A 142,390-nucleotide genomic window follows, 5' to 3' on the forward strand; every position below is an offset into this window, starting at 1 on the left:
CTTTCTTAGGACGAAGTCCAAATTCCTTACCATAAATGTAGCTGACACTTGTTGAACACTCGCTCTGTGCCAGGCATCCTGCAAAGTGCTTCACGTGGGGTGTCTCATGCAATCCCCCCCAACAGCCCCGTGGGACAGCACTATGACCGTCACCCCATTTTACAGAAGAGGACATTGCAGCACGAGGAGTAAGGCAACGTACCCAGAGTCACACAGTGGGACAGTCTTTCTCTGTCTCTCCCTGTCTGTGTCTCCCTCTCTCCCCGTTTTCTCTCACCTCTCTCTTACTTCCTCTCTCCTTAGCTCTCTTTCCCTCTAATCCCCCATCCCTGTGTCCCCCTCTCTCTCCTCTCTCTCCTTTCTTCTCTCCCTCTCTCTTCCCTCTCTCACTTTCCCACTCCCTGTCTCTCTCTCTCTCTCTCTCTCTCTCTCTCTCTCTCTCTCTCTCTCTCCATCCCTCTAAAGCCCTCCCCCCTCTCTCCTTCCCTCCCTTCCCCTTCCCCAGCTCATCCACTTTCACTATCAAATTCCACTAAACCTTTCCGTTTTCCGACCTGCCCGGTCTCCCTGTCCCCAGGCCTTTGCTCACACCACCGACCAACCGACCAACCGTTCCTCTTCAGAGTATGTCCCCCACCTGGCTAACCGCTACGCATTCTTTAGGTCTTGGTCTGATGTCACCTCCTCAAGAACCCTTCCTCACCTCCTAAGGCGTGGCATCCTTTCTGGGGCCTCCATAGCACCTTGAACCCATCTCTTCACAGCACTGTCACACGTTGCAAGGGTCTGTTCCGTGTCCTGACTACTTCACCAGCACATGAGCTACTTGGGAGCAGGGACTGTTTCCTTGGGTGATGCTGTATCCTCGGTGCTGCATGGGGCCTGACCTGAGTGAATGAGTGAATGAGTGAGTGAGAGAATGATGCCCGAGTTCCTGCTAGCTCCCAACACCCGGTCCTTGCTTGCGAACCTGAACCACTCACCCTGACCATTACTTCCCACACTTCCCAACCTGCTCCTGCTTCTCCTGGCTTCTGACCACATGATCTGTTAGAGTTGTTTCATTCATTCACTCATTCGTTCAATCTACTCTGTACCAGACACTTGTCCAAGAGCTTGGGATGTGTCAGTGAGCAAAAGAGACAAAAGTCCCTACCCTCGTGGAGCTTGCAGTGTATTTTGGGGGGAGAAAAACAATAAACAAGACAAAGAAGGAAAACACATGGCGTGTTAGACGGTGGTGATTGTTAAAGGAAAAAGTTAAGCACGAAGCCAAACTAAGTGAGGACACAAGCCGTGTGATTATGTGGGGAAGAGTATTTCAAGAAGAGGAAACAGCCAGTGCAAAGGCCCTGAGGCAGAAACATGGCAGGTTCAGGGGATGTTGAGGAGGCCAGTGCGGCTGCAGAGGAGGGTAGCAGGGCAGGAAGACACCACAATGAGGTGGGAGAGGCGGCGGGAGCCCCGTGGGACTGACGCACACGTAAGGACCTTGGCTTTTCCTCTGCGGGGTGGGGAGTCCTGGGGTACTGAGCAAAGGAAGGATATGAACTGACTTCCGTTTTTAAAGGACACTCTGAACACTGTGGGGACAAGGGCAGAAGGAGGGAGAGCAATTAGGAGGCTGATCCTGGAACCTAGGCTGAAACCAGGTTTGGGATATATTTTTAAGATAAAACCAACGGATTTGCTGGCAGATAGGCTATAGGAGAGAGAGAAGGAGGAGTCAGTTTCCAGTCTGAGCAATGGACACGCTGTCAATGAGAAGACTTGTCCTGGCCTGTGAGGCCCAGCTCCAGCGTCCTGGCTTCCCTCTGCCTCCTTCTCCATTCCCCTTGCAGCCCCAGGCATCAGGGAAAACAGCACATTTAGCCCAGCCTGGCCCCAGGGCTCCCGAGGGCAACCAGCTCCCCACCCGCCCTGCAAAGGCTCCAGGCCTTTCACTGCCCAGCCAACAAGTACTCAATGCCTCAAGCAGCGAATGCATTAGAAGTGACACAGAAGGTGAGAAAAAAGCTGCACAGAGAAGACTCGTGATGATGCAGGAGAACACACTTGCTGTACCCCCCTCACACACACCCCATTCCCCATTGAGTCCAAACCCTAGCTCCGCACGGAAGAGCTGGACGACCCTGGGCAGGACAACCAGCATCTCTCAGCTTCAGTTTCCTCTTCAGCAGGATAAGAACGTGTTGAGTTGCGAATGGCAGAAAACCCAACTCAAACTATCTTAAACAATAGTGGACATCAGTGGATTCATGAAAGGAAAGATTTCAAAGGTATGGCTGCCTTCAGGCAAGATCGATCAGCTCAAACGTTCCCAAGGACCCAGTGTTCCCATGTTTCCATTTTGCCTTCTGCAAGGTCCAGCTTCCCTCCAAGGCTGGCTTGCCTTGTGGTCCCACAAGAGCTGCCCCAGCTCCTGGGTCTATAGCCTTGCTGGTTCCTAGAGGAAGAATCTTTGTCCCAGCAGAAGTCCTGAGAGTCCCTCTCATTGGGCAAACCTAGGTCACGTGCCCATCCCTGAGCCAATCACTGCAGCCAGGGGAAGAGTGTATACAGATTGGCTTGGCCTAGGTCTCCTGCTCCACCCCCTAGAGCCAGGGCACAGAGTCAGCTTCCCTAGAACCACACAGACACCCCTCCCCCCTTCTCCTTGGGAGGACAGGGGCTGTGGGTACGGGGAGAGGGAAGGGGATGCTGGGATGTGTCTGCATAAGGCCACTGACAGGGTCATTGTGGGGATTAGAGATAACATGGGCAGCACCTGGCATACAGTCAGTGCTCCTTGAAAGGCAGTTATTCTTTTTGTTATTATATATAAAAGGTCATCATGAGAAAGAGGAATGAGATTTAATGTGCGGTCCCAAAGGATAAAACTAGTGTCCATAATGGAAACCCCAGGGATTTGATTCAATCTAAGGAGAATTTTCTAATAACTGGCATTGTCCTCAATGAGGCTCCCATCACTGGGGGGGGGGACAAGAAAGGATTCAGATCTCAGCTCAGGGCAGCTCTGGAAGGAGGTGTGGAGCAGCTGCCTCTGAGGGATTCCAGGATTCTCTCTCTAGTGGCGGTCCGTGAGGCACAACCAGGAAAATGAGGTTATTATTGCTTAAAAAAAAATTTAAACCAAGGCGTCAGAAGCATGCAAGAAAAGAGAATTAAGAGCTTAAAACTCACTGATCCTCTGACAATCTGGTCCCGAGGGCGTGGGGGTGGAGGGGACGGGACACTGGCATATCCAGGAACAGACCAAGCAGAGCTGTTCCCCGGAGGCTCAAGGCCAGGCGGGGTCTCAGCCGAGGCTCTGGGCTCCCCTGGGAAGCAAGAGGAGGGGACAGAGAAGACAGGGTCACACCAACAGTCTGTCCTTGGGGTCTTCTTCTGGCAGAGTCCTGCCCACTGGGCCAGGCCAACACCCAGGACTGTGGGAAGAGGACCCAGCCAAAGGGGAAGCTGGTCACAGAGAAGGATGGCCAGGATCTCAGGTGACCCAGGAGTGGGGCAAGGCTAGCCTGTGCACGGACTGTAGCAGTTGCCACCAGGGAAGACAGGGTCCAGATGCCCGGGTCAGGGTCGCCCACGTCTACCCAGCTATCCTTCCAAGCTGGGTTCTCACAACCTGGCCACCCTCAGCCATGGGCTCCCTCCAGAGCTACCCTGGCCTCCTTGCACCCCACCTTTGCTCCTGCTGGCCCCCCTCCCCACCCCACACTCCAGCTTCCTGCCTTCCAAACACTTCTTTGTCCTTCAAGGCTCTTCCCAAATGCCAGCATCCCCTGCAGTCTTCCCTGGTCACTACCTCCACCAGCCATCTCCCTGAAGTCTGAAGCCCCCAGCACACTACAGTGTCTTGGCTGGCCCATAACTGTGGGTCGCCCACTTGCACCAGCTTTCCAGGTAGGGCCATCTGGTCCTACTCCACTGAGGGTTGTGGTTCCAGGAGTGGGCTGTCTGGGGCTGGGGAAGTTTTATAACGATTTTGACTCCCATTCCCCCACCCCCATCCCCATCTGTAAAATGAAGATCTTAACAGTATGTGACTAATAGAGTGTGGAGAGGAATAAACGGATACAGTAGCAAAGTTCTTAGGGAGGGCGAGAAATGTCCCCTATCGTTCCCATCCATTGTACGCACAAACATTTGTTTTGTGTTTCTGAATACTTATTGTCCCGCACGCAAAGCTGTGGGAGATGAACTGAATGAATGAGGTTGTCGTCTGAGGGGATGGGGGGTGAGGAGACGGTGAAGAAATCTGACAGTGACTGAGCTGCCACATCCATATTCATGGAGCACCTATGTGCCAGCTCCGGAAAGAGGCTTGCAGAAGAGAAACAGGGACTGTCCTTGCCATTAGGGAGAAGTGGCCCCAAAATGGGAAGGTCATTCCCCCAAATCCCAGATGATTCAAGCCAAGATTTCATCCCCCACCATCTCGAAGCATGAAAGAGGTAAATTCAGTACAAGGAGGGGACAGCCCTGCCCTCCCAGCTGCAAATAGGCTTATGGCGGTGGCTCCTGCCAGAGTTGGTGCTGGCCAAACTATAAATCATCCCCAGGGGAGTTCTGAGAAGGCCACAAGGTCACCGCAGTGACAGATTCTTCAGGGCGCCTGTGTTTCTCTGCCGGAGTCAGGGGAGGTTCAGACACTTGTTCTCCCACCTGCAAGCTGAGAGTACCTGAACACTTAACCTCTATGGGGAGCAGTTTGGAGGCCTTGGAACAGAAGTTCTGGCTCCCTGGTGAGCTGTGAGAAGCCAGGTCTGACCGCTGGACAGGAAAGTCAGGAGCCCACCGTTGGGGGCAGGGGGAGGTCAGCATGGGCACTGCCACACCCAGAAGCACAGCCTCTCCAAGTTTTGGTAATGCCAAGGCGACAGTGCCATGGCATGGGCTGGCTCTGGAGCATGCATGAGGCCCAAGTACCTCCAAGACAACACCCAGAATTTGCTGGGGTGGGGCTGATTCCCAGCAAAGACTAGCACCATGGATTAGAGCATATATTGTGGTCGTTTGGGTGTAATAAAAAGGAAACACAAGCTTGTTTTGTTCCTGATGGTTCCAGGGTCATGTGGATTTGCAATGGTTGGCACTTACTGAGTACCTACTATGTGCACTTTACACGCATTATCTCTGACCCTTAAATGTCCTTGTGAAGCAGCTGTTCCCATTTTAGAGATGGGGAAGTGTGGGCTCAGGGGCAGTAAATTATTGGCCCAAGATACACAGCTCGGAAGTGGCAATGCTGGGATCCAAACTAAGGTCTCTGATTCCACATGTTCTTTCTCAGAGGACCTCTGGAGACAACAAGGAAACTCATTTATTTCACCCGAGGAAGGTTTATTCTGAGCATTTAAGAAGTGCCCACTGTGCCACCCATTACTCAGAGATAATACAGAAGCGTAGGTCCGAGCTCTGGGGGAATCTTGGAGATGAGATGCAAACAGGTGGATAGCTTGTGAATGATGCCAGATGGCAGTAGGTGAGCTCACATCTTCCCATGCCAACCCCAGCCCAGCCATGAGCACTAGTGAAGGGAATGAGCCAGAACCTGCAGATACTTCTGTGACCACCAGATGGCGATGTAGCCTGCTAAATCATACTCCCGCTTTTGGAGCCCAATAGATCACCTTGGGTGGTGTTTTTTGGTTTTTTTCTTTGGTTTTTTTCTAGAATGGGGTGGCAGTGCCTGGCAAGCTGAACAGCTCCAGGGAGAGGAACAAAGTGTGAATATTTTTAGGCATCCACCACTAGGTGGATAAAAAGGGCCAGGATGCAGAGAACCCCAGAGGGATGCCACAGCAGAGACAGAGACGAGGTGGTAGTCGTCAGGGATGGCTTCCCTCACCCTTCTGGCGCTGAACAAGCAAGCGCCTTGCCTGTCTCCCAACGCCGAGCGTCCCAGTGGGCAGCGCTAGTCCCTCCCCATCGTGTAGCCCTGGATCACGCTGTTAAAGTAGGCTGGCGTGTTCCGCTCCGGGTAGAAGAGAATCATGTAGCACTTGGGCCCAAAGTAGCCCAGGCTGATGCCCAGGAGATTGAGCACAATCACCAAGAGGTCCACGATGGTGACCAGCACCCCCTCATAGACGGTCATGAAGGTGCAGAGGGCGATGGAGGAGGTGAAGTAGAAGGTCATGCAGAAGGTGATGAACTTGGCCTCGTTGTAGTTGGTGGGCAGCCCCTTGCCCGTGTAGGCGAAGCTGAAACCCACCACAGACAGGAGCAGGTCCAGGCAGGTGTTCAACAGGATGCCCTTGTGATAGTTGGGGTTGCAGGAGAGGATCATGGTCTTGGGGTCATTGGGGTCAGCGTGGGCAGTGGGGCTGGCGCTTGTGACCAGCAGGCTGCCTGCCACAATGCCCACCTTGAGTGCCGTCATGAATGCCACAAACACGTAGGGCCCGTGGTAGCGGACCCAGTAGGCGTAGGCGCGTGGGAAGCGGCGGGCCAGCTTAAAGACGCAAACGATCTGGAAAGAGCGCACGGTGATACAGGCGATGCAGATGGTGAAGCAGAAGGTGAAGAAGGTCTGGCGGCAGAGGCATGTGGAGACCGTGGGTGGCCCTATGTACACGGGGAGCAACATGTACGCCACCAGTAGTGGCGTCAGCATCAGGAAGCACATGGGACCCCCTGCCGAACGAACCATGGGTGTCTGGAAGTGTCTCCAGAAGATGACGAGGATGGCCAGCGTGCTGAGGAAGCCCAGGGCGCCCAGGATGGCCACAATGATGGTGGGAACCTTGTGCCATTCAAGGAAGGCCAGTCGCCGCTTAAAGCAGGAGGTATCTTTTCTGTGAGACCACTCGTTATTTGGGCAGGGCTGGCAGTCAAATTCATCTGCAAGAGCCCATAGCACCTCTCATCAGTCAAAACCACCCTCCCAGCAACTACCTCCTCTGGGCCTGCACTGAGCCAGGCCCCAGGGGTGGAGAGAGAGAGCTATGGGCAGCCCTGCAGTCATAGCCCATACTCACTGAGTCCCTTACACCCACGGGCTCATCGAATCCTCCCAGCAACCCATTTCCCAGAAAAGGAAACTGAGGCTCAGCCAGGTAAGGTCACAAAGCCAGTAAGTTACAGAGGCAGGATCTGAACCGAGGTCTCCTGGACTCAGAGCCCAACATCTATAATTCCTTCCTTCCAAGACCTCACTCTCTGGTGGGAGAGACATTCAACCACGTATTCAAAGAATTCATTCCACAAATATTTGTTTTGAGCACCATCCCCTGCCATAGGCACCTGAGTTGGGAGGCCACAGAGAAGGATGAAACCCAGCTCTTTGTCTTCAGGCTACGGACCAGTTGGGAGAGGAAGGCCAGCGAAATCATTTGACAAACTTTTATTGAGCATCTACTCTGCGCCCTGTGCTCTGCTGGGCATGTAGTACGGATTTGGATTGGTAGATGTATGCATCTACTTAACTTACTAATCAGTGAAGTAATGAAAAAATAATTTGAGCCCCGACTCTGAACTGTGTAAACGCTAATGGGGACAGAGAGATGCAATTGTTCCCCCTTTCCTGGAGTTTATGTTCTATAGGAATGGATGTTTATTCTTCTAATCAGAAAAGCCCTTCAAGATATATTCACTGAGCAATAATTATATGCTCTGAACTACCCTAGGCACTTGGGAGACCAGAGAGATACTGTCAGATACTGTCCTTGTTTGACAGAAATGTTCCTCCTATTGTCAGAGCCACTCATTCATTCATTCATTCATTCATTCATTCATTCATTCATTCATCATCCAGTGGCCTTTCCCTGGCCTGACACCCCTGGGCCATGGGCTATGTGTGTGTGGATGGGGATTAGTTACAGCCCCGCCTGGTTGAGTGCTGTTCCTTCTCCCGCCCTCCCTAAACCAACCCGCGTTGAAGATTTTTCTCTACATCAGATATTGGGGAGACACAAGTGGAATCAAACATGGTCCCTGGCCTTTGGACACTCAGGGAAATCGTGCCAAAGGGAAAGGGTCCTGGAGATCCCTGGGGCAGGGCAAGGGTAGGGCAGGGGTGCGTGCCTGCGAGTCGTACCTGCAGTTGCATTGAGGAAGGTGCCAGGCAGGCAGTCAAGACACTCAAAGCAGCAGGGGTGAATGCCCATGGCCTTCTTCTTTTGCCCAGGCTGACAGTCTTTGGAACACGTGGACACAGGGATCTGGAGGAAAGAGGACATGAGTCCCTGAGCCCTCTTTCCCCACACTTTGGGGACCCCCTTCCTCTCCCCAACTAGCAATATGCTTGGGGAAGGAAAGCCTGCCCCTGACGGAGAGGGGGAGAGGTGCTAGGTTTGCCATTAGAACTGGACCTTTATAGGGACCCTTTTACTTTCGCCTGCTCAAGACCTAACCCACTTTCTTCAGGTAACAGCACCCATCTATTGAGACAGACACTTTCTGCGGTTGCTGTCACTGAGCAGCTGCTGGAGACTGAGCTTGAACCTGCACGAGAGATAGGCTCCTGGGGGCACAGCCTTAACCTTCAGGAGCCCCACCCCCCAGGGTTTTAGGGTAAAGGCTGGAAAAAAAATCCCCTCATGCTTCCAGCAGGGGGAGCATAAAAAGCAACCATTGTTAAATACACCCAGAGTCTTCTATTGCCCTAAACAAAGACCTGCCCTGAAGGGAAGGCTCTAATTGAAAAGAAGGGCAATGTGTAAGAACAGATGGGTAATATAAGCAGGGAAATGTAAACTCTTAGAAATGATCGAAAGGAAATGCTAGGGATTTAAAAAACAAACAACTTTGGTAACAGAAGTGAAGAATGCCTCTGATGAGCTCATCAGTATACTGGACATAGACAAGTAAAGAATCAGTGAGCTTGAAGATATCTCATTAGAAACACCCAAAACTGAAAATCAAAGAGAAAAAAAAAGAGTGCAAAAAAGAACAGAATATCCAAGAACTATAAACAATTACAAAAGGTACAACACACGCATAATGGGAATACCCAGAAGAGAAGAAAAATAGTAAGGAACAGAAGAAATAGCTGAAGGAATTTTGGCTGAGAGTTTTCTACAATTAATGGCAGACACCAACCCACAGATCCAGGAAGCTGGGAGGACACCAAGCAGGTTAAGTTCCCCCAAAATCTACACCTAGGCACATCATATTCAAAATGGGGGGGAAAAGCCAAAGATAAAATCTCAAAGGAAGCCAGAGGGGTAAATTACCAGCCAAAATGGTTACTAGAGAAAAAGAAGAACATTTTATGATAAAAGGGTCAATCCAGCAAGAAGATATACTCGTTACAAACATATATACACCTAACAACAGAGCCCCAAAATATAATACTTGATGCAAAACCCATTAGAAACTGAAAGGAGAAATAGACGATTCAAATATAATATTCCACAATTATACTGAGGGATTTTAATACCCCCTCTCAATAATGGATAGAACAACCAGACAGAAAATAAATAAGGAAACAGAGGACTTGAACAACACAATCAGATCTAATAGACATATACAGAACACTATCCAACAACAGAATACACATCCTTCTCAAGTTCACATGGGACGTTGAATAACTTCGATGAAATGGAAAAATTCCTAGAAACACAAAACCTACCAAGACTAAATCACAAAGAAATGGAAAATCTGAATGGACCTCTAACTAGTAAGGAGATTGAATCAGTAAATCTCCCATCAAAGAAAAGCCCTGGACCTGATGCCTTCACCAATGGATTCTACCAGACATTTAAAGAAGAACAGCTTGGGCTTCCTCCCGCAGGGTAGACCTGGCTGCTGTCACTGCTGAACCTTCCAGCAACAGAGACCACGCTGAGCCTTTGATTTGGTTCCATCCGCCAGAACACAGCCAGCCCACGGCCAGCAGATCTATCACATCACGTCCTTTCTTCCCTGGAGGGAGCACTGATACGTCTTCATAAGAATTTGCCTTCCCTGACTGCAGTGCAGTGAGTGTCACTATCCAAGGACTCACAGACTGGATGACATAGTGACGTGGGGTCCCTTCTTATATCAATTCAGACAAGGGGCCCAATTTATGTTGAAGAGAGTCTGTTACAAAGAGACTCTGGTCTCCAAAGGGGGAATACTGCCACCAGCAGATACAACTGGACTCTGTGTGTCGACCACCTGGTCACTTAGGGGGCCACATGCCAGTGAAAGGAGATACCTCCGCTGATCCCAATATATACCACACCACCCAGAAGTATCCAGCCTAATAAAATGATGGGATGACACATAAAGGTTCAGCTAAGGTACCGATGTGGGTACAACTCCCTGAGCTTGGGGGCACTGCCCTTGAGGATGAGGTATAAGCATTGAATGAAAGGCTGGTATGTAGTGCTGTGGCCCCAGCAACTAGAGTCCCTGGGTCCAGCTCCCACGGGGTGGAAGGATTGGACAGAACTTGCTGTCCATTATTCTCAGGAGCCCATCCGTTGTAGAACTGCTGCTTCTCACCCCACAGCCTTAGACTGTTACAAAGAGACTCTGGTCTCCAAAGGGGGAATACTGCCACCAGCAGACACAACTGGGCTGTGTGTCGACCACCTGGTCACTTAGGGGGCCACATGCCAGTGAAAGGAGGGGACTGACTTGGATGAGCATGAGGAGCTGGGATCAGTGCCAACAAGGGGGGAGGAAGGAGTAGATCTGGAATCCAGCAGACTCACCAAGGTGGCTGTTGGTGCTTCTGGCCCAGTGATTACGGAGCAAACGCACAACCACAGGCCAGCAAGGACAAGGTGACTACAGGCTCAGACGCTTGGAGATGAATGTCTGCATCACCCCACCAGCCGAGTGACCTCGAGCAGCCACATGGCTGAGGATAAAGGAATCCAGAATGGATGGTGGGAGGGAGGGATGGTGAATCTCAGCTCCTGGGCCCAGCTGCAGCAACAGAGCCTGGGGCTGGGTCCACTCAGCTCTCTTTGTGCTGAGACTGTGTTGGCTGCTGCCCCCAAAACTCCAGCTCACCAGGCTCAGGGAGGGGCACAGACACAGTGTGTGGAGCGAGGAGTGGACATCTCGGTGGCCTCCTTCCTATTTTCTCGGCCCACCTTTCATGTCTGCCATCGCAGCAGCAACCCATTTCACTCAGGTGTCACCTGTCGGCACCTGCCCTTGGGGGCTTTGCAGCTCTCTTTGGCTCCCTGCCTTGGGGCTGCAATGTAAGGTGCCTACGGGAAGCTGCTGGGCACTCACAAAAGTGTGACCTGGAAGTTCAAGGGAGTTACCCCACAGAGCGACCCATGACCACTGGGGGTGGGGAGGGGACAGAGCCAACGGATCAATGTCAACCTCTCCCCTCCCTTGGAGGACGATTCTAACGTGGCTCCTTAGGAGGTCCTGGCAGGACTGAGCTTCAGCTGCTCACAGCGGTGTCCAGCTCGAGACCATTCCCTTGGGCTGACTGTCCCTCTTTCCCTGCTAAAGTGTCCCCCGTCTCCCTCTCCTGTTCCCCTGGATCGTATCCTGGGATAAACCAATGGCCCAGGAACCCTTGTCTCAGGCTCTGCTTCCTGAGGGAAACCTAAGGCTGCAACACTGTTACTTGTTGAATTGTGTCCCCTCAAAATTCCTGTGGTGAAGTCCTAACCCCCAGTACCTAGAAAAGTGACCTTATTTGGAAATAGGACCCTTGCAGATGTAACAGTTTAGAAGTCGTACTGGAGCAGGGTGGGCCCCACTCCAAGACGACTGCTGTCTTTACAAAAGGCGGAGATACGGAGACAGACACACGGACAGGGAGGGCACCATGTGGCAAAGGCAGAGACCAGGGACAGTTAGCAGACGCCACATAAAGCCAACAGTGGCCAGCAAACCACAGGCGCTGGGAGAGGCCTGGAGTAGAGTCTCCCTCCCAGCCCTCCCAGGGGACCAACCCTGCCACCATCCTGGTCTTGGACTTGTAGCCTCCAGAACGGTGAGGCAATACGTTTCTGTTGTCTAAGCCCCCAGTTTGTGGTACTTTGTTACAGCAGCTGTAGCAAACGAATAGACATCAACCTAACTGACTCCATAAAAATCCCCAAGAAGCTCAGGAACCAGGAGCGCCAGGTGCCTCTGGAACTGGGGATAAAGTGTCGGGCAGGACGGGGGGTGATGAGGGGTCTCTGAGAGGCTTTTAGGTCCCCTTCCCATCCCACTAGGCGGGGTCTCTACCCCTTCCCACACCAGCAGAATTCTGACAGTTTAATTTTCTAAAGAGGAGCTTTAGATGCACAGGTATCAGAGACAGTGGAAGGCCTACCGACCGTACCAAAAACAGGAGTATTCGTTGACAGGATGGAGCCTCACGGGGGGCATGTTGTGTGGCCTTAGGCAAGTCACGCAACCTCTCTGTGCCTTCAGTTTCCTAATCCACAAAACAGGGAGAATAGTAGCATCGACTTCCTAGGGCTGACATGGGAACTGAAACCCTTAGTGCACACGTGCCCAGTAAATGTTGACTTTGCAGAGGCCAGTGAAAAGCCCCTGGTCCCCAGGGTCCTGAGCAGCCAGAAAGCCCTGAACTTCCAGTTCTCAGTTGGTGGTGGAAGGACGCGCCCCCAGACGAGACATCGACAACAGACACCCCACCAGCCATCGGGAATGAATTTCAGGTGTTCTCCTTGATGTAAACGTCCCTGGCTACCCCAGCAGGAGCCCCTCCCCCCCAGCCCCTCCGAGAGCTGACCGTGTCGTTGGGGGTGTGCCAGGAAACTCTGCGGATGTTCTTCAGCTGCCGCTGTGTGGGGCAGTAGAAGGCGACGCTCGGGAACGGGTTCTGGTTCAGGATCCACTGCCACTGGACGACCTCCAGGGGCATGGGCAGGTCCCCTTGCTGGTTGAAGTAGATGTGGTGGCCCAGGAGGGTGAAGTTGACCTTCTTGATCTCCTGAAGTAGCTAGAGGGGCCGGAGAACAGGGACGTGGAGCTGGCATTAGAGGTTGGGCCAGACGGGGGAGAAATCTACCATCCCACTTGCCTTGATTTCCACATCTGTGAAATGGGGGCAATAGGTCTTTGTAAATGTGGTGGTTTGGCAGTGGCTGAGAGCTCAGGCTCTGCAGTCAGACACCTCTGGGTTTAGGCATCAGCTGTGCCACCTACAATGACCTGTCGCTTGACCTCTCTGAACCTGTTTCTTCTTCTGCAAAACACGAGCAAAAAAAAAAAAAAAAAAAAAAAAATCCCCTATCTTCTGGACTCTAAAGCAATAAATGAGTTAATCTGGATTAGGGGCTTAAAACAGTACCTGAAAAACAAACAGTAAGTGCTCACCTTCTACTGAGGAGTTGATATTATTCCTTTTCCCTGGAAGTCCCCAGGGCCATCCCTCTGGGACCCAGGACCTGGGTCCAAAGTCCATTCCGTCTCTCACCTGCAAGGGTCAGCTGGCATCTCCCCTGCCTCCCAGGTCCTCCTACTTCCCCAACTTTAGAATCAACTCTCTCTCCAGTCTCCCCCACTCCATCCCCATCACTCTCAGGATGCAGACAGTGCAACAGACTAGAACATGCTTGGGACCTGGAATCCTTTGGCTTGAATTCCATCCTAGCTCCATCCTCAATTTGCTGTGTAACTTTGAGCAAGTCACTGAATCTCTCTGGGCTGATCCCCAAAGGGCTTCCAGCTTAGCTATCCCATTAGTCTGACTCCTACATTTTCCCTCCATAAATGGGAGAGTCTACCTGACTACATCTTGGAGGCCCAGAGCTCCCCGCCCCCCAGGGACTGACATACAGACAGATAGCCTATGGAGTTGGTCCCTGGCTCTCTCCCTGGCCTGCCTGGGAGGGAGGTCCTGGCTCTGGAAGCCGCTGGAACTTGCACAGCTTGCTGGGCCTGAGGACAATGGTCCTGGGAGCTGAGAGGAGGGCAGCTCCAACCTGGTGCCGACCTGAGGATGGGGATCAGGATGGCAGAGGCTCCTAGCGAGCCTGGTGCTGGTGTCCATGTCACACCCCTGCAGTGACCTGGCCAAGCTAGGCTGAGTCACCTGGGATTCCAGAGGTCCAAGGTATGGGGTCAGAAAGCATTTTGTCCCACAAATCTCCTCAGTGGGCGGGGCCTGGGCTCTTATTGGCAGGAGCCTGGGCATGTGGGGCTCCTCCCCTAGCCCCATCCCCTCCCCCAGCGGTGGCTCTGCCCCAATCCCACCCTCTCTCCTAAGATGTCAGACATTGGTGTCAGAAGTGAATGAGGAGGAGGACACTAGATTCCACTCTGCACCAGGTAATGTGCATACAGTATTGTTAATCCTCGCAATAACCCGGCAGTGTACCTGTTATTCCTTCTATTCAACAGATGAGGAAACAGAGGCTCAGAGATATTGAATGCGCCCAAGGTTGCACAGCTAGTGGTGGCAGAGCTGGGGTTCAAACCCACATGTGTCTAGCTCCAAAGCTCTGCTCAGTTCATCACCACCTGCCTCCTTACAGATGAACAGATAGGCCATACCTGAGATGCCTGAAGGGCGGACAGGCAGAGAGAAGCCTATGAGGACGATGGGCAGGTGGCAATTGACCAGGCTGTGGTCCTGGCCAACTGAATGGTCCCTGCTAGGACCCCAAGGGCGTATCTCCCCCCATCTGTAAAATGAAGGGATTAGATGAGAAGATTCTGAAAAGACTTCACACTCTGACACTCTATGACTCAATAACCTGCTGACCATTTTCCCGTGGACAGCCAAGGAAAAAACCCCTCACGTTGGCCTGCCTGGATTTACCCAGCCTCCCCCTGATCGCACCCCCAGCCATTGCCATCAATATGGCAGCACACCCTCCAGCCTCCATCTCTAAGTCTCCTCATCATCCTCCAGGCCTCTTCCTCCTCTTTGCCTCTTCTAGGAGTGCCCTCCTCTCCATCCCACTGCCCTGCCCTATGTCATCATCACCCCCTGGCCAATCCCTAGCTGGTGACTGTCACTTCTGTGAACCTCCCTTTCATCTGATATGGGAGCGCCACTATAGAGTAACAGTGACTACTCATGGGGTGTTGGGGGAGAAATTGTAATTCACATAAAGGGGGTTAGCACAGTACTGGGCACATAGGAATAGCTCATTCATTCATTCGATAAATATCCAAGGAGAGCAACTCTGAGCTAGACCCTTGAGGCACAACCCTGACTGGGACTAAAAGGTACTGTCTCATGCTTGTATTTGGGGGGTTGGATAGATACTAGCCAATCAACAAGAAAGTAAATAAAGACAATAATAACAACTTGGGATAAATGTTATGACAAAAATAAACAAGGGTGGTGTGGCATGACCTAGCATTGGTGGGGTGGGGGCATGTAAGGATACCACATTTGCTTTTGCACGACGTGCCCTGCACAAGTGGGTCATTAGGACAATGGGGAGGGACGGCTAGAGCCCAGCTCACCCAGCTCATCGGTCATGTGTCTGCTACAGGGTTGTGTCCACCCAAAGCAAAGAACATGCTAGTGTAATTTGTCTGCACAAAACGGCATCGTTGCCTCATTCATACAACGACACTGTTTATGCCAGTGGACCCTGGGTGAGCCCATACAGGATGTGCTGGGGCCCCTGCCTCCTGTCTCTATCACCCTTCCAGCTCAACCCCAAATTGGCTGGTTGGATTGTCTCGAAAACATCATCTTGGCGCTCAGCTTGGAACTCTCGGTGGGCTCCGACTGCGTCCAGGACAAGCCTCAGTGCCTTCATCTGGCACTGGATGCCCTCCAACAATCACCTGCAGCTCCCCTTGCCCCCACTTTTCAGCCACACTGGCCTGTCCACATGACCAAGCCACCACTCTTCCACTCTCCTCCTGGAATATCCAGTGGCTGCCCTACCCCTCTATTTAAATCCTACCTTCCCTGCCCCCCCCCCAGCTGAAACTCTGACTTCCTGCTGCACTTTACAGAGACAAATGCTCACCTCCTTCTAGGGTGCGGGTCTGGTTCCCCCACGGTGCCCAGCCAGGGCCTGGCACGTAGTAGGTGCTCAGTAAATGGGATTGGATAGCCTGGTTGCTATGGTCAGCCTCTTTAGTCTCCACTATTAGGAGAGGAAAGCAAGTCAACTGGTCCTTCATCACAGCCGCTGCAAATCATGGCTGGGAGAACAACCGGAGGGAGAAGTGGGACGACCCCCGTGGAATGGGGCAGATCTGGGTTCAGAGTCTCAGTCTGCTGCTTACCCCTAAGCAGTCATGGGTGAATCACTTTCACCCCCCATCCTCAGTTTTCCTGTCTGTAGAGTATCAACCTCGTAGGATGGCCATGAACTAGGCACTCGATGCCTATGTAGTAGGTGCTCAAAAAACAATAAAGCACCCGTAATAATTATGTATGTAAATAATGTAACAGGACATACAGTAAAACAGAGACTTTTACCAGCTGGCACCAGAATTCCTTGTAAAGAATAACTGCATTAAAAAAATAAATAAACACTTAGTGTTGCAAGTGTAGGCTCTGAGATTATGGGGTAGAGAGGTACAAATAAACAGAATAAGAGAGAAGGGGGTATTTTTTAAAGAGCTAACTAAATTGCTCTGCTAAGGAAGTGACCAGATATTTGGGGGTGGGGGCCTAGAGAAAAGGAGGATGAGGACAATAAAGAGGAGACAGAGACTGAGCGTTGAGGGATTAGCTGAGCCCCAAATTATGAAAAGCCAAGGAACAGTCTCAGCACAGAGATACCTGATAGCAAAGAATCAAGTGCACAACTCTGCTGTGAGTCCCTTCTACTCCTCTGGTCCTTGGTGGACATTCTCTACCCTGAGGGCTTCCTGGTAGAGGTGTGTGTGTATATCAGAAGACACAGACTTAAATTCCAGGTCTGAATCGAAGTGACACAGAAGTGGGACAATGATATCAAAACCTGAAACAGGGCCTGGAGAGCTGATGGGAGTCCACAAGCCCATTCCCCAGGCCCAGGATCCTGGAGAGACTGCAGGGGGCACTGGGGCTTCCTTTGAGGGAATTTCTTCTGAACCTCCAAGGATAGACTATCTTGGGTGGTAGAGATTAAATTAATGAAAAAGGGCATTTGTTTTGGCGCCATGAAAGACTTCTGGCTCTATGTGTCTGGAGGCAAGGCATATCCCATGGCCTCTCCCACGGATTGGCCCAGAATCCACCAAGGGATGGGGAGGCTACAGCAAAGCAGATGGGGTGGGTGGGCCTGTGGACTCCATGGCAACCACAGACGCTGCACCTGCACCATGGAGCACTGGCTTTCCTCACCCGCCAGGGATAGACCACTTTCTTGGGGCAGTTGGTCTGGCTGCAGCCCAGGAGGCTGTGCAGCGCATGTGCGACGGCGTAGACAGCCGAGTACACGTTGTAGACCCCGCGCTCGCCGGAGAGCGTGAGGATGGTATTGAAGGACATGATGGTGTCCAAGCAGGTGTCACACTCCTGGTTGCAGGTGGCCCCCAGGCTGGTTCTGTTGGACGCAGGTGGCCTGGCCTGGGCGCGGCGCACACGGAACTCGCTGAAGCCCGGGATGCGCACGCTATGGGGGGTGATACCCAGGAAGGTGCCCGTGTGGCGCAGCTCAGTGAGGTTGTGCAGGTCCGGGTTGACGGCCCAGGACTCAGAGGCGAGCCACACGACACCGCTGAAGTTCTGGCGCAGCACCTCGCGGAAGAAGTTGTGCAGGGCCAGGTCCGGCGAGAACACGACCACGACCCTTGCCGAGCTCTGCTGCAGCTTGTCCACGATGACCTTCAGGCGCCTGCGCTCCTGAGGCGTCACCACTTGGCCGGGCTGCGGCGTGGGCAGCGCCTCCTGGAAAGCGATGCAGATGTCGCTGCCGGCCAGACGCTTGCTGAGCAGCTGGCTGTTGTCACGGCCATAGTCGTCACTGCTCACCAGCACGATGATCCAGTTCCAGTGGAAGTGCCGCAGTAACTGCACCATGGCCTCTATGTGGTGATCGGCGCCCGGCACTGTGCGCAGCACGGCTGGGAAGCGCAGCTTGTCGCGCAGCTCGTCGCTGATGGCGCTGTAGGTGATCTACCGGAAGGGAGGGGCCACCGGCATGAGACCCACCTGACCACCCTTTAAAACCATAATCCCCGTCTACCCATTCTGCCTGTTTGCTACATGCCCCCTGCTCGACTTTTTCTTTTATCCATTGCTCTTCTGACTTTCTAACACCCTAAGTCACCTATTATTTACGTTTATTGTCTGTCTCTCCCCACTAGAAGATAAGCTCTCTGAGGGGGGTGATTTCTGTTTTCTTTTGTTCCCAGCAGAACCCTCAGCGTCTACAACAGTACCTGGTATAGTGGGTGCTCAATAAATATTTGTTAAATGAATGAGAGAATGAGATCAGACTGGATGTTTCCCATAAGAATAGTAACATTTACTGAGCACCTACTATGTCAGAGCCTGTGCTAGATGCTTTACCTGATAAAAACAACAGCAAAAATGACAGAATTTGTAAATACCCACTGTGTGCCAAGTCCAGTGCTAGCTATTCTTTAGTGAATAGATATTTTATGCCAGTTCTGGACTAGGCACTTTAAATCATGATGAGGATAATAGTGATGATGACAGTAGTAGTACTAATAGCACTTTTTTGAGGACCTACTATGTGGCAGGCCCTGTGCTAGGCAACTATACAGGATAATACTGAGCACTTTCTGAGTTATATTATGCAAGATGCTTTACATAACAACAGTAACATTATTGACTACCTACTTTGTGCTAGAAACTTGCATAGGTTAAACACTTTTATCTTCAGACAGTCCTGGGATAGAACTCTTATCATCTTACTTTACAGTTGGGGAAACTGAGGCTCAGAAGAGTTAAGAGATTTGCTCAAGGCCTCACAATGGCCAAGACTCACAGCCAAGATGCACACCCAAGTCTGTCTGCCCCCAAAGCCTGAGTTCTCAACCAATAGGCCCAGTTGCCTTCCCAGGATTGGGGTGACGTCCTGCTCCTGCTTCGGCTCCCACCTCTATCCCCCCACCATGACTGGTGGGGGGAAGCAAGCCCTCTGGACAATCACACCTCGGCCCCCCTCCCCAGCCACTTCTCCAGGGTCCCAGGGGCCTCACCTGTGGAAGGAGAAAGAGGGAGAGGAAGTGGGCCACAGTGATGGTGGACTCGGAGTTATCAGGGCCAATGATGGCCACCACGCGTGGCACATAGTGGCTATAGTCTTCCTGGATGGGCAGGAAATAGTCCTCCTGTGACAGGAAGTAGAGCACAGGCTGGACGTTGTTGGAGACGTAGCAGCTGTCTACCATCTCATAGCCCAGCAGCACGCCAGGCAGCAGGCTGCTGTGGTTGTTGATCTCCTCCACCGCAAAGCGCATGGCCTGCATGAGGTTGTAGCCCAGCACCTTCATTTCATACCTGGAAGGGCCACAATGGGGGGGTGGGAAGCAGGTCCAGAATGAGGAGGGGTGGGGAGGTGAGAGTCAGCCTGCCCCCCCTACCTGGCATAGGAAAGCCAAGGCATTGCCCAAGAAGGAGCCACTCTAGAAGATTCTGGCATTTTTACCACATCATTGTCACTGTAACACATCTCTAAGATCACCATGGTCCCTATGACCACCTCTGACACTATGATCTCTGTGACCACCATTAATCACTACCATTGCCATCACTACCACCATCCCTGTGGATTCTGTCACCACTCTGCAATGTACGCCAACGTGACTACCATTACCCACAATAACCTCCATCATTACTATCATCACTGCCACCATCATAATCTACTATTCCTATTACCATTATCATTGCCACTGCCATCACCATCACCATGTCTGTGACCACCACCACCAATACCATGACCACCACCACTATCATTATCACCATCATCATAACCAACACTGTGAGCATCACCACCGTCACCACCGTCACCACTATCACCATCACCATCACCACCATTACTACCGCCATCAGCACTACCACCACCATCACCATACTCCACCATTTTTATTGTCACCAGCATTACTGCCATCGCCTTTATTAACATCATCACCATCATCACCATCACTTCACTGGACGCCCTGCCATTGTCACAGGTGTCAAAACATCTAATACCGTGCTTAGTACATCACCTGCACCATTCTCAAGCCAGCATATCATCTTCCCCAGCATCATACAAATGGCACACTTATAGGCAGCCCTTATGCATCTTTTGCACTCTTCTTCTCTCCCTCTCTCTCCCAGAAAGCCTTTACCTTCTCTGCAGGAGGTCACTATTTTATAATCCCAGGCTGATTCCAGTATCTGGCCTTCATCCTTTCATGAAGATGGCCCACCCAATCTCTGAGTGATGATGCCACCCAAGGGGCGCACAGGGTGAGGGAGGCAGAGAAAATCACCTCCAGTCTTGGAAGCACCCCTGCCCTCCCCACCACAGCACCGGGAAAGCGCAAACCTTCCCGTCCAGTCTGAGAACCTGCTACAGAAGAACCACATTCTGCCTTCTAAATGCCTGCCATCTGGTTTCTAGACGGGGCGTGGACATGGACTCACTGGGAGTCTCCCAGTTGCCAGAGGGAGTGGGGGTAGTTTTGATGGTCTCTAAGACATGGTCTTAGGTTGCAAACTCTTTATAGTAAGAGACAGGACACTGGGACAACCCAGTTCTCAGTGTTTCACAACACAACCATCAAAGATGTCAGGAATACAGACTATGTGGGGTTTCCCTGGGGGCCAGTGCGCGGGATCCAGGCTGGGCATTTGCAATGAACGAGGAGGAGCGTTCTGAGCTCCCGGTCATGGCCTGGCCTCCCAAGAACCACAGGAAGAACCTGGGTCCCACCCCCCTCCCGCCACTTCCAGACCCCACGGGAGACTCACTCCTTGCACTTGGGCACCTGCAGGAAGTTGAGGTGAACAATGCCCTTCATGTTGGCATGGAGGGTGAAGAGGCCACCCAGGAGGTAATCCCCCGCCAGGTGGAAATCGGGGTTCTCAGCCGGCTCAGCCAGGACCTGCAGCAGGAAGAGCAGGGAGCAGACCGCCCTGGCCTGGGGTCCCATGGCTGGGAAGCGGAGGGTCCCAGGAGGTGGCTCTGCCTCACCGGAGTGCTGGCTACTTGACATCAGGGGATTTGCACAGACATTTACATAGTGATGGTCCTGCCACTCTCCGTGGGGCGTGGGGCGGGCAAAGGACCTGGGACAGGTGGAGAGATTAGAGGACTCTGGGTGGGGGGTGGGGGGGGAAGGCGGGAATGAGGACAATCCCTTCTTAGGACACGGTGGGGCCTAGATGGTCCAGAAGAGCCCATTGGGCTGTAGAGAGAGCACGTCCTGCTAACTTGGCCCTAGCTTTCTGCCTTATTGTTGAGGACAGGTTGCACCCTCCCCGACTTTGTAAACATCTGGGAGTAAAGGACATAGGTACTCATATCAGTAGACAGCGTAGGGTGGCACATGGAGCCCAATCTTTAGAGCCTGGCATGCAGTAATTATGATGGCATCTGGCCCACAGCGGTAGTGCCATTGTCAACAAGAAACAGCCACCATGCTGGGTGCTTGTCACTCTCCACCTTGCTTATTGCTCATGATAACTGGGACTATTACTAACCCCGCTAGTAACAGATGAGGAAACAGAAGCACAGAGAAGAAACTCACCCTGGGCTGCACGACCCACAGAGCTGGGATTCAATCACACAGCCAGACTCTAGGGCACGGTTCGTCATCTCCGTGCCATATTAACCGCAGGCTATTGTGTTCGATAAAAGCAGTGAAGCAGCAGCAAAGAGAATGGGAGGTGGGAGTGGGGGAGGGGGCCTCATGGCCTCTGACAGCTGCCACCGTCAGCCCAAAAACCCATCGGGCAATTCTGCAGTGAGCCCCCTTTGCGAGGCCCTCCTTGGACCAGCACTGCGGGGCAGGGGTCTTGGCAAAAAGGAAAGTTCAAGAAGTCAACTGTAATTGAAAAATAAAAGTTTAAAAAAAGGAAAGTTGAAGATCTCTAAAGTCAAAGCTGACTACCCCTAAGGAGTTGGATGGAGGGTGGCCATGTAATGCTGTTTAGGTCCCTTCCAGCCTTAGGCCTAGCAGGAGCCTAAGGGCACCCACTATATTAACGTACAGCCCAGCCAGGTCTGTCACAGGCCTGTCAGCTGCTCTTGCTTCGTGGGTGGAGGATGCCCCCAGGTACAGAAAGGTCATTGGAAACCCAATGCTCTCTTTCAAGGGCCAGTTGGAGCCTGCCTCCTCCAAGAAACCCTCCCTGCCCCCAGTTCACAGGGCCTGCACCTGCTCTGAGCTGCAATGATACTCCCATCTGTATCGTCCCTGGGCACCCGTTAACAGCCTTAGACTGTCGACAGGTTCCTGCTGAGGTGTGTGGCTACACTCGAGGGATCTTGAGGGAGCATGACTCCAGCGGACCTGGACTAGACATGAACTCTGTTTGCTGTGTGAGCACGAGCAGGTTACTTAACCTCTCTGAGCCCATTTCCTTCCCTACTGATATAGGAGTAATTCCAGCCTCATGGGATCCATGGGGGGATTAAATAAAATGAGAGAACTTCAGGGAACAGAGCAGACCCTGGAGAAAGGTGAATTTGCCAGTTTGAAATTGTCCCTTCTTGTAATGTGAATTGTCACAGGGGTGGGGGGGAAGGGGGATGGCGGGAGGGACACCACAGGCTCTGTCCCCGGCTGAAAGAGCCAAAGCATTGTGGGTGTCATAAGCAGCTCCAGAGGGAACATTCCTTCCCTCACCCAAGACCTATCCTGGGGCAGAGTCATTCCACATTTAGAATGACAGGGAGAGGCTGCCTGGAAAAACACAGAATTTGCTGTGTGATCTTGAGCCTGTCTCGGCCCCTCTCTGGGCCAAGGTAAACCAGCGGGGTAAGGGGAAGACCCAATCCATGAAACAAAAGGAAGAGCCCTGCATGGCGTGTTTGGAGGTGTGGGTTCTAAGCCTGGCTCTCCCCTCTCCTGGCCTCGGTTTCCTCATCTGTACAACGGGAGGCCCTCTTTGGACTGCCCTTATCCACCCTCTGTGTCAGCCAGTCAAAAGCCCCAACTAATCCACCCTCTATCCTACGAGTTCTCTCCAGATCCTGCCTTTTGCCACACCCCAAGCTCAGACCCTCCTCACCTCTTATCTGGACCGCTCTGTCCACCTCACGCTGACAGTTTAAATTCCTGACGCTCAGCTCTGAGCCTCTCACTCCTCCGCTCTAACACCTCCTGGGACTCCCCGTTGCCTGCAGGATCATGGCTGAGCTCCTGGCCTTGGAATGTGAGTCCTCGCCAGCCTGGCCCCAGCTCACCCATCACCCCTGCCCCTGACTTTCGAGCAGGGAAGGCTCTCTCCTGTGTCATGTGCCCCAAACTACAAGCACACGGGCTTCCTTGGAACTGAGTCTCTGGATGGCATTCTAGGAGCCTCTGAGACCATAGTCACCTTCCCTGCTAGAAACTTAGGGAGTCGAGAGGATAATTACAAAATAGTACGTTTTCCAGGGCGTGTTATATGCCAGGCACCAGACCCAGCACTTTATATGCATCATATCACTTAATTCTCACAACGACTCTGCAAAGTAGCCATTTTGACTCCCACTTTCTAGAAGAGGAAACTGAAGTTGAGAGATTAAGCAATTTGCAAAAAGTCACACATCTAATAGGTGGTGATGGTGGAATTTAGACCCAGGCTGCCCAAGCTCTTTCCCGCCACGCTGCCTGACTTTGGTGTGTTCTGCTTACAGGAATTGTCATTGCTATGCCATCTCGGGGGGGGAGGGTGCTGCCGTCCCCAGTGCCGGTTCCATCTCAAGGCCAAGGTGCCAGGGAAAGATCAGTTTCGCAAAACAACTGCACATGTCAGTTCTGAAGAGGGAGAATAAAGATGCTGGTTATCGAGAGGAACTAGGGTGTTTAGGGGACTCCCAGCTGTCAGGGTTTAAACAAAGCTTAGGGGTAAGGGGGTGGCAGAGACAGAGAGCGTCTAAATTAACCTGAGCCCCATGGGTGTGGCAACAACCCCAGGGGGAAGGGGGCTGGAAAACAGAATGGCTGAGAAGGCCACTAATCCAGTGGGCACTGGCTGAGCCGATTATGGGCAAGACTGGGTGTGGTACAAGGGACATAGCCAGGGCCGCAGTCTATGCGATATGGCTTACAGTCAAGACAGAAATCAGGGCCCTCGTGTGGGCAGCATTTGCTAGAAGATACCAGGGGTCCCAGAGCCTCCCACAATGTGGATATCATGGCAGAGCGGAGGGGGCCTGTAGAGACCCACAAAACTACCCGTTATACAGATAGGCAAACTGAGGCCTGGAGAAGGGCACTCACTCAACAGCATGAAAAGCAGGTTGATTTACCCTTGATTCCACTCAAGCCTAAAGTATGTCAGGATAGCTCTGTGATGTCCCACGCCGTGCTGGCCCCGAGACAGGGTAAGGAGGAGGGAGGGCAGTGGCCAGCCAAGAACTCTGTGGGGGAGGCAGGGTCTGTGCCACAAGACACAGGAGGAGGATGGTGACAACAAGCAAAGGTTATTTTTACTATTGATGTGTGTTGAGGGTTCAATGCATGATAATCACTCCGCTCAACACTTGCCCTGCTTCGTCTCCCCATTTTATTCTCACCACATTTGAGGTACTATTCCCCTGTTTTGCAGATGAGGAGACTGAGACTCAGAGAGGGACAGTAACTTATTCAAAGCCACAGAGCAAGTATATGGATTGAAGGGATCAAGATTCTAATGGGGGCTGATGGCAGTGGTGGTGGTCGAAGGGCTCTGATGAGGAATAACGGGGTCCCCTTTGACAGAGAAAACTTGTTAGGGTGGGCTGTCAGTGTAGACAGACAATCTCTCTGAAGAAGGAGCACTGGACGGAGAGTCGTAAGTCTTGGCTTCTGGTCCAGCTTTGCCCCAACCTGAAGGCTGCCCTTGCGCAGATTGCTTCCATTCTCTGGGCCTCAATCTCCCCACCTGTAAAATGGACCAGTGCTTCTGAACATTTCAGGGGCAAGGATCCTTTTGAGATTTTGATGAAAGCCCTGGACACTAACGCAACACCCACAAATGCCGCTGAGCATCCAAATCCAGGGTGTCACCAGGCTTGTTCTACAAGGCTAATTCGCAGACCCTGGGCTGAGATGCCCCAGGCTGGGCAATCTCCATGGTCCCCTCTGGCCTTGACATCATCTAAGAGGCACAACTGGATGCCCCTGGGTTGCCGACTGCCCTGAGGACAAATTTCCAAGAATACTGTGTCACTGTGATTCTCCTTCAGGGCTGCACAGATAGCACGTGTCCTGGGGTGGTCCAGGCCGGACACAGCTCGTGGTCCAGTCCAAGGCCTGAGGTCCTCACGCACGTACCTGTATGAGCTGGTTGCCAAGGTGACAGAGAGCTATGACAAGCTTATGCAAAGTGCAAGGGGTGGGGGCAGCCGTGAAAATGGGGGCCCAGGAAAAGCTGCCCATTTGCCTTTCATCTGCTCAGGCGGATGCTCACGGAAAGGGACTGGCTGGAGGGGGCTGCCCTGAACTTCCTTCCTCCCCATCCCCTGGAACACAGGGGGAGCCCCCAAAGGGGCATGACCCCAAGGACTGGCGGCTGCATCAGCTCCCCACTCCCACCTCCCCTCTTTTTCCTACAGTACTTCCTCCTCCAGGACAAAATTGGGCAGCTGGAAACCTAGTTCCAATCTGGCTTAGGATGGGGCTAGAGTGGGCAAACAGGGCCTCCCAAAGGAAGGCCTGGGAGACGGGCCTGAGACAGCCGGCTCGGTTCCGAGACACTGTAGAGGAGGGTCACTGGGGAGGTCTGAGAGCCAGCTCTCAGGGGGTCCAGGCTCAACAGTCACAACTGTGAGAGGTTAGAAGTCAAAAGTGGAGGGGCCCCTGGACGCTGGGGATCTAGGGGTCAACTCAGGCCTAAGGGAGAAACTCTGCTGTGGCTCGGACACCCCCCTGAGCCGAGATCCACTTAAGCGTCCTCACCAGATTGGCTCGGTGGCCTCAAACAGGCTGTATCTCAACCAGAAAAAGATCTGGAGGTTCCAAATGACCACAAGCTCAATAAAAGCCCAAAGGATGATAGTCACTAAAGCCTGAGGGAAGGGAAGCAACCTTTATGGAGCCTCTGCAATGCTTTCAAACATCATTGCATCGGCTCAGCACCATGAAGGATTCACAGCCTCATTGTACAGACGAAGAAACCAAGGCTCAGGAGCCGACGTGATTTCTATGGGAGGACGAATGGAGGTCAGAGGTGGAATGACCAGCCAAGGGCACCCAGCTGGTTACTAGGAGGGTCGGGTTTGAACTCAGGTCTACGGGTTTCACAGCTCCCGCTCCTCACTACCTGCTCCACCAGCTCCCTGACTTCCAACTGCTCCTCTACCAGAGTCACTTTCCCATCCTCCCCTAACCTGGCACTTTTGCCTCCATTCAACTAGGGCAGGTGGCTCAAAACCATTGCTCACTCTCTTGCGGGCCCAGTGCCTGCCCAGGTGCCCAATGCCTCTTTGCATGGTCACCGCAGTAGGTCACCGTGTCCGTGGTGGGCCAAGGAGCCTCTTCATTTCCCTGCTGTGGCCAGGGGCCCAGCCACAGGTCTGGGCTGGGAGCATGAACCATTTGACTGAGGCCGGATGTCCCTGCCACCACCAACCCACAGGCTGCCAGTTGGGTGTGCACTCTAAGGAAATGAGGGGCCACCTGTGCTAGCTCCTGGCCACAAGGTTAACTCAGAGCTCCTGGGGGTCCAGAGGAAACATTAGCGTGCAGACTCACCCTCTTCATGAAGTCACGTCATTTTCATTAAGGCACCCACCATGCATTCATCCTCACAATTCCTCTCTGCTCTCTGTCTGGAGGCCAGTGTAGTAAATAGTAAGAGCCGCCAGGACTAGAATGCAGGCTGTGTGCCAGGCATTGTGCTCAATGCTTTAGACGTCACACCCTTGGATACTCACTGTAGTCCGAAGGTAACTTCTGTCATTCCCATTTTACAGATGAGAAGACTAAGGCACAGAGGGTTGAAATAACTAGTCTACCTGGTTAAGGTCAATGACAAGGCAATGGCAAGGTAGGTGAAGCACTTAGCCAGTAATCGGCCAACTCTGTTACTGTCTCAGTGACCCTGAGCAAGTTGCTCCATTTGCTCAAAAACATTAACAGGGTTTATGTATCCCCAGACTATAAAATGCAGTTGCCACTCTCCCCTTCAGTAAACTCCAGCCTCAGCATTGCGTGCTACACTTTATCCCTAAGTCAAGCCCCCTCTTACACAAATCAGTGGTAGCCCCTGGGTGAGCGGGGGGGGGGGGGGGGGGGGCGCTTTGCAGGTCCGAGATCGTCTACACCAAAAGCCCCGATCAATGGACCCTGGGGGGGTGTCCTTGGGGCTCAGGAGCAGTTCCTTTATGTTACCTGTGGGTGGACACATGTCTTTCCCCTCCAAGTCAGCTGGCCCAGGTGAGTTGGACCCACAGACTCTGGGCTCAAGCTAACTGGCCACTGGCCACAGTTGCTTTCCTCCATGTCACTGGCAGGCTGAGTGGGTCTTTCCAAGACAGTCAGTGCCACGTGTGAACATCTGGGTGGAGGAGAGATCTGGGTTTTGGACTTAGACAAACCCGGGTTTATGTCCCAGCGATAACATCCCCTTGGCAAGTCCCTTCACCTGTCTGTATCCCAGCTTCATCTGCAAAATGGGGGCATGGCAGCACTTACTTAGTAAGGCTATTGTGGGTGGGGAAACATGCAAAGTCCTTGGCACGTGTATTCTCAGGGTTCTCCAATAGGATGCACACTGAGACAGACAGAGAGATTTACTGTAAGGAACTGGCTCACATGATTGGGGGGCTTGGTGAGTCTAATTCTGCCAGTAGGCTGGTAGGCCAGAGATCCAAGAAGAGCTGTGGTTGAGTCCGAAGGCAGTCTGCTGGCAGACCTCCTTCTTGTTCGGGGAAGGTCAGTCTTTGAAGGCCTTCAACTGATTTGATGAGGCCCACCCACATTATGGAGGGCAATCTGATTTACTCAAAGTCCACCGATTTAAGTGTTAATCTCATCCCAAAACACCTTCATGGAAACATCCAGAATAATGTTTATCTAAACACCTGGGCACTATGGCTCAGCTAAGTTGACAAATAAACTTAACTATCACAGCCCATAATAGTGGTTGTTACAATAGCTAAATAGGTAACAGTCTTTGAATCATTAATTCTTTGTCTGGCACTGTTCTAAGCACTTACATGAATTAACTCATTTAATTCTCATGACAACCTGCGTGTGCGTGCTTGCGTGCGTGTGCGTGCGTGTGCATGCGTGCGTATTATTATTGCCACCTGACAGATGAAGAGACAGAAGGTCAGAGAGGTTGCACACCTTTTTGGAGCTGGGATTGGAACCTAGCCCATCTGGCTCCAGAGCTCCCACCACCTGCCGCAGGTATTCCCATACATCAGTGCCGGCCCTTCCTTCCATCACACTGAGGGTACTGTGCTCCTGACACCTAATGACACATTGGCAATGCCATGACTTAGAAGCTGACCAGTCCCCCTCCCCCACCACCAGAAAGACCACCAATTTGATTAAGTAACAGGCATTTTATTGGGTGACGTCAGGGCAAATCCCCTTGCCACCTCACAGTGTAGAACAGTAGAACCAGGAACATGCCCCCACCCCTGGGCACCTGACCCGGCCCCGTGGGAAACAATGCAGAACCTCAAAGGAAGCAGAATCTATGCTCTGCCCAGGTGGCATTGGCACCCATCCCTGGCCACGGTGTGAGAACATGGCACTTGGTAAACGGCCACACCAACCACGTGGGGGCCCTATGCCAGCCATCCTTAGGAGGACCCAGCACTTTTAGGGCCCCCTAAAAACTGCCCTCCAAAGTCACCCCTTATAGATCCCTGGCCGCCCAGAATCCAACCTATTTGCTGGTGCCCACTGATGGGCTGTGTCAGACAAAGAACAGGCCACTAAAGGCCAGTCCTCACAGAGCTACTAACATGCATAGGAGGGAAGATTCTACGGTTAAGCCTTGGCCTTGTCTGGATGGGGACCCAAGGGTAGGTCTGGGGGAGGACAAGGTGGGAACGTCTACCTGGGTTTGTTTTACCACGGCCAGTGGGAAACTGATCTCCTTTAGGAAAACCCCAGGCCAACCCAGGCTCTGAGAGTATCCGTCTCTGAGGGCAGGACAGGCTTGCTAAGGGAAAGTTGAAACAGCATGAAGGTCCATCCAGGGATTTCCAAAATCTCAGCCTAAACAGGAAGGACCAGCACCTTGGCAGGTGGCCTCCAGTGGCCAGGAATCACAGGGGCACACAGGAGCCCTGGAGAAAGGCACATGGGCAGGTAAGGCTTAAGGTCGGGCATAGGTACTCACTGGCTCAGGTGGGTCTGAGCAAAGGGCTAGTGTGGAAGGCGAGCAGCCCAGACCAAAGAGGCCGAGAGCAGCTGGTGCTCTTGCACCCTGCAGCCATGACTCGCCAGCCCTGCAGGCCACCCTGCTCACTCCTCATCTTGGAGACCTGCAGAAGCCAGAGACAAGGCCAGGAGCCTCTGTGGGTGCTGAGGTTTGCCAAGGGGCCCAGAGCTCCCTCCTTTTTCCCAAAGGATGGGGAACTGCCCCACTGCCGTTCCCTGGGTCCCTGAACCATTGGGCCACAGTGTAGAAGAAAGAGGAGAAAAGGACAGAAAATCAGCTGGCACCAGGTCACACCTATAAGATGGAAATTCTAGGACAGCCGATGGGATGGGGCAGTGGCCCTGTTCCTCCCCAGCCTGATCTCAACCATAGCTGGGACAGACCAGGATACGGGCCACTGGGGGACGGGGGACCAGGCCTTCGCTGTAGAAAGGGGGCCGTCCCACGAGGGGTGGGGTGGAGGGCCTGGGGTGGGCCCAGTACAGTGAGGTCAGTCGCCTGGATGAACGGACAGGTGGACAGCGGAGCTGCCGAGCAGGGCTCACTGCATGTACGAATAGCGCCAATCCCCCAGAGGTTTGTGGGTCTCCTTGATGACCTGGGGCGACGTCCACCGCAGGATGTAGTGGGGCCCCCCTGGCTTGTCATTGGTTCCTATGGAAAAAAACAGCTCTGTTTTTCTCTGAAAAGTTTCAACCGTTCCGGGCAGAAAGGGAAAAGGGGTGGGAGGAGTTGATAAAATAAACGGAGCACCAGCCTGGGCAGCAAACAGCTAAACTAAAACCGAATGTGTTCACAGCAGCCACGGTTTCATAAGCACATCTGTGCAGAGCGCATTCAGCTAGAGGTTGGGTGAGGCAGGAACTGTAAGCAGGCAGGACGCCAACACTCCCGGGGTCTGTGTGCCCCACCTGAAAGGGGTGTCTCGGAGGCAGGGGAGCCCTGTGGAGAGCGCGCTGGGCTGGGAGTTGGGAGCCCTGGGTTCCAGCCCTGGCTCTGCCACTAGGCAGATCTGAGCCTCAGTTTCTCATTTGTAAACAGGAGGGAGTTGGATGAAGTGCCCTGGAGCATGGCGGTCTAAGGTGTGGGAGCTGTACCCACAAGCCAGCTCCACCACTTGTTAGCCCTGTGCCCTTGAGCGAGTCACTTCACCTCCCTGTGCCTCAGGTTCCTCTTCTGTAAGATGGGGGCAGGGTGTAGCACCTGGGCTCACAAGGTCGTTGAGAGGACGCGTGGTGAGCCCAGTGCCTGGCCCACAGTACTCAGGAGATGGAGCAATTCCTATTCCTCTTAACACTCTTGAGATAAAGGACTCGGGTCTCCCGCCAGGAACTCGGCTCCCCTCTGGAAAAGGGGCCCCACTCACCAGAGGCTCGGGCCCCCCCGAAGGGCTGCTGTCCCACCACCGAGCCGGTGGACTTGTCGTTGATGTAGAAGTTGCCGGCAGAGTTCCTCAGCATCTCTGTGGCCTCCCGGACAATGTCCCTACAAGGCAGGGCGACGGTGAGAGGACAGCGGCCCACAACCCCCAGCGCCAGGCCCAGCCTCCAATACACACCCCAGCCCTGGTTGGCTGGCTGCCCAGGTGAGCAGGGGGCCCAGCCGGGGAGAGTGACGTGGGCCAGCTGCTAGCTGTGGGCCCTTGAGCAGGGGACTTAGGGACTCTGAGCCTCGGCTTCCTCCTCTGGAAAGGGAGTTAGTACGGCTCCGTCACCGGGCTGCTGTAAGGACGGAGGACGTGGGTCAGGCTGCACACACTCGAGGGAGTTGCCCATGCTGGTCCAATTTTCCCGCTCCTCGGGAGCTAGGGAACCCCCAGACCTCCATCCTGACCCTCCGTTTCCAATCCCTCATCCACTCCCTCTTTGAGGCAGACGCGGGATGACAACTGGTGCCATGGAGGAAGGAAAAAGCAAAGCTTCAGGCTTAGCATCATGGCTAAAACCTGGGTTCAAATCCTGCCTCTGCACGATGAGCAGTGAGCCCCTGCCCCTGAGCTTGTTTCCCACTCTGCAGCATGAGGCAATGACCTTGCTCAGTGGGGCCCCATCAGATCTGGGGGAGCTGGTCAAAAGCACTCATTCCCAGGCCCAGGCCCCCTCCCTAGAGATCCAGATTCAATAGAGGGGCCCCAGAATCTGCATTTTAACAGAGCTTGGCTGCCTCCGTGTACCTGTACTTAGGAGGACTGCCTGCCAGTCGGGGCTGAGGTGAGGGGAATGAAGAGAAGGCAAAGAGAGGCATTATTTCTAGGACCTATGTCCAGGACACCAGGACTAGAGCAGAGGAGCTTCGGCCACTCACTTATCCTGGGCGAACACTGCCCCCGTGAGGCCATAGCTGGTGGTGCTGTCGACCAGCTGCAGGGTCTCCTTGTACTTGTCATCCGGGTAGACATACACAGTCAGCACAGGCCCGAAGATCTCCTGGGAGAGAAGCCCAAGGTCAGCGCCCTGCCTGGACCAGTGCCCTGAGGCCTCCCAGGCTGCCTGCCCTAGCCTCTGTCTCTATTCTCAGTCCCCAGGCCTCAGTCCACACCTCAGCCCCTGTAAGAAGGGCCAGGCTCGGCCTCCTGCTGGGTTCCCTGCTCCAGGGAGGGACAGCACTGCGCCCAGCTCCTGTCCTGCCCACCCCACCCCAACCTGGCGAAAGATCCAAGGGAGCTTTCTGGCCCCCAGGCAGCTAAAGCCACACCTGAAAAGCCAAGGGCCCAGGCCCTGGAAAATGGGAAAGTTCTGGCAAGAGCTGGCCTAGGAATTTCCCGACAGTTATCACGGTCCCCTCTGCCACCAAGGGGCTGGGGGAAGACCTCCACTCCTGCAGCCCCCACCTCTGCACTGTCATCCTGGGCAAGTGCCTTAACCTCTCAGAGCCTCAGTTGCTCATCTGTAAAATGGGACTGATAATACCCATCTCACCTCAGTCAAGTGCCAGCTGTGGCCACCCCCCCGCCCCCATTGAGAGTCTAAAGGTCAATGAAAGTGCTAGGACACCAGTCAGGGTCAGCAGTACCAGGGAAGGGCACTGGATTTGGGGTCAGGAGGCCTGAGCTCAAGAGTGAGGGACATCCCCTTTCTAGGGCCTCACTTTCCTCATCTGAGAAATGGGATAATGCCTCAAAAAACAAACCACGTGCAAGGGCCCATATGCGTGCCGAGCTGGGTGACAGGCGATCCCCCCACCGTGCCGCCCGCCCAGTCACCTCTTTCATGATGGGCTCCTGAGGGTCCTTGCTCTCGACGATACAGGGCTCCACGAAGTAGCCCACAGAGTCATCACACTTGCCCCCCGCCAGGACGCTGAGGCTGGGTGAGGAGTGCGCATGCTCCAGCCACTTCTTGATGCGGGCAAAGGACTGGGTTGGGTGAGGAGGGGGGTGTCAAGGACTAGCTGGGGGGCCATTCCCAGCAGCAGCTCTCTAATACACTCACCCCAAAACACCTGTCCCCGAAGGGCCCAAATTCTGAAATGGGGGGCCCTGAGGGCAAAAGCCAAGGTCTAGATAAGCCACAGCAGAGATCAGGGCAGATATACATGCTTGTGTGTGTGTGTGTGTGTGTGTGTGTGTGTGCGTGTGTTAGAATTATAGGTATACTCACATGTAAACATAACACACCTGGGCATATGCATGGCCATGTGTCTTTATGTTTAAGCATGTAAACACATTTATACCTGTTACATGCATGCGATTATGCACATAGACCTACACATATGCCTATTTACACATACAAACATGTACACGAATATGCGTGCATGCACATGTGGGTGGATTTGTTCATGTATGGAGATGTGTGTGTATGGATGTGTATGCATGTGTGTGGAAAGACTGACATGCATACCCACAGACAGAGGTCTATATAGACGTGTTCATGATGCACATACATGTATGCACGTGTGTTAGGTTTATGCATGCAGAGGTGTGTGCATACGGAAATACACGCTTAAACAGGGCTTGTTGAGCCGGTTGCAGGGTCAGGTGAGTTTTTCTGGTTGCATGATTCTGCCCTGTTCAAAGCTAGCAGCAAGGGGGTTATCTGGCTGCCTTCCTAGACGCTGTGGGGCTGTGTGGACCCGAGGTCAGGGCCCCCCATATCTCTTTCTCCCTCTCCCACCTAGTCCAGGTCTCGGCCCCCCCAGGAATAACCAGCTTCCAGCCTGTACCTTGGCATCAATCACTGCAGAGAAGAAGGTCCCAAAATCCTCTGCAGGCTGGAAGCAGGGAAGACACCAGAAGAGAGAGTTGCCACAGGCTCCAAAAGGAGCCCCCTCCTCACCCACCCCAGCACCACCCGCACAGGCACCTCCAATCCCATCAGCCACCCGCTGGGCCTTGGCAGGGATGAAGGCAGCACTCACGTCGCCCACTTTGATCCTGCTGTGCTCCTCCAGCAGCTGCGCTTTGATCTGCGGCCACAGCGAATGAGGCACATAGAGGCGGGAACAGGCTGAGCACTTCTGGCCACCGTACTCGAAGGCTGAGCGCAGGGTCCCACTCACCACGCTGTCCACGTCAGCCGAGCGGTGCACAAAGTGGAAGTTCTTCCCACCACATTCTATAGGGGTGGGGGTGGGGGAATGAATTGGGGAGTGGGTTCCCCCAGCCAGCCCAGGGGCTCAGCGCACTGCCTGCATCTGTCCACAGGGCCCTGTGATCCGCCCCCAGTACTGGGTGGACGAGAATGGGAGAGGCAGTTATTGCTGGACAACATCCCAGAAACCGATGAACCAGGTCTATTCTCCCACTCTACGGATGAAAAAACTGAGGCTCAAGCAAGGGTGAAGGGCATGAGAGGTCATCAGGACCAATTCCCCATTATACAGATGAGAAAACTGAGACTGGGGGTAGGGATGCTACCCAACATAATGGCAGACAAAGGACCAAAATCCTAGGCTCCCACTCCATTCCCAGACGTGGACACAGCTTTCTCTGAGCCTTTTCCTGACACCCGACAAAACAAGAGGACAGGGTGTCCACTCATGTCAATTGCCAGGGCTGGTCCCTGTTCTCTACCCTCCAGTTTTCTGAGTGTGAAGGAGCCTCAGTAGATCACCTCCCCACACCCTGGGGCCTGGTTTCCCCATTCAGTTAAACATCAGCTAATAGCAGCTCCTGGTTACAAAGCACTAACTACCCACCAGACTCTGTTCAAAATACTTTGTATTTTGTCTCATTGACGCCTCATAACAACCTCCCATTATTATTCCCATTTTAAAGACAAGAAAACTGAGGCACAGAGCAATAAAGCCATGTGCTCAAAGTTGGGAAGGGATAGAGTAAGCAGTGGTCTGACTGCCTCAGGGAGGTGGTGGGACGGAGACTGAGTAGAAAACCCTGGACAGCTCACCAAAGGGGCTCACTGCCCCCCATCTTGTAAAGGTTGGACTGGGGTGTGCTGGGGGCCTGGAAGCTGGTGATGCTACAGCTGGCCCTAAGGGCTCACTCTCCCTGACACCCCCATCAAAGTTCTCACCAGCTCAGAAGTGGGGTCTAGTCTCCCCTTGGGGCCACACTTTACACCCAGGAGCAAGAATGCTGAACACCAGCTCCAGCTCTGCCATTACTGTGCTGTGTGGCCCTGGACAGGCCTGTCTGTCAGGAGGTCTTGGCACTTTCTCAAAGTGTGTTCCACAAAATACTTGGTTGGTAGGGGCCTCTGCAAAAATGGGGTTCTGTGGTCCAAAGAGTTTGGCCAACACATATCAGCCATTACACTTGAAGATATACCATGCATAGTAAAAACATTAAAGGCTCTGAGAAGTCCCGCGGGCAAGGAATCCGTTTTGCTTTAACAGGACATGTGCCAAATTTCCTTGACCATGAAACTGTTTCTTTGTGGAAAAATTATTTCAACAAGATCGAGCGCAGTTGACCTCTCAGCCCCATCTCCTGCCACCCCTTCCCTGCCCCAGCTACACTGCCCTTGTTTCCTCAAATACAAGTTCATTCCCATCTCCTGGCTTTCCCGTATTTGCAGTTTCCTTGTCTAGGTCTGCACGACACAGCAGAGTGGCCACCAGCCACATATGGCTGTTTAAAGTCAAATTAATTCAAAGTAAACAAAACACAAAAATTCACTCCCTCAGTCCCACCAGTCACATTTTAAGTGCTTGATAGCCACTGGTGGCCAGCGTATCGGCCAGCGTGGACATGGAACGCTTCCATCACCACAGAAAGATCTATTGCATGGTGCTGGCGCAACAGATCTCTGCACCAGATCTCTGCGAGGCTGGTTTCTTTTCATTGTTTAAGTCTCAGCTGAAATGCTTCCTCCTTGAAGAGGGTCCCCACCCCCCAACCACCCTAGGCCATCCCCCCCACCGTCCTTGGGGGTCTTTGCTTGCTTCCTCTTTTCCCTCCTTTAATTCTTTGCAGCCCTTGTCACTACCTGACATCATCTATCTACTGTGTTTCCCCGAAAATAAGACCGGGTCTTATATTAAGATTTGCTCTAAAAGATTGCATGAGGGTGCAATGTTCAGGGGATGTCCTCCTGAAAAGTCACGCTAGGGCTTATTTTCTGGTTAGGTCTTATTTTCAGGGAAACATGGTCTCTGTTTACCATTTGCCTCCTACTACTGGGACAGAAGTTCGTGAGGGCTGGGTCTGTATGTCTCGTCATTACTGCAACCTCCGTGTCCAGAAAGCACCTATGCAGATGATTAATAATTTATTTGCTGAATGACGCATGAATGAATGAATGAATGAATGAATGAATGAATGAATGAACGAATGAATGAATGACAAAATACACATTCTGAGGCATAGGTGCTCTGCACAACCTGGGACCTGCCAGAACAAAGGCTCTGCCTCTAAGGCCCCCCAGGTCTCAGCTCCTGCAGGGCTGCCCAACTATGGCTGCATCGCCTCCTCCTCTTTCGTGATGGCAGGGGAGGGAGAGGTCCCTGGGGCCCCAAGGAGAGGGACCCTTACCTCCGGCCAGGCGTGGGAAGGTACGGAAGCGATCCAGGTTCTGGGCCACCTGTTTCCACAGGTGTTTGAAGGTACTGAAACCAGAGAACAGGGCGGGGATTAGGGAGCCGGGCTCAGGTACCTGAGAGGGTGAGGGTCCTGGGGGGCAGGGCACAGGCCCTATCAAAGGAAGGGGTTGAAAAGCCAAGGGAGGAGTGCCAAGGTCAGCAGGCCAGCGGGAGACAGGCAGAGGTCACAGCGGGGATGGGGAACCCAGAAGGTAGTGTCAGCTGGAAATGGGCTGCATCACAGACCTATGGGGAAGGTGAAAGGGGAGTCTTGGCGGCAAAATGGTGCAGGCAAGGCCAGGGGTTGCTGCGTTAGAGTCCTAACTCAGATACCCATGGCTGTGTGAACTTTTGCTTATCACTTAACCACTCTGAGCCTCAAATTCTGTGCCTCACCTGGGAACTGGAAAAAATAATCCTACCGGGCAGGGCTGTTCCGTGATTCACTCTAATGAATGCCAGTGCTTGGGACAGTGCCAGGCACACTGTGGGTACCTGATGGGGGACAGGCGCTGCCGTAGTCTGCAAGGGGCACCCTGAAGCCCAGTGCCCAGGCTCCAGAGGGCACACCAAGGAGGGGTCTGCGAGAGGGAGCTCAGGCCTCTGCCTCCTCCCTGGGTTCTGAGTGTGACCAACCTCAGCACCACAAAACAATAAAAATGCTAATCACCAGGGAGCTGGCGACACAGTAGCTAATACTAATTTATGACTTTCCCACCTTTAAGCTGCTGCTCATCAGAGCATGGCAAATGGGGGCCAGGCCCGCTCCGTCTGCTGCTAGGCAGGGACCTGTGGGACCCACGGCTGGCAGAGCGGGCCTTTGGGAAAACAGCCCGACTCAGCAATTCTAATGCTGCCATGCCACCCCATAAACCTTGGTGGGTAGGGGGGTGGAGGAGCCTGAGGCTGGCAGAGAGGTGAGAAGCCACCGCAGGGACACCTGGAAGGACCTCCAATTTGATCCCAATATCTGCACCCAGATAACCGTGGGGTACCCCAAATTCAAAGTGACCAGCTTGTGATTCATCTTTGCCCAAACCTTCCGGATGCTCAGCTTTCTGGGTGCCCACTTTGATAAACGATGCCCCCCTCCTGCCCTCGAGCCTGGATGTTTCCACTGACTCCCCCCCCCCCCAACCCCGACTCCATAGACAGGTGATTGAATCTCCCTGCTACTCTCTCACTTGAATACTCTCTCACTTGAATTGGCCCACTTCTGTCCCTTTCCACCGTCTCTTTCCTGGTTCAGGGCCCGCCATCCCTCCCTGGATACGGAGACTCCTAAGGGTCTCCTGCTTCTGGCCACTAGCGACTTGTGCGTTGAGCAGCCAGAGCCATCAGCTAGAACAGAGGCTGCAAACACCGGCTGGAGGGGCAGACATAGAGTGAATGCGGTGACCTGGCCGGTGGGGAACCCACCCGCCTCCAGCCAGTGGTGCCACGTGGAAACGCAGGCCCAAGGGGGACCACAGCATCCAGGTTTTCGAGAAGCCAACATTTGGATTTTTACATGAAACTGCCCCAATTGTGCAAGGTTGGTTCGTTTCTATTACGAGTCAAAGAAAACAGATTCAGTTGCCGGGTCCTACTAGCGCTACCAGGTGTAATCTCTGCTTGCACTCTGATGAAGCCACTCCCCCGCATTAAACCTCCCGTGGGTCCCCTCATCTTCAGGATAAAGTCCAGACAGCTTTCAGCTCAGAGGGCTTTACAGTTACTGGACTAAATCCCCCGAGAGGTAGGACCTTGTCCACTCCCGGCATTCACTGCTGAGCCTTAGCACGAACAGAGTCCAGCATGCACTCAGCTAAATACCAGCTGAACGAGTGAATGAATGAGTGGTGGTGACTGACCCATGTCTCGCCGGCCCCCACCCTCTTCCTCTTGGCCGCAGAACTCCGCACTCCAGCCACACGGAACTACTGCCACCTCCCAGAGCACAGAAGCGTCAGCATTAAGTCTCCACATGTGCTGTTCCCTCTCCTACAAAGCTCTCTCCCAGCCCCTTGCCTGGCCAATTCCTCAGCTTAGCTGCCAAGAAGGCTTCCTGACTCTCCTCCAATTTATTCCAAGCTCCCTGTGCCCTTTCCAGGGACAGAGGCCACATCAAAATCACTATCACCAAACATCTGTAGGCTGCGTCCAGCCTGTAAAGCTCTTTGTTGTTCGTTCGTTCATTAGTTTGACTCTCGCGATTACTCTACAAGGTAGAGACCATCACTTGCGTGGTGCAGGTGACGAGACGGAGGCTCAGAGAGGTGCAGTACGGTACGCACGGCTTGCCCACAGCCGTACAGTCAGTAAGTGGGTACGGTCAGTGCCAGACCTCTGGGTTCACAGCCCCAGCTCCTGGACAGAGGTGAGAAGGCAGTGGCCTTGTGAATGTCCCTACACCACCCTGGCCTACCCCACCCCAGGGACTTACGGCACGCTGCCTGTAAAGTTGATGCCGCAGAGGTGCTCTGAGCTGGTGACAGTGTCCCCAAATGTGGGCCCGTCAGCTGGCACAAACTGGATGATGTTGGGGGGCAGGCCGGCCTTCCGGAGGATACGGTACACAGCATAGCTGGCCAGCATGGCAGTGTCACTGGGTTTCCACAGGACCACGTTGCCCTACCCGCGGTGGGGTGGGGGGGACACAATGATAATCACAGGACTGGGGGCCACCAGCCCCAACTCCACCTCACCCCAAGGCATGGTCACCCTCCCCTGAAACCACCAGGCCCCTGTGCAGGCCACATGTCCCCGACCAGCCCCACTCCTCCAGGTGCTGGCACTGTGCTCTAAAAGCCCTTGCCAACGAGACCAGGCCTGCCCTGTCTGCTCCCACATTCTGGCCAAAGCTCCCTTCCTCCAGGAGCCTGCACAGACTGGTCCTGCCAGCATCCCTCGGGCAGATCCATTCTGGGTGTTGGTGAGTTGCTGGGTGCTCACTGGGAGCGGCTGAGCAAGTGCTCACAGGGCTGTCTCTGCACATGTCCTGGGCGAGGGCATGTGGGCTCCTGGGCATGTGTATGTCTGCCTGTGCTCAGAAGCGCGAGGGGAGGCACGAGCCCTGTGCACGAGCCCCCAGACCACCAGCCACCCCATGTGGGGCCCAGGCCCCCACGCCTCTTAGCCCTCCTCCTGCTACTCTGCGAGCCACCCAGGACCTCGGACAGCAGGCTGCATGGGAGCGCATGAGGGCAATGGCCACCGTCACCCTGATAATGGCAGTGGAGCCCAGTGACGTTAAAACTGGGCCTGAGTCCTTATCTGTCTCATCATTTCCTAGCCGTGCACCCCTCACCATTAAGTCATCAGGCACATAGCACGCAGAGGAGCTGTAGTTATCAGCATCAGTAACAGTCACCATGCGCTAAGCCCGCACAGGGCCAGACCTGCCTCGCGTGAGACGTGCCCCACACCTGGCCTCCTTTGCTCCTCACAACCCTGTGTTGCAGGCTTTCCTGTTATTCCCACTTTGCAGATGAGGGAACTGCCTCAGGGCCGCGCGGGGGCCTGCCTGGGGTCACCCAGAGCAGGGCAAAGCCGAGATCCAAACCAGCCTCTGACCCCAAAGCCTTTCCACAGCCCCACACTGCTCCACGCTGTGCTTCTCCCCAGGCCTAGTGCTGGGACCTGAGGGGCTCAAGTGCGGCCTTTTGTCTGCTGAGACGGGAGTGCTGCCGAGCTGCCACCATCTCTGCCCACTGCCCACATCTCACCATCAAGGCCGGCGCCCCTGCCAGATTGCCACCAATCGCAGTGAAGTTAAAGGGGGAGATGGCTGCCACGAAGCCCTGGAGACAGAGGAGGCAGTGAGGCCAAGCTCCAGGCCCCCAGCAGTCCCCTCCCGCCCTGCACCGCGGGGTACCTCCAGCCCCCGGTACACCACGCGGTTGGTGCTGGGGGGCACGCTGATGGGCTGCTCCCCCTCCAGCTCCACGGCAAACTTGGCGTTGAACCGGAAGAAGTCGATGAGCTCGGCCGCGGCGTCGATCTCCGCTTGGATCACCGTCTTACCCTGAGAGGCGGGAGGGCCAGGGGGTCAGCGGTGGCAGACTGCCTCCCTTAGCCCTCCCACTGGACCTTGTGGCCACAGTGGCATCATACACAGGGTGCCGGTGGCTCCCGCCCTGGGATGAGTACGTACCCTCACTGGGTGCATTGAGCCAAGAACCAAGAGGCCTCATGACTGTAAATGTTTCCTTAGAATGTCTGTTTCTCCTGATAGCGAATGTGAGTGCAGGGAAAGACTCTGGGCAGCAAGAATGGACCTTTATGGGACCCGCCTTGGCACACAGGGTCCCTGACAGCTGCTCGCCCAGCTTAGGACAAGGAGCCAAGGGAGCTAAGATGCTCTGCCCCCTGCTCTGCACGGCCAGAGAGCTTCCTACAGGCTCCTGAGTCTTCAATGAAAGACACACCTTAACCTGGTCTTGGAGTGAGTGTGTCTCTTCCTGCCCAGGTGCGGTTCCCCTGGAACACTGGAGCCTGACACCCACCCCAGGGACTGCTGACAAAATCGGGAGGCACTTGGCAGTGTGGAGCTGTCGTACAGCTGTCTGTGCAGCAGAGGGAGCTCTCACTGCAGGAACAGCGCTGGGCTCCTCCAAATTCCCTAAGGCTCCTTCCTGGGGATGGTGAAATGAATCCTTTCTCTGCTCCTTCCCCCGCACTCTGGGCTGCTACTGCTGCTCTCGGGATCACCATGCACTCCCCCAAAAAACATTTATCTGGAGCTTCTAGACTCCAGGAAGACCTGATGCGAGGCCAAGAAAGATGGAGACGTTAACACATGATTACTATCCCTCAAATGCTTGTAAAGGGGTGACAAATACACACGAACTCATTACACCCCAACGTGAACTGAGCTGTAACTGACAAAATGAACAGCACGTTTTGATCCTTTTGGACAGAGAAGGTTCTGGAAGCCTCACAGAGGAGATGAGATCTGGGCTAGACCTTGACGGATAAGAGTTCACAGGGCAGAGAAGAGAGTGAGCACCTCAGGCAGGGGACGTGGGGCAGAGCCAGGGAGATGGGACACCTGTGGTGTCCTAGACCTTGGACACCACCTAGACCCGGACCTTGCTAGGTCCTGACTGGCAACGTCATGGGCAGGAGGGCCTGATGGAAAGCGCAGACCAGATGTGAGCTGGACAGAGGTGGGAACTGAAGGGCTCTGGGGGTGGGCTCAGGACTTGGAAGTAAGGACTCTCAGTGATAAGAGATCTGGAGGTTTGTAAGCCTGGAGTGACCAGTGTGAGGTGTCAGAAAAACCTCTCAGGGTGACAGGGTCTGACAGAGCCGAGAGGACTACACAGGGCAACTCACAGTCCAGGCAAAGCCCGACAAAGGCCTGGCCTAGACAAGGGGACAGAGAAGGCGGGGAAGGGATATTTCCATAGGACACAAGGCTTAGCACAGTGCACTTTATCTCACAATTTATAGGTGTCTGTCCCCTCTCCTCGGCCCTGTCCCTCGAGGACCTCTCGGTCTCCAGCCAGCAGAGCAGGTCTTGGCACCCAGAGGCTGCCCAGTTGATGTCTGCTGAATTACACGGGGTACAACTGCCTGCTACCCCCTCCCCCAACTGTGCCCACAGGCACCTCACCTGTCCCACCATGGTCTTGGCAAGGATCTCTGCCCTGTGTGGCCCGCTCAGCATATCGGCCGCCTTCAGGAAGATCTGGGCCCGGTCTGCGACAGGCTTCAGGTCCCACTCTTTCCTGGCAGCCAAGGCAGCCTCGATGGCTTTGTTGAGCAGGGCCTAATGAAGAGGAAAAGGCTGGGGGCTTCGTCCCACAGCAGTAAGGGTCGCAGAGGAATGAGCGAGGGAAGAGCGAGCTGGAGGCCACTCTCCACCCGGGAAGACTCCTGGCTCCCTCGGCCCTCAGCCCCCACACCCCACGGCTGCAGACATTGTGTCCCATCGCCGGCTGGGCCACCCCAGACTCAGAACCGGTCCTGCCGCCAGTCTGGAGAAGTCTGAGGGCCCTGCCAGCTAGGTCAGCATGCCAAGCATTTGGCACTGAGTCCTTCAGCTGTTAAAGCTACTTCACTCTTTCTCACAGTCTCATCAGGGCCTCACCTTATTCCTGGGGCCCCTGAACCCACCATCCAGAGACCCCAGCCTTTGAGGTCAGGAGCCTGGCCTTCCCCCTGACAGATCCAGAACCACAGCCTAAGGTATACACATACTGCTGGCATCCCAGATGCCAACTGCCCTCATAGCCACATGATGCCACCTCCCAGACCCCCTGCCACAGGTCACCCCATTCCCTCTTGATGGTCCTCCATGATGTAATTCCCTGTCTGGCTTTCCATCCATGATGTCTCCAATTTCCCTGCCTCAGCCTCCAGAATCTGCTCCCTCTGCCTGGATCAGGGACTGCCTCACAGCAATGGACATGTCCAGAGATGTCCCAGCCTTGACCACAGCAGCTCCCTGTTAGCTAAAGTTACCCCTTTCATGTCTGGCCCTGTTCAAGACACCAGCCCTGGGACTCCCTCAGTCCCAGCTGCCCCCACTGTGGCCCCACGCCCCATGGCCAGAAGGAAGTAGAGTCTGACGTCCACCTCCATGTCAGCAGCCAGCAGGACGACACAGGAGCGGCAGCCCTACCGCAAAGCCACCAGGGACTCACCTTGTCTGCATAGCAGAACTTGGCCACCTTGTGTCCGTGGTTAAAGGGCTGAAAGAAGATGAGAGTGAGGTCACGGCTCAGGAGAGCTGCCAGGGTGGGCGTGCGGCTCCGAGCTGGCTTTCCAGGGACAGCCCTCGGCACACTCGCTCTCTCCCCTCCGCTCCCCACGAAGCCTTCTCCAGGCGCCCCAGCCACATGGACCTCTGCCCTTCGAGGGCTATGGAGCCTCTGCTATTAGGTGAGTTAAGACATAGTTCCTGCTCTGGAAGGTCCCCAGTCTACAAGAAAGGCACGGTCTGCAGTCTTTCAGGGACAGCATAGACTTTGTAGTCAGACAGACTGGGTTTGAATCCCCGTCTGTCACCTACTAGCTGTGTGGGGCCTCTGAAAACTGACTTCCCCTCGCCACGTCTCTCCATCCGGGAGATGGGGAATTCTGTGCCTCATAGCACGGAGAGGTCACAGGTGGAGATTCTTCAAACCAGGTCTGGCACAAGGCGGCTGCTCAGTGACGGGAGCTGCTACCGTGGGAGGCCCCAAACGATGCACTGGTGTGGTGAAACACTCAGGAGTCCTGCCATGCCCCCAAAGTCCCTAGGGAACCGAGCCATTGCTTCTTGAGCCGCTTGCGTGGAACCTAGATGTACTCATCGAAAAGGGACAATGCCAACAAACCCTGACAGACCTCTATAGTGCTGAGTGCCAGCAGAAGCAATAAAGTAGGGAGAGATTTCACTTCTTTCCCTCCTCAGGGCTGGTGATATAACTATTTTACACCATAATTATCCACACTTTTGCCGCCTGTTAGTCCACCAATGGCCTGTTTGGGACTTTTCTAATAGGGCAGCCACTGGCCACACGTGCCTGTTGGCATTTAAACTCCGTCCACTGCACGAGCCACATTCCACGCACTTGATAACCACGTGTGACTGATGGCAGCTGTGATGGACATGCAGATATAGAAGGTTTCCACCATCATCGCAGAAAGTTCTATTGGGGAATGCTGGTCTAGGTTTCAGTAGAAGCAGCCCGTCCCTTCATTTTAACCCCTGGCACGATCACTTGTATCCTGTCCACACCTGAGATGGACCTGTGATGCTTAGGCGCCTGAGAAGGCAGCTAGAACCCAGGCACTTCAATCCAGTACATCCGAAAGGAGCACGGATACCCCCAGTCAGCAGTATGTCCCAGCAACACAGCTCCCACCCTCACGCCTCCAACTGCCCCATGTGCCTGGGCTCCGACGATTAGCACATGGCCAGCTCAGAGAGGCAACATGGGGAATGAAACGCAGACGCGCCCACCCAGGAGGTTATCGAAATCCCAGCTGCCTGGAAGAAAACCAGGTGCTACGGCAGCCATGGAGGCCTGGGGAGCTGCAGGCAAGGGCGGGCTCTAGGCAGTTACAGAGATTGACTTGGCGAGTGAGGCCGGAGGAGCCACTCTGGGCTGGCGCCTGGCACACACCGGGTGCAGGCCGGAGGCGCTTGCAGATCCCAGGCTGCGCTCCGACGACTCCAGATGTCAGGTCCTCTGGTCGCTGCTTAGTAGCAGGGGCTCCAGGTCACCTCTATGGGCCACTCCTGCCCCAGGCCGTCCTCAGAACGCTTAGAGTGGGGGCCCTGGGTCCTCACCCTTACCCCTGCCTACACCTGCTCAGGGATCCACTGGACAGACATAGAACATGCTTACCCTAACTACAAAAGGGCCAACCCTTTACTCCCCCAAATTATAGACCTATGAGTTTCCTGATCCATACAAAGTGTACACTAGTTCCTGGCTCCATAAACTCCAAGCCGGTGGGTTTCTTAGGCCAATGGCATCACAGGGCTTGGAGCCCAGCTTTCTCACCCTAGCTCCCCGTTACCCCCTAAGCCCCCTTGTGGAGAAATCCATCAAGAAAAACAGAAAATGCTCGGTGGACTCGTCAGGTTTTCTTGCCTGTGGACAGGACTCAGTTATGAGCTGGGCACCGTGTGGCTGTCTAGTTAGCTAGTGACATCACACAACCCACACTATACCCCTGTGCAAACCAGGCAGGCTAGAAAAGTCTCTTGACATCACATTGAATAACTTCCAGTGGTTTAAAACAAATATTAATGCTAATTAATAAGCTGGTTCTAAATCCTCTTTAAGAACAGTCAGAGTGCAAATGAATTCATCTGAAATCAAAATCAAGGAGTAGACTACAAACCCCTTCAGAGGCAGAGATGCCACGTCACATGCTTATGTGCTACCCGAGAGATAGAGCCCAGATTCAGGGAGAGACCGAGCCCGGCCCACTCACTGCACTTACCGACACCTGGTACTGCACGTCCGAGGTCCACACCTCTTCGTCCCCCACCACGCATGGGATGGCTTCCGTCTGGCCCTTCAGGTCCTTCAAGGCCTTGGGAAAGGACAAGGTGTCAGATGGGCACTTCCTTCCCCGCTTCGCCCCACCTAAAACCTCAAGCAGTCTGCAAACACAGCTGCCCAGGCAGGAACAGAAAAGAGACGGGTGCCAGGTGGGGCTGTGGTCAGAGATCATGGCCCCCTCAGGGGACTAGTCCCCCTCCATTGTCACTTCCTGTCATGCAGAAAGGTAAGGCCAGCATTGCCAGGATTTCCTGTTACAAAAAGGGATTTTTAAAACTGCACCGGAAATGTACTCATTCACGAAAGCTCACGATGTTTTAAATACTGGCAATTAATGGAAGAATGTTTGGAAGCATAAAACATCTAGGGCTTATGAGCCCTGACCTGGACTGAGGCTCCAAAGAGGCCCCGGCTGCCACCTTGCTGCTCCTAGCCTCTGCCATCCTCCAGACACACAGCTCTCCCCAGACTCCAGGTTTCCTTCCAGGGCTGGGATCGGGGGCCGGAGGGGTAACAGCTGTAGGCTCTGCTCCAAGCCCTGCACCCGCTGGGTGCCGCACCCTGCCTTACCTTTTGCAGTGCTTCTCGCTCAGGGCTGCCCTGCGTGAACGCCAAGATGGGCTCGTTGGCCACCTTCAGGGAGGAGGTGTGCTTCCACACAAGCCTGGATGCAAGGGTGGGGAAGAGCGGCAGACAGGTCAGCTGTGACCTGTGACCACCACCAGCCCCAGCCCCTCTCTCTCCAACAGGGAGGCCTGTGTTGGCCCCGAATCCTGAAATCCAGAGCAACTACAGAACCCCCAGGGGGTGAGAACAGGCTCCGGGGGCCAAAAAACGAAGTTCAAGCTCAAGTCCGAGTCCTTGGCAGGTGACCTGCCTCCTCTGGGCCTGTTCTACACCCAGGAAGTGAGAATAATCACACAAACTCACATGGTTGTTGGAAGTTCCAATCCACAGACGCAAAACCATTTGTAAGTGTTTTGGACGTGGAGAGGGTTTATTCTCCCTTCATTTCTCCGTAATGCAGACTTGATCCCAAAACAGACCCAGGTCACTTCTTGCTCTAAGCTGAAAAGGCAAGACATCCCAGAGCTGGGTCTCATCAGAATGTGAACCAGCTGAGAGTCTCGGGCCCAAAGAGCTGAGCAAGAAAGGGTAGACCGTGAACTCGGAGGAGTGACCTAAGCTGTTCACAGGGACAGAAAGGGCTGGTTTGGGGGGTTCAGGGCCTGATTCCTGGGTACTGAGTTCCAAGCACTCCTTGTTCTGGAGCCACCATTCAACCTGGAACCTACGACGTCACTGATTAGTGACCTCTCTGAACACCACCCCTAATGTGTCTGAGGGTCAGTCATTCCAGAGCTGGAGCCCCCGCTGTGGGACCTCTCCTCCAGGCCTCAGTTTCCTAATCTGTAAATGAGGATGTTAGTGACAAAGGCCAGCTAACACACACAGGGCTTGTTAGATTGGCTAACACCTCCCATCCATCATAGATGGGGCTGTCAGATGGGTGTCACCAAAGACCCTGCTACAGAAATAAGTAACTGAGGTCCCGAAAGGAAAACAACTGGTTCACCACCACGATCAGGAGGAACCTGCATTTGAAAAACCCAGACAGCACCTCCCTCTGGTGTTAACGCCCCCAGCCCGAGACCAGCAGAGACACACCTGGGGCTGTACACGTGGGGTTATCGCCACGGCCATGGCAAGAGGGAGAATGCACACCTGGGGGGCGCAGTCCCTCATTTAGCAAGAGACGGGGATGTGTGGTACTTTGGCGGTGGCACGGTGACCTTGGTTTTGTCTGTGCTTAGACAAAATTAGGGAGTGGGCTTGTTGTGCCTCATCTCATCACGGTCTCAGAGCGACCTCGTCTGAGGCTGCTGTTCTGGGAGGTGGCTCATGCCCAACAGCACCAAATGGCCCAGCTACGAGGATCGGGGCCACTTGTTTTTCTTTCTCACTAGGAAGAGGTCTGGGGGCTCAAAGACACAGCCTGGGAAGCCTAGAGGAAGGACACAAAACCGAGGGAGGGCAGGTCCTGCATCCAGCCTACAAAGTGACTGAGTACCTGCTACGTGTCTGACGCTATTCTAGATACTGGAGATACAGTGGTGATCAAGACGGCAAGACCTCTGGCTGCATGCAGCTGACCTCTAGGGGCACATGGGCAAGAAATAAACACGACGATGACAGAGGGGACTCGAAAATGAGTAAGTAAGGGGATGGGTGGGGCTACTTCAGCCAGGGTGGTCAGAGAGGGCCTTTCTGAGGAGGTGACCTCGGGAGGAGGTATACGTATGAGGTCTGACAACTCACTTTGTGAACTTGTTGCAACAATGTCGTTAACCTTTTTTGATCTCAGAGGGATTGTTCATTATGAATTTGTACCAACTGGACAAACAGTTAACCAAGTTTACTATTTGGAAGTAGCCACCAGCTCTCCGTTCCCTGTTCCCTCCCAGGCAGTGTCAGAAACAAATCCTGCAGGCTTCCCTCCACTTTCCCTGGGGCAGAGGCCCACTGTGACCTCAGGATCACACACCAACTTGGCTTTCGCTGTGCCTGGAAATTCTCCAGGCCCTGCCTGGCACAGCTGTCCATCCGTCTGTGTGTGGCCTGGGGGACAGAAACTAGTTCAAAGATCAGCCTGAGTAAAACAGAGCCAAAAAAACCCAGGGCTTCCTGTCAATTTGGGGGTGGGGAGTGGAGGGGGCTCACGGGCCATTTGGAATTAACAGGAGCACTTCCTTGGCTCGGGGGATGGCGGAGATGAATCACTTTAGGACTTGCAGCCTCTGTGAGGATGCACAGGGCCCTGCGAGGCAGGACACTGATTCCACACCTCAAGTCAGATGAGGTCGAAAGGGCTCACACACTTTTTCATCACATTTCCTGAGCACCTACCAGGTGCCCGGCTCTGGGATGCAGACATGAACCAAATCTGACCTTGCTGAGGGCAGCTCTCAGCACGTCCACCTCAGGAGGAGGCATAGGGCAGAGTCTGAATTTGACTCGGATTTTCCTAACAACCTGGGGTGCCCCTTCTGCTCACCCAGGGGATCGCCCTGCCTGGGGGTGAGACCTTAGCTCCCCTTTCCACCCTCTGCGGATACCAGGATCTGAGCTTAAAAAACCTCTCCTGCCACGGGCAACATCAGGGCTGGAGGGCACTCTGGGCCAGCCAATGTAACCTCAGACGTTCACAGAGGGGAACACTGAGGGGAAGCGGGGTGGGCCGAGCCCCCAGGTCACCAGTGGCCTGGCTTCCACGCGGGTCCATTGCACCATCAGCTTTTGCCCGGACAACAGCAAATGGCCACTCCTGCTCCACTGTCTCCAAGCTACTCTCCAAACCGCAGCCAAAGTTATAGTTTTAACATGAAAATGTGATCATCAGACAGAGAAACAAACACAGAGAGTACGTGGTCGACTCAGTGGCCTCTCATTTCTTCTATAATAAAAAGATCAGAATCCTTACTGAGGCCTCCAGACCCAATGCCCATCGCCCCCACCGCCTCCCACCTCGTTTGCAGCGATCCAGTCGCCCTGGTCATTTCTGCGGTCCCCTCTGCGTGGGATGCTCTTTGCGTGACTGGCCTCACGCCATCTGGATGCGCCCCTATCGGATCCTCCTTAGCCTTGCACTTTTCTCAAAGCACCAGTGACAACCCTCATTACAGAACTCTGACTGGCCGTCTGTGTTCCTGCCAGGCCGTAAGCTCCACTTGGCTGGCCTGTGTCCATTCCATTCACCACTGGACACAATACCTGGCCGCCCACAGTAAGCCCTTGAGAAATACCTTTTAAAACAATTAATGCACAAATGATGTCAGAGCCAACGCCAGGCCCCCAGGGGTGGACTCCCAGGCCAGTGCTTTCCCTCCAACACCGGGGGGGCTGGATGCAGGCCCCCTGGGCCCCCCAGTGGCTGAGCCCGGAGGTGGTCAAGTCCAAGAAGAGGTGTAGAAAGGAAATGACCCTTGCTTCATTCAGTGCCCGGGCTTTCCCAGCTGCTATCTGGGACTTGGTAAGACAAATCCTCCTTATCACTGGGACAAGGGGCCAGCAGTGGAGGTGAGCAGAGAAAGGCCCAGGGCAGGTCCAGAAGGGAGGGGCATCAAACCTAGGATGAGCTGTTTATACTTTAAAGCCCCAGAAAACATCATGGAACCTTTACTGAACACTTACAACATGGCTGGCACGATGCTACGCGATTATCTCAGTGAATCCACCCTACAAATGTATTATTACCTCCATTTGATGGAGGAGGAAACTGAGGTGCAGAGATGACGTTACTCCTCATGGTTGGAGGTCAAATGAGAGAGCAGCATTTGAATCCAGGTCTTCCTCACTCAGGAGATACACACCTAGATCATCTCAGAGGTCCATGGTCAGCTGGGGCTGATGGGACAGGTGCATCCTCCTCACCACCCAGCTAGCACCTCCTCTTTCCTACCAGTTCCCACCTGAGAAAGGGGACGCCCCGAGAGGGGCAGTGGCTTGCACAAGGTCACAGCTGTCCACTGGCACTGCCCGCTCAGCCCAGGGCTATCCGCTCCATGATGCTGTCTCTGCCAGGAAAGGAAAGGTCCGGCGTGGGGGGTAAGGAGCCGCCCAGAAGCGCAGGAGTCTTGCCCATCCCCTGAGAAAGTGTTTTGCACCGGAGGAATCAAGTAGAATAAAAGGGAAGGACTGAGGACATCTGAGTTCCGCACCCGCCACCATCCCGGTGCTGCTGGGACCTTCTTGTCTTGAGAGTCCTGACAAAGGATGGTCATTCGGGGCAGCCCATGAGCGGCACAGGGGATCCAAACAATGATGGAAGCAGCATGTATTCAGTTTGCTAGGTACCGGACACTCCTCAAAGTGGTTTTCGTGTATGAACTCATTTAACCTCCAAGGCAATTCTATAAGGTGGCTCTTAATATCTTTATTCTGCATAAGAGAACATGAGGCAGCCCAGAGAGGTGAAGTAACCTGCCCAGGGCCACAGACCTCACAGGTGGAGCCAGGATTCACTGCATGCTGTCCTCTGCCCAGTCCTGCAAATGGCCACCCCTGCTCCCCTGTCTCCAACAGCAACTGCTCAGCACCTACAGTGCGCGGAGCCAGGAGCCCGGCAACCGAAGCAAGTGCTCCAAGGGGTGCCGTGCCGACTGCTGCTCCAGCGGGGACTTTCTAACAACTTCAGAAGCAAGTCTCAGGATCCCCGTAGGTTCTACTTACTCCTTCACTCGATATTTACAGAGCAACACACTGGGCACCAGGCCCCAAGCAAGCCATGTGTCACATGGTCTCTCTAACCCTTGTGCTACATGGCTGTTATAGGATTATCCCCATTTTACAGACCGGACACTGAAGGGCCAAAGGAGAGCTGCCTTGCCAAGGCCACAATGCACTGGGTGAGTGCAGATTCACTAGGGGAAGACATTCCAGGCAAGAGGCACTGCCCAGCTACTGCTTGGAGGAGTGAGGGAGCAGAGTATGTCCAGGGAATAGTGGGAAGCGCCAGGCCCCTGCCCAGCACAACCTATGCCCAGCCAAGGGGCAGGCAGGCTGGGATAAGCATTGGGTGGTCTTGAAATTTTGAAAATTAAACAGGCAGGTGGGCTGAAAGGACTCCAAAGTTACCTAAGATTCCGGAAGGGGAAAGGACAGTGGCCAATTCCAGCCCACAAGCCCCCTGACATTGGGGGACTCAGGTGGGGTCATCTCTGGACTCCTGGCACCTAGCAGGGTGGTACTAGAGCAAGTAAGGGACAAAAATTAACATCCACTGTAAGCTTACTATGTGCCTGGGCCTAGGCTAGTTTTTTTGTGTTTGTTTATTATGAAACTTATATATAAACATAAATATGTATCTTGGCCCTTTCCAAAAAGAATTGGCATCCATGATAAAGTTAATGAAATAAAGAAAAGGGCAGGAGGTCAGTCAGGGCAAAAGGAGATGGGGGGCAGTCAACTGGCAGGCCTGGTGTTTACTAGCTTAAGTCCTTGGACAAGTTTTCCTTAATTTCCATGGGCCTCACTTGTTTAATCTGTGAAATAGGGATAATGAAACCTACATCACAGGTTGCTGATGAGCTAAGAAAAATTACCCATATAAAAGGCAAATGGTAGCCACTGCCATTACTGAGTATCCATGGGCCATCCATAAGATGTCTGTGGTGATTGTCTCAAGACTGGTTGTGATAAATATATGTGGACAAGGAAGGACTGTAGTCATTCATTCATTCACCAAATGTTTGCTGAGGGCTTGCCAGATGCTAGACACAGTTCTAGGCTCTGGGCACATATAGTGAGGTAGACAGGTCTGTGAAGTGAAAAAGCAAGCAACAAAAAAGTATTTACAGCCAAAGCCATTGAAGAAAGAAGACCAAAGTGGGAGGTATCATTCTCCTGGATTTCAAACTATACTACAAAGCTACAGTAGTCAAAACAGTATGGCACTGGCACAAAAACAGACATACACATCAATGGAACAGAATAGAGAACCCAGAAATAAACCCATACTTATGTGGTCAATTAATCTATGACAAAGGAGGCAAGATACCGTGGGGGAAAAGAGTCTCTTCAGTAAATAGTGCTGGGAAAACTGGACAGATACATGCAAAAAAATGAAATTAGAACACTTTCTTACACCATATATAAAAATAAACTCAAAATGGACTAAAGGCGAAATGTAAAAACTGAAATCATAAAACTCCTAGAAGAAAACATAGGCAGTAAACTCTGACATTGCTCTTAGCAATATTTTTTGGGGTATGTTTCCTAGGGCAAAAGCGACAAAAGCAAAAATAAACAAATGGAACTACATCACACAAAAAAGCTTTTGCACCGTGAATGAAACCATCAACAAAACGAAAAGGCAATCTACTGAATGAAAGAATATATTTGCAAGTGATATATTCGAAAAAGGGTTAATATCCAAAATATATGAAGAACTCATACAACTCAACCTCAAAAAAACAAACAATCCAATTTAAAAAATGGGCAGAGGATCTTGATAGATATTACTCTAAAGAGGACACACAATGCTAATAGACATATGAGAAGATACTCAGCATGAAATGCAAATCAAAACAACAAACTAATGAGAAAAGATATATGCACCCTTAATGTTCCTTGCAGCATTACTTCACAATAACGAAGATAGGGAAGCAACCTAAGTGTCCATCAATAGATGATTGGATAAAGAAGATGTGATACATCTATAGTATGGAATATTACTCAGCCATAAAAAAGAATGAAAGTTGCCATTTGTGACAAGTTGGATGGACCTAGAGGGTATATGTTAAGTGACATAAGTCTGACAGAGAAAAACAAATACTATATGATCTCATTTATATGTGGAATCTAAAACACAAAGCAAATGAACAAATAAAACAGAAATAAACTCATAGATACAGAGAACAAATTGATGGTTGCCAGATGGAAGGGGGATGGGGGAATGGGTGAAAAAGGTGAAGGGAACTGAGAAGTACAAAACACCAGTTACAGAATAAGTAACAGTGATGTAAAGTACAGCACAGGGAATATAGTCAATAATATCGTTCAATAACTAGGTGTGGTGCCAGATGGTTACTAGACATCACGGTGATCACTTTGTAAGGTATATAAATATCTAATCACTGTGTTGTACACCTGAAACTAATATAACACTGTATGTCAACTACAATTTTTTTAGAAGTATTTGCAGATGAGCTCATTTTATGTGTGTGTGTTTTTTTTTTTTTTTCCAGTTTGCTTTTTAAAGCAGTTACATTCTTGGAAAGTTAAAAAGGTATCAAAATGATGAGTGGTTATCTCTGTGTGGTGAGATTACCGATGCTTTTGTATTCTTTTTTGCATTATCTGCACTTTTTACAATGGACACATACGAATTAAATAAAAAGAAAACACAATCAAGAGTATTTTTTTACTTAGTTGAGATTCCTGGCACTCCAGGCAAAAAGGGAAATACTACAGAACATCATCCATACCAGTTCCTCAAGAGGTGGTTTTTCTCAGCACTAGAGTTTTTTGTATAGGACGCTGAGAGAGATCACTAAAACTGTCCTAAAAGTGTTTCTCCCTAAATGCAAACCTGGCACACCACAGGTGTGTCCTACATATTTGTTGAAGTAAAGAACAAGTGACCAACACCAAAGCTGCCCCCCAGGTGACATTTGGCAATGTCTGATATTTTTATATTGTCATGACTGTGGGTGCTAATGGCATCTGGTGGGTAGAGGGCAGAGATGCTGCTAAACATCCTACAATGCACAGAACAGCCCCCACAACAAGAATTATCCAGCTCAAAATGTTAACAGTGCCATGAGGTTGAGAAAGCCTGTCTAGGGCATAGGGCCAGCTGCTGTATCACAAGAGGTGACCTGAGCCTGCAGGTCTGGATGCAAAACGCTTTCTCTCTGTTTACAGAATGCTTTTTCTCCACCCAGGAGGCTTTGTAATGAAGAACATGAATCTGGCGTCAGACTGACCGCAATTTTAGTCCTGCATTTGCCTTAACTGGCAGATAAGTTTCCCACCTGTAAAATGGGGATAATACTTACCAGCATAGTGCCAGTCCTACAGTACTCGATTGCTTGATAAATATTATTATTATAATGGTGTTTTTTTTAAATGTCTTTCTCCCCTGTTAAACTGAAAACTTTTGAAGGCCCCATCCACATGTAAATCCCTTGGGTACCCCTCCCTCCAGTGTTTCGCACAGCACCTGCACTTGGTAGGTACCCAGTAAACAAGTAAATCTACGGGACTTCCATCTGAGGTCTGAGAGGCGTGGTCTCAAAAGTGCAGAGAGACCAGCAAATGGAACCAGGCTGAGGGTGTGGCAAGTGTGGCCCCAACCTTGTCTTGGGGGAGGAGGAACCCTTCTCTCCCATGTCCTCTTCCTGTGCCCTTCCCCATCCCATCCTCACCCACAGAGGACACACAATAGTATTGATACTCGCCTCTGCCCAGGGCACCCCTGTGCCATCCCTTGGGTCACTGATTAACTCAGAAAGGGCCTAACTCAGCAGGAGACATAGCTGGTCACAGTCCCAGGGGTCAGGCAAACAAAATGTGAATTGGGGGTGGGGGCTGCCCAGCTCTGAAAGCTAGACAGACAGAAACACTGGTCCATAAGGGGGCAGCCTCACCAGACTGTGAGCCCCTCTAAAGCAGGGTCTGTGTCCTACCTCTCCCACCTCATTCAGAGCAGAAAGGGGCTCTGAGAACCTTTGTCATTGAGTGGGCAAGCGTCTAGGAACCCAACTCTACACGGTGAGCGTTTGCAAAACTGGGTTTGCAGGGCACCTCCACTGTGAAACCACACCTTGGCTCCTTCATCTGTAATTTGACATAACAGTATCTACCACACAGAAGTTTAAACACAAGTGATAACGATGATCATGATAGTAACTGGGCATTGCCTACGTGCCTGCCACTGTTCAATGCACTTGAATGTACTGACTCATTAGTCACCACAAGCAGGCATATACCAAAATGTCTAATACAATATTTAGCACATTATAAGCACTCCATAATTATTATTCCACCTACCAGAAGAAAGGACACTTAACTTGAAAAAGGGGAAGAGGAAGAGAGAGGTAGAAATCCCGGTAGAGAGAAGAGGGAAGACTCAGGGGATCCCATTGGTGGGTCTTGAATGTGAAACGGAGTGGGGAGGTGAGACGTATGGTGTGCTAAAAACAGAGGTGCCCCTGGGAGGAAGCCAGCATACTGCAGAGGTGAGCACATTTAGAAGATCAAGTGTTAGGAGCAAGACGAGTGCGCGAGAGGCTACTTTCCGAGCCTAGGAGCGGGGAGAGCACCGAGGCACCCAACTCGGCCGCAGGACTCGGGCAGGGCTTCCCCCTTGCTGAAGGAAGGAGACAGGGGGGTCGCAATGCGTGGAAGGTCTGAGTCGGGGGAGGCACTAGAAAAAGCGACTCGGGGCGGAAGGGAGACCCCGGGAACCCAGCGGGAATCCGGCAGGAAGGGAGTCCGGTGCGGGGAGCGCTCAGCGACTCCCGGGACCCCGGGCCCGCAGAGTCGTTCGGGTCCTCCCCAAGCCCGGTGCTCACTCACCCGGCTCCCCTCCAGGGGTGGGCCAGCATGACACGACGAAGAGCAGGCGGCAGCAGCATCTCTAGCTCAGAGCGCGGCGTTCGCTGCACGGTGCACGCGGGGCGGCGCACCCAGGACGTAGTCATTAGACGCTGCCCCTCCTGGAGCGCACCATCTCGGAAGGTAGGGGGTGCTGAATCACCCGACCGCCCTCCGAGTCAGGACTAACTGAAATACCTCTAGATTTACCTTATGTTAATGAAATAATTATCTCTTTGAGGGTATGGTAGAGGCTATTACGTGATATAGGACGAGGTAATCCAAAGTGAAGTCTTGAATCATACACTTTCCCCCCTTTTCTCTTTATAGTATGGCCCAGCATTCTTCTTGGGAGCCGAGAGAGGGCGTGAGCCCCATTGGCCAATCAGAGTGACACATGGGAGCTTCTGGCCCAATCAGAGAGGAGGTCATGTAGCAGTCTTAGGAGAGGGCCTGAAAGAACCAATAAGAGAGCGGGAATGGGACCCATGTGTAGAGGGGCGTAGGGACAGCTGGTCTGTGCGTCTAGGTGGGGAAGTTGTGTTGCCAGCACCTGTAAGGCAGTCACCACGCTTGTCTATTCCTGAAAGTCAAGGCGACATTAATCCCCGCGCAGGGCCCTACGTCCCTGCGTGGTACTCCACACGCGAGTGGGGAACGAAGTCCCGGCGCACAGGTTCAGATAGAGGGAGTGACGCAGCTTTATTTGGGAACCAATGTCCCTCCAGAGGCCAATGCTCTGGTAAGCACAGAAGGTTATACAGAATAGAATAGAATTTAATAACGAACTAAGTCCCAGAGTCTATTGAGGTGGTGAAGGTCCCAGGTCCCCGAGAGATGACTGGGCCCACGACAGGTCTGAGGGAAGCTGGTATTGCAAGGAAGAACTTCACAGCTCGCACCTCTTAGAGCAGGAGTGTCCAAACTTTTTTCAACATTTTTTACTAAGGGCCATATGCGGTAAAATACACAAACAGCCGGGCCACTCACTCGAGGTGAAGTACGTATTGCCTCACCTGGTTTATTTAAGTAAACTAAATGTATTTTTGGAATTTGCTGCGGGCCAATTAAAAATGGATTGTGGGCCGCAATTGGCCGCAGTTTGGACACCCCTGTCTTAGAGGATCTTAGTCGGAGTGCCCAGTGGACCACTGATGACATTGCTCTGGAGTTCTGCTTTTATCCGCTTTTCCTTGGACTTGTTTACTTTTTAGGTGAGAACCAGGAGTTGTTTACCTCTTAGGTGAACGTGTTTATCACTCAATTTTGTTATGCTCAGTTTCACACAAAAACATAAACATGTTTACTTTCACTTTACTCTTACCAGTCTCACATGTGTGCGGCCATAGTCCTGTCCCTACTGTAAACAACTTGTTTTGCACACCTCAATCCAACATATACATTTTATATGCTCTATACAAGCTGTCACAGCCAGACCATGTGGACATCCCTTGGCCTTTGGCTGTCAGACTCTGGTTCACTTCAGGGCCACACGGCGTCCAGCCCCCTGCCTCATCCCCGAAGGCTGCAGCCCCAGGGATGAGCCTGTAGTCCCTGCCGCCAGCCCACGGGCCAGGACCCAGCCACCTTCCACCTCCGGGCCTGGCACCGAGATAAATCAGCCTGATTCCTTGCAGATTGCAGAACATGCTCAGGTTTTCCTTAAAAGCCTTTGGCCACGGAACCAATTGGCTTCAGTGCTTTTTTCCCCCCGGATCAAAATTTCAGTTTTCTCTTGGAGAAGTTTGGTGAAAGCTTGAATGTTATTTAAAACTCGGATTCTGAAGAATTCCTGGTGACTAGGTCTTTGGGATCCAATCTATTCCTAAAGTTATAGCTTTTCTTACACTGTCTTCTAATTTATCTGTTTATATTTCCTCCAGCAGCGTGAATCAAGCACGTGGTTAGGCGAGTTCCAGTGCTGATTGTGGTTCCTCTCTATGATGCTGGCAAAATACGTAACTTCCCTGGGTCTCAGTTTCCCTGTCTATAAAGTGGGGGTAATAATACCTACCTTAGAATGCCCTGATTATCTCATGCTACTACTTTTCCTCCAGAAGGTCACACCCTTTAAGACATTTCTGGGAATAGTAACAAAAAGTGGGGAGTGGGAAGTGGGAAGAAGAAACTACACTAAACATGAGTCTTGGAGATGGCAAAAAGCAAATTGGAATTGGTGGTCGCTGTTTGTTTCTCTTCATCCTTGAAGAAAACCCTGGGGGGGGGGGGCAGGGGAGGTAGTTCATATGGGGCAATGGCTCCCTGAATTTGGCCATTAAAAAAAAAACTGGAACATTGGACAATGTCAAATCCAGAGCCTAGGAGTTGGCCTCTCCTGGGCACTGAGAAGCCCTTTAAGAAATGGGGGTTTTGTGATTAATAGCACCTCAATTCCAAACCAGGTTATGCCAATTACTCAGCTTGTGATGCCTCTAGTTCTCTCTTCCCCTTTGGTAAAATGTGTATTATAAATCCTGCTTTATCCACTTTTAAAGATTTTGTTGTGGGACACAAATGTAACAGGTGATGTGAAATTGCCCTATTTTATCACTGGCTAATTTGTTTTCCTGTTTATATGGTGCTCAGTCCTCTTGCCCCCCCACCCCCATCAACACTTTATCTGAGATTAAAAAACAAAACAAAAACGCCATCAATTCTAAGACATTTCACTTTATTTAAAAGAAGCCAATATACAGGATATAAAGGGCATGATATTTACAACAGTACAGTAAACAGGTTGGTTTCTGGTAGGATCAGTAGTCTTTCAATGAGTATAAAGCCCCCCTTTCCTTTGACGCTAGACCCAGCTGGCAGACAAACAGCAACAGTGGGGTGGGATGGGGCTATAGGATAGAAAGTCTCCCTGGACGGGACTAAAAATCAGGTAGATGCTAAAATGTCCACAAAGGGGTCTTGGAGTGTTGGGGGGAGGTGACTCTGTCTTATTTCCTTGAGGGCTTAACAGCAGGAATAGTGCGAGTTTTGCCCAAGACTAACACACAGCCCACCCTGAGCCTGAAAAACTTCCACCCATGGAAAATTCCCTTTCAGAGAGAATTTGCCTTTATCTATACCCACTGGCTGCCTCCAGACTCCCCACTCTAGGGGACTGCCCTTCTAGAACCAGAGCTTGGAGTCTCAAGGTCGATGCCGCAGGTCTGAGGAAGCCTCCGGCACCCTAGTCCCTCATCCAGCACCCTGGAGGAGCATATCAAGGTTGGCAGCCCAAGCAGTAGGCACAGCCAGAACTGGGCTATGCGTATTTCATGACATTTCCACTCCTGCTCCAGCTGCCTAACAACCCAAGTAAGCTGTGTGGTCCCTGGACCGACAGTCCCATTGCCAAACACAGCTAACTTGGAAATGGAGCTTGGCAGACCAGAATTCCAGTAACTAATCAGAGCCCACCCTCTGAAGCAGAGCTTGTCCCCTTTTCCCTCCCCCCACCCACCTCCATTCTGAATTCACCACTGCCCACCCACTCCCACAAGTGCCCCCCCCCCAAGACTTCCAAGGACCCAGGAGCTAGGGGATCAGGGAACAGGGACATGGGGTGAAGTGGAGCCTACACTCTTGTGAAGCCACTCCAGGGTGTGCATGAGTAGGCGGTGAGAACAGGGAGACAGGGTGAGGGGTACCGATTGTATTAACTCCAGCAGCAACATGCATCGCGTCCACAGAAAAATGCTGGGCTACTACAACTGTCTACCCTAGATTAAAAAACTTTTCCTTTCATAAAAATAGATGAGAGTCTCTTGCTTTATAAATAGATTACATTTAGCTTAAGTTACACCTTATATTATCCCCTACCCCACACCCTCTCCGCCATCCCAAGCTCACGGGGTCTGATTCTCCCTAAGTCATCGGAGCTGCACCCACAGAATTAAGTCTGAGATGGACGGGCCCTTCAGAGACCGCAAGACACATCGCCATAAGAAAACAAAATGAGTTTACTTGCCGATAATTTTTTTTCCTGTTCAGAGCCTCAGAGGAGTGTGTGTGTGTGTGTGTGTGTGTGTGTGTGTGTGTGTGTGTGTATTCCACAACCAGGGAACCAAAGGGAAGCACCTCTCCCTGTCCCTCCCCAATCCTCTCTTTTTATAAAACCCCCCAAAACAGGAGAGTGAGAGAAGGCAGCACAGGAAGCCCATCTGAGAGTAATGTAAAATACCAATGTCAATATGACACTGGGCTTAGAAATAGAAAATCCAAATTAAGTATTTACAGTTTTACAAAGGATGGGCCAGTGTCCCATCTGGACCTGGGGCTGCTGCAGCGAGCATTGGGGTCTTTCTTGGCAAGCTGTGGGCTCGTGGCAAGGGGACAGGCAAAGCCCACCAGCAACTAACTCAGTAAAGAACTTGGTGGGGAGGGAGGCGGCCAGGCCAAGATCCAGGACCCTGCCCAGGAAGCAGGTTGACCACACCCTTGCTGCTCCCCCACCCCTCACCATCCATCTGCCCCAAATCCTTGCTCCCCAGGGGAGAGCAGCCATTGAAAACCAGCAGGAAGGAAACTTTCAGCCAGTGTCTGTCTCTGGCTCCTGCCATTTCCATACCCCTTGGGACAAATTCAGAGTATTCTAGTCTGCAGAGACAAAGGTCCTATGTATACAAGGGGGAAAGCAAAAATAATAACACTGGACCCAATCGCCACAATCACCTTAGTTACCCTCACTGTCTCATCTCTAAAGGTAGGTCTGTCACCCTCCTACGACCTTGAGGGACAACTGGGGTCTGGCTTCTACTCTACCTGCCTGACCACACCATTCGATGCCTTCCTCAGTCCTGGACAGTCGAGGCCTTTGAGGGCGGCCATCTTCCCACCCTCCTGGAAACGGAAAATCCTTTTAGCAGCTGAGGTCCAAGCCCAACTGGCTCTGATAACCTTTGGTTAAAATAAAACTAAACTAAGACAATAATAACAATAACAATCAGGTATGTTTGAACCCTGTAACCTTTAGAACAATGGTCAGTAAGGAGGAGGGGAAGGGGCTGTCTCTTCTCCGAAGCCATCGTTCCTCCTGGTACCTGCCAAGGGATTGTGTAGCTAATAAGAGATGCTGGGAATGGAAGCCTCTCTGCCAGAATGCCACCGGGAACAGTAGGAGGTCCGCCCCCCCCCCAACAACAACAACAACAAAAAGAAAAACACGATGAAGACCACCACGTTCTGATAAATAAAAATAACATACTAACATACACTCTTTTTTTCTCTCTCTACATATATATGAATATTATATACAATGGTTATAAGACGGCAGAAGACGTGGGGGAAACAGAAGAGAACGAAGGCTCTTAAAGGTGGTTGGTACCCTGGGGGCCACATCCTACTCAAAGCCAGAGCCCCTCCTCTGCCTCCAGACACAAGCAGTGAGTGGAGAGGAATTCTGGTCCTTGGGTGCAAGTTTGCTCCTTTGACCACCAGGGGGAGCTGCGGGACCAACAAAAGCAAAAATCAGCACTCATACCCAGAGGAGTGGGTGAATGAAAATGAAAAAAAAAACACAAAAAAAATAACCCGCATGGTCAGCTGACTCCAAGCTGAGATTCGGCAGGTGGCCTAAAGAGTGCCCTTCAACCCAGGCCCACTCAAGTCTTGGAGAGATACTGGCTTGATTAATTACGCAACTAGTCCAACGAGTCAAGTATGGAAAGAAGCTTACATATGTCCACGAGCAAAACAAGGATGGTTCTCACTTGAGTGCCTATTCCCACCACCTCCAATCTGCCAGCAGCCCTCATCGCCTCCCTCCTCTTCCCTTTCTAATGCCTGCCAGTGGCCAAACACTGGGCGACTGGGGCACAGTGGAGAACGAAGACGGCGGCAGGTGGGTCTAACCCAGCTCCATTGTGGAAGGGGTGATACCAGGCCTGGTTCCCTTCCGACTTTCTCACAGAGAAATTACAGATCTATAACCCCTTAGAGTTGGCTGGAAATAGAGGGAAAATCATCAAGTCATCAGGGCAATAAAAGATTCCCCCAAAACCCACAGACGTCCCAAGCAAGCGGTCAGGTGGTCAACGGCCTTGCAGGTCCCCACCTCCTTACTGACCTTTACCGGACGCCCTCCCGAGTCAGTGCTCACCCTGAGAGGCTGCAAGAGCTTTGGGCTCCCAGCTCCAAGGGAAAACCATGAGTCTGGGAGAGGGCCTACCTTCCACAGCAGATAAGGCAAGCTGCTTTTTGTTTGTTTTGTTTTTTGCATAGTAGTTTAAACACAGTGAGGCTCTGCCTTCCCCCACAGTGCCTTGTCCCTCTGCTTTGCCACTGGATCCAAAAAGAAAATAAAAATTTGTCTTCCCTCCCCCCTTCCACCTTTTCTTTTTAGGTAAGCAGAAAAAAAACACCTGGGAGGTCCTCACCCAGGTCTGGGAAGGTTGCAGAAGCAAACAGGCCATCCTGGGCAGAGGGGTATGACCCTAAGCCAGACTCAGTCATCATTGGCTGGCAGAGGAGGTGAGGGCATAGCTCATGGCCAATCAGAGGAGCAGGTGGGAGGGTGGAAAAAAACACATTAAACCATGCCCAGGGCCCCACTCTCACCTTAAGAGTTTTGTATAAAAACACCTGCTAGGAATAATTCTTTGGAGCTCAAAGTGGCTCAGCTTAAGGGAAAAGGCACAGTTAACACTGCATCATCCGGACAGAAGTCTGCATTTGTAATGTGGAGAACAATAGAAATTGAGAGCACCATTCCTTGGGTGGGTGGATGGAGAAGGGGCACTGGTTGGTGGTGGGTGGAAGGAAGCAGCGGTCCCTTGGAGCCTCCAGAGAAGGGAGGGCAGAGGAAGTTGGTGTGGTGAGGACGGAGCCCCACTCCGAGGAGCTTTCCTGGCCCCATGGGGAGAAGGGTGCAGAGGCCTGACCACCAGGCATGGGGGCCTCAGTCATCAGCTGACCATGGGTTCCACATCTGCCTCCCGTTCAAACTCATCCTGGGTCTCATCTGTACTTCCTGAGTCACTGCTGGCCACAGAGCTGGGGGACGGTGAATTCCTGGAAGGCGCAAGAGAGGAGGGGATGGTCAGAGGGCAACCTGAGGACCCCAGAGGGATTCAAGGAGCGGAAAGGGCTCAGCAGCCACTCCACTCCTGTAAGATCTAACTTCAGAGGGAGATCCTGCCCTGAGACCCTGCCCTTACTCTGCTTTCCTTAGAAACCCTTTAGCTCACAAGTCAAATGTGGCTCTCGAGACTTCTTGGGAACCCCTGCACCAGCCTCTAATTGCTCTGGGTGCTGAAAGCCCCTTGGGAGCAGAGACCATGGATCGAGTTTGGTTCTTACCCTCCAATTACCTAATACAGATCTGGTGCTCAGTAAACCACAATTAACTCAGAGCTCAAAAGGAGGCCATACTGGAGAGTAGATAATAGCACTAGGTTCAAATGCTGGTTCTATCACTGATGAGGTGGGCGGCCTTGGACAAACTATTCAACCTGCCTAAGTACTGGCTCCTCCATCAGAACAACGGAGATAATGACAGTGGGTTCTGGAGGATTCCGTGACCTAAAGGTAGGACACGCTGAGCCTAGGGTCCTATACGCAGCTTCCCACAGAACTGCCTCTCTCTCCCTTACAGCCTGAATCACCGCCTGCAGGTATATACTCATAATGAGAGAAATAATTATAATTAACATTTATTTATGTTTTGTGCCAAGTATTTTACATGTATTATCCCATTTTATTATTAGTATGTTTGTCTCCCTAATGAGGCTGCATGTTCCTTAAAGGCAGGGGCTCTGTCTTTGTTTTGGTGTCCCCCAGCAAATAAAAGGGGGACGTCAGTCTCCTGAAGCACATCAGTCTCCTGGGGACAGACCCTGGGTTGGAAGATGGGAAAGGAAGTGGAATTGCTTCCTATGCACAAATGTGAGCCCATCAGGCATGGGGGAGAGGAGTGCCCTGCCCATCTCCTCTACTCCCCAGTGCAGCAGCAAGTGGGGCATACGTTCATGAGGGCAGGAGCTGTCACTGTATCCCCATGACCTCGCACACAGGCCTCTGATAAGCAGCTGTTAAGTCAGTGGGGGTAGGGAGTTACGTGAGATTAGATAGGTAAGTTAGCTAGCACATACCGTGTTCCCCGAAAATAAGACCTAGTCGGACCATCAGCTCTAATGTGTCATATGGAGCAAACATTAATATATATAAGACCGGGTATTATATTATATTATACCCAGTCTTACATTAAAATAAGACCAGGTCTTATATTAATTTTTGCTCCAAAACACGCATTAGAGCTGATGGTCTGGCTAGGTCTTATTTTTGGGGAAACACGGTAGTAGGTAGGTGACTAATATTCATTGGATGGATGGACAGACGGACACATGGGCGGGCCAGATGAAACAGGCCAGACTTGTAAGTTGCAGCCCCACAAATTCCCCACAAGAACCCAACTGTTAATCCCCAGGGAGGACAGGGCCGAGTACCTGTCTGCAGAGCCTTTGATGAGCCGGCGGCAGGTCTCCATCTGCACGTCCAGGCCACGCTTCATGCTGCACATCTCCATGTACTCGTGCAAGTGTCGGTTCATGTCACTCTTGGCTGTGGCCAGCTCCAGCTGCGGAGAACCAACATGCATTAAGGGTGAGGCCAAGTCATCCTCAGAGTAAAACCCTCAGCAGGTCCCTCCTCACGTCCTCAGTGGTGGCAGCATTGAGGCCATCCCTGGACACCACGTCCTTAGGACCCTGCCTCGGCCTCTGCTCTCTGCATACTGGTCCATGGCCCCTAGAAATGCTTTGGTGAAAGGAGAACCGTTGCTTAGCAACCACTAGGGCAGCCTTCCCTGATGAACCCCACCAGTTCTGCCAACTCCACCCTGCCCAGCATCTCTGCCCTCCTTTCTATGAACCTGATTACAAAAGCCCTCATGTCTCTCATGTTTCTGACCCTTCTCCTCTACCAAATGATACGTCTCCCTAGGGAGGGTGTACTTGTAAAGGGTTTCCTCAGTGCTAGCATCCCTTGATGGCACTTAAATGTCAGCTCTTGTTACTCTGGGATCACCATCTCAGTTGAATAACGCAAAAACAAAACAAAACAAAAACAGGATGGGTGAGAAAGGTGAAGGGATTAGGAAACACAAATTGGTAGTCACAAAACAATGATGGGGAATAGAGTCAATAATGTTGTAAAACTGTGTATGGTGTCGGATGGGTACTAGACTTATGGGGGATCGCTTCTTAAATCATATAAATGCCTAGCCACTGTGCTCTACACCTGAAACTAATGTAAAATAATATTGAATGTCAATTATAATTAAAAAAAAATACACACACACACAGTCACGGGATGTAAAGTACAGCATAGGGAATATAGTCAATGGTACTGTAAAAGCTATGTACGGTGTCAGAGGGGTAGTAGACTTGTTGGGGTTATCATTTTGTGAGAGGTGTAAATGTCTAATCATTATGTTGTTTTGTACACCTGAAACTGATAATAAAAAGGAAAAAATAACAAAACAAAACAAAAAACCCTCTGGGGCAGACAGGGATCACCACCCCCATTTTACAGATCAGGAAACTGAGGCCCTATGAGGGGTTATGACTTGCCCAGCACCAGGCAGGGAATCAGTAGGCCGCCTGACTCCCAAGTCTGTGCCTGCCCCAGTCTAGCAGCCCCTTCCCACGTGGCCACTTAGCCACTGGTGATCTCAACCACGTGACCTCAGTGAGTTTCACTGGAGGGCTGCACAGCCCGAGCCCTCACCTCGATCTGGCCTATCGTTTCCTGGTACTCTTTGTCTCTTGTCTTGAAGAAGGATTCTGTCTCATGGATCAGGTTGCCCAAGTTTTCCTCTTGCTGGGGAAAAAGAACAAAGGGGACAATGTAACTGGGTGGTGGGGGCGGCAGGAAAAGAACAGGGACGAGAGACAGTTGAAAGGAGGTATCCCCAAACCCCTACCTCCTGCCGCCTGGGGAAGCCAACCCTGGGGCTCACCTCGCCCTGAAGGTCAATGGATGGATTGCAATTGGTGAAGTCCTCCCAGAGCAGTAGTGTGTCTTCATTCTCTTCCCACGTCAGGCTGTCACAATCATCATCAAAGTCAAAAGTCTCCCGCCTATGGGGGTGACACAGGAGAGCATGACTGAACAGGAGCCAGGCTCCAGGGGTCGGGATGGGGAGAGAAAGTGGCATTGACCCAACAGGTATGCTCCTACAATGCAGCCCTCCAAAAAGACAGGGGTGGTGACAAAGGGGACATGCGCCTTATACTTGGAGTTTAACTCTTTTAAAATGTAGAATGTGTTTACATACTCTTTATACAATTGGAAAATGTATGTTTTTTACGATGCCAGGCTTTATCTTTAATGGAGACTAAAGGTATTTTCCTCCCAAGTCCAATCGTGTAACGTTTTCATTCATTTAACAGCTATCTCTTGAGACCCGAATTTGCACGAGGTGATTTATATAATCTCCACAACTCAGAAAGGTTCGTTTTATTATTCCCATTTTATAGATGAGGAAATTGCAGCTCAGAAAGAAGAATTCCCTTGTCCAAAATCAAACTGCTAAGCTGTAACAGACCCTGGAGCTGAAAGCCAGCTCTTTCCGTTTCCTATAGCTTTTCCCTCGCCATCAAAACATCACCAAGTGCCCATAATGGGCTGGGCACAGACTGGCCACTAAGCACATACTAAAATGCAATTCATTCCATCCTCACAACAATCCTATGAGGCAAGCATGATTATCATTCCCATTGTACAGGTGAGGAAACTGAGGCTCAGAGGGATTAGATGGGCTAGAACAATACATTCTGGGAATTGGGTTTGAATTAAAAGCCTGGGTGACTTTAGAGCTTCCCTATTTACTAGAACTTTAAATAGGGTGACGGACCATATGGGTTTGCCTGGGACTGAGGGGTTTCTGGAGATGCACGGTTATCCCAACTGGAAGGGACCTTAAAAATCATTCAGCGCAACATGCTCATTATTCAGATGGGAAGGCTGGTTGGTGTCTGCAGTAAGTTTAATCACTTGACCCGGTGAGTCAGCCAGAAAGGAAGATTTGTGTCCCAAGCTCCAGATTCCCACCCCAGGGCTCTCCACACTGCCTACAATCCCTCCCTCAACTCCTTCCGGGATCTTCCCAACCTTCCCACAATGGTCCAGGCTGGGGGGGGGGGGTGTCACTGGGCAGGGCCCAAGAAGAAAGAATTTCTGGTAAAAAGCTGACTAGCACGCCCCCTGGAGCCAGGTTGCTGCCAAAATGTAGTCCCTGCCGGAGCCTGTAGGTGGCTCTGTGAGTCCAGGGAGCAGAGCCGGGGGCAAGAGCTGCAGGAGGAGGCGCCACCAGCCTGAGCTAGCTCCAGATGAGTCCCTGGGGTCGACCGGCAGGGCATCACAAACTCGACTGCTGATTTCACTTCCTTTCAGAGTCTGGGATCTGAACCCCAGCTGAGGAATGGGAAGCCAGAAAAGACAGGAAGATGAACCAGAAAAACGGCTCGGAAAAGGCACCTCCCCCCTCCTTCCCCACAGATCTTGAGGGCGGGGCTGAGGAGGAGGGCGGGGCTGAGGAGGGGGCGGGGCTGAGGAGGAGGGCTGGCCGCAGTACAGAGAAAGTAACAAATTCTTCCCCCTCTCCTTGGTCTGAAGCCCAAGCAACCGATTTTGATCAAAACAAAACAGCCTGACACGGGTGCATTATTCAAACACTTCAGTAGAACTGGCTTGGGTCTCAGCCCATAGCTATCGGAGATGTCTACGGCAGGGGCCTAGGCCCCACCTAGGGTGGGGTCAGCATGGCCTAGGCTAGAACTAACTGCAAGTGTGGAGGGGTGATCAGATTACTTTTTTAACTTAGGCAACTTTCCACCCACCTGATCAATCTAATTGGACACTGAATCCAGTTCAGACCTGTCAACACTTCAGGTGCCTGTTTCTGCAGCATTGGAACCGTTTGGTACACACAGGAACACTGCTGGTGGAGCCCCAGGACTCTGCTTTGGGGTCTGTCCCTTTCAGCTCACCCATTCCTGGGCAGCGTAATGATTCCCTGGTGTCTTTATGAAAACGGTGACCATGAGTTCTTTAATTCAATGAAATGAGCCTGGGTCTGTGGGGCATACAATCCAGCCTTAGGCTCAGGAATGCCCAGAGCACATTTGGAAAATATAGACCCAACCAAGGGTTCTCTTCCAACGCCCCTCTTGTCAGCAAAAGATGGAGAGTGTGAGATTTGGGGGCAGGATGTTGAAAGAGGAATCAAGAGTCTAGGAGTCTCTGGGTCACCCTCAAATAGCACCCCCCCAAAACACAGCCCCATCTCAGTTCTGTTTCAGGGGAGCGGCAAGTACAGGGAAGTGTGGAGCAAACCCAGTTCCAACGTTCCTTACTGGGCTCAGCTGCAGTGAGACCAGGGAAGGGATGGTGAAGAGAAGGCAGAGGGTCATGTCTTTTAAGCATGACGACAACTGGCCGGGGACAAAGCACTGGACTGAGAGTCGGGAGTCAGGCTGTGTCCCAGCTCCTTGCACACCCCTCTCTGAGCCTCAGTTTCCCCATCTGTACCGGAAGGGGTTGGGAGAGTGATCTTTGGACTCTGTAATGGTAAGCTAGCCCCAGAGCTTTGCAGGGAGTGGAAGGAGAGTCCCATGCCCCTTACTTTTGAAACGAGTACAATGGCAGAGGAATCTGCTAAGAGGAGCATGCCCTCTCAGGAGGGGTTCTGGGAGGTTTTATGCCGGCCATCCGAGCCAATAGTTCAAACCTAGCCCTGTTGTTGGAAACCCAGGACCCAGGGGGAGACATGACAGGTCAGAAAGCTTTGCTCAGCCCTGAGACTCTGATGCAGGGGAAGGGTAAATTGGGGGTGGGGGTGGAGTCCTGGGGAAAAACTGAGTTCTCAGAGCTCAGGTGCCCAACTTCAAGGGACTCCAGAGAGAGCAGACAGGGACAGGCCACTGGGGAAGGAGGAAAGGTGACGCCAGAGACCCAGTCCCAGCCCTGTCCTTTGACTCCAGGCCCCTAGGCAGTCCTCAGGGGCACCTCTCCCCTTCCTTACCTCACTTGAGAGTACTGTATGGATGAGAGTGAGAGCTGGATCAGGGCTGAGAACATGGACCTGGACAGACCAAAGCCACAAAGCATCCCTGCCCCAGACGACGATACACAGTGAGCTTCGGGGAAAGCAGCTCTCGGGGGGGAAGGGGGCGAAGGGAGCAGGTTCTGATTGGTAGCACTTGCCAATTTCCCACTGGCAAATTTTAAACTACTAATGTGCCATCACTGAACTTGGAGTGGACAGAGGTGCACACTCAGCTTTCACAAGCTGGTGCCAGCCTACCACTGACCACATCCAGCCCAGACTCTGCCACTAACTCAGGCAGCATCTCAAAGTGAGAGCACACAGGCAGACAGGCTACCTCTAAATTCCAGCTCTGCCACCTATTAGCGGAGGGGTCTTGGTCAAGTCGCTTCCTTTCTCTGAGTCTCAGTTTCCTCATCTACAAAAGGGGAGTGATAACCCCACCTCCTGGGTTGATGGTCTGGAGTCAATGAAATCGTGTTTGTAAAGCATCCTACAGAGGGTGCTTGGCCAGTGGTGGCCCTAGTGTGTGGCTCAGCTCAACATCCCACCACAAGGAAAATTAGGGGCAGTGGGTCTAAGGCTCGGTCAGGACTCCCACATAAATACGACCACCACTACCATTTGGCCTTTTCTGAAAATGTGAAACTCCCCAAATTATAAATGTTAAAAATGCATCCAGATTTGTTCAGAATACCATGCTGGCCAGACAAAACACATGTGGGGGCTACATTCAGCGCAGGCCATCAGTTTGTCACCCCTGCCCTAGTGATCTGAGGAAATGAGGTGGAATCCCCAGCTGGGGCAGCGGGAATACTCACAGCTGGTTAAACATGCGTTTCATCTCGTCGGTGATGTTCATGGAACCGACCTCGTCATCTGAGAACCGGTTCACCTCCCCGTCCTGCTCCGAGATGTCATCGTCCGAAGTCACCTTACGCTCTTTCTTTTTGGGAACCACCTGACCCGGAAAGGAAGAGGTCAAGATAAGTAGGATGCTCTGCTGGGATGGAGGGTAGCAGTGGGCTGGGAAGGGAGCCGGCATCCCACGGGATAGATGGAGCGTGGCTGGGGCCAGGCCCGGCTGGGAAAGATGCACAGGTCCTCTAAGAAGCAGGCAATGTTAGCAGGAAGCGTGAGGTGGGAAGACATGCAGGGTGGAGGACACAGACACCCTGGACCCTTCCCTGCCCAGTGGATGGGCTGGCTCAGCTCACCCCTTCACCAGAGAAGCAGCCCCAACATTTGGGGAGAGGAGCAGGCCAGACTGGAACGCAGTCACCTGGGATGTCTCAGAGCCAGCCAGAGAGACGGAGAAGCCCTCAGGGAGGCCCGCATGGCCCCATGCCTCCCGGAGCCCTCCTGCTTACATGCAAAGGCAACAGGCAGGCGGCCCCAGGTTCACCAAGTTTCCTCCACTCCAAGCAGACAAGACATGAGCAAACCAAACCAAACCAAAGTGGAAATGGTCTCCCCTGCTTTCCAGCAGAGGGGCAGTGAGAAGGCCCGGATGTGGACAGAGAGCCCAGGGAAGCCCAGATCTCACCCCACTACACATCCAAAGTCACACACTTACAGCAACAATACACCGTACTGCCCTGGGCTCAAGCAAAAGCCAAACCACAAACCAGACTCAAGAAGCAGGCTTCGGAGAACGACGTGTGCCCTTCAGGCAGCTGGACTAGCCCCCAAACCCTCCCTGGAGGACAGCTGCCAGTGAACCCATTGCCTTCTCTCAGAACACACAGTTGTTTGTTGAGGGGGGCGGGGAGGGGGGGAGCCTGAGAGCCTCTCCAGTGGGAATGAAAAATAGAGGCCAACTGCTCCTCCTCGGAATGCGGAGACTCATCTGCTAGGGCTCAGGCCAGTTCACCCAGTGGTCCCACAGCCTGGCCAGGCCTCCTCAACCGTGGCAACAGCGCCCAGTCTGACAGCCAGAGGAAGAGGCAGGAAGCGGGGCTGGCGTGGGCTGGTAGACAACGCCCTGAAGGGTCAGGAGACCTGAGTTCTAGTCCCAGCTCTGCCATTTCCTTCCTTGAGCCTGTTACATCACTTCCCCCACCCGCCCCCGGAGGGAGTGGTCTCCTCAGCCATTGGATGAAGCAATCAGCCTTGATGATGGAGTGGGAGGAGCCTATGAGTCCACGCGTCCCTGATTCTATGTTCTCCTGATGGGGCTGGAGGGTCGGGTACATGCTAGCTCTGGAGGGAGGGGAAGCGAGTGGGTGGGATGTGAGGGAAATAGGGGCTAGCCAGGCGGGGTTGAGGCCAGGGCTCTCTGGGAGGGTGGCAGTGGCAGGTGGGAGTGGTGGCTGGTGAGCAGGGTGGCCCTAGTCACCTGGAAGATCTTGGACACGTCTTCCGAGTTCCGCTGCTGTGCGACATCGCACAGCTTGGCCGTGATATCGATTCGGCGGCAGATGTCCATGTCCACCTTCATGGCCTTTTCTTGGATCTTTGTGTCCAGGTCTGTCATGGGCTGCAGGGAGGACAGCAGGGGTTACGTGAGCGAGGGATGGAGCAAGCATGGGAATGGGGAGCGCTCAAGGCTCCTGCTGGGCAGAGGTGGGAGACCCGTAGGTGGCAGGTGGGAGGCCCCAGCGTCCAAGGGGGGCCTTGAGCTTTTCCTGGGCATGAAGGGTTGGACCAGGGCTGCTCAGGTTGGGGCAGGGGTAGAGGGGCTGTGGGAACTACAGGCTCTGGCGCCGAGTGGACAATGTGAGACCGTGTTTGCCAGTCTCCCTAAGGGCTGGAAGACATCTTCTCAGCACACACAGTGTCAGTGTCTGTTTTGTTAGAGCAAGGAAAAAGAAAGACAGCTCCCACTGTTGAAAGACTTCCATTCTTTCTCACCCGGCGTTCCCCACCTGTCCCCCACACACAAGTGCATGCCAAGGTGTCTCTCTCTCTCTCTCTCTCTCTCTCTCTCTCTCTTCAGGATTCTTCCCACAGCTGACAGTGGGGGCTGCCCAGGACAAGGGGTGTCCCCCTGGACCTCAGTGAGGGGAAGCCAGGAAGCCTCCACCTGGAGCCCCCGGAGGCTTCTTCCTGCTACACCCAGCTTCACGCCCCTCAGGAGAGAAGCCACACCAGGCTGAGTCACCCATGATCAGTCTTTTTCCCTCTGGCGGCTTGAAGGTGGCAGGAAACCTGGGTCTCCAGCAGAAAGGAGTCCTTGGCTGCTAACAGCTCTCCCCTCCCACGGTTACTTAGAAGGGCTCTGATCGTCAAAAGGATGCACATACCGGCCTTCCCCAACTTTACAAAGCACCCCTGCTGAAGGCCGCTGGCCTGGGGAGCCTCTTAGGCTGGCACAGGGCCTCCCTGAACCTGTACCCAGACACCAAGGCCCATGGCCACCACCCGGCCTCATCATGGCGAGCTGGGGAGTCGGAGCCAACACACGCAAACCATCAGACGAGCCCAGGGGAGGGCAGGATGGGTTAAGCAGCAGATTAATGCATCTCTACTCAGACCAAGGGAAGCGGAAGTGGGGAGGGGGCAGGAGGAGGGCGCCTGGTCTCCGATGCATCTGTCATCCTCACGGGTCAAACGCAGCCAGCCAGGACTCTAACTAGAAGCCGAGCTCTGGAGCCTCGGAGTGAAGGAAGCATTTTGCATGATGGGTGTGGGGGGAGGTCACGACTCCTGGGGGCGGAGGCCGGTGGCACTTACATCACTCATGAGCCCCTTAAACACCACCAGCTCGGCCTTGAGCCGTTCGATCTTCTCATTCATCTCCTCCTGGATGGCTTCAGCCTCCTGTGCCGCCTATGGGGACGGAGATGGGGAAGGGTTTAGGGGGTGCCAAGTACCTTGAGGGGTAGGAGGGACTTGACGCCTGGGTCCAATCAGGCTGGGTGACTGAGTGCTAGGGAAGGGGTGCCAACGACCTCGGCCCAGCCTGGCTACCCACCGCCCAGCTTAAAACACTTCTCAAAGGAATATTTACTGCATGGAAAAACTCCACGGCAGATATTAGAAGGAAATGAACAGGTTGATGTCATAGGTGATCCCAATAGGATAAAATATTAGGTCGGTTCATGTGAAATTGCCAGTATTTGACTATCTCTAACCTCCAAAATGGCATCACGTGTGTCAACCTAATTGCACGTACACATACAGAGTATGTGTGTGCTTGCACAGAAACGACCGGAAGACCACACGCCAATTTGTCAACGGTGGAGGGGCAGAACTGAAAGAAAGTATTGTTTTCTTCTCTGCACTTCTCTAAACTTTCCAAATATTTGACCATAAACATGTTATGTTGGTAAAATAAAAAGCACTTTTGTTATAAAAATGGGGGATGTTCATCCTTTTCCTTCTATATATTGACATTATTTTAATCTGTCTCTGTCATAGAAAAGCAATGCTTTAAATATCAGAAAGTGGTTTTTAAAAAAAATGTTTGAAAGAGCTTTCTATGCCTTCTCATGGGGTTGCAATTCTTGTGCCCATTTGACTGAAAGGAAAAGAGAGGCCAAGAAGGTGAAGTTTATTGCCCAGGGTACCCAGCAGGCGGGTGAGGAGCAGGGCCCAGAACACAGAGCTACCGAGGCAGAACAGCAAAGAAAGGTCCTCACGCCCACCGTGGAGAGCCCACTGGGGCTGAGAGCCTGCCAGGTGACTTGCCCACTGCCTTCTCCAAGGCATTCAGCCCCAAGTCAGTTCCTGCAAGCTGGGGGTGAGATGCTTAGAGACTATACAGTCTGAGACTCAGGTGGGGAGGCCAGAGAAGGGATTCAGTAGCCCAAGGTTACCCCGAAAGCCAGGGCAATGGCAGGACTTGAACCCAGGCTTCCCGACTCTTAGACCCGAGATTTTCTGCAACACTGTGCTGGTCCCTGCAGGGGACGCAGCAAAGGCCTCTTGGCTCCCTTGAGGAGAGACTGAGGCAGCAGGAGGTAACACAAAGCTCCCAGATTGGCCCCCTGAAGACTGTGCCCCTTGGCCACATGGTCTTCCCATGAGCCTCTGGTCAAGAAGTTGGAGGGCTCTTACCTCCTGTAGCGTGTCCACCACGGTCTGCAGGTTCATGCGCTTGGCAAGCTCCTCCTCCCATCTGCAAGAGGCAAGAAGGACAGGTGGTCAGAGGGGGCCTCGGACAATACAGGCGTCTGTCCCCAGGCTGGGCAAGGACGGCACAGCAGTGAATCCCTCCCTGTCTGCCATCCAGGAGCTCCCCGTCTAGGGGTGGTGGCGGTAGTGCGTAAGACAGCCAGGTTGACGCACGGCCATCATACCAGTTGGTGGTGACAGGTGTCATGCTCAACGCAAGAGCATGGCCCCACGGGGAGACGAAGGTGGGAGAGACCACAGCCCACCTTCGTGCAAACTGTAAAGTGCTGCTGCTCCTGCTGTTGCTGTAAGAGGCGGTATGGAGGCTGGCACTCAGGGGCCAGGCTGCAGCCAGCACTACACTCACGTTCTTCTTTGCACCCACAAGAAACAAACTTTTACTGTGTTAACTATTACAATCTTCGAGTCTGTGTCCTGTAGCCTACCCTAACCAACAAAGACGTCTCCTGCATAGCTCTTACCATCCCTATCGTACAGATGAGGAAACTATGGCTCAGAGAGCTTAAATGTCCTGCCCAAAGACACACAGCTAATTAGTGGGTGGGGCTGGACTTCAAACCGAGGTCTGTTTTATTACATCAAAACAAACAAACAGAAAATAAATACATCGCTCACTTCTTTCTCAGTTCTGTTGTGCCAGGCCCCGTGTTCCAGGGGCTTTACATGGATTACCTCGTTCGTATACACACTGGTTGAAGCTGGACAGGAAAGGCTAGAAGAGAGGAGGCACACCAGGGCTCACAGTGTACCCCCAGCAATCATTGCGAGTAGGATGGCATGACGACCAATACAATCACCACAACAGTACAAGCTCACCTTTACTGAGTGCTTACTTTGTACCAGGCACCGTTCTACACAGTATAATTCAATCCTCGTAACAACCCTCTAGCATAGGTGCCTCCATTACCCCCATGTTACAGGCGAACAAAGCGAGGCACAGAGTCAGATGCCCAAGGTCAGGGTGAGGGCAAGTGGAGCCAGGACTCAAACCTGGGCTGGAGGCTCCAGAATGAGTGCTGGTAACCCTGTCGGGCTCCCCATGGACCCAGGGCCCATCAGAGCCCTAACTTGGCTCCCCACTCTGATCCTTCTCCCTCCCCAGAGGAAGCCAGGGGCAGGTGCCTTTTCCCTCGCCATCCTGGGACAGACAGATGAACTTCTCTCTTTCCTCACCCACTGCTGCCTCCCTACATGGCCGCAGAGCAGGCAAGTCTGGAAGCCTTTTAGGATGCTGTCGGGGCCAGCTAAAAATAGGCCAGAGGGGAGGATGGATGAAGAGCGGGTTACGTCACCAGCTTTTGGAAACAAGAGAAAACGGATATTGTTTGCACACACAGAGGAAAATTCCTCCTCTCTCCCACATGAAACAAGACGGCCTGGGGCCAGGGCTCCCAGGGGACACACACACACACACACACACGCACGCACGCACACACGCACACACGTGACGCTTCCCCTCTGCCCCATTCCCTTTGGTCTTTACCAGCCCCTGACACTGGCAGCCAGGCCTAGATCTGCCCTGGGCCACCGACCTAGAGAGCAGTGGGGCTGGGCGGGGGCTTCTGCCAGAGAGGAGGGTCACAAAGGAAGCTAATGAGGGGCAGAGAGGGAATCTAAGTTTCTAACCCAAGTGGGACCATCTCACTGAACACTCTCGTTGTACAAATAGGGAAACTGAGGCCCAGAATGTGCCAAGAATTTGCAAGGTCACCCAAAAAATATGTTGAGGGCCAGGTCAGGAGTCCAGCCCTGGGCGTAACATGGGGGACAGGAATCCCGGGTGGGGGAGAAGTTCACAGGCCACCTCCGTCCCCGCCCAGCAGTATGGGGCATCTGGGGCTGCCCTCAGGAGATCACAGGTCCTGAGTGAGCCACGCTGCTCTGAGCAGGGACAGAAGACTTGATTCCAAAGCTACTGAGAGGAGCAGGTGGAAGGGAGAGCCCGGCTTCGCCACTGCATCTTACAGCAACAGCAGAACCAGCAGAGAAGGGGCACCCAAGGGCATCTCCCCTCCCCCCACACACATACCCACTTCCTACTTGGGCTCCTGGGGATGAGGCCCAGCCCCCTCTCACTTTTCCTTTCAGCAACCTTCACAAGGCGAAGGTGGGGCAGGGGTCAACAGACCCATTGTACGGATGGGGAAAATGAGGCCCAGAGAAGAAAAGGGACTTCCCCCAAGTCAACCCAGCGCGAGAACACAAGCCATGTCTTTGGATCTCCAGACACATTAGCAGCAGCCATTGATCGGTGCCACGTACTGGGTTCAGTGCCTTGTACACATATCTCATGGGCTTTCACGCGAACTATTAACCCTCTTGGGTAAAGAATTTTTCTCCAAACCCATTTTGCAGATGACAGAGCCAGGGTTCAGAGAGGTGAGGTAACTTTCTAAGGTCACACAGCTAGTAAGCAGGGCTGGGACTGAAGCTTAGCTAATCCACGCTGGAAAGCAGCAAGTCTCAAACTGTGACATGCACAGGAAACTCCTGGGGATCTTACTGACATGCAGACCCGGATTCAGCAGGTCTGAATTCACATGCAGGTCTGGGGAGGGGGAGACACGCTGCATTTCTAATGAGCTCCCTGCAGATGGCACTTTGAGTGACCTTGTGCCTCACCAGTGTTTCTAATTTGCACCCCAGCAGATGAGTTTGCACAAATGATTTTATGGGCCTCTTATTTTCACAGCCAGGCTGGGTGGGTAGCTGGCACTCCTGGTCCCAGAAGACGGAGCACAGACCCCTGCGTGCAGATAGCAGCTGGCTTGGCAGACTGAATCCACTGCCCACACCGACGTGCCTCCCAGCCACGGCGGGAAAACCTGGCTCTGCCGGCTCCAGTGTTGACAGTGCAAAAAAGCTTTGCCCTTCAGCTACTCTGGCTTACTGGCTGAGAGGATGATGACAGGTGATGTGCTTCTTAAGACGCCCCAGACACCCTACATTCACTGTAACTCAGCCCAGGGAGAGAAAGCGAGAACTGGTCCATCAAGTTGTGGGCTACGACATTTCTACACCTGCTTCTCAGGCACAGTCCCCTAACCGGACCTGGATCTGCCCACGGGAGTGAGGTTTCAGCAGGATGGTGTTTCAGGCAGAGGGATCGCATAAGCAAACAGGACAGCAGGAAGTCCAGGGAGTAGCCTGCAGGGAGTCCCCTACAGAGAAGGGCACATGCCTACTACGGGTCAGAGGCTGGTGGATGTCCCATCCTTTAACCTTCACTGTCCCGATTCTCTCGCCTAACCCATCACTCAGCAAAGGAGCTCACGCAGTGGGCTTTAAAGCTACCGAGAAACCCCCTCCCCATTTTACAGGTAGGAAAATAAAGGCCCAGAGCACAGAGACAACTTGAGCCTGGGCCAAGACAGCCTGAACTCTCTTAGAGCCACCCTTGCCCACCCTGACCCAATAGCTCATAAAACTTCCAAATTCTTCCCCCCTTAAAGTGTTGGATAAGAGAAAGGAGAAGAGGGACACTTATTGGTCACCTTCTGGGTGATGTTCACCATGTCAGGCATTCATATACACATAAAATACAACAGATCATTTAACCCTCCCCTAAGGATCATCCCCATTTTGCAGATGAGGAAACAGAGGCTCAGAGGCAACTCAATTCCCCTGTCCCTCCCTCCCTCCTCCTCAGCCTCCAGAAATCCTATTCATTCTCCCAGGTAGGCTCAAATGTCACCTCTGCCCCAAGCCCCCCAAAGCCACTTCAATTGTTTTCCCTCCTGAAGGATCCCGTCTTCCTGGGCAGCTTGGCTACAGTATCTCACCAAAGAGCCAGGTCTGATGCCAGGGACAAGGAGGGACTGCCCGCCAGCTTCTCTACCTCCGGAAAGTACCCAGGCCCAAGCCCCAGACCTGCTCGTGCCTCTGCCATCCTCTTACGCTCACTCCCGCCGGGCGAGACCGACAACCTGGGAGCAGGGATGGGGTGCTGGACAAGGGCAAGGGCAGTTCTGGAGGGTCTCTGTGCCAGTGCAAGGACAAGCAGGGGCTCAGAGCGCGGAGTCCACGAGTCGGAAACTTGGATGTGTATGTGGGCAGGCGCAGCCAAGCCTTTATCACCCATCCCAGGAGGTCTCAGGCACCCTGTGCCCTGGCCTGTCGGGGCGTAGGGAAAACATGAGTGAGATACCTCTTCTGGGGGGGAAAGAGGCAGAGGCGAGGCGCCATCAAACAAGGCATTTGAGGAGTTGGGTCTAAAGCTGGGCTCCAGGCCTTCCACCAGTCCGGAGAACGGGTTATAATTACTATTGCTACGCTCACTGCTGTACTCCCTATACCTCCTTCAACCCACCTCCACTTGGTAAGGAGTCAGATAGTTGCTGTATGGATTTGTGAATGAATGAATGAATGAATGAATGAATGAATGAATGAATTCAAACGCCAACCACTCCTCAGCCCTCCTGCTTGCCCCTTCCCCAGTCAGGGCCCCTTCTGCCTAGAACATCCTCTGTCTGCACAGCCCCAGCCTGGGGGCTCCCAGGAGCGAGCTGAGTTCCCAGCACTGGCTCTCTGCTCAACTTGGTCCACTCCTCCAGAGCCTCTCCAGGGACACAGCTAGGGCAGGAAGCCGCAGGGGGAAGGCGTCAGGGGGGAGGAGGCAGGGGGAAGGTGGCAAGGGGAAGGCGAAAGCTTTCCTCTCCTACTTCCCACAGCCCTCCAACCAGGGAGGGAAGGCAGGGATATTGGACAATGAGCACAGGGAGAGGAAATGACTCCACGACTGACACTGCCGCTGAGATCTGGGGCCTGGGCCACCTTCTTAGCAGAAGGAGCACATGTGTGAGGCCAGTGGCCAGGAGGGGGAGGTGGCAGCACCCACCCCAGCCAGATGTGGTCTCCCTGCATTCCTGAGGAGCAAGCCACAGCTATGACCACGTGATGGACGAAAAGTCTCAACAGGCCACTGGGGGGAGGAGATGGGCAGCTTCAAAGCCAGCCCCCACTCCCAGCCAACACTCAGGGCCAGTGTCCCCCTCCCCCATCAACTCATGATGACACACAGAGCCATAGGAAGGGGCTGACAAAGCCTGGCTTACTGAGGGAGGACGGAAAGCCAAGCTGAAGTCATTGACAGAGGGACTGACTCACAGATTTTTCACTTCCTGTGCGATCAGAGAAAGAGGCTCCGGAGCTCCAGCTTCAAACGAAAGTGGGTGCAGTCGAGCAAAATGATCAAGGTTCCAGGGGCAGCCCGAGGGCTTCTGGGGAGAAAGTCCTGGACACTTCTGGGCAGCAAGACACTGGGTTCATACTCTGCTCCCCCAACCACTTCTCAGCTGTGTGACCGTGGGCAAGTCAATGACCTACTCTCTCTAGGCCTCAGTTTCCTCATCTGTGAGATGGCAAGCACACTACCTCTTTTGAAGGTGGTTGTGAGAACTCCATGAGGTGGGCAGTTTGTTGTGTGCCCCACCCCTGGCACAGAACAATTAGTGCTCAGCAGCTCAGTTTGAACTGTAGAGTGCTGCGGCTGGCTCCAGCAGCCAGACCTCAGAGAGCTTGGGAGGGCACCACAGGAATGGTCCACACCTTTCCAGGAAAGACAAGCGGAGACACACCCGGGCCGACTCAGGCGATGGGAAGCTGGCTCAGGTGAGGCTGGGCCGGAGCTGTCACCGGAAAACTTCATTCTGGGCCAAGCGTGGGCCTGGCCTCTGGCAGAGGGCAGGTGGGCGGAGAGCAAACCCCGCCAGGTGCGGGCTGCCAGGGGATGGCCGGTGGGTGTGCTGGAGCCATTCTGCTGTCCCCCGGGCTCCGTGCTGAGCTGGGTTTTCTGTGAGCCCACCAACAGAGGCACAGCAGCACCTCTCCCCTACCCCCAGGCCTCGCTGCCAAACGGGGGCCAAGCTGGTGCCCTGGCTGGCAGGTTCTTCTCTAGACGAATCTGAGCGGGAGGAGGGAGTTGCAGGCACAGAGGCAGGCCGGGGGGCCTTTCTCAGATGCACTTTCGCAGAAGCTGACAGGTCACAGATGAGAGTGGGATCTCAGGTGGGCCCAAGCTGCTGCTGAAGATCAGGGCCCCACCCCCGCAGCTTCTGCTGAGCCCCCCTGGAGAGCTTAAAAGTCATAACCTGTCAACTTCCTCATTCCACACCACCACCACCCCACCACCCCCACTTGTCTAATACCACAAACAATTCACATTTGTGGCAAAAAAATAATACAGATAAGCAAAAAGGGCCGTGGGAGGGGGTGTGGTTGGGAATAAATGAGAACCCACCCCACCAAGGGGCGACCTCCTCCCAGGTACCTAAGTACCTAAGCGCAGAAACACAGGAATCTCATCTCCTAACTTTCTCCCCTCATTTGGTGTACTGACTGTATCTTTGTATCTTTTCTCTCCAGTAAAAGGAGGGCTGGGTCCCCCAACCTGCGAGTGGGGAGGCCCCCCCATTCCCGTGACGCCACTCCAATGGGTACCTGCCAGCACAGCCTCTCCCAGACACACCGTCCTGTCCTCCCTGTGGACTCGGCGCCATCTGCACCGAGCCCCTGACCCCAGGGAAGGGACGCCTCAAAGGCGTGCCCATCAGAGGCCTCGCTGCCCAGCTGCACTCTGCTGCTCAGAAGGAAACACAAATTAAATGCCAACTGATTGTCTCCACGGAGGAGGTATTAATTTAATGTGAACACTTAACCAGGGCAGCCGACTCCATTATAGGCGGCAGTAATGGCCCGGGCGGGCCGGAGCACAGGCTGCGAGCTGTTGTTGGGACAGGTTTGAGAAGCCACCACATCAAGTGTGCCCCTCTGCACCCCCTCAAGCATGCTGCCAACACACACACACACACACACACACACACACACACACACACACACACACACACACCTGTTCTCAATCTGAAACAGCAGCCCCCTCCAGAGGACAAAGCCTGTGCAAAGCTACTCAGGGGCTGCATGGGGGGCCTAATGTCCATAAGGAGCGGGTTCTGAGCCAGGAGGCAGGAGAACCTGGTTGAGTCCTAGCTCTGTTGCTAATTGCCTGCATGACCTCGGCAAGTCCTTTCTCTGCCTGGGCCTTAGTCTCCCCATCTATAATATGATCTCTAAGAGTCCCTCTGGATATGACATTTGCAGCGCAGTCTGCAGACCCTGGATGTGGCCGTTCCTTGGAGCCTGAAAGAGGAGACAGCCTCAGGGACGTCAACTCCATTCCAGAGTTGTCCTGGGTAACGGAGTCAGGCCTCCGACTCCTGACTTCAGCACCATTACCAAGAGCAGGAGGTGGGGTGGCAGCATGTATTGGTTTATTCGTCTATCCTCTCATTCATTCCATAGTCGTCCCTGAGAGCTTCCCATGGGCACTCGGGCCTCATAGATCAACAGTTATAGGAGTCTCTACCGACCCCACTAAGAAGGGCAGGCAAACTGAGAAAGCTGTTTGCCACTGTGCAATCCCGGAGAGCCCATTTACCATGAGCTAGTACCTCAGTTTCCTCCTCTGTAAAATGGGACAGCAATCCTACTTGCAGGGTTCATGGACAGATTAAATGAGCTCATGTGAAGGTATACAGGCAGTCCTGATGGACAACGGCCATCTTTATCACTGGTATTATTACCCTACCTGTGTTTGCCTGGAGGAGAGAGGGGCAGGTGGGTGGGTAAGGCCTGAACTACCTAAGCAGGGACACCTCTCCATCTGGCTCTGACCCTCTGGGGAACTGGAAGCAACTAAGAGATGGCACCAAAATTCAGTTTAAGTGAATTTTCCCAGCAAGGAGGTGAAAGCAAGCCCTACCAGTGGTCTGTGGAAATGAGCTACAGAGTCATCCACACTTTGTTTCTCCATGACCAAGAGTGCCCTTTGCAGGGCAGCCGGCTGGCCTCTGGGGCTCTCTGTGAGGAGCTGCAAGAGGGAGGGAGAAACTGGCGAGCCCCTCCCTGGACCCCACCCCCCAGGGCCACACACCCTCAGGCAGCAGCGAGGCAGCCTGCCTTATACAGGAAGGCCTGATCTGGTCCTGTCTCTGCCCTAACTTGCTGTGTGACCTTGGGCAAGTCCCTTCTCCTCCTCTAGTACCACTTTCCAGTTCTTAATGCAATGGTGTCAGACTGGATAAACTCTAAGGACCCACCCAGCCGTGCCAGAAAACAATGTTCATGATCCCTGGGCAAATACCCCACGCTGACCACAAAGCTATCCAATAAACCACAAAGTCGCAAAGCCAGCTGGGATAACAGCCTCCGAGTTCTTTGAGTGAGGTGGAGAGAAGGGCAGGGGCTGTGGAGCCAGAGAGTCTTGGGATCAAACCCAGCTATACATCTTACAGCTCTGTGGCCTGGAGCAAGCTACTGACCCTCTCTGGGCCTTGGTAAGACCACCACCTCGTAGGTTTCTTTGCAAATATTCTAGGCACATGTATGGCAGGGGCCTAGAACAGTGCCTGGCACACCATGAGCACGCACTCATGACCTCCAAATGACAGATGGTCAGAGAGGTCTGGACAGACTGAGTGAGTGGTCCCAGGCACACTGCAAGTGACAGGGCCAGACTTGAACCAAGGGCTGGTTGATGCCAGAGCCACTAAGCTGCCAAATAATCACGTTGATGATGATGATAATGGTCATGAGCTAGGTGCCACCATCACTTGGATGGGTGACCAGGGACACACAGGGGTGGGGGTGCCAGAGGGAAAGAAACCAGATGCTGACACCGCCAATTCCCCTGCCAGCAAAACCCAGCACATGTCCTGCTTCTGCCCTCTACACCCCCAGATGTGCCCCAAGAATGAATGGGCATGTGTCCAGCAGCCCTTTGAGGTCTGTCCTGACAAGGGCCACCATGACAGCTGGCAAGACCAAGGCAGGAGAGGTCCCACCAGCCAGAGTCCATCCCGTCTCATGGTGCCACCCTGAGAGGCAAAAGTCATTGAAGGTACTCTCCCAGACCCAAAGAAACCCCTGGTCACCTGCCCCAATGACAGTCTGAGGTTTCAGCTGTTCATAGGAGTCATTGTTCCAATTACCCAGTGCCCGTATTTGCCCAGGTTCCCGGTGTCACTCCGACTTTGGTGTCATTTATTGAAAAAACACCTTTGGAGACCTGGCAGCTCTGTGGACACCTGTAATCCAGAGCTGTATGCTGGGCAGCGCCCTCCTTCAGTCCTCTGTCTAGAAACCACATCCCAAGTGAGCACTGCCCCCCACAAACCGGGCTACTACAACAAGGTAAGTGACTCAATGAACATCTCATGGCAAGGAGGAATCTGCGTCCCAAATTGCAGACCACCGCGAGGTTTCTGGGGCACCATTTCCAACCTCTTCAAGGCTTGCTATACCTTCATCACCTCCTCTAATGAACCCTTCCTGACTTCCCCAGGATGGGTCACTACGCCCATCCTGCTGTTTCCAGTCCCCACACATGCCTTCCTCACGGCATCCAAGGTGCTCTAATTTGTTATTTCCCTGCCTCTCTCATCAGACTCTGCTCTCCCAGGAGGACAGGACTTGCATTTACTGTGAAACGTTGATTACAGCATTTTACTCCCACCATAGCTCTGAGAGACAGGTCTTATCATTCCCACTTTACAGATGAGAAAACTGAGGCCCAGGTGAAATGATTTTCTCCATGTCAAGCCCAGGTCCATCTGATCCTCAAGCATGAGCAGCCTCTCATAAGGGCATCTCATCAGCTCCATAAGCCCCACTCCCTACCATGCCCCCAGCACACTGCTCAGGAAACACCCCCAAATGACCAGGCCAGGGTCAGATGCACAGGTGTGTGCCCACGGGGCCACAGGCACTGACTTGGAAAAGAGTCACTTAGCCAGAGTATTGTTTTGGCCACTTACTCACTTCTCAGGGCCCTAGAACCCGGGTAGAGAAAGCTTCGCATTCTATTCCCACTGGCCACGACAGATCTGCCTCCGGCCCTGACACTGTCCCACCCCCACAACTGACTGGGGCTAGCACACAATGAGCTAAAAAGGCACTGGGTTTGGAATCGGACAGAACTGGGCTCAAATCCCAATCACATGCTTCCGAGCAAATGATTTCCTGCCCATGAGCCTCCCCATTTGGTCATCATGAAGTAGGGATGACCATAAAGGCCCCCTCCTTGCGGCTGCTCCAGTCTGTGAAAGAGGTGACACACACCGGCTCTGAATAAATGGAGGCTCTCCTGCCCGGCCCTGCCCTCCCTGTCTGTCGCTAACTAGCTTGAAGGGCTGAGATAGCACCCCTATCTCTCTGGGTCTCAGTTTATCCAGCTGTAAAATGGTCTCAATTTCTTTCTGTTCTGCTGCTCTATGGAATTCATGGTGGGGGAAGGCTGCAGTTTGTCAGCAGGCTCCCAGGCACTGGCTGCAGAGGTCCCACGCGGTCTACCACCAGACTGGGATGCTAGGAGGGGCAGATGTGTGCCTCTAGCAAAGCACTTGACCTCCTGGGCTCCAGGTTCCCATTTTTACAGTGGGGGCCAATAGAAGCACGTCTGGTGTGGGCCTGGTGTGTTCAATGAGTCAGTATGCGTTCGCACTTAGCACAGAGGCCAGCTCCTAGGTAGTGAATGTCCAATAGTCGGATGCTGTATTAGCCACGAACATGGTCTCGGTGTTGTCCTTCCTGCCATGGAGAACGGGCGGCTCCGCTTGGGGTGATAGCCATGCTGAGTGGACTGGCCAGGGTGCCGAGCACCTGGGCCACACCCCCTGCTACCAATGCCTGCTGACACATGGGGCCGTCCAACGAAGACACACGGGAAGACTTCTCATGTCTCTCATGTCCAATCCAGTGCCACGTCCCAGTGCTGGCACAAAACCTGGCACCGAGGACGCCCCAGGGAGTGTCTGCTGTAGCCCAGCTCCGTCTTTCCCCTACAACACATTCAACAATTCAACTCATATAAACAAGTGCCCACTGGGGAGACAAATGCTGGGGGCACAGGAGTGGACGAAGAGTATTCTGCTCTCACTGAGGGGAGGTGAGTTCCAGAGCCCTCTCCAGACAAGACCTCTGGCCCCCTAGCCTCAGGTCCTCATTCCCTGCAACCCAGCAGGGCAGAAAGATCTGGGCACCGGTAGCCTGGTGCCCTGGAAGTGAGGACGGAAGGGGATGCTCATCCCGGGCTCTTAGGGCCAGGAGGCACCTTTGCTCTGCCCATGAGTGAAGGGGCCCCATCCAAATTGCCCCTGCCCATCGGTACCCAGGGAAGGAGGGAGGAGAACAAGACCCCACCCCCACACTGAAAATAGTGCTTGCATCCAGAGAGGACCACGTGACTGGGGGGCAGGGAGGACTTGTCACTCTGTCCCCTTCTGTCTCTTTCTTTTAATTGTAGTAAAATATTCATAATATAACACTTATCATCCTAACCACGTTTTTAAGTGCACAATTCAGTAGCATTAAGTACTTTCACAGTGTTGTGCAAGCATCACCACCGTCTAGCTCTAGAACTCGTCATCTTGAAAAACTGAAACCGGCACCCATTAACCATTAACCCCACATTTCCTCTCCCTCAGCCCCCAGCAACCACCACTCTCATTTCCTCTCTATGAATCTGACTACCCTTAGGTGCCACATGTCAGTGGAATCACACAGTATTTGGCCTTTTGTGTCCGGCTATTGCACTTAGCATAATGTCCTCAAGGGTCATCCATGTTGTAGCAGGTGTCTGAATAGCCTCTCTTTCTGTATCTTTTGAATTTTGAATGAGACAATGTATCACCTCATCAAAAAACCGAAGCCATTTACAACTTAAAAAGACAAAAAGTACCCGGTCATTTTCAAACAGTACCTGATCATTTCCTCCATTTTAAATTACATGAGAATTTTACAACGATTACACAAGAAATGGAAAAAAAATCAGGTAAGCGAAAACAAATAAAAGAATGAAAAACCCACCCAATCCCCCGCCCCTGAGAGAATCACTTAACATTGGCCACACCTCCTCCCCAGTGCTTGCTTATGAGGTGTGTTTTTTCTTATGAGATCTTTTAAAGGTGAAAACAGGATCAGACCATATGCGGTTTCAACCATTCTTTTTCCCCTGAACAATGGATGGCAAGCAACCTTTTGAGCAAGTGACACAGCAGGTAGCTGTGGAATCACTGATCTAATGAAGCCTGCGCTGTCATTCCCAAATCCTAGCAATCTAAACCCTGCAAAGAACTCCTTGGTACACACACATGCGTATGTGTCCAGTTATCTCTGGAATGGGTGGCTGGGTCAAGGATGGGTGCAGACTTAGAAAAGGCTCTGGGCCCCTCCAAGCATTGTGTGTGACGAGGCTACACTCTCGTGGCACTCAGCTGCCCAGGGAGCCAAGGAAAAGCAGGGTCCCTGCGTCCTCACCCCAGCTCCTGCAAAAAACACTGATTTGTGCCTTGTTTGTTTGTCAAAAGGCTCGGGTGGAGAAAGACCCCACCATAAACACTGCCCTTCTGCACCCTCAATGGGGTGGTTCTCTGCCTTTCCCCAAGGAGCAAGGGCTGGAAGATCAGGCTCATCTTGAGAAAGGGGCCTGAAACCCCTTTTCTGAGAGCATAGAGGTTTCCATCTGGTGTATGATAAGCTCTGGAGCAAGTGGCTACATGCTAGGGCAGAGCGAGACAAAACAGAATACCCCATGGCACCTCTAGCCCCGGGTATGCCAAGCTGCATCGCGCCTCCAGGGTCTTCGCATGTGCTGTGTACTCTGCCTGCCCCTTTGTCACTTCTCTCTCTCTCTCTCATCTTATGTTAACTTCAAAGTCCAGCTTATATACGCCTCCTCCAGGAAGCCTTCCCTGACTCCTTGGTCAAGGTCAGGTGCTGCTCTTCTGTACTTTGAAGGCCCAGGTTACTTGCTACTGAGATTATCTATTCACCTGTTGGTCTCCTCTACTTAACTCAGCTCTTGGAAGATCAGGCCCATCTCTGGCTCCCAGCTGCAACTCCGGAGCCCAACATGGAGCCTCGTACACAGGCATCAAATAAACGTTTGCTGGATAAAAGGGCCATTGGGTGTCACCTCCAGGACCTTCTTTAGGAGATCCACTCTGGAGCCAGTATAGCAGCGACTCACTGAGTGGCCTTGGACATACCTCCCTGCCTGCCCCTCCCCAAGAACCTCAGTTTCCCCAGACAACCTCCACAGTCCCTGCCACCTCTGCTCCTCTCCTCCAATGATCCTCTTCTCTCACCTGCATGCCTGGGCCTACCTCGCATGGGACAGACAACAGGAGGTTGGTGCTCATAGCTCTCCATCCCCAGACGTGGCCATTCTGTGCAGGTCTGTCCATTACCCTGAGATGCTCCACCGAACCCCATCCCCAGTGTCAGTCGGCTCTCAGCCTCTGGGGCTCCAGCTCTTGCTCCAGAAGCCAGCAGGGGGTCTGGACAACCAGGCCAAGAACCAGGAGGCCCAGAGGTCTGTGCCCAGGAGTCTGGGGGGCCCCACCCAGGTATATGTTTACAGCTTTGAGAGAAAACAGCAACTCCCAGGGCTATTTTGGAAACCTAATGTGCACTTTGAATCTCTCTGGTGTTTATCCCAAGTGACGGGCCTGCAGGTAAATAAATGCAAGACACTGTCGATTTCCAGCTCAGTGTGATGCCCCCATCAAAGCCACATTACTCACTCATTCAGAACCTTCTCATTCACCTGGAGCCCCTGGGCCCACTGCCTGGGATTCCAAGTTTCCCTTATCATCTGCAGCCTGGAAGTAGAGCTGCAGGAGTTGGCACACCCCCATCCTGAGTTTAAACCAAGGGTCTGCAGCCTTGAGAAACTCACCTCTCAAGGCCTCAGTCTTCTCATCTGTGAAATGGGGAAGAAAGACCCCCGCCTGGATTAAATGAGTGTTGGCAAGCACAAACAGGCTCTGTGTGTGGTGAGGGGGAAAAAAACAAAAAATCACAGAACATGGGATCCCAGGATGTCAGCAGGCGACGCTCAGAAGTCCAGGCCATTTGTAAATGAGAAGTCTGAAGCTCAGAGAGGTGAAGTGATGTGCCCAAGGTCACACAGCCAGGCAAGCGGCCGAGAGGGGACTAGAACCAGAGCCCGTGCTTCCTGCCAGTCAGCCCCACCCCCACCTGTAAGGAGGATGTTCCTGAATAATCACCAGAGAGGGAGGCAGGAAGAAAGATAAGGACCCAGGAAATCAATTAATTACACCTGGGGCTTGTGCAACTGAGGGTGGGTGGTGGCAGGCACTGTGTGTGTATACAGCTCCCTAATTGTCATAACTGGCTGGGAAGGTTGCAGGAACAGCCGGGACAGGTAACTAACTGCAATCACCCGCACTAAGAGAGGGATTAGTGACTAAACACAGCTCAAGGGGACAGACTCATTACTTAATACCAGCCTCCTGTCATCACGTGGGCCCTGGCAACTTAATGGGAACCAGTGGGGAGGGCCCCGGGGCACCCCCCCCACTGACACCGAGAGAACCTTCTGTGACAGTGAAGCCCCTGACAGAGAACTTTTTTTGGAGCCTCTCTTTTCCTCACTCCCATTCTGCTGATAAGGAAACTGAGGCTCACAGAGGAGAGGCGACTTGTCCAGCGTCACATAATCATAATGGTTGATCTCAGGAAGTGTTAGTATGTGACAGGCATCATTAGCTCATTTAATGCTCACAACCTTATGAGGTGGGTACTATTATTGTACCCACTTTACAGACGAGGAAACTGAAGCCCAAGGAAGTGAAGCAACTTGTGCAAGGTCATAGAGCTTGCCAGGGCTTGAATCCAGGCAGTCTGGCTACAGAGCCCAAGCTTACCTGCCTCCTTGTGTTGGTGGATGCTGGATTAGAACATGGGTCTCTCTAATTGCAAAGCCTGGGCTCTTTTCTCTGTGCCAGGTGGACTCATAAGGGAATGGAGAAGGTCAGGATGCCTGTACCTCAGTTTCCTGAGGGTCAGAATGGACCCCAAGTCGCATGACCTCCAAACTGCAAGAGTGAAGTGCAGAGGCCCCCACCCTGGGCTGCCAGGCTGGGCTGCTCTTGGCCCTGACTATGGCCCTGAAGTGAAGCTCCCTCTGGTCCTGGTCCAGCCCCCAAAGCTCTCAGAGAGGCAGGGTCCTTCAGACACTGGAGCTCCTCCAGAGGGAGTCCCCCCAAGCTGTCTGGATCCTGCCAGGTGCCCAGCCCAGCAGGAGGCAGAGGGTCATTGACCCCGACCTTGCCAAGGGACCAGCACAGCTTCTCCTCTCAGCTCAAACCTAACTAGAGCCTCTCTTCCCCCTGAGATTTGGTCCTCCAGCCACACGATCCCTGGCCTGGACTTAGCAAGAAGCCAAAAAGGAGATGGTCCAAGACAGAGGGAGAGAAGGAGCAGCCTGGGGAGGGGAGGGCCATTTGTACCCATGCCCTGCCCCTTTCCCACTTTGCCATCACATAAAATGGGGGGAACATATACAATACCTACCTCACTGGGTTGTAAGGCTTGTATAAGATCGTGAACACCAAGCACCTAACGTTATTTTCTCAGCTTAGCAAGTAGGCCCCACACTTCCAGCTGGGTGGGGGTGGGGAGAGTGCTGTTCCAGGGTCCAGGGTCCTGGGCTTGGCTCAGATGTGCCATTGCTCCCCTCAGAGGCTGTGTCCTGTAGATTCCCTCTTCCCCACCCTGGGATTGTGGTGCTGTCTGTTATCCAGAGTCTCCAAGTGCCCAGTATATAAATCGTAGGCTCTCAACTGGTAGTTACTGAATGAAGGAGCTTGTGAGCTGGAGCCACGGGGTCGAGTAGCCAGCAGGGTCCGGGTGCAAGTCCCACTCTGCCGGCAGGGGCTCAGCGTGTGACCCTGGGTCCTTCCCTGCACCTCCTAGACCCCTCTGCCCAGGAGGCTCTCACCACCCGTGTGAACTCGGGCTGTCCCTCCCGCTGCCTCTGGGAGATGGTGGGCCAGCTATGCCCGGGGCAGCCCGCACAGAGGAGGGCCCTTTCCCCACTTGCCTGGCCTGCTCGGGACAGACAGCCGGGTCCACGCCCACCCCAGTAGGCCCACAAAGCCCTCCTTCCGGTGACTTTGCCTTGGGACAGATGGAACACCATGTGGCATCTGCCAAGCCAGATGGCCTGGTTGGCCTGAGGGGCCAGGACACCAGCTGGGAGTCCAGCCCCAGCAGGCAGAGCTGCTTAACCCCTTCTTCTCCTAGCCATAGGAGTTAGCATCCCCTTGGCAACTTAACCACTGTCATACACTCAGGCCTCCTGTCCTCCACCCTTGGATGCAAGGGGCCTCCCCAGGGCCCAGAAGAAGTCAGGGAGGCTATGGGGTAAGAGGGAACTATGGGACAGGTGGGAGTAACGGAGGCTGCTGCCCAGCTTTGAGGTCAGGCCTGGACCGCCAGGAATCTGCCAGCCCAGAGGGCCAGCTGGGGAGGGCACTGATTCTGGGCCGGGGAGTCCTGTGGGGCCAGGTGGAGCCAGCTGCTTGGTTTCCAGGATACCCGTCTGGGGCAGGGACCGCCAGGCCAGGAGGCCACCGGCCACCTTTATTGGGCTGCAACACCCATTCCCCAGCCAAACCCTGGAAATAGCACTGTCCTGTGAAGGAGAGACCCAACCCCACCAGGCTGGCTGAATGGCCCTCGACATGTTGCTCAACCTCACTGGGCCTCAGTTCTTCCCTCAGGAAAGGTGGGGCAGGGGTGATGCCTGGGCTTGGGTGATGCCAGAGCCACTTCTGCCTCAGAAGGTTCTGTGACTCCAGGAGACCGAATGTGCCTCCCTCCCAGGAACTTGTGGGATCCTAAAGAGACCAACTAGATCCTTTCTATACAGTGCATGCCCCAACCAGTGTGCATGAGTCAAGAGGGGTTCGGGCAGGAAGAAAGCAAGCCTCAGGTGGGTAGGGCGGTTGATATCCACCGTGCTTCTCTGTGCGGAAGGCTAAACAGGGGGAAATGCAGCATATGGGATTAGGGCTGGAGGCCAGGAAGCATTCCCCAAAAGAAAAGGCTACAAGGTCGCTGCAAGGCACCTCTGGGGAAGGCTCTAGAATGCCCTTCTGAGGCAGTAAGACCTTTAGAAGTATCTGCAGTGGTCCTAGCCTCAAGGTGAGGAAGGGACAGATGACCTCTGGAGACCCCCTGGGGACAGCAAGCTGGAATCCACAAGGAACAGTAAAGCAGGGCCTCAGAGTCTCTGCACTAGGCTGTCCAGCCAACGTGACATTCGAAACGGACAAGTGTGTCATCTCAGGGCAGAGCATGGCCAAGCTCGGCTCCAGCCTGGGGCCTGCACGCTGGTTGCAGAGGACTCCAGAAAAGCCAAAGATGGAAGGGTTGGGCAAGAGGGCTGCCAGCCAAGAGAGGACCCATCTGTCCGCACAGCAGAGAGGTGAGAACGTGGGGCTGGAGCCCACAGACCTGGCTGTGAGTCCTAGCTCTGTTGTGCGACCTTGGACAAGTCACTGCCCCTCTCTGAAAAAAAAACTGTGTTGGGGGAGAAACTAAACCATCTCTAAGGACTCTTCCAGCTCTGACTTTACAGTCATTTGGCAAGCTCCCTAGGGACAGGAGTCTGCCTTTCTGGTCCACGCAGCATTATCCCCAGGGCCTGAGCATAAGGCCTGAGCACATGACGGCTGGAGCAAAATGATGGCTGGTGGGCTGGCTGGCTGGCTGGCTAGAAAGATGGATGGATGGATGAGTGAGTGAAAAAGAAGAGCAGAAGGTCCTAGGCATTCCCTAGAATGATTCCTTACACATACCCAGACGGCCTCCCTGGAACCCCTGTCTCATAACTGCAGACCCTTCAGTGTCCAATCCCCTTCTCGAAATTTGTACACCTGTGCACATACCGACAGATGCTTGGTCACACATGCAACACACATTCCAAGCATAGTGACCCAATTTTGAATCCTGAGACTAGAAATTAAAGCTATGGATCCCTGAAGCCATGAGATATATCTGCTCTGGCCTTTCCCCAGGGTACCTTGGATTTCTGAAATACCCTCCCAAAACTGGGTTTGAAAGGAAACACAACAGTGATGGAACCCACTGGGGATCTTTTAAGCCAGAGAGACCCAAGTTCACATGCCAGCTCTGCCACTTTCTAACTATGACAAGTAACAAGTCATTTCAGCTGCCGAGCCTATGTCCTCCTCTGTACAGTGGGCGTGACCACAGTCACCCTTCAGGAGTGTCGTGATGTCCAGAGAAGACATCTGTCAAGTTTGACCTGCATGGGTCACATGGGATGCCCTCGGGCAATGGTGAGGTGAGTGTTATGGGATTATGAGATCCTGGCTTTCTTCATGGCGGAGCTGAGGGAGAGCCAAGTCTCCCAGGGCCTCTGCACTTGGGCCCCCGCAATCACTTCCACCTCGTTCCCACCTTGGAGGGTGATGTGCCTGGACTGAAACTGGGCAGAAGCTACAAAGCCGCCTTTGTCTCACAGGCGAAACCCTAAACCAGCTGCCCTGACGTCAACCCTGGAAAAACAGTGCCAAGACAGCCTTCACCATCACCTCTCCACCAAGGTCTGGGAGCAAGCACTTCACCCACAAGGCCGCACAGAGAACCCAGAAGCCATCTTCCCGTTGCCCTTACGGAGGCCTAGAAGGAAAAACAGCTGCCCCACGCCTGCTGAAGGGCAAAGCAAGAAGACGTGAACTTCCAACTCCCGAATTTCAGCCCAAGGGCCAGGGCCAGGGTCAGGAAAGCACAGCCCATTTCTCAGCCTGGGAGACTGAGCCCATCCGTGTGACAGGAAGTACTCTAGAAGAGTCTGCCAGACCCAGGTTAGAATCCCAGCTCTGCCCCTGCCTCCTGGTGAGGCCTTAGGCCAAGGATGTGATCTCCTAAGGCTGCTGCCACCTCTGCACAAGGAAGCTAGGAGGCAGGGGCAGGGACAGACTCCCGCGTTCAAGATCAGTCTCCAAAAAGGCCACTGGAAACCACAGGCTCCAGTTGACATGCTGTGCTGTCCATGGCCTTGAAGGTTAGATCCTGTCCTCCCAGTGACCCTGCACACGGTCTGCTGGGGAGGAGAGGGGATGTGACCTACTCCTCGCTGGCATCCCTGCTGGGGAAAGGAAGTGCCCTGAATACAAAAGGCCAGGAAGGGGGAGGGAGTAAGCAGTTCCCACTCCATGGGCCTGGGAGCTGGGGAGGGCCAGGCTTGGGCAAGAGGGACAGAGTGATGACATTTAAGGGGCCAGCACCCCACTTAGCACCGGGCACGCACTATTTCACTAAATCCTCATTACACCTTGTGAGCTAAGGGTGTCACCCCCATTTTACAGATGAGAGAGCTGAGGCTCAGGACGGTGATGTGAATCAGGCAGTCTCCAGAGTCAGAGCTCGTACCTGTGTGAAGGCCAAGATCACAAGCTAACAGTGTACACCAGTGAAGAGAAAACAAAGCAATGTCTTTTTACGTGCCCATGGATTTATCACACCATAAGGCACAGAGAGGGACACCTATGAGTTGGGGGTCCCTGAACTTGGCATCAGGTGAATCCTGGCCCTGCCAGGGGCTGGCTGAGCTCAGGCCTCAGTTTCCCCAACTTGGATAAGTCCAGATGTTTTAAATGTTAGTATTTTCTTTGAAGGCCAAGTATAAAAAGCAATTGCAGTATAATATTAAGATTTTCCATATGAAACTTTATACACATCCAGAAGTACTAATTCTCAGACCACAGCCCCAGGATAAGGACTCAGGAAATAGGGTGTTGGTGGCGGTTGGAGGACCCGCCTTCATGGTTCACCCAATTCCAGCACTCGAGACAGTTCTCAGACCTTCCAACTCCAGGGCTCACCCCAGAGAAAAGGGAGTTGGAATGGCGCTCACTGAACCAAGCTTCTCAACAAACCTGTGGGGCTGGTCATCCCATTTTATACAGGAAGACACCGAGGCACAGAGCAATGGTGCAGCCACGCATGTGGCTGGCAGACGGGGACAGCAGGCCAGTCAGTCAATCCCTAAGACCCCAAAGCCGGGCCAAAGCCCAGGAAGCACCTTTGGTTATAAGGAGATAAACGCACGGTGACCTCAGATGTCTCTTTTGTAGGCTGAGAGAGCCCATCTGCAGTCCTGAGGACCCAGATGTCAGGCCAAGAGGTATGGCTTGGTCCCTGGGGACTCCACTCAACAGGGGCCGAGTTACTCTGCAGAGGCTTCTTCACTGCAAGTGCTCTGGACTCAGGGAGTTTTCAAAACCCCTCCAGGAAGGACTAGCAGCCCCAGGAAGGGTCCCTTAGCTCAAGGGTTTCAAAGAAACCCTGTTCAGGGAACATGGGTTGCAGCCCCTACTCCGCTGTGTGACCTCAAGGGAGCTGCTCCCCTTCTCTGGGCCTGTTTTCTCATCTGTAATGGGGGTGGAGAGAAAAATATGAACCACTAAAGGATGAACACTCAGATGGTCTTTTCAGAAAGATAGAAGGCACATCTACTGATCTGGGGTGAGGGGAATCACATTGCCTGGAAGCAGGGGGATAGGTCACGTGACCTCGGAGAATGTCTCAAACCCTCTGGGCCTGCTAGGGGGTAAGAGGAGGTCAAGATGTACGAGGGAAGGGACAGGTAGGGCAGTCAGGCCAGAGGGGAAAGGTGAAGAGGTAAGGTGAGCAGCCTAGCCTCCCCAGTCCCCACTCCCATCTGTGTCTAACTCTGGGCCCAGACCTTAATGCGGGCTGGGAGGCTGAGGCGCCCGGTGACCAGCACAGACCTCCAAAACCCAGCAGCTATCCTTCTCACCAGGCAGCCTTCCCTGCCCTCCACCATGATGTACAAGGGGTAATACAAAGGGTCTGGGGTGGCCAGAGGCCGGTCCTGACCCTAGGACCACAGGGCGTAGACAGAGGCGCTCAGACATGTGCTCACACGCACTTGCGCGCACACACACGGCCTCACAAAGCCCCAGCAGCAAAGAGCCCCAAACCGAGACCTGGCATTAGGCGGAGGGGTGAGTGACAGGACCCCCTCACAGCCCTCCCCTACTTCAGATAGTGGACAGGTCAGGGGTGAGAGAGCCAGCCATTGAGAATACAGCCCAAAACAAGAAAGAGGGGAAGGAGAGAGGATGCAGGATAGTAAACAGAACAAAGAGAGCCAAGAAGGCTACAAAGAGGGAAGGGGACCAAGAGGGAGAAGAAGAAAGAGCAGGCAGGCCAGGTTCCGGCTGTGTCCAGGCTCAGGCCTGAGGAGCAGGCACTGGCATGGCTATCTCACCTCCAGGCCTTGGCACAAGCTGTTCTCTCTACTTGGAGCACCCTTTCCCCGTCTCAAACTCTTACTGAACCTTCAAAGCACAACTCAGGTGATGTCTCCTCCAGGAAGCCTTCCTTAACTGGCCCTAAGCTGGCTCAGGTGCCTTCCAGAATCCCTGTTGAGGCTCCCACTCAGAGCTCCAAGGCTCTTGGGTCCTGTGGTCTGACTGCAACAAGTTTTCCCCAAAGCTATTCCAGTCCCAGTCTCCCCACTGCACCCACAGATGGCCTTCTGCCCATTACCACAGCAGGCCAGGGGCCCTGGGAAGATATACCAACTGTGTCCAGAGAGGAGCCTGTCTGACTGGGAATTTCACAAGGTCCACTTAGACCAGCAGATCTTCCCCTCCCCCAAGACAGCAAACAGACAGCAGCAAGCCAAGAACCGTCTTAAATAACCCAAGTAATAAAAACGGCCAATTAAGAGGACGGAAGGCAGTGTCTACACTGTGGGGGCGTCTCTCCCTCGAACAGCAGATGAGCAGGGGAAGGCTGTGTGAACCTGCACATCGGAAGTCAGAGCACGCAGGCCGGAAAGCGCTGAGCAAGCATCTCAGAGACGGCAAAGAGCCCTCACCCAGCTCAGCCACTGGAGGGGCTCCTGCCCAGGCCGGGGTTCAAATACCATTCAGTTCCTGCCCCAGCTTCTCTTCCCTGAACCCCCAGCCTCATTTAATAATTGCCACGGCAGCTGCCAGTGTCTGAGTTCCATTATCCCATTCGCTTTCTCATGCCATCCATGCCATATGACTGTCCCCATTTGGCAGATAAAGAAACATGGCTCAGAAAAGCAAATGACTTTCTCAAGGTCACAGAGCTGATAAGCAGCGGAAACACTCTCCAGCTTCCTCTCTTCCCAGCTTCCAAGTTCCGAGTTCCACACAAGCACTCTGCTCTAAGCTATCTAGTTTTGCCGGTTTCTGTCCAACACCCCATCACAGCTTGTCTCAGGATCCAGGAGTGGTGTGAATATAAAGGCGAGGGGAGGATGGGATATCACATGGAGTTTCGAGTAGCCCTAGGGTGCATGGGAAGCTAGAGAAGAAAGAGCAGCAGCAGCGAGGGGAGGGCCCAGGGCTTCCAACCATTTAGTCCCCACTGCATGCACTCAAACCGTGTATAAAGTGCTTCCACAGGCATCACTTCATTTAATCTTCCCAATAGCTCCTTGAGGTCAGGTTTATTACATCCATTTCTCAGAAGTGGAAACTGAGACTCAGAGCAGGACCATTAGTTGCAACAGCATGTCCCTTCCTGGGTGGGATCTGATTTCCTGGGTTCAAATCTTGGCTTGCTGCTTACAAGTTGTATCTTGGTCCAGTTCCCTCAGTGTCCCTGTGGCTCACTTTCAGCATCTCTAAAATGGGCTAATGACAGTACCTAACTCATAGGGTTATTATGAGGTTACATGAATTGAATAAAAACTGCTTTGAATGGAAACTGGCAAAGAGTAAATGCTCTATAAATAAATGTTTAACAAATTAACTGATAAATATTTATTGTGTCCCTAGTATGCACGGGTAATTATACATGTTCACTATTTGAGCAGGTACTGTGACATGGCATTGTCATATTTGCCTGTGTCCCCAGAGTCTGAGCTCCCGAGGGAAGTGTCTGTCACAATGGGTGCCCAGTCACTGTCAAGAGACCAGAACCGTGGCCTCTCAGACAGCCACACCCAGCAGTCTCCTCTTCCCCAGCAAGAGGCACAGAATAACTACTACAAGTTCCCTGTACCCTGGCAAAGTGAAAGCAAAAGTTAGGGAGACCTGAGCCCAGGGCAGAGGCCAGCTTCTCTGCTGCCACCAGAATGCCCCAAGGTCTTCCCGCTTATCAGTTGGTGAGAAACCCTGGTCACTCCCCGGGAGCACTGAGGTACCAGGCGTGATAAAAGGAACTCAAACTTGGAGTATGCGACCCACATCCAGCCCTGGCTTTGCTATGTGACTTGAGGTGAGTTGCTTTTCCCCCTGAGCCTTGGTTTCCGTCTTGCAGAGTTGCCACGAGGTTTAAACCAGGCCATGTGCAAAGTGCCAGACGGGCAATAATACAGGTTCCCTGCTCCCCATCCCTTCGCCTGCCAGGCCGCCAGCCTAGGCATGCCACCCTCTGTAGCTGACCAGGAACTACCCCCTCCCCAGAGTCTGGCCCCCATTAGGATCATCTCCAAAGAGCTGGAGGGCTGGATTGCCCAGTATGGTGGCCTGGGAGCCTCACCTGCCTGCTACTGCCCGTGACTCATTGGTGTCTCAAGAAAGAATTACCATCAAGTGATAGCAGAAAGTCTTCCTAGTGCAGCGGCCACCTCCTGTTCTGCCACTCACCATGGCAATATTGTGAGAGGCACTGGGGAGACCCCATGCCTCAGCCTGCCTCTGGCCTGCCTCTGCACCCTGGGCCAGCCATCACCATCTTTAGGTGGCTTGGGACAAGGCCAGCCCAAGTCTCCCTCTGGGAAGAGCACTGAACTTGCAGTCTGGAGATCCGGACTGGATTTGCTACAAGATCTGGGCCAGATTTCTTCACCTCTCTGAACCTGTCACCTGTAAAGTGGGCGTAATCAATTCCCACCTCTGGGGGTTGCTCTAATAATTAAATCTCACTTATTTAAAGAAATCATCACAGAACCTAGCACATAGTAGGAGCTCAATCAATGGCCTATTAAGTCATCATGATTTATTTTTAAACCTTTTCCAAGATGCTTTCACGCTCCATTATTTCAATTGATTTTTTTCATCAACCTGGGAAGCAGAACCCAAAAGAAACCTTATCCCCATTTTACAGAGCAACAAACTGATGTGCAAGAGATTAAATGGCATGTGTCGACTCCAGACCACTCCAATAAAGTTAAGAGAGAACAGTTTTCACAGGGCACTGGGTTAGCCCATCTTCCCATGGCCCCCATTCGCAGGCAGACAACGGGAAGCTCAGGTCACCCCATAGGCAAACCAGGACCATGAGCTGGACTCCACAGGGCTCTAGCTGCCTCAGGCCGCCACCCAGGGTGCTCAGCCAGGCCACAGCCTGTCAAGGCAACCTGAGACATTTACCAGGTTACCATTGGGTGACAGCTACTCTCTCCTGTACCAGGAAGTAGAATAAGAAACCACATCCTGCTCAGGAAACAAAGCACCCAGTGCCCACTGAGGGTGGGAGGGCACTGCTCTAGCAGGTAAGCAGCACCCTCAGAAATCTTTACCAGGCTCCCTTCTGGCCCGGAATCTTCTAAGTACTTCATAGCCCGCAATGCCCAGGTGCTACACATCCCCAGATGCTGCCAGCAAGGGCATGGGCTCCCTTCCCCCCAGCGTCCATCCTGGTTCTGGACTTCTTCCCACTTCACACAGCCAGCACCGCTCAGCCCTTAGGGCACCCATCCTTTTCTGTGAAATTGTGCTGTGTTAACTCTTTTGGAACTTTACCATTTACAAAGAGCTGTAGCTGCGTGAGCCCATTTATTCCTCCCACAGCCTCGGGGCCCAGAGCTCTCAGCATCCCCCTTTCCCAGATGAGGAAGCTGAGGCTCAGAGAGGCAAACTGACCAGCGCACGCTCGCTCAGCTTTTACCTCCCATGCTTAGGGCCCAGCATCTGGCACCAGCCAATGGGTGTTCATTCAAACTTCTTGAACTGATGTGTCAGGACTAGAGTACGGGTCTCCTGACTCCAGCTCCAAACCCTTCCCTCCACCAGCTGTAAGTCTGTGATATAGAGTCCATGCCTGTCATCCATGTCATCTGTGCCTTACATCTCCCAGCCCCACTGGGGCCTAGGCAGCAGCCAGGCACAGAGCTTTCCCTCGCTGCACAAATACTCGCTGGCTCACGGGGCACTCTGGCCAGACCCTGGCTGGGCTCTTCAAGTACGAGACAAAGAAGACAGACCCGGAGCTGGCCCCCACAGAGCTTACAGTTGGCGGGGGAGCAGACACATCCCAAGCGATTATGATTCAGGTGTAGGGTGCTGTGATGGGGGAAGTAGCGGGCGCTCAGACATGCCCAGTGGAAGAAAGTCAGGGAAGAGCAACACATCCTAATCCCAACACAGGGGACACTGGGGCTGCTTCCTTCGGCATCCCAGGCCTTCAGCCACCCATGACATGGGGAATAAACAGAACACCAGCCCGGCTGCATCTCAGCAATGTGATCAAAAGCCAGGATTCCAAAGGCAAAGCCCACAGCCTCCCGGTATCACTGATACCAGTGGCAAGGTTTAAATAAATTCTCCTGCAAGTCAAGGCATCGCCTTGCAGCAAAGGGCGTGTTCAAATTCTGGGTCTAGACTTCTGTGTCCTTCAAATACCCATACGTGTGAGGATGCAGGCCATGGGCATGGAGAGAGAGAGAGAGAGAGAGAGAGAGAGAGAGAGAGAGAGAGAGAGAGAGAGAGAGAGAAGCTGCGCTGGGGGTGGGGGGACTTTGCATCCGGTGGCCAAGGCAAAAGCCCCGCCTCGAATTCCTGGGAGGAAGAATCTTCAGCGTCAGCTGTCTCCCAGCTTCTGCTTCCTTTTCTTTTCTAGGACCTCATTCCCCTCCCTCCAGCTTGAGGCTCTGAAAATCCCCCCCGCAAATTTGTCCCCAGAGAGAATGCCAGCCTAGCTAGGAGACTTTGGACTACTGAGGAGCTACATGGAGGGGGGTTGTGCATTTCTTTTAAGAGAGGTCAGAAGGGTGGGAGCTGGCCGGAGATTTCCGGAGGCACAAATCAACTGCTAAGAGTAGGAAGAATACCCTCCTTCCACGCTGGACAAAGAAGTAGCCCTTTTTCCCTCCTCCCCCAACACCATCTCGGCGCCTTCCACGGGACAGAGAGTGGCGACGTGTCTTGCAATGAATGTGTTGAGCAGTCCAGGCTTTACTGAGAGATCCCCATAAATGAAAGAAACAGACGCTGGTGGGGGGGCAAAGGGGGCGGCTGGGGGAGGGTACATATGGGGCCTACCAAGGACCAGGTGCCTTAACACGTGAGCTCATTTGTTCTTTCCTGATCCCTGGGAGAGCAACATTATTCTTATTTTACAGAAAGCAGTGGTTCAGGCAGCTCAGAGAGGCCAGGTAATTGCCCAGAGTCACACAGAGAGTGTAAGAGCCAGGACGCGAACACTTTTTCCACCATCCCAGGCTGCCTCCCAGGAAAATCAGAAATAAAGAATCCATTATCAGTGGCAGCTTCAGAAATAATAAGTGTCCATGGAAAGGACAGCTAACAAAGCCCTGTGACTCGCTTTCAGGGACAGTCTTCTGGTTTGGGGACATTCATGGGCCAGCACCCATCAGGGTGTGATGGGAAAGGCAGGGGACACTCCAGCTGGCTCACCCACCATCCCTTTTTTGGAGCCCTCCCTTCAGGCCAACAGCCCAGCCCCTTCCGGCTCATAAGCAGAAATAGCTGTGACAAAATTCTCTCCCATCCCTGAAAAAGGCTTTTTAAAAAACACTTAAGGCAGACACACAAAAAGGTGGCAAGAACTCTGCCAAGCCCGGACCTCAGGTAGATGATGTAGGCATCACTTCGAGACGGTGAGGAAAGCTCTCAACAGCAGACAGAAGGTATGCCCACTTGGTTTTGTGGGTCAGGCCCCTCTGGGCCTCAGTTTCCCCATCTCAGCTGAATCAGTGATTTCTTTCATTCTTTTTCTTAACTGTAAAACACTGTTTTCCAACTGAATCTTCCTCAGAATATCAATTGGAGAGTCATGGAAATGGACATGTGGTTGTCCACATGTGGTTGACATGGGCCAAATCCCAGATGTTCAGCCTGCCACTGTCCCCAGAATTACCCCAAGGCACCCTGCTCTGGACCCCAGACCTCCAAAGAGCCTATCTGAAAACCACCAGGCTAAAGGATCACACTGGTCCCTCCTAGCTCTCAAAGGAAGCCCCAGCCCCCCAGGTACCAGGGAAAAACAAAGTCCTTTGTGCTAATTTGAGTCTGGGGCACAGCCACTTGGCAACCTACAGAAGGAGGGAATAAAGCCATCTGCTTCCAAACCACACTGGGCCTTGGGCAGGAGAGGGGGAGGCCCAGACTGTCATCCCAGGAGGCAGAAAGAGCAGCCCTGACCCGGGCCCCTTCAAGTCACAGACCTGATGTAAAGAGCTAACTGGGAGGGATCACCTAAAGGGCCCCCCCCTTATGGAAAGGTGGAAAACCTAAGGCTCAGAGAGAGCAGCAACTAACCTGAGGTCACACAGCGCCTACTGGCAGAGCCAGACCTGGAGTCTGGGTCTCTTGGATGCCAATTCAGAGAACTCTCCACTAGTTTAAAGTTCAGAGCGACTCAGCAGGAATCTCCCAGAGAAAAGCCCCCGGCCTGCAAACTCAGAACAGAATATTTTGGTGGCACTGGGTGGTGACAGGGCAGAGATGTTTGTTTTGGTTTCCAAATCAACGCTTGACAACCTTGCCAGTGTTATAGTTTCGGCAACCACATTTCCCACCCCCGGTGAAGAGCTCAGAGATACTTGGACCAGACAAAACCAAATCAGTAGTGAATGGGGACAGGATCGAGGACCCCAGGCCAGGGGTTCTGGTTTGGGTTGGTATTTCCAAAGCATGCTTCCTGTACCACTGATGGCACATGAGATGCTGTGACGAGGTACACGGTGGCTTTTTAAATTTAAATTTTATTGACTACTGTGTTTCCCCAAAAATAAGACCTAGCCAGACCATCAGCTCTAATGTGTCTTTTGGAGCAAACATTAATATAAGACCCAGTTTTATTTTACTGTAATATAAGACTGGGTCTTATATAATATAATATAATACCGGGTCTTATATTAATGTTTGCTCCAAAAGACGCATTAGAGCTGATGGTCCGGCTAGGTCTTATTTTCGGGGAAACACGGTATGTAGGTGAATGGATAAACCAAATGCAGTCTATCCATAGAGTGGAATATTATTCAGCAACATAAAGGAATTTACTATCGATACATGTTATACCATGAACCTTAAAACCATTATCTAAGTGAAAGAAACCAGACACGAAAGACTACATATTGCATGATTGCATTCATGTGAAATGTCCAGGAAAGACGAACCTAGAGAAACAGAAAGCAGATCTTTCGTTGCCTGGGCTGGGGTGGGAATGGGGATTAACTGCAAATGGGCAGGAAGGAGCTTTTGGGGGTGATGCAAGCGTTCTAAAACTGGATTGTAGTGATGGTTGCACAACTCTATGGATTGACTAAAACTCATTGAATTGGATGCTTAAAATGGGAGGACTTCTGATATGCAAATTATACCTCAATAAAGCTGTTAAAAATATCTTACATAAGAACTAATACAGGGTGGTACATGGATATGGCCACAAGTTATGGAGGTGGAACCCAAAAAGCCTCCAAATTGGAGAACACTGAGCTACACATTCAAGGGGAAGCAAATGGGGGTCTCCAAGGTGTGAGTTCCTCCAGGTGGACCAGAAGAAACCCTGGAACCTTTCCTTCCTGGCACAGACTCCATTGCTCACTGCTTGGGGCTACATCCTAGGCATCCTGGAAGAACCTGAAGGCTACGGTGGCCACCAGCCCAGGCAAACGCTTTGGTCTCATGTCTCAGACTATGACCTCTCTATGGGCAGGGCAGCCGGATGGCTCAGTTGGTTCGAGTGTGAGCTCTGAACAAGAGGGTTGCCGGTTTGATTCCCACATTGGCCAGTGAGCTGCACCCTCCACAAGTAGATTGAAGGACAACGACTTGGAGCTGATGGGCCCTGGAGAAACACACTGTTCCCCCAACATTCCCCAGTAAAATTTATTTTTTAAAAAAAAGAAGAAGAGGGCTGGGAGCTCAAACTCAGTTTTATATTTTGGCGAGGCTGGGAAGACCCTTTAAGATCACCTAGCGTAGTGGTTTTCCAACTTTTGAAAAAGTTGATCACTTGCCTGCCCTCCTCCCAAAAGAAAATTCTTATGAGAAACCCAAATATAGAAACAAATAAAACCAGGATGTTACTTGTGTAAATTTGTATTCCGGTTCAAATATATACCAGTTACCTATTCTAAATTCTACCCCTGAAATTGATGAAGTGCTTTGGATCCATTAATATTTAGACTTGGGATCATGGATGACAGTTGCACATTCCGTTTAATTGTATCTTCAGTTTTAGCTGCAGAGTATCAAGAAAATCTTGACTCACATAGAGTGGTAGCTACAAGTGGGGACAGTTTTTAGCCGTTTGCTTCGTGATCTCAGAATACTCTTCAGACAACTAGAGAAGGTAGGAGGGAGTCTTTAACTTGAGCCCAACTACTACCAACAATTTAATGTGTAAGTGAACTTCAGTGAGTTGACATTCAGAACTTAAAAGTGGGTAAGCACATTTTTACGACTATGATAACATTTCAATATCTTTTTAAATATTAATTTGTATTTAATATTCAAGGAACCCCTAAGGCATCTCTAGGGAAGCCTGGGGCTTCAAAGAGCACAGTGCTAGCTCCCTCACCTCTCCCTTTACAGAGAGGGAAACTGAGGTCCAAAGAAGGGAGTATACTTGCTTTGGAAATATCTAACTTGAGCCCTGAATCAATTTCAGAAAAGATGCATCTTCCCAACCGACAGAAAAAAATAAAAAATAAATAAAAAATGGAGGAAGAGAAGGTACACACATACCCCAGAGGGCAGGAAAAGAGACACCTGCACTCTACCTTTCTCAACAGCACCCATCTCATTCCAGGCCAGCGCCAGAAGCTGACATCACCCCCCACACCCTGGGTGCAACTTAAACAGAGCATTGCTCAATGCCAACCTACCTCTCTTTAAGACTGGGCATGGTTTTTCCATCTCCTTAGTAGCCAGGTCCAAAAAGCATGCATACAGTAAAACAAACACCACGCAAGCCTGAGGCATGACGACACAATCAACAGTGGCAGACAGAAGGGCCCATCCCTCTGAGTTTCACCATCAAGAGCAAGTGTCTATTTTCCTACCGCACCCGAACGAAGCTGCCCACAAGGAGCAGAGAGGTGCCCTCTCCACGGCGAGGCATCAGGCCATTCTGAAGTCCTCAAGACAGACAACCAGCCCAGGAGAGTAGCTGGTATACAGTAGGGGGTGTAAGACCTACCCCAGAAAGCCAGGCCCTGCATGAAAGAGACCTGAGACTCCAGGTATCTGCTCCCTGCTAGTTTGACAAAGAGCCCATCATTTTTAATAACATTAACTTGATTACTTTATACCTTCCAAAAAGCATCACCGTCCTATTCTCTCCTCATGCAACTGTGGGTGGATTTCATTATTCCATTTTTCTGATGAGCAAACAGGCTTCCCAGTGGTTCAACAATCTCACTGGCAGGTGATAGAGCTGGCATTTGAGTCCTTCCCAGTGAAGGAAAAGGAGGGAGACCCATGCCCAGCTCCCTGGGCAGATTTCTGTGCTCATGTCAGCACCAGGACTCAAGGAATTGAAGGAAAGATCCTTCTCAGCACATCGTCCAAGCCCTGGAGTTCAGAGCCAAGGCTTCCCATGCAGAGTTGCCCATGCTGGGACAGCAGAGAGCCCCACCCCCAAACAGGTCTGAGATGCTACGGACAGACCCCTCTCCTCTTATCAGAAAACCGAGCATACAGTACTATCAGCCAGGCCCTAGGCAGGAAACAATGTTAGTTTCCCACCTGGGGAATATGGATTGGGCAGAAATGTGCTGGCCAGTCCTGTAGGCAGTCTGTCCTGCACTCTAGCCAGAAGTGGTGGTCTGGGTCCATTCAATGTCCAGTCTTCCAGTCCAAGGTTTTCTCCTCCTGTGGACCTTTAGGGCTGGGTTTGTTGGGGCCCAATAGACCATGACAAAAGGGTAGGGGGACAAGAGAAGCAAAGGGAGGAATTTTTAAAAGCTCGTGGCCAATCTGATGTAAGTCTGGTTACCCAGCCCAGCCAGCTGGATCTTACAGGGCTGGAACAAGAAGTCAGACCCTAGCCCCAGTGGGTAGGGACAGATTCATCCATTTTCAAATACACGATTTCATTTAATTCAAGGAACAAAAAGCCAGTGCGTTAACTAAGAGTTTTTTCTTTTTACCAAAGGAGGGAGAGGAGCTCACCTCCCACATCCTTGGGAAAACACTTGGGCTGGGAGACAAACTAGCCAGTAGTTAAAATCACTAGTTCAAATTCTGGCTTCACCACTTATTAGCCAAACCACCTTAGGCAAGTCACTTGCATCTCTGTGCCTCAGTTTCCTCACCTACAAAACGTGGATAAGAATGTCCTACACTCTGTGTTGCCGTGAGAATTAAATGAGATCACATAGAACACCGATGGTTATTTTGTCACCAAGAAAACAATGTGCCTGCTCCAAGGACTGCTCGGAGGTGTGCCCTACGGTAGCCCGCGGCCGCTCCCATTCTTGGAGCTAAATAACTGAGTTTTCCAAGCGTGTGTAGGGCGCTCGGCAAACACAGCTTCCAGCCCACCTGCTAGGACCAGCTGGCTGCCACCCATCCCTCCCGTATGCACACATTCCGCGGCCGCCGGGACCTGGATGCCCCCAACCCGGGAGCTGCGGGAGGAGGGGAGAGGCCCCACTCACCTCCGCTTGTACTCGTCGCGCTCGCGCTTCACCTTGGCCAGCACGTTGTAGAGCGCGCGAATCTCTGGCGTGATGGTGTCGATCTGCACGCCCACGCCATCGGGGTGCACCCATGACACGCCGGGGCCCTGCACGGTCTCCACGCCGCCGCCGCCCGTGCGCCGCACCTGCGTGTAGCTCCAGATGGTCCCGGGCAAGCGGCCGTAGTGCTGCGGGTGCGAGCCGCCGCCGGGGGGCAGGCCGCCCAGGGCCACGGCGTTGGCGTTGGCGCCGGCCGCCGCGCCGCTGCCGATGCCGTGTCCGCTGCCCGGCGCGAGTGGCCGCAACAGCTCAGGCCCGGTCTGCACGGCCTGCTCACGGGAGAAGGTCTTGTAGCGCAGCCGCCGCTCGCGCTCGCTCTGCTGCTGCTCCAACTGCTTCTCTAGGAGCCGGTTGCGCCGCTCCAGCTCGTGCACCTTGGCCAGGAAGCAGCGGAAGCGCACGTTGAGCCCCTTCAGGAGGTGGATGTTGGAGCCCAGGTCGTCCCGCAGCGCCGCGGTCACCGGCGATGGCCCTGGCCCGACCCCACCGCCGCCCCCGCCTGGGCAGCCCCCACCGCCGCCACCCGGAGGGCACCCGAAGGCCAAGGCCATCTCTCCGAACAGCAGCGAGTTCACCATGCGCCGGCTGCGCAGCTCAGGGCCCCGGGCCCGCGGCTCTAGGGAAGGCTCCAGCTCCGGGCAGGGCTCCCGGCGCGGCCGGGCCAGGTTGGGCGCGGGTTCCAGCGTGGCCGGCCAGGCGGTTCCAGATGCGCGCCAGATGCGGCCTCCGCAGCGACTGAGAGGCGGACCGGCCCCGGATGTGGGCGCCGAGGCAAGAAATGGGACTCGGGCTGCGATGGAGGCCTTGGCGGCTGCGCGAGGTAGCGAGGGTCGCGGGTACCGGCGCCGGGGCTGTCAGAGACGCTGTGGAGGCGCCGCGGCAGCCGCTCGTAGAGGACTCTTGGCTGGCACTGCCCCTCTGCGGCGGGCCCCGCCCACTGCAGACACAGACCCCGCCCCCGCTATTGCCCCGCCCACCCCACCACCCTCTGCGGCGCATCCTGAACCTGAGGCCCCGCCCCCAAGACCTGCAGCTGCAGGCCCTTCCCACGGCCTCGTGGCTCCGCCCACTACCGGGCTCCTCCGCTTTCTCTGCTCGGACGATCCGGGGCGTGCAGCTCTGGCTCCGCCTAGGTCCCGCTGGACCACGCCCTCTCCTGTGCGGGGTCCTGCCGCCCCGCCCAGCTTGGATTCTTTGCCGGGGGACACGGACCGCAGAGCTGCACCAGGCACGCGGTTAGCTGAAGCCGCCGCAGAGCCAGCCCGGCCTCTTAAAGGGACCGGCAGCACCAGCATCTCTCTTAAGGGATCCCTTTCCCCTACGTCCTCTGCCAAGGAGGCTCCACTTCTTTCCCACCCCAATTCCCCAGACCCCAAATTCCCACAAGGTGCGAGAAACCTCGGCGTGGAAGGGCTGGCGGATCGTAGCATCCGAAGGTGCATCCGCACCCTACCCCACTTCAGACTGGGCGGCCTAGATCGACCTTTCCAGGATAAGGCTGCTCTTCTGCTGTCACGTCTCCCACGCGTTGAACTCAGGCAGGCTTCTCGATCCCTTGCCACCAAGATCGGCCTGAACACTGTGGGGCCCGCTGGTCTCCGGACCCATGGAGGCCCCGTGACTTTGGAGGGGGTGCGGGGTACACTGAGCGAAGATATTGGGAATGCCACCCGCCTGCTCAGCCTGGGCTTCTGCATCTACCCCGCCCCATATGACCACCTCCCCTCCACCGCACATTGTCACGTTGCGATGCAGCTGACCTCGGAGCTGGGGGTCCATTTCATTGAACCACTTAGGGGGAAGCATGGGTAGGAACAAGTCTGGAGTGTGGAGCCAACCCGAGGACGCATTCACTCCTTCCATTCATTCATGCACTTATTCATTCACATCTGTTTTCAGACCTACCACCCTGAAGACCAAGTTCTCCAATCTCCTGATGTCACTAGGACCAATTTGCAAACATCTATCATTATTTCTCAAGGGGTAATAATAGCTCCCATTGTTGAGTGCTTGGTGTATGTTAGGTGCCATGCTTAGTTATTATCCCTATTTTACAGAGGTCACTGGGACCAGAGGAAGAGCAAGCTGTCCCAAAGCACATGCTCTTACCACCCTTGAAACTCTGCTGGCCTCTTGTCCACTTGATCGTCACCACAAAGTTCAGAGGAAGGTGACCCCCATCTTTGAATGCCTGTGGCTTGTGCTGTGTGCACCAAACCAAGCATATGGCATGTTCCTGATTCTTCTGGCCTCATTTTCTGAACTGCAACTTAGTATTTGTCTTGTGAACTTTTATGTTTGTTTTGTCTTGTTGTGTGTAAGCTTGAGGGTAGGTACCCGGTTCTTCAGGGACAATGACTCGCTGCTCTCAGTGACAAAAGAGACACAAAGGAGATACTGGTTTGCTCTGGGGTGAGGTCGCAGCTGTGATGTTAGTTTGCTGTTTTTGATTTGGTCACAAGAGCACACCCTCTGCATGTTTCCTTCCATCACCCCCAGCTTCTTGCTCCCTGCCAAAATTGGCTCACCTTTATAAGACCCAGAGCTGAAACTCACGTGTCCCGAAACCTTTCTCTGCTTAGCCCAACCCCATGTGGTCACTGCTCTTTACTCTTTGTTCTCTCATCTCTTGGTGATTTTCTTGTTTAGCTAACCTAAAGAGTCAAAATCCCTTTGCCTTTAAGCAGGAATTCATGGACCTCCCTGAGGGGCTTGAGGATAGAATTCTGAGGGGTCCATGATACTGGGTTGGACAAAAGTTATATCTTCATTTTCTCCAGTCTCTAAGTGGTATTTAGCATTTCCTTTGATCATGAATGCAGGCAACAAGTAGGAGTCCCTGTTGTTTTGTCACAAATAGAAATCACAGATCTTTCCATATCACACTTCAGTTACTATAGATATTTCAAACGATTGTTTAAGCTACCACAACTCTAAAATTAAGATCATATCACTCACCACTAAATATCATTAAATGTATTAATAAAGAAGCACAAAAATTTGTAAATACTTTGATGACTGTATTCTAGTAAAATTGTTTTCATTGTAATCCAAATGCAATTTTAACAAATTATTCTGAGAATGGGTCCACAGACTTCACCAGATGCCCAACGAGTCTGTGGGACAGAAAGCTTTACGAAGCCACTCCTGGGGAGTGGTCCTTGCAGCCTTTTTTAGGAAGAATCTGTTCTGCCAACAGAATTGCCCTGGAGTTGGGGTGTGAAACCCTGGGGTGAAGAGGATGCCTGACCCTGTCCTGGGCACTGCAGAGTTAGACAGTCCACGGTCATTTATTGAGCACCTGCTCTGGCACAGCCCCTGCCCGAATGCTGGGGAAACGACTGTAAACAAGGCAAGAGCTGAGGGAGCTAATGGAGACAGACAACCAAAAACACCATCCTGAGATGTGGGAGAGGGTGCAGGGGTCGGAAACCCGACCGGGAGGAGATGGTTGAGCAGAGACCAGGCAATCTGAAGGAAGCGGAGGCAGTCGTACCATGACTTGAAGGGATTTCCAACTGAGTCACAGAAACATGGTGTGTACAAACAAAATGGCTAGAAAATAGTTCTGTGGCCACAAATGTGCAAAAGCAAGACGCTGTGTCTTGCTCTTTGTAAGATGAGAGAGAAGGCTAAGCTCATGTCCTTTCAGCGAGGGTGATCAACTGCCTCCATTTGCCCAGGACTGAGGGGTTTCCTTTGATGCAGGGCCTTCAGTGCTAAAACCCAGAAAGTCCCAGACAAACCAGGACGAGGTAGTCATCCTCCTTCCAGCACAGAGCTCTAGAGACACCTGAGCCCAGCTGTCCTGGTCATCAGTGTTAGCCAGCTAGAGCTCAGAGTGCAGCAAACCCAATGCTCCCATTTTAGAGACAAAAGAATTGAGGCCCAGAGGTGGCTAGGGACTAGCCCCAGTTACCCAAATAATTGGTGGCAAAACCTGGCCTAGGATTCTGGCCTCACTCCTTGTCCAATGCTCAGTCCTACCACAAGCAGTGCAGAGATGTTAGTGGTCCCTTCCCTTCCGCCCTGGACACCCTCACCTCCCGCATCCATCATCCAAAGAATATAGGTGGGTTCTCACAAGGAGAGGGGGAGACAGGGGTTCAACAGACAGGAATATCCCCAGGAGGGATGCCAGTCTCCACCCACTGAACAAGGTTGGGTTTCTAGTTGGGCACCTCCCCATGGCCCTCAAAATCACAGCGGTGTGTCTGAATCCCCTGGCCTCTTCTTGTAGGCAGGAAGGGAGAGTATTTCCAGAGATGGGCTTTTGAGCCAATGTTGGCTTAGGTTTGGATCTCTGCTCCAGCCATGTGACCTGGCAAGTCACTTCACCTCTCTGAGCCTCCCTTTCCTCACCAGTTACATGGACATAACTTCACGGGCAAGGCCCTTCTTATACCTCCTGCCTCCATCACGGCCACCCTCCAGCCACATCAAAGTGTTGGGCCCATGGCAGTCTCTCAATAAACAGTTGCTGAACGAATGAATAAATGAATGAATGAATGAATGAATGGTCAACTTTCATTCTCCCCACCCCACTCTCCTGCCATTTCATCTAGTAACTACCTCTCGTCCTTCAGGTCCCAAACACACGCACAAAACCCTTTCTGCCCTCCCAGCATTTACCAGGTCTGGATTGGGGTGCTTCCTCTAGGCTATGTCAGCACCATGGCTACCCCATGACAATACCAGCTATACTCTCTTGTCATCGATGGCTTTTTCATCCACATCTCCACCCCACCCCCACCCAACCCCCAACACTCACTACACCATAATCTCCATCAGGGCAGGGACCTTGAACCAGACCAGATCTAGTTCACTGCTACACCCCCGTATCCTGGCATGGCGCCTGGCACATAATAGGTGCTCAACAAGGATGAACTTGGGTAAACAAATAAGCTGTTAGCACTGGGAAAAACTGTAAAGTGTATAACAGGTGCTCAATAAATGTCAGGTTTTCACATTTTAATTATATTTCTTTGTTTTACAACTTATTGACGCACATGTTACGTATTTACACAAGTCACCCATTTCAATGGTTTTTAGTAAATTTACCAACGATCACTGTAAGTCAGATTTAGAATATCTCACCTCTCCCAGTAAGATTTCTTGTGCCCATTTACTATGACTCTCTTTTTCTAACCCCTGCCCCAGGCAACCACTAATCTACTTTTTGTCTCTATAGATTTGTCTTTTCTGGACATTTCATATGAATGGAATCATACAGTACGTGATCTCCTGTGTCGTGATTCTTTCAGTGAGTATCCAAGTTTTTAGGTTCATCCATCTCATAGCATCAGCAGGTCATTCCTTTGTATTGACAATCTCTTTTTAAATTTTGATAATTTAAATTTTGATAATTTACTTTTCTGCACTTCAGGTCTTCCTCTGGAAATAGAAAAAAAATATCTACTTCATAGGATGGTGATATGGGTTAAATGAGTTAATACATGTAAAGTCAGCATGTATGTAGTAAATGCTCAATAAATATTAGCTATTATCACCACATTTTTTCATTCTTCTTGCTTATGCAAATATGGAAAGCCTATAAATATGTAAGGAGGCAGGAAAAACATAAGCACCTCCAACGATCCCACACCCAGTGGCCCTCTCTGGCATGCAAGTTTAGTCCTGCTGCCAGGGAGAATAAACTGCCCTCTCCCCTCCATCCCCCATCCCCACCCGCAGGCTGCAGTTTCTAGAACATTCTCATCAGGTTTCCTCATGGCAAAATGAAAGAGAGCAGTAAAACATGACGGCACAGAAGAAAGGGAGTGGCTGCAAGTCCCACATGATGCTACAGGTGAAAATTAATCCTTTAAGCAAAACAGAAAATTTTTGAGGTGTCCCATCTCTCCTCCCAAAAAACAATAATGACAACAACAGCCAAAAAAAAAGCTGGCAAAAAGGGCAACTCTGGCTCACCTCAGCAGCGGCAGCGTGTTCCTGGGCCTCTGCCTTCCTGGGCACCTCTGGGCTTACAAGCGGTTTACGCTGCCTGTTGGCTTGACAGTTATTCTGGGTGGGTTTGCCTTCCTTGAAAAGGGCGTGGGTTTCACTGGAGTCAGGGCTCCAGAGTGCCCACTGGCTGCCCAACAGCGCTGATCTTGGCCAACAGCCTTGGGGGAGCTCTGGTTCTTCCAGCACCTTCTCCAGGTTTCCGCAGCCTGTCTCATGAAGGCCAGCCGGGGAGTCCTGTATAATCTGGCTATATGGTGGTGTGGTTATGAGCTGGGATCCAGAGCCAGGCACCATCAATTAACTGTGTGGCTGTGGGCAAGTGACTCAACTGTTCTGGGCCTCAGCTTCCCCCTCTGTAGAATTAAATGATAGCAGTTACTATGAGGATTAAACAAGTCCACATGTGTAAGGAGCTCAGAGCAGCACCTGGCAGGTATAGCCAGGTTGGCTAGCACGAGCCAACATGCCTCGAAACTTTGGTTTGTGCCAGGCACTGTTCTAGATGATGGTTTCAGCTCCACGTGACAGGAAATCAAGGCCAGGGGTTACAGAGGCCTAACTAGGGCTATGCTGGATTACTCTAGAGGGGCGCCACAAGTTTGGGGGGGGGGCTTGTTTTTAGGCCTTATTCCCTGATTCCTATATGATAGGCATCTGTTGAACATTTCCTTTACCCTGACTCCATCACTAACACTTCACATATTAAAGACCCTTCTTACTGATGGGAAAACTGAGGCTCAATGGGTGAAGGGCTCTATCTAATTACAATAATTCATGGCACAGTTAAGCTCTGAATCCAACTTTGAACTCCAAGTCCTCTCCATCTCGCTCTGACTGCAGCTCCTTTCTCAACAACTCAAAGGTGGAACATCCAAACATAGACCTGAGGTGTGTGTGGGCTGTTAAAGTGATTTCTGCCAACCAATTGCACAGTGGAAACCTTCAATGGGAAGAAAGAGGTGTAGAGAAGCTAGGGGCAGTGGCGTTATCAAGTGAGCCCAGAGCCAAGATGAGAAGCAATGCCCTGCACTCCTACCACTGGGCCTTTGCACATGCTTATTCCTCCTCCAGGACCACTGTTCCGCCTTCTCGCTGCCTAACTCTTATTTATCCTTCAGATCTTAGCTTTGGTCTACTTCTCCTTTGTTTGTTGTCTTGTTTTAACTTTGTATTGAGGTATAACTTACACTCAATTAAGTGCACAAATATTACGTGTTCAGCTCAATGAATTTCTACATATGTACACCCACATGTACTCACCACTTACATCATTTCCCACCTTCCAGAAGGCTCCTTCGTGCTCCCTTTCACTGGCATCTCCCAAAGGTAATCAGGTTCTGACTGTTCTCACCATGAATTCTTTCCTAACCTCGTGGAAGTGGTATCATACTGTATGTTTTGGCTTCTTTTGCACAATCTTATCTATATGAGATCCATCCACGTAGTTCTGCGTAGCAGCATTTTGCTCTTTTGTTTTGCTGTATAGTATTATATGGACTGAACATACCACTATTCATTCTACTGTGGATGGATGTTTCTAGGTTGCGGCTATTTGGAGTAATGCTGCCATGAACCTTCTCATACATGTCTTTTGGTGAACATACATGCTTATTCCTCTTGGATGTAAATCAAGGAATGGAATTGCCGTGTCCTAAGGGACATGTATGTTTAGAGTTAGTAGCTACTGCCAAACAGTTCTCCAAGCTGGCCATACAAGTTTACACCCCCTTCAGTAGTATCTGAGAGTTCTCATTGCTCCACGTCCTGGCTCATATGTAACAGAGCCAGTCGTTTTTACTTTAAACTTTCAGGTGAATGTGCAGGGTAATAGTCGCTCTCCCCAGAAGCCACTCTGTAGCCCCCAGACCAGGGTAGGGACCTCCTGTTCTTCCTTGTTGTAGAGTCACTTCTCTGTAGCATTTCCACCAGTTCACTCTCCCTCATCTCATGGAGAAAGGGCTGCTTGAGGGAGGAAAGGGCACCATCTATCTGACCCATCGCTCCTTTGGGTCAGGAGAAGCCAGACCCTGTCATCCCGTCCTAGGCCCTTCACCCTCTTCCAGGGAAGCCGTAAGTCTAGCCCTGAAAATGAAGGGTCCTCTTGTTGATGTGCCCTAGTTCATTTCAAGCCCAAAGCTTAATGAGCCGGCTTCTTACTGAGTGTGTGATACCTCTCGGAGCCTCAGTTTCCCCATCTATAAACTAAGACACCTCTGCTCCATAGGGTTGTGGTGAGAGCTGAATGAAATGCTATATATTAAGTCCTTGGAAGGGTGCCTGGTAGAGGGGAGTGTCTCTCTGAGGTCACTCGAAAACCACAGGCCTCTCTCAGAGGAGATGACCTCTCCTGCCTCATTCTTCTCATCAACAGAAAGCTCTATAAAGTGCCGAACTGCATGAACCAACATGTCCACCTCTTCCCAGAAAGATGGGTCCCTGACCTCAAAAACCAACAAGGACCGAAAGCCTTTTGTCTGCTCCACACGTGGTGTCTCGCTCATTTCTCACGTTACTCTGCTCCATCGACTCTAACAGCAATGGTTTCCGTGCCAGGCATCATATTAAGTGCTTCCCATGCATCATCTCATTTTCCCCCGACCTCATCCTTCCCCTTTTCCAGGTGAGAAACTGAGGCTTGGAGAGGGGAAGCTAGGTGGCCGAGGGGCGACTCTTTCCCCTGTTCCAGGGCCTGGAGAGCACAGGTCCGAAATCTTAAGCCAGGTCCTATGTGGATACTGCCATGTCCACACCAATCTCAGGACAAGGGAGGACCCTGCTTCTGCATGGGGGGCCAGCATGAGTGGATGCTCGTCAGGGAGTTCTGGAAACCACAAGGCAGGGCAGGGGAGTCCTTACCCTGTGAGGTCCCTTCTGTCTTCCCTACTGGCTTGCTTTTTGAGCTTGGTGAATCCCCACTTCCCTCACCTCTGATTTCTGGTGTGCAAATGGCTTCCTCGCGTGTCAAAGAAAGCCCTCAGAAAAGGGCAGGGCAGGTCCTCTGTCACCTCATCGTCCTATTTCTGCTGAAATAGATGTCCCAGCAACAGGGATACCTCCTGGGAGGTGATTGCAAAGAAAAGGGTGAGTCAAAGGCATTTTTCCAAGAGGACTGCCCCTTCTAGCACATGTAAAGAAGGAATGCGTCTGATCTCATCCCGGGCTCTGATGGCAGGAACATCTCCCTAATTGTCCTTAAAGCAACTTCAAAATTACTCATCGCAGAAGTCACTGTGTCAGCCTCGGTGACTTCCCCAATAGCTGTTTTGTAACTGCAGGGGCCTCTGCCAGCCAGAAGCTTCCTTAGTCTACACCAGCCCTGCAACTTCCGGCCCAACTCAAAAGAGATAATAGGAGTCACCAAGGTGTCCAGTAACAGGGGATTGACTAAATACGTCATGGCACATTCATAAAAAGTAACACTCAGCAATCCTGAAGATGATACACACCCATCCTTCCTGGCATAAAGAGGCCTAGCACATACTGTGGAGGTGAAAAGGCACACGAGAAAACCCATTTTAAAAGTCTTTGTCTTAGGTCTGTGGGGTTGGTGGGGTTGTCTCTGTGTATATACAGAGAAAAGAATCTGAAAAGACATCCACAAGGTCAGCAGGTGGTTTTCACTTTTTAAAAATACAGGTATGCGTTTTCTGAAAGACAGTAACAATTGTTGCAAAGCTCTGTGTCAGGTGTCATGGTGTCCTTTCCCAGCAGTATCTCATTTAATCCTCACATCAAGACAAATTTGGCAAAATTCTTTCCCCTTTTTACAACGAGCAATTATAACTTTTACAAGGAGAAAAATGAAAAAGCTATTTTCACTTTGAAAAACAAACAAAAAACCATATATCTCATATGGCTGCATAAAAGACACCGGGCCAAGTAGGAAATCAAAAGATAAATTCTCTGTATAGAATGTGGCCCTGACTTTAGGAAGGTTCTGGTCCCAGGTACCTAAATAACTCGAATGCTAGTTTGCATCTGGTAAGTGCACCAAGAGGCCCCAGCACAGTGTTATGAGAATACAGAACAACAAGCTGTGGCTTTAGGGGACCACAAAACAAATATTTACCGAGCATCTACTACATGCCTCTGCTCTCAGTGCCTTATTCCGTTGGGGCTCACAGCAGCCCTTGGGGTGGGCATAACTTCCATCACTGCACTCATGAGGAAATCCAGACTCAGCAAGGCTCTGAAATGTTCCCAGAGCCATGAAGCCAGGACTAGTAGAGACAGGATTCAAACTTCTGTCCCCAAAACCAGTGGTGTCTCTCCCACTCCTGACACTTCCACTATCCCCAGAGGAGTGTTCAGGACAAAGCTGCTTTTGAATTCAAACTCGCTTCGTAAATAACATTTCAACAGCAGGTGAGGCAAACAGAGGCAATTCTCTGTCCAGGCCTTAGTTTTCTCACTTCTCAGTTTTGGGGATAATAATACCAACCTCATAGAGTTGGTGTGAGGCAATAGAAATAGCTATGCGTGTAAAGCACCTTGAAAACACGCCTGGTGCCCAGTGAGCTCTGCACCTAGTGTGCTCTGGAGTCAGGCTGCCTGGGTTTGTGTCTCTTCTCTGCCACTTACTGTGTGACACTGGACAAGTTACTTAACTTCTCTGTGCCTCACTTTCTTCATCTGTAGAGTGGGTGTGATTAAAAAACAAAAGTCCTAACCTCATACTTCTGTTGGGACAATTAGATAAGGGAATGCATGTAAGGGATTCAGAGCAATGCCAGCACATAGTAGACACTGCATAAAAATGGTCATTATTATTATAATTAATATTATTTTGTACTGCAAAGACTTCTGAAGTTATCAGAACCTGATAATTGCTGCTGGGGTTTTTTAAGGGCCTGTTTAAATGAAAACATTCCAGGAGGGGTGGAAACACCACCAGTTTCCATCTGCCAACCTCTTGGCAAGAGGGCAATGGTGTCACAGATAGTGAGGAGGGTGGAGAGGCGTGGGTCAAAGGGCCTTGAAGGGAAGGAGAAGAACCTCCCCTAGTAGAGCATAAATTGGGAGGAAAGGTCACCTCGGACAGTGTCATAACTCTAACATCTAGTCTGTCACCCAGCCTAATCCTAGCTGTGCAAGATCAGGCAGAAAATAGCAATTGATTATAGCTACCTTGGCTGAGCAGTAGTTATGGGATACGCACTGCACACAGCTCTATTTGTGCAGGCCATCATTTAATCCTCAGAGAAACGCCATGAGCTCATGCTCCCCCCACCCCATTTTACAGATGGAGAATCTGAGACCCAGGAAGCTCAAATGACTTGGCAAACATCACACAGCTCATTTGTAGTCCAGATATGACTGCAGTCGGGCTGTACAAACCCATAGCCCATATTCTTTCTCTAATCCCACACTCTGTCCCTTTGATGTGCACTCTTTTGATTCAGTGAATGGACACACACCTCCCTCTACCCCTTGGGTCCCCAAGGTCAGATGGTCCCCACCTCCCATGCCGCTAAGACAAGCTTCTGTAATTGAGCTGGAATCAGGCCTCCTTTGGAGACAACACTGGGGCTGTCTGGGAAAAACAGTGAGTCTGGCCAGCTATCAGAAGTCTCCGGATCTCAGCCTTTCTTTGGTGGTCCCATCCGAGGTTGGCCACCATCCCTACCTGTCAGGCGAGGCTTAAACCACCCAGCCCACAGGCAGGATTGGGACATCTGTTTGGAAGTTGCCATGGGAGAGCAAAGCTCATCTCCTGTGACTTGGAAATTGGTCACCCAACCTGGAGTCCAGACCTATTTCCCTGAACCCATCCGTGCCATGTGTCAGATAAGAGGCTGGTGAGTAATTCGAGCAGCAGAGCTCAGGTATGGGAAAGCAGGATGCTTCTGAGAACCGGTGGGACCCAGGAACGAGGCACATGACACCTGCTTCTGTCCTGTGGTTCACTCAGGTGTGAACTGTCCCTCTCTGGGCCTCAGTCTTCACAGCTGAAAAATGAAGGGTTGAACTAGACCATCTCCCAGGACCTTCCAGGTACCCCCAAATCTGGTGGTTCTATGATAGCATCCCCTTCCTTCTTGGTGTCCACAAAGGAACAGGAAGACATAGTCCCTACCCTCAGGGAATTCAAGTGGGGAGGCTGGGGCAGTGGGAGGACAATGACATTTATAGCCGCCAGGTTCTGGGTTCACATCCAAGCTCTGAGTATGTGACCTCAAGTTACCTCCTCCAAGCCTCATTTCCCCCACTGTAAAATGGGGCTATGAGAGCTACCCTTAAAGTCATGGGGAGAAAACCATATGAGATACTACCTCACACCCACTAGCATGGCTATCATCACAAAAAAAAAAAAAAAAAAGGAAAAGAACATGTGTGGGCAAGGATTGGAGAAATTGGAACCCTGGTACACTGGTGGTGGGAATGTAAAACAGTACAGCCACTATGGAATTACCAGCAATTCCACTCCTCGGTGTATACCCAGGAATTGAAAGCAAGGACTTAAACAGACCCTTGTACTCCCATGTTCACAGCAGCATTAGTCACAACAGCCAAAAGTAGAAACAACCCATGTGTCCTTCCATAGATGAATGGATTAACAAAACATGGTCTCGATAGACAATGGAATATTGTTCCACCATAAAAAGGAAGGCAATTCCGACACATGCTATACAAACATGGATGAACCCAGAAGACATTATGCTAAGCGAAACACGCCAGTCACAAAAGGACAAATATTTTAAGCTTCCACTTGTATGAGGTGCCCAGAAAGGCAAATTCATAGCCAGAAAGTGGGACAAAGATTACCAGGGGCTGCAGAGAGGGGGGAATGGGGACTTATTCTTTCATGGGTACAGGGTTTCAGTGCGGGACGATGGAAGAGTTCTGGAAATAGACAGTGGTGATGAGTGCACAATATTGTAAATACTTAAATTCCACTGAATTGTGTACTTAAAAATGGTTAAAATGGTACATTTTGTGTTACATATATTTTACAGCAATAACAAAAAATTTTAAATATATCATCTGAAAAAAAGAACTCATGGGGAGGGTTAAGTGAGACAAGGTCAGAAGCTGTCTGCACAATTCTTTGCCAGGAAGGAACACAGATCCCACTAAGTCCACCAATGACATGGGCGCGCTCCGCCGAGCCCTGTGGCATGCTCGGGGCGGGAGAGCGTTTGCACGGTTTTATTGTCACTCTCCACTGGACCCTTGCCCTCAAGGAGCCCCCACTGCCCAGTGGAGGGGGCCAGGCAGGCCCACCAATGCTGCCCACAGCAGCTTAAAAGTGATGGGTGACAAGGTCTGGAATGCGCCCAGAGGTCACAGACATTTGGAGGTGAGATGAGAAGGCTGGGAGAGCCAGCGGGTGTGGGATGGGCTGTTGTCCCACAAACCAAAGTTCTAGGCCATTTGAAAGTAAGGACAAGAACAATGGGGCTGCTGGGAACCTGGGGGGCTTCCTGGAGGAGATGGCCTAGAACTGGGTCTTGAAGGAGGTAGAGATAGGACATTCCATGGGGATCCCAGCTTTCTAGCAGCCCTTCTGCTTAGGCTGGATGCAGTGAAGAATCATTTATGGAGCTTCCACCCAGCGCTTAGCTCATTCAGTCCTAACAGTGACCCCATGAGGTGGCTGTCATTGTGCCCATGTTATAGAAAGGGAACCTGAGGCCCGAAAGACTGAGTAACTTGTCCAGGGTGATGGCATGAAGGTTGAAGCCCAGGCCTATCTGACCCCCCAAGCCTGTGCCGCTCCCACAATACAAAATTGCTCTCCAAGGATTAGAGCAGGTCCCAATCCCCACGTGACTCCTCCCACTTCAAGGTCTGGGCGCAACCAGCTTTCTCTTTTACTTTCTGTGTTTCCTTGGGAAAAACACTCAAGTTCTTTGACCCTTGGTTGCCTTATCTGCAAGCTGGAGAACATAGAGTCCTTCCTTAGAAGAATATCTGTGAAGATTAAATGAGATACTGTTTCTGACATGCTCAGTACAATCCCTGGCATATTATACATACCCAACAATTGATAGCTACTTTATTTTTATTCTTCTTCTTCTTTATTATGGTGATAACAACTACTGTTTCTATTGCTATTAAGACAAAGGTCATCTATTAAGAGGGATCACCACTTCAGATACCTACGGAGGCTGAACAGGCAACACAAATCTATGAATTGGGCAGTGCAACAGGGGAGGTGGGGTCTGTGGCAAAGTGGAGTGTGTGTGCCCCATGCTCCGGCCTAAAGATGGTCTGTGGTACTATAAAAAATAAATGTTTGGTCTTCGCCCCTGGTTCCTATCGTGTTTCCCTGAAAATAAGACCTAGCCGTACCATCAGCTCTAATGCGTCTTTGGAGCAAAAATTAATATAAGACCTGGTATTATCTTATATTATATATTATATATTACATTACATTATATAAGATTGAGTCTTATATTAAAATAAGACCAGGTATTGTATTGTATTGTATTATATTATATTATATTATATTATATTATATTATATTATATTATATTATATTGTATTATATAAGATTGGGTCTTATATTATATTAAAACGAGACTGGGTCTTATATGAATTTTTGCTCCAAAAGATGCATTAGAGCTGATGGTCCCGCTAGGTCTTATTTTCAGGCAAACACAGGTCGTTCCTGGCACAGAGCTCCTAAAACATTTGGAATTTACTGTCTTTTATACGCTAATGAGCTGACTCTTTGGGGCCGTCCTGATAGTTCCAGGATGGGGGCTGGTCGCCAGAAGAACCAAGTCCTGAGTAGAGCCTTAGGGCTTTTCAGCCTCCCCTCCCCAAGCTCTGCGGAGGAGAGAGGGGCTGGAAATTGAGTTCAGTCTGGCTAATGAGACCTCCATTAACACCCCTACACAACATGGTCCAGAGAGCTTCCAAGTTGGTGAACACACTGAGCTAGGTGCTGGGGTGGTGGCACATGTGACAAGGCCATGCATGGAAGCTCCGTGCCTGCCACGCCCCACACCTTGCCCTTTGCATCTCTTCCAACATCAGGCTGTTCCTGAGATGCGTCCCTTACACTGAACCGGTAAACCCAAGTGTTTTCCTGAGTTCTGTGAGTTGTTCTAGTGGATTATCAAACCTAATGAGGTCAGGGCTACCCCCCCCTTCCCGATGTATAGTCGGTTGGTCAGAGGACAGGTCACCCCCCCCAGGACTTGTGATTGATACCTGAAGTAGGGGGCAGTCTTGGGGGACTGAGACCGTAACTTCTAGGCTCTGTGCTAACTCCAGTTAGTGTCAGAAGTGAATAGTTAGACACTTAGTTGGTGTTGGAGAATTGCAGTATTGGTGTGGAAAACCCCCACACAATTTGGTGTCAGAAAAAAGACATCACGTAGTCAAACTAAAAATTAAATATATATATATATATATATATATATATATATATATATATATATATATATATATATATATATATATATAGTGTCAAGTGATTGGAGGGAGCACGCAGGAATCCGGGGGGGTCAGCCGTGCTGTGCTCTCTCTTAGCCTGGTTGGTGGCCACCCAGCTGCTCACTATGTGACAGTTCACTGAGCTATATAATTACGTACTGTGAATATTTCTGCCTGCATGTTATTACTTTAAAATTCAACTATACCAGTTAGCTAAGCCATACCTAAGGTCAGATTTGGCCTCCAGGCAGCACATTTGCTACCCCTGAGTTAGGTATTTTCTCCTAGATGGAGAACACCTGGCCATGGAGAGGACCAAGGCACCAGGATTTGAGACTCACTTCAGGTAACAGTGGGCAGTACTGGGACAGAGCCTAAAGGGCTCATCAGGTCCAGCCCCTTTCCTCCTGGGCATAAAATATTATTATACCCATTTCCCAGATGAGGCCACCAAGGCCTGGAAACCTCCAGCAAGATGCCCTACATCAGAAGGCACCATCTCTCTTAAAATCCTCAACAGCCTAACTCTGTTGTCTCACCTTCCTGGGCCTCTGGAAACCTTTGCAAGCCTCTGCCTGGACGGGGCTGATGGGGTCCCGAGGCTATCTCAGTTGGCTTTTCTACCAGGCCGAAGTCACTTTCATGTCCTTGACTCATCCTTGTTGCAATTTCAATTATTATTTTTAGTGATGCTTTTAAAATATGCTTCAAGGCCTTCGGGCACTAACGTCTCACCAATCCAAATTCATCACCATTATTGTGATTAGTATTTAATTAACAATACTAATTTCCTACACTGGCCATCAACTTGTCATTAGGTGATTTCAAAACACTTAGCAAAGGTTGACTCACGCCCCACAGGCTGGTCAGAAACAGCATTTTTTTTCTCCCCAGATAGTCAGTGACCTGGATGAGAATTGAGGACACCATACTGTGTGGCCAGTAGGTTCCATTAATACAGCCAAGCGTAGTGTCAGGTACCTTATGATATTGTTTCAGTGCTGCCTCCCAGCAGGTGATGTTAGGTCTCATAAGACGCAGCATTAAATAACGTTGACTTCTATAACGGGAGAGCTGCTTGTTCATTCCTTTTCCATTTTTCCCCCTGAATTGGATGAGGAGAAAGTCTCAGCCTTGTTGTCATTTGTCCCTGACACCCTATATCCCTCTTTAACAAAGAGAGAGCAGACCCCAAGCGCAGACCCTCGGGCTCAACCTTCTATCTAGGGTAAGTGGTGGTGACGTGATGTAAAGGTTCCCTTTTGAATGAATTTATTTAAGTAGAAGGTGAATCTCAAGAAAATATTAAAGAAACAACAGTCTGGATCAGGGGTTGGCAAACCATGGCCCGTGGGCCAAATCTGGCCTACTGCCTGTTTTTCTACAGTTCACGAACTAAAAATTATTTTTACATTTTTAAATAGCTGGAGGTGGGGGGACCGAAGGAGAATAATATTTTGTGATATGAGACAAATACGTGAAATTCAAATTTCAGTGTCCGTAATAGTTGTATTTGCACACATTAGTGCTCATTGATTTCTGTTTTGTCTGTGGATGCTCTGGCACTACAGTGGCAGAGTCGAGTAGATGCAACAGAAACCAAATAGCCTACAATGTCTAAAATATTTATTATTTGACCCTTTAAGAGAACGAGTTTGCCGACCCGTGGTGGAGGGGTCGCTGACGTGGCAAAGAGCTTGTTGACGGTCCCAGTGAGTGAATCCCTCATTGGAACTCTGGGAGGGTGTCATCATTTGTTTCCACCCAGTTTACAGGTGAGAAGGAAACGGAGGCTCAGAGAAGGTTAGTGACTTGTCCAGCTAGTCAGCAGCAAGTTGGGATTTGAACACAGGTCAGACTGCAGAAGGGCATTTGGTGGGCAGGGATGAACATAACTTATGTTTTTGTGATCGTTCTTCTCATAACTCCCACCCATTCATCCTCTCCATGTCCTCCAAACACACCTGTCACTTTCTAACTTCTGCACCTTTGTTCATATACTCTCCCTCCTCTTCCCATTCTTAACCCCAGCAAGATGGCCCTTCCTCTCCCCACCCCTCCCAGACCCAGGGCAGCCCCCTTCCTCTTTTGCCCTCCCCCCACTCACAGGCATGTGGCCGTGGATTGTTCACCATCATTTCCTGATGATACGGCTCATCTCCCCAGGGTCAGGAAAGGGGGAACTGCCTTATACAAACTCCAAGTGACTGAGCAGGACAGGAGAGGTCTCATGTCTGGAGCCTGGCCTACAGCCTCATGTCACTTCTCCCTGGCTTATGCCTTATGCTTGCAATTCCCCAAACCCATCACAATAGCTCAGGCCTCTTTACCTACGCACAGGCAGTTCCTTCTGGTGGAAACACCTTCCCTGCCCCTTCTGCACCTAACTCCTATTCATCCTTCAAAGCCTCAATCGGGCAGCAGTATGAAGACCTCCATGTACCCCACTCTCACCTCCAAAAGAGTAGATCACTCCCTCCCCTGGGCTGCCGCCATTCCCCCAACTACTGGTGAGGCTGTAGAGGGGTGGCTTAGCAGGCAGGTCTGGAGCCAGATCGCCTGGGTTCAAATCTGACTCTTCTCAGTTCTAGCTCTGTATCATTGGACACGTAACTGAGTCTTGCTCTGTCTCAGTTGCTTCGCCTGTGAAATGGGGACAGTGACAGTAAATTGCGCCTGGGGTCAGATTGGACCATGTAATGCCTGTGAAGCCCCTCCACACAGTAAGTGCTCGGTAAATGTTCACTGTTATTACTGCACTGTAATGTCAGTATCTACGTCTTCCCATTCTCCAAGTGATGGGGTGGGGGGGTCCTGTGGGAGTGGGAACTGGCTCTCATCTACGTGCGACTCCCCAGTGCCTAATGCAGCAGCAGGTATGGGTTAGGTACTCTGTAAAAGGGAGTTCCCTTCCACTTTTCTCCTCCTCACCTCCACCCCAGCCTCTGCTCTGAGCTGAACAAAGCAAACTGGCTGGGAATGAGGCTTAGCCTGCCCAAGTACCAGGTTCGCTTTCTCACAGAGGTCCTTGACCTGAAACCAGGGCCCCAGGGCCCAGGGCCATGGCTGCAGCCACCCCACAGCTGACCTTTCAACCCCTTGCGAATCCGAGGAGAGGAACCCATAAACATGGTTTATAGGCCAGGAAACAGATTAAGAGGCTTGCCTTGTTCAAAGTCAGTGCAACCTCAAAGGAGGCCACACCAGCGTCCTTGTTCTTCGTCCAACCCCTAGACTCTCTTCTGAGAGTGGGCTCCCCTCCACCAAAAGTCTGTTAAAACAAAACAAAACAAAACAAAACAACCCAACCAAAGACATGCCTGAATGATGTCCTTACAGCCAGGCTTGGGGCCAAGGCAGCAGCATGCAAAGCAAACCGAAGCCTCCCCAGGGAAACCACAGTCCCCATAAATCTAAATGGAAAGGGGGTGAGTTAGCTACCCAGTAGGGCCCCGTGAAAGGCAGGGCAGTGCAGTGACAAAGAGCTCAGGCCCTGGGTTCAAATTCAAACATCACAACTTAATAGCTGTGTGACCTTGGACAAGTCACTTCACCTCTCTGAGCCTCAATTTTCAACTCAGTCAAATGAGGTACAGAGCTGCTGTGAGGATGAAATAATACCTGGGAAGTGCTTTGCACACCATGCCAGGCACGCAAATAAATTTTCAATTCACCTAGCTCTATCATCACCTGGGAGAATCCTTGGTTCCCTTTCCTGCTTTCTCTGGGCCTCCGCTCCTTCCAGAGCAAGTCCTCCCTGCTCATACTTGCCCCCTCAGAGTCGAGTAGTTAGTCCAGGGTTGTACAGGGCACTGGGAGCAAGATGGAGCTGGGCCAGCTGGGGTCCAATACTTAGCCCCATTAGAACCCTAATCACCGCCTTAGATGGGGTGACCCTAAAGTCCAACCCGATGCAAGGATTCATGTACCTGAATGTGTTGTTTACTGGGGAGGCGATCCCAGGAAATGCCAGTAGGGGACTGGGTAAATGAGACAGAAAAAGGAAGGCAGCCAGCTACCACTAGGGCTCCTGTCCTGGGGTGAGGGTAGGGGTGGCGCTGTGATTTCCCCAACACTTCACACCTACTGTGGATGCCAAGGCATGAGAAAGCTCCCAGGAGAAGACCTGGAAGGGCCGGCAGCTGGAAGTGGGTGAGTGCTGTGGCGCGGTGATGGTGAGGCCTGTGAGGGCACCCATGGCGTCTGCTACGAGCACCTACTATGTTCCAGGCACGCAGGTGCCATACACATCAGGTCTCACGCAGGCCCCCAACGACCTTGCAAGATGAACAGCGTTATCGCCTCCTCTTTTTAAACAGCTTTATTGAGGTATAATTTACATACCACAAAATCTGCCCATTTTAAGTATACAATTTAGTGTATTCTTATTATATTTGCAGAGCAGGTCCACTGTCACCACGATCTAATGTTAGACCATTGCCCATTCTCCTCGGCCGACCTACAGCTCCACCAGCCTTAGGCACTCACAAATCTATTTTCTGCCTCTATTGAGATGTCTATTCTGGACATTTCATATTCCAAATGGATTCCAAATGGAATCCTACAATCGACGGTCATTTGGGTCTGGCTTCTTTCATTTTGCATCATGTTTTTGAGGTACATCCATGTTGTAGATGTGTCAATATTTCAATCTTATTTTAATTGTCAAATAGAATTCTGTCGAATGGATATACGACTACCTTTTGCTTATCCATTCGCCAGCTGGTGGACATTTGAATTCATTTTTTGGCTTTACTGAATAATGCCGCTACAAATATTAGTGTACAAGTTTTTGTGTGAATACATGTTTTCAGTTTTGAGTGAATACGTAGGGTGGAATTGCTGGGTCATATGATAATACTATGTTTACCACTTTGAGAACATGCTTTTGCAAAGCAACTGTGCCGTTTGACATTCCCACCAGCAATGCATAAAGGTTTCAATTCTGGACACCCTTGTCAACACTTGTTACCGTCTAGTGGGTGTGAAAAGATATCTCATTGTGGTTTGGATTTGCATTTCCCTAATGACTAAGGGCAGCTTTTCATGTGCGTATTGGTCATATGTATTCTCTTTTTTAAACATGTATCTATTCAAATCTTTCGGCCATTTTTAAATTGTGTTATGTGTCTTCTCTGCCATCCCCCTTTACAGAGGAAAGGACGGAGGCTCAGAGAGGCAGAGCAGCTTGACCACAGCACCACAGCGTGTGGGTGACAGGCAGCCGGACCCCCATGTACTGCCCTTGGCACTACTCCTGGTTGTGTCCAGATCCCCATTTGACCTTATTCCCCAAGGACATGTTTGGAGGTTGTTGGGAGCTGAATGTTTGGTTCTTTGGAAATGAGGGGCCGGGGGACTCCTCCAGGGCATCGCTCCCACTTTAGAGGTCTGTGATCGCAGAGAGAAACGCACTTCACAGCAGCCTGCTTACCTCACCCTGAGAAGCTGCCCCTCCCCAGCACAAGGACCAGGTGACAGCACAGACCACCCTGCCAGGTACTCAGCGTTTGAAGACTTGTGTCATGGGCCATGCGCTCCACCCCACCTGCTCCCCCCTCGCTCCCTCAGCCCTCCACTCGGGAGCATGGCCTGCTTTCTCCTGACCTCTGGCCTTGGCTCTGCTTCTTGGCTACTGTTCTTGTCTGTTCTCTACAGTTCAGTGATTCCACTAATAGCCCTCTGGGTCACACCCCTACTGGCCTGACCCAGCTCTCTCTCCTCTAGAAGCCATTGGTCAGTCCTCTCAGCGGACATTGTCTTAGCACCTGCTCAGGGCAGAACTCCAGGGACTCAAAAGCACAGGACACAATCTGTGCCCTTGATGAGGCGGACGAGGCAGAACCATACATGACTGAGAGCCAGTGAAGATCTATGGGAGCTGTAATAGATGAGAAAAGTCTGCACAGGGAACTGTGGGGTGAGGAGCAGGAAGCAGAAGTGAAGCAGAGTTCATGGTCAGACTCATCCCTGGAGAGTAGAGGCAGGGATGGGTGTTCCAGGTAGAGCTATGGCAGAGGGGGGTGAAATCTGTTTGGGGAATGGCAAGGAGCTCTGGGTTGTTGGGCTGTAAAGGACAGAATTGGCATCTAGTAGAGTTGGGGTCATGGGGGACCATGAAAGAAGTTGGGGAGTCAAAGAGGGTTTTAAGCAGAGAAGGGATATGGTCAAATCTGTGCTTCAGAAAAATGCAACCATGCTGATCAGTCTTTCATTAAATTCAGCACATGTGCCTCTCTTGGGTGTTTTGTGCTGCCAGACAATCCATTCCACTCCATTTCCCAGTCTCTTCACTCTCCCATTCTCTTCAACGAGCATCTCACACCTTCTCTCTCTCATAGCTTAGACACCTCCTCAGCATCCTCCTTTTCAGCAAATGACCTTCTTTCCTACTTACTGAGAAAGCAGAAGCAACCAGAAGAGCGGGCCCACACCGTCCATCTCATTCCAACATATATGACTGCATTCCCGCTGTCTCTATGAGTGAACTCTCCTGCTCCTACCAGAGCCCCATTCGCACCCTATCTGCTCTCCCCTGCACACCAGCCTCACTCCATCAACTGGCCCCTGTCTGCTGGGTCATCTCGTCATCATACAAATCTCCACTCTACCTTAAGGTAACGTCTCAACTTTTTTTTTTTTTTTTTTTAACTTTACATCTCTCTTCAGCTACTGGCCCAATTCTCTGATCATTTGTACAGTACAATTTCACAAAAGAGGTGTGAATTTTTCTCCAGCCACATTCAACTTCAAGAATTGAATCAATTAAAAAAGAGAATCAAACTGAGCACGGAACAAGAGACTATAAAAATGACCGTGGAGATTTGAAAAAGAAACACATAAAACATCCAGGAATGAAAAATATATTAAGTGAAATTTCAAAATCAATGCATGGATTAAACAATAGATTATATAAGGCTGAAAAGATAATTGAGAAAATGGAAGCTCTATCTGAAGAAACTATCACAGAGAGACAAAAGTATAAACTATGAAAAAGAGACTAAAAACATGGTGGGAGGGTGTAAGGTACATCTCAATGGAGTTCAATATGCTAGGCTGAAAAATGGCCTCCAAAAGATATCTATGTCCTAATTCCTGGAACCTACTAATATTACCATATATGGCAAAAGGGGGGATCTTTGAAGATGTGATTAATTTAAGGGGCACAGGATGGACATATTAGTCTGGATTATTCGAGGTCCTTAAATGGAATTACATGCATCCTTATAAAAGGGAGGCAGAGGGATATTTGACACAGAGAAGTTAATATGAAGATGGAACAGAGAGAGATTCAAAGATTCTCTCCTTGAATACTGGAGTGATGAGGATGAAAGCCAAAGAGTGCTGGCAGCCACCAGAAGCTGAAAGAGACAAGGAACGGATTCTCCCCTAGAGCTGCCAAAGGAAACATGGCCCTGATGACACCTGGATTTCAGCCCAGTGTTACTGATTTAGGGCTTTTGGCCCCCAGAACGGTGACAGAATAAATTTCTGCTCTTTTAAGCCGCCAAGTTTGTGGTAATTTGTTACAGCAGCCACAGGAAACTAATATAATGGGAGAAAAGCAATCATCACAAAGATAGTGGGTAAGAATTTTTCAGAATTGATGGAAGATGTGAATCGTCATATTCAAGAAGTAGAGTAAATCTCAAGCAACATTAAAGTTTAAATCTATATCCATATATAACACAATGAACCTTTATAAGAGCATGTGCAAAGAGAAAATACAGTCAGAGAAAGAAACAACAGATTTACTATCACCACCACTCACAAAAAACAAGGATTCATGGATAGTTGACTTTTCAACAGTAACAACGGTAGCCAGAAGACAGTGGACCGATTTTTTCAATAGCCAAATACTTGTTCCTTCGTGAAAAGAATTTTCACTGGGACCTTCCAAAGACATGTTATCCTAGATACACAAGAACGACAGGACTTCATCAGACCATCCTGTGTGGTTACTTTCCATCTCTGGGATTCTCAGGCCTATTGTAGCCCCCTGTTTGTTTACAACTGCAGTGATCTCTGCAGGGTATAATAATATGGTTTAAAATTTTTATTATTATCTATTTTATAAATTGCTATGTTCAACAGTTTTAACTTCAAAAGTTAAAGTAAACCTTAGAATTTTTTTTTTTTTAATTTGGAGACGTAAAAGGACCTTTCAGTTGTTTTCATACTCAAATAGCAATCAGTGTGGGTATAATATTCTAGAGTTATTATGTTCTTTACACATCATCCCACTGTTACTCTGAGTCCTGCACATTTCAATTCTTTTGGAGAAATCTGGTTGGTTTTTCGGGTGTTTCACTGTTTGTTTGGTAGCAGAAGTCTTTCTTTAAATTAAAATTTTTTCACCTGTAAACTTTCTAGTCTTGTTCTCACTTCATGAATTTTTCTTTGCGCATATCGAACTCTCTCAACTTCCAATTATAGATTTCTTTTATTTGAGGTATAATTGACATACAACACAATATTGGTTTCAGGTGTGCAACGTAATGATTCCATACTTGTATATATGTGAGGTGATCACCACAATGGGTCTGGTTAACATTCATGACCACACATATTACAGAATTATTTTTCTTGTGATGAGAACTTTTAAGATCTACTCTCTCAGCAACTTCCAAATATGCAATACAGTATAATTGCCTACAGTTGCCATGCTGTACTGAAAGTTTTTTAATATACATTTTATCTTCATTTATGTCCCAGTGTTCCATGGTATACTTCAAAAACGTCTCTTATTTTCAGATTATTTGTCAGTTGGATTTCTATGACTTGTCTTCCAATATATTTCTGAGCTCTTCAACAACAGAAAAAAGAAAGAAAAGAATTGTCACTAGAATTGTGTACCCAGCAAAACTATCTTTCAAGGACAAAATTTTCAAACAAACCAATATTGAGTGTGTTGACCACCAATAAACCTTCACCAAAGGAACTTTTAAAGATTTCCACAGGAAGAAGGAAAACGATCCCACATGTAGGTCTAAAATACAAGACAAAACAATGAGAAAAAAAGAGACAACCATGCAAGTAAATACTAATAAATAGTTATACAAAATGTAATATCTGCACAAATGAATTTTTCAATCAGTGCAGTTCCAAATAAAATCCCAACAAGGTGTTCATGGTATATGACAATCTCTTTCTATAATTTATAAGAAAGAGCATAGGACCAAAGAAAGCCAAGATGTTCTTGAAGAACAACAAGGAGTGAGGCTTGACCTACCAGGTATCAATATACACAATATAAAGTGATCATTAAGACCCGTTTTAAAGCATTGGTCATTGGTAGTGTGGTTTGGCTCAGGGTAGACACACAGACTAGTGGATCACACTAGAGAGTGTAGAAGCAGACTGAAGCATAAATGGAAATGTGACCTAGACAAGAGGTGGTGTTGCAAATAATAATACAGAAAATGAACTATTTAATAAATAGAGCTAGGATAGTTGCTAATCCATTTGGAAAAAACTGAAATTTAATCTTTATTTATACGAAATCAATTCCAGGTGCACGAAAGACCTAAATATGCAAGGCAAAACTTCTAGAAGAAAACACAGGAGACTATTTCTATGACATCAGGAGAGGGAGGGATTACTTTAAAAGGACGCAAAAGCACACACCATGAAGGAAAACACCAATAAATTCTACGATGTTAAGAATAAGAGTTTCTGTTCACAAAGACACACCACTTAGAAAGCAAAAAGACAAGCCACTGATTAGGAAGTGACGCTTGAAATGCATGTAATTTATAAAAGATTAGGATGAGAATATAATAAAGAGCTCCTTAAAATATTAATAAGAAAAAGCAACGTAATAGAAAAGGACATTGCACAGAGAATCAAGTATTAGCAATCAACACAAAAAGATGCCTCATTAGAAATCAGGGACATGCAAGCCAAAACCCGCCATAATATGCCAATTTACACCCACTGGATTGGCACCAGTGTTAAAGTCTGACAACATCAAGTGTTGTCAGGGCTGTGGAACAATGCGAGCTCTTATACACTGCTTGTGGGAGTATACATTTATTCAACCAGTTTGGAAATAAACTTGGCATTGTCTGGTCAAGTTCAGATGCTTACTACCCAGTTCTTATTCCTGTGATGGCAGCAACCATAAATCCATCAGGAGGGGAATGGAATGATGATACGTGGTTTATTCATACAATAGAGTGTGTTATAGCAGCAAAAATGAATGTGTTGCAGCTATACGCAACAACACGGGTGAATCTCGCAAACAAAATGTGGAACAAAAACATACGTGCTGTAAGAAAACGCAGACAGTTCAATTCTTTTCTCTCACGTTCAAAGACTGCAATGTATTGTTTAGGCCTGCATCCATCTGTGAGGAAACTATGAAGAAAAGGGCAAAGCGGCGGCCAAATGGCTCAGTTGGTTAGAGCGCAAGCTCTCAACAATAAAGTTGTCGGTTCAATTCCCTCATGGGATGGTGGGCTGCGCCCCTTGCAACTAAAGATGGAAAACGGCAACTGGACTTAGAGCTGAGCTGCGCCCTCCATGACTAGATTGAAGGGCAACAACTTAAAGCTGATGGGCCCTGGAGAAACACACTGTTCCCCAATATTCCCCATTAAAAATTTAACAAAAAGAAAAGGGCAAAGGAATGACAAATACAAAATTCAGGATAGTTATCGCCTCCGATGGGAAAGACAGAGAGAACTGGAAGAGGAACGGGAGGAAACTTCAGGAATTTGTCAAGTCAGCTCTCCTAAGCTGGACGTAGGTGTATGAATTTAATAATAATAATAGTAATATCTCACATATAAGATATGCTTTAGGTGGATGAAATGTTCTTAATTTCAAAAAGAAAATGCAACTAGCACCCCTACTCTGGCAACCATGAGGATAGTGTCGACTTCAGACTCAAAAGGGGGAAACTGGAGACGGGAGACCCACCATGAGGCTGTTTCCTCTCTGGGGTGTCATGAGTATTAAATGAAATCACGAATGTTAAAGTCCTTAAAGCAATGCCTAGTCCATAATAAGGTCACATAAGTGTCTGTTCTTATTGCGATGATGAGGGTCAGTCAGGGCTAATGGTCGTGGGTAGAGGGAAAAGGAAAATATGTGAGAGATCTTTGCAGCTTAGAGTGATTGAGTGTGGGGGTGAAAGATTCAATCATGACGTTATGATTTCACTGTATTTATTAATACACTTAGTATTTGCAGAAAACCAAGCAGGAACCAGTAGAAGAGAAACAGGGGTAATACTTGTTTTTCACGCATGTTTGGGTCACGTGGATGGCAATGTTTTATCAACACACTGTGTGCACTACACTGAAGAAAGACAGATGGAGAGTTTGTATGGAGCATGGAGAATTGAGGATTTGCTGGAGTTGCTGTGCCCAAGCCCTGGCAGCCACGTGTAGACTCCGTAATTCACAGACAAGGCTGCTCTAGCCCCCAGGCAACTCCAGAGTTTACTAGTCACCTTTCGACTCACCATAGAATTCTTCTACCACAGGACTTTCTCCTTGCCTCTTAAGAATGCCGAGCATCTTGTTTGGGCAGGTATACACAAGCTTTTGAAGTGGCTACACTTGGAGGGTACAGCAAATGCATACTAGGACTCTGTCTTTGTGGGTCTCAAGGGAACTTGACTGCTGGCTGACAGGGCTCTCTGAGAGCAGAGTCTTTGGAGACCCACCCAGGGGCCTTGGCACTCACAACCAGAGGTCAAGGTGAACCTCGATGCTGGTTCTACGGTTTGTCTTCTTGTCATTAGAACCTCAAGTCACTTCTGGAAAGGACTTCAAAAGGTCACCTGGGCAGCTCTGCCTTTGAGGACCAACCCAGACAGACATACCTCTTCCCTCTCTGAAGGTATCCTATAAGGGAGACACACCACTGATGCTCTTGGGGACCTTTCTTCCTTTGGCTTTCTTCCTCTTGAAAAGCCTCAAGGCACAGTGGGACTTGGGGGGCACATACTGACTTGTTCAGTCTGCTGTGAGCGTCCCCTTTATGGGAGGCAACTAACAATGCGTATCAAACGCTCTAAACCAGCTTTAGCCCACATAGTTTCCTCATAAACTATCCTAAATAAACAACTGTATAAAGAGGCACTTACAAGATTGTCTATAATAAAGAAAAATTAAAAATGAGCTCTCTGTCAACCTCATAAGATTTACAAATATATTGGTAAGTCCTTGCAGCATAATACAATACACCCATTTGAAAAAACAAACTTGGCGGGGTGGGAGGTGCGGCTGGTTAGCTCAGTTGGTTAGAGCATACTGCCAATAACACCAAGTTTGCCGGTTCGATCCCCGCATGGGCCACGGTGAGCTGCGCTCTCCTTAAAAAAACAAAACACAAACAACTTGGCTGGGAAGAATATTTAATGACATGGAAAGATATTCACAAGATAGTAGAAAGTATAAAAACGCAGATTATTAAACAGTGTCGTCATCTTATTTTTCTAAGCATAGGAAAATATAGGAAAGATTCGGAAACATACGTAGTCAGATCTTAATAATGGTTCTCTTTGGGATGTAATATTATGGGTATTTTTCCCCTTCATCGTGTATAGCTGCATTTTCAGAGGGTTTACAATGAATATATATTTGTTTTAGCTTTAACTTTTTCATTTCACCACTAAGGCACAAAACAGACTCATGGTGAAACTGTCAAGCAAAACACAGGCCAGCAACATTTTACCCACCCCTTCCCCAGTGCCCATCCCTTCCCATCTGCGGCCACTGTTACGAGTTTAATGCCATCCCTTTAAGTCCTTTTCCTGTGTATTTTGCATGGATATATGTGTATATTTAGAAATATGCAGCATTCTTTAGGGTTTCTTTTTTAACGTAATTAGTATCATAATGTACATTATACAGACATGAGGTAGGACAATTAAGTTTGCAAACTCATCCTAGAAAAAGTGCTACATACCTCACTGCTGAATATCACTATGGTCACCTTCCAAGTACTCCCCTTGGGAAGCTATGCACCGACACCAGCGCCTACCCCACCCTTCAAAGCAATTTTGGAACTCTTTTTCTGTAATGGCCATCAGAGCTGTCATCGTGTTACCCTTGATGTCCTGAATGTCATCAAAATGTCTTCCTTTCAATATTTCCTCTATCTTCGGGTAAAGAAAGAAGTCATTGGGGCCAGATCAGGTGAGTAGGGAGGGTGTTCTAATACAGTTATTTGTTTACTGGCTAAAAACTCCCTCACAGACAGTGCTGTGTGAGCTGGTGCATTGTCGTGATGCAAGAGCCATGAATTGTTGGCAAAAAGTTCAGGTTTAACTTTTTCACACAGAGCCTTTTCAGCACTTCCAAATAGAAACTTGGTTAACTGTTTGTCCAGTTGGTACAAATTCATAATGAATCATCCCTCTGATATCAAAGAAGGTTAGCAACATCATTGCAACAAGTTCACAAACTTAATTGTCAGAATTCGTATGTAACTTGCTTTTCCTCTTACCCATGGACCTAGGAGATTTTTTCATGTTGGTATAAAGAGATCTACCTAAATCATTTTAACTGCTGCATGGTATCTATAGTATGGATGGACCATAATTTATCTACCTATCCACAATGGATTGATAAGTAAGTTGTTTACAGTTTCTGACTAATACAAACGCGGATGCAGTGAAAAGCCTAGTGTGTGCTTGTATGCAGGCAGGTACATATTCATTTCTCTAGGAGAGATTCTAAGAAGTTAAGTCATTAGTCATGCACATGTCAAATTTAAAGAGATAACCCCAAAATACTCCCCCAAAAGTGAGACTGGCCTGCTGATTTTCCTACTAATGGTATTTAAAATACCTGTTTCTCCAAGTCTCTGCCAGCACAGTACATCATCAATCTTTTTTGTTTTTTAATTTTATTGGGGAATATTGGGGAACAGTGTGTTTCTCCAGGGCCCATCAGCTCCAAGTCGTTGTCCTTCAATCTACCATGTTTCCCCGAAAATAAGATCTAGCCGGACAATCAGCTCTAATGTGTCTTTTGGAGCAAAAATTAATATAAGACCTGGTCTTATTTTAACATAATATAAGACCAGGTCTTATATAATATAATATAACATTAAAATATCATGTCATATCATATCATATAATACTGGGTCTTACATTAGTTTTTGCTCCAAAAGACACATTAGAGCTGATTGTCTGGCTAGGTCTTATTTTTGGGGAAACATGGGCACAGCTCAGCTCTAAGTCCAGTTGCCATTTTCAATCTTTAGTTGCAGGGGGCACAGCCCACCATCCCATGTGGGAATTGAACCGGCAACCTTGTTGTTGAGAGCTCGCGCTCTAACCAACTGAGCCATCCAGCCGCCCCTCATCAATCTTTTTAAGCTTGTGTATTACTTCAGTGACAAGGAAGAAAATGGGGTTATCATAGGTCACCCCATTTAACCCTCCACTGCCCAATGGGTGGCTGGATCTTTTACAGCCTCCCAACTCGAATACCCAGGAACACAGTTTTGTACATAGTACCCTGGGTGGCTGGTGTCACATGCTATTGCCACATTTAATGGCTGAGTGAGGTGTGCCAGTGGGGCTGTCGATGAGAGGGGCGGTCCCAGAAATGTACGAATCATCTACCACCAGCAAACTCTATTCCAGCACTATTGGTTCTACTTCCAAAACTAGTTGGTCTGCGTCGTCATCCTCCATCGCCACCGTTCCAGATCCAGCCTCCTCATCCACCACATGCACCCTGAGATTGTCTGCAATTCCACTTCCACTCTTGTCCTTTCAACCCTCCAGTTTGTTCTCCACCAACAGCCAAAGAAATCTTTCTTGAAAAGTAATTCAGATCACATGCCCCCATGCTCAGAAGCCCCCATAGCTTCGTGCGGGACCGTGTCCATGGCCTCGAGCCCCGCACCATCTGGCCCCACCTGCTGCCTGACTTCATCTCCTCCGCTCCCCGCTTGCTCACTACAGTCCAGGCACTTCTGACCTACATGGACCCCATCTCCTCCATGCCTCAGGGTCCTTGCCCATGTTGTGCCCCCTGGTGAGGACCTCCTCCTTCCTGTACTGGCCCCTGCTCATCTGTCAGGTCTTGGCTTAAAGGCCACGCAATCTGAAGCAGGTCTTCCCCATCTCGTTCTAATTTTCCATCCTTTGCCGTCATAGCACCCATCACAACCAAAACAGACGTAATCTGTGTGGCTGTTTCAGGTATTTCCGGTCTATCCTCCCACCAGACGGGGAGCCCATGGGGGCTGAGACTTGCCCACTTTTTCTTCCCTGTATCTCCAGCACCAAACATGGTGCCCGACACACAGTAAACACTCAGTGACAGATGAATAATGAATGAACGAAACATCCCAGGAAAGAGGAAGGAGGGGCAACCTGCTCCGGGGAAGCCTTGTTCGGGCAAGAGCCCCAGGAGGCAGAGGGCACTTGGAGATGGCTAAGATGAGCATCTCGTGTCACCTTCCAGTTGTTTGCTGTTCTGTGATGCCATTCTCTCTTTGACAGAACCCAAATCTCAGTCAAGGCCTGCACTGCTCAGGTGAGTGACACCTTGAGCAGGAATTCTGGGACTGCTCCTAAGAATCTTTGGTGATTTGGGCCAAGTGGGGACACCACAGGTCCCCATGGTCGGGACTCAGTGATGGGAACAGTGACCCATGGAGCTAGTGGAATTTGGAGATTCCATTTTTCTACCAGATTCCCCATAAAATAAAACTCCCGAGGAAAAGAAGATTAGAAAAAAAATCAGAGCGGACACAAAGAATGAGGCGGCTTCCTCCGCTTGGGAGGAGGGGCGGCGGTGCAGAGGGACCAGCCGAGCTTGGGACTCAGCTGAGTTTGGTGTTGGTTCCAGATACTGCCCTGCATCTCCATTTCCTCATATGTAAAGTGGGCATGACTGTCATCATTTATGTCCCATGTCAACAGATGACAGGAGATAACAAACCCCTAAAGCGCTTGGTACTATTGCCACACTTTTTGCCTCGTTCACCGCGGGGGGGAGAGGAGCGAAGGCAGAAGTCCGGGGCCAACAGCTGGGACCTTGTGTGTTTGCATGCGTGGAGGGTCAGCTTCCCAGACTTGTGACCTGTGCAGAAGGGCCCTGAGCTTGGCTCAAGCTCTGCTTTAATGTCACTGTTTTAAAATTCTTCATTTTAACAAGGGACCCTGCCTTTTCCTTGTGCACTGGGCTCCACAATTAAATTACGTAGCAGGGTGAGGTTGTGGGGGGGTGAGTGTGTGTGTGAGAAGCAGGGAGGCGAGGGAGAGAGAGAGAGGGATGCTGCTGAGGGTGCTCAATGAAGAGATGAAGACATGTCCTCATCGATGAAGCCATGTTAACTGGTGGCAAATACCCACTCCAGCCAATACCCACATCACCGTCCTGAGTCAACCACATACACCAACAAGCTGAGACTTCACCTAACAATAGCCCCTCTCAGTTCCAAACATCAACAACTGAAACAACCCCTCCTAGCCTTTGGGCTGTTACTCAAACACCCCACGCCCATAGGCCAAGACCCAACACCGAGCAGGTGCCAGGTGTGGGCTCCTTGCAGATTTTCCCAAGGACTCAACCAGCCCCAGAGGCTGTTTTCTGTTGGTTTCCATACATGAGGCGTGTGTTCTGCTGGCTCCCAGAAGCGCTGCCCCACGCCATGCTGTGTGCACCCTACATCATGTCTTTATCACCCTGTCCTGGGCCAGACGGTGAGCCCCTTGAAGCCTGGATCTGGGCCAACCTCCTCTCTGTGTCCCTAAGGTGCAGGGCTTATAATACAGTAGGTGCTCAATAAACGCTTGCTAAAGTCATTTATGCACTCGTTCCACACACATTTATCATCCAGAGGCAGAGAGGGTCACAGGCAAGATGCACATAAAATAAAGGAATGCTAAGAAGTTTACAGTCTGAGCAAGAATTTGAGCTTCTGTAAGATGTGGACTCCCCCTATCTTAGGCTGTGCCTTCTGCAGGCTGGGACTCTCACTGTTGAGAACTGGGGAGCCAGGAAAGGCCTCACTCTCCACTCTGCTTCTGAAATTGCTGCTTCTGGGCTGGGTGCTTAATGACCTGCTCAAAATAATGCAGGCATCAAATAGAGTGGAACGGCCCTGACAGAGTCGGGAGACTTTGGTCCTGTTCCCGCTCAGCTCAGTGCCCTTGGGGGGGCCACTCCCCTTCTCTGGACCTCACTGTCCCTTCAATCAGGCAAACATATTGGATCAGGGCTATGCTATCCACTATGGTGGCCATTCACTTGAAATGTGGCTTGAGGAACTGAATTTGAACTGTTATTTATTTTTAATTAATTTGAATTTTTAATGGGATGCACAAGTCATTGGAAAAATTTTAAGTATATTTGGAACAAGTTGGGTATGGGATCCTATTTTTTTTCCATTGTAAATTGGATAAAATCTAAACGCTGATCAAGTATTTCCGAGGAAAATTTAGATCGTGGACTAAGATGTTGACTGAGTATAAACTACAGATTTTGAAGACTTAATATGAAAAAAAAGAACGTAAAATACCTCATGAATACTTTTTATATTGATTAAATATTGAAATGGTGCTATTTTGAATTTAATGGGTTAAATAAGTATTATTAATAGCAATTTCACTTGTTTCTCTTTTTCATTTTTAACGTGGGTACCAGAAAATTTAAAGTTATATTTGTGGCTCACATTCTATTTCTGTTGTACATCACTGGATTAGGGAATCTCTTAAGTGACTTCCTTTTTTCAATATGTTGATGCTGCAAATCTGTGTCTTTCCGATGCTGGGTAATCTTTTAATTCTGCGAGTTGGCTTGTCTGGCATTACATGCCTCCTCATCCCATTCTTGTGTTGGCACCCTAATTTTCCAAAGGGAGATTGCTTCAGGTTAGACTAATCTTCACCTCCAAGCTATAGGAGGGCACCTGACCCAGGTCTGGTCAATCAGAAAAGAACACCCTCCCTTTGACCACAGTGATTGGTTCAATTGTCACATATGACCACCAGGCAGAGCCAATGAGACTCCATTTGACTGAAAGATTGGAAATGAGTCTGGCTTTCCCCCTGGGGTTGCTCAGAAGTAGGATGGAAGCCTAGATCTGCCACCAGCCATCTTGCTCCTGTGAGAGAGCAACCTGCCTGACGACACAGAGAAAAGGAGGAGAGTGAAGAGAGAGTCCAAGTCTTGTATCTGAAACCAGGAACTATCCCTGGGCTTTTCAGTTACATGAGAAAAAAACAGAAACAAACAAATGGAAAAAAAACCAAAAACACTTTTAGTTTAAGACAGTTCAAATTGTGATTCTGTCCCCTGAATCTTGAATAACCCATGGACACTTGGTTACCCCCTTAATCCTACCTTAAGTGATCATGTTGAAAAACTACTGGGCTGCCTTCAACCCTCTCATAATTTCTATTGAACTGGCCCCTTCCCTCCCTCTCCTCTCTGCCTTGAAACCCAGCCTGCCTTACCATATTCCCCAGCCTATTCTCTCGCTGGCCACTCTCTCACCTTCCATCAGTTGGAACAACTTGCAGAGGCATGAACCAATGCCACTGTCTTCCTGCATTTTCACATGCTGTTCCCACTGCTTGAAAAATCCCCACCCTGCCCCCTACACCATAGAATTTGGCACACTTCTCATCGTTAAGCCTCAACAACTCTTTCCAAAGTCACAAATCCAATGGTCACTTCTCTGTCCAGCCCCTACGTGACTTCTTGACAGCACAGTTGACCATTCCCACCTTCTTGAAAGCTTCCTCTTCCTCCTGGTTACCACAGCTTACTCTCCTCCTCCTACCTCATTCACCACTCCTTCTCAATCTCTTCAGTCATTCATTTATTCTTTCATGTGTTCCTTTGACAAATATTTACTAAGAGCCTACACTTGCTAAGCCCTATGCTAGACACTAGGCAGTCAACAGAACAAAGCCCCGCCCATGGCACTTACATTCTAGGGCAAGTCTTCTTTATTGATTCTCCACCTCTGCTCAACCTCTAAATGTTGGCATGCACCGAGGCTCATCTCAGACACCCCCTGTCTTTTCCATCTTATCCATCTCATGGCTTTAAATTCCATCCGTATGTTATTGACTCCCAAATGTCTATCCCTAGACCTGGTTGTTTCCCCTGAACTCCAGACGGCCTACTTGATTTAACCACTTGGATGTCTACAGGCTGTCTCAAGCTTAACATGTTGAAAACAGAAATATGTATCCCTCACTCTCAGCCTGAACCTGTTTCTCTACCTGCCATTCTCCATCGTAGTCAATGGCACCACCATCCACCCAGTTGCTCAGGCCCAAACCTTAGGAGTTATCCTGATTCCTATCTTTTCTTCTCACCCTACAACCAATCTACCAGCAAGTTCTGACAAAATGTACTCCACTGTCCACTTTTCTCTGTTTCCTACCACCCTAGTCCAGGCCACCATCATCCATCCCTGACCACTGTAATACCCTCCTCACTGGTTTCCAGGCTTCCATGCAGGCCTATCACCCCCATCTATTCTTCATACCACAGCTAGAGTGATCTTTTCAAAATGTAAATAAGATCATGTCATTCCTCTCCTTAAAACCCTCCAGTAAACAGTGTGGGAGAAGATATTTGCAACATCTATAAAAGACAATGGATTAGCAACTCGAATATATAAACAACCCCCACTAATCAATTCAAAAAAGTCAGCATTGTAGAAAAATAGGCAAGGGATATGAACCGACAATTCACAAGAGAAGAAAATCTAAAAGCCAATAAATACAAAATTACATGTTTAATCTCACTAGTAATCATGGAAATGCAAATTAAAACGAGTTACCCTTTTACACCCAAAACATTGTCAAAATTTTAAAACGCTGACGGTAAACTGTTGGCAAGATTACAAAGAAATGGGAACTTTCAGACGCTGCTAGTGGTAATATAAATTAGTATGCCAGCTTTGGAGAGACATCTGGCAACTTCTTATAATGTCAAAAATGAACACACCCTTCAACTCATTAATCCCCAATTTCAGAATCAGTTGTAACAGTGAAAAATCAGGATACAATCGAAATGTCTATCAATCGAGAATGGATAAATAAAATAGGATGTATATGTGCCATGTAATTCTATATAGCAGTTGAAAACCAATTAAGTTAATTTAACACCTATCAAGCATGGTTGGATGAAAAAAGGCAGCCATGAAAAGACATGTGCACACAGCTTCCATTTATGCAAATTTAAAATTCTAAACTTAAAGAGAAAAATGGCTTCCCATTACCCTCAGAGAAAAATCTTCATTCCCGCCCTGGACCAAAAAGGTCTATGTGGTCTGGCTCTTGCCCAGGTCTCTAACTCCATCTCATTCCCTTCACTAAGCTCCAGACACACTAACCTTCTTTCAAACATTCCTCAAGCACTGATTTTCACACCCACCTTAAGGGCTTTTTATTAACTAACTGTTTTCTGTAGCGGGCACTTCCCCTAAAGCAGGTTCCCCATCACCTTCAGACATTCTGTGTTTGTCTATTTATTTGCTTGCTTATTTCTTTATCTCTCCCCTCACTAGACTGTAAGCTCCAGGAGAGAAGGAAACTTGTCTTTCTTGTTCAGTGGTATATCACCAGTGGATGGCATTTAGTCAGAGCTCAATAAATGCTTGTTGAATGAATAAATATGACTTCCTCCAGGAAGTCTTTCCTGATTTCCTAGACTAAGAAACATTCCTTAACTCTGCATTTCTACAGCCTCTTAGCTTGGCTCTCTCAGCAATTTTCCCACTATGATTCATGAACTCTTGATCTGTAATTCTCAAATGGATGACAAGGGAATCCATAAACATTCAAACCCTGTGGGCCAAATTTCACGTGCATATGCTTATTACATTTTCTGGGAAGTTTGCATCAAATTCCCAAAGAGGTCTATACCACAAACATACAAAAAAAAAAAAAAAAAAAAAGTGTTCACAACACTCCTGTTTCAGTTGGGTTATAATTTGACCAGGTCCGCCACACTGTAGGCTGTTTGAGGGCATCTGCCACTGTTTTCCAAAACGCCAGTGCAGAGCCTGGCATGTAATAGGAGAATCTCAGTGAAAACTTGAGTGAATGAATGAATGCATGCATGCTTCTGGAGCCTGGGTACCAGGCTCATTTTCACTCTCAGACCCCTTGGGAGCCCAAGACATTGGAACTGAAACAGACTGGAACGGACAGGAAACAGAAAGCTGGCCTCAGAGCCAAGAAGGCTAAATGCGCAAACGGGCAGGGTCCCAGACAAGGCTCTCATCTTGTTTGCACTGAGCCCAAAGGTGCTCATCCATTACAGGTTTTTCATCCTCGGCCCAGTGCTTGCTGCAACCTTCTCCTCCTTACCCCAGAAGGTGAGCCAGCTTTGGTACCCGGGGCGTATCAGCCGAGATCAAGGCAATCACCAAACTCAGGCAGCCCCATGGAAACCACACAACAAAACACCAAAACAGAGACCAAACCCTTCCTGGAAAACTCAAGGGGCGAGGAGGGGTGTCTGCTTCACTGGTGACAGAGGAATCTAGAAATTCCAGCAGGGCCAACTGAGCAAGTGGTGCGGACACTCAGCTTCATTCCATATAAAGAAACCCCAGTCTCCAAGATCCATCCCTGTTTACCATGTGGCCAGAGTCTTTCTCCAAGGCCATCTTTGCACATGCCTAGGGGCAGGCACTTCCTCGAGAAGTTCATGAATGAAGGTTATTCATGTTGGGCCCATGAGGAATATTTAATCCTATTGGTTACCATTGACTGAGGTACCACGTGCCAGACCGTATGCTACATAATCTAC

The 142,390-nt window shown here is 51.1% G+C and overlaps 3 protein-coding genes across 9 annotated transcripts; all 3 read right to left on the reverse strand.

Moving 5' to 3' along the window:
• Positions 1-5,331: 5,331 nt before the first annotated feature.
• On the reverse strand, positions 5,332-27,200 carry TAS1R2 (taste 1 receptor member 2). Of its 6 annotated transcripts, none has more exons than XM_088790252.1 (8): positions 24,249-27,200; positions 23,632-23,754; positions 19,000-19,300; positions 17,174-17,947; positions 12,656-12,865; positions 12,239-12,334; positions 8,042-8,165; positions 5,332-6,846 (listed from the first exon to the last, which is right to left on the reverse strand). In XM_088790252.1, the coding sequence occupies exons 3-8, from the start codon at positions 19,291-19,293 to the stop codon at positions 5,918-5,920; spliced, it is 2,427 nt and encodes an 808-aa protein (XP_088646378.1). In that variant the 5' UTR covers positions 19,294-19,300; positions 23,632-23,754; positions 24,249-27,200; the 3' UTR covers positions 5,332-5,917. The 6 variants fall into 6 exon arrangements, with proteins under 6 accessions (XP_088646378.1, XP_088646376.1, XP_088646377.1 ...); XM_088790250.1 differs by lacking the exons at positions 23,632-23,754; positions 24,249-27,200 and adding exons at positions 20,759-20,892; positions 21,538-22,524; XM_088790251.1 differs by having other exon boundaries at positions 23,632-27,200.
• Positions 27,201-28,473: 1,273 nt separating this feature from the next.
• Positions 28,474-55,722, reverse strand: ALDH4A1 (aldehyde dehydrogenase 4 family member A1). The gene is made up of 15 exons (XM_088790254.1): positions 55,372-55,722; positions 45,862-45,955; positions 45,230-45,322; positions 42,934-42,981; positions 41,901-42,056; positions 40,158-40,307; positions 40,009-40,083; positions 38,727-38,914; positions 36,255-36,328; positions 33,680-33,876; positions 33,485-33,532; positions 32,526-32,678; positions 31,628-31,749; positions 30,690-30,808; positions 28,474-29,977 (listed from the first exon to the last, which is right to left on the reverse strand). Exons 1-15 carry the CDS (start codon positions 55,494-55,496, stop codon positions 29,865-29,867), a joined length of 1,755 nt encoding a protein of 584 aa, XP_088646380.1. The 5' UTR covers positions 55,497-55,722; the 3' UTR covers positions 28,474-29,864.
• Positions 55,723-58,043: 2,321 nt separating this feature from the next.
• On the reverse strand, positions 58,044-106,190 carry IFFO2 (intermediate filament family orphan 2). 2 transcript variants are annotated; one of them, XM_088790255.1, is made up of 9 exons: positions 105,198-106,190; positions 73,427-73,487; positions 72,101-72,196; positions 70,764-70,904; positions 69,247-69,386; positions 65,336-65,456; positions 65,104-65,196; positions 63,822-63,952; positions 58,044-62,388 (listed from the first exon to the last, which is right to left on the reverse strand). In XM_088790255.1, exons 1-9 carry the CDS (start codon positions 105,854-105,856, stop codon positions 62,283-62,285), a joined length of 1,548 nt encoding a protein of 515 aa, XP_088646381.1. In that variant the 5' UTR covers positions 105,857-106,190; the 3' UTR covers positions 58,044-62,282. The 2 variants fall into 2 exon arrangements, with proteins under 2 accessions (XP_088646381.1, XP_088646382.1); XM_088790256.1 differs by lacking the exon at positions 70,764-70,904 and having other exon boundaries at positions 62,137-62,388; positions 105,198-105,994.
• Between the last annotated feature and the right edge of the window lie 36,200 nt (positions 106,191-142,390).

The sequence above is a fragment of the Rhinolophus sinicus genome, chromosome 14 (assembly GCF_057876585.1).
Source record: "Rhinolophus sinicus isolate RSI-liver-muscle chromosome 14, RSI-T2T, whole genome shotgun sequence".
NCBI classification, from domain to species: Eukaryota; Metazoa; Chordata; class Mammalia; order Chiroptera; family Rhinolophidae; genus Rhinolophus; species Rhinolophus sinicus.

Coding starts and splice junctions, on each gene's coding strand:
- TAS1R2 (XM_088790248.1), bottom strand. CDS start 21,003: ATGTCAAGTAGCCAGCACTCCGGTGAGGCAGAGCCACCTCCTGGGACC. Junction 17,948..18,999: donor CCCTCTTTCTCCTTCCACAG/GTGAGGCCCCTG, acceptor CCCTTCCGGTAG/ATCACCTACAGCGCCATCAG. Junction 8,166..12,238: donor AACGAATACTCCTGTTTTTG/GTACGGTCGGTA, acceptor TCTTTCCTCCAG/ATCCCTGTGTCCACGTGTTC.
- ALDH4A1 (XM_088790254.1), bottom strand. CDS start 55,496: ATGACTACGTCCTGGGTGCGCCGCCCCGCGTGCACCGTGCAGCGAACG. Junction 40,084..40,157: donor TGGTGTACCGGGGGCTGGAG/GTACCCCGCGGT, acceptor CTCTGTCTCCAG/GGCTTCGTGGCAGCCATCTC. Junction 36,329..38,726: donor AACTTTACAGGCAGCGTGCC/GTAAGTCCCTGG, acceptor CTCTGGTTTCAG/TACCTTCAAACACCTGTGGA.
- IFFO2 (XM_088790255.1), bottom strand. CDS start 105,856: ATGGTGAACTCGCTGCTGTTCGGAGAGATGGCCTTGGCCTTCGGGTGC. Junction 70,905..72,100: donor TTAAGGGGCTCATGAGTGAT/GTAAGTGCCACC, acceptor TCCTCCCTGCAG/CCCATGACAGACCTGGACAC. Junction 65,197..65,335: donor CCATTGACCTTCAGGGCGAG/GTGAGCCCCAGG, acceptor CTTTTTCCCCAG/CAAGAGGAAAACTTGGGCAA.